The sequence below is a fragment of the Anastrepha obliqua genome, chromosome 2 (assembly GCF_027943255.1).
Source record: "Anastrepha obliqua isolate idAnaObli1 chromosome 2, idAnaObli1_1.0, whole genome shotgun sequence".
In the NCBI taxonomy this organism is placed as follows: Eukaryota; Metazoa; Arthropoda; class Insecta; order Diptera; family Tephritidae; genus Anastrepha; species Anastrepha obliqua.
The window spans coordinates 112354184-112498362 of NC_072893.1; the positions used below are offsets into that span (position 1 = coordinate 112354184).

A 144179-nucleotide genomic window follows, 5' to 3' on the forward strand; every position below is an offset into this window, starting at 1 on the left:
TGTAAGTCTATTGGGCACGATCTCATAGCTCCAATTATACAGGGTGGCTGATGAAAGCCGCTACCAAAAAAAAAATTGAATAACTTTTTTTCTTTTTAAGTTATCTGTTCCATTTTTTTTTTAATTTGCAGATTGATCTTTAAAATTTATTAAAATGGATAACTGGGACACGCAAACAAGAATTTGGATAGTCCGCCGCTATCACGCACTGGAGTCCGTAGTTTTGGTACAGAGAGAGTACAGGCGGATGTTTGGCGGCGATCCCCCGAGCAGATGGACCATAATGAGACTGGTGAATAATTTTGCTGAGCAAGGAACAGTCGCAAGAAAGCCTTATCATCGAAACCCACCAGTTCGGACGGAGGAAACGATCGCTGCTGTAGCTGCAGCTATACAAAGCAATCCAAGGGTTTCAACAAGAAGCTTATCTGCTCAACTTGGTGTCAGCCGACAGTCTTTGCAAACAATAATGCACAAAGATTTAGACTTATTTCCCTACAAAATTCAAATGGTTAACAACCTGAATGCAGCAGACTTGCCGATTCGCTTGGAATTTTTCCAGAAGATCCTGCAAATGGTGGAAGAAGACCAAAACATGTTAAACTGCCTTTTCATGTCTGATGAGGCCCATTTCGATTTAAACGGCAATTTGAACAAACAAAATTGTCGAATATGGAGTACTTCTAACCCACAGATACTCCACGAGACGGAATTGCATGCTCTTCGCGTGACAGTGTGGTGTGCGGTTTCTTCACGCTGTATTGTCGGGCCTTATTTTTTTGAAGAAAATGGTCACACCGTTACGGTTACTGGAGACCGTTATTTGAAAATGCTGAAAGAATTTTTCTATCCAGAACTACGCCGAAAGAGAATTCCTTTCAACTCTGTGTGGTTTCAACAAGATGGGGCAACGTCTCACATAGCCCAGACTGTTATGACAGAGTTGCGACGAAAATTTCCCAATAAACTGATTTCAAGAAACTCCGAATTTCGTTGGCCCCCCAGGTCGCCTGACCTTACTGCACCTAACTTTTTCTTGTGGGGTTTATGTAAACAAGAAGTTTATAAAACAAAGCCAACAAATTTGGATGAACTAAAACAATCCATTCGGGCAACAATTGCGGCTATTCCTGTCGCAACTCTCAAAGCAGCAATGAACAACTTTTTACTAAGATGCCGCACTTGTGTCAACGAGCATGGGGGGCATTTAAATTCAATTATTTTTAAAACTAGTTAAGCTACATTTAATAAAATTTAATGACCTTCAACTTGAAAAAAAAATAAATGAATTCCATACACTAAAAAAAAAGTTATTTGAGTTTCTTAATGTAGCAAAATTCATCAGCCACCCTGTACCTGCGCAGGTTGCTCGTTCTACGCTTGTTAGCCATACGTTTGTTTGTCTTTAATACAGGCCACCACACCAATGCTCCGTATGACATAATCGGTCTTACTGTGGCGGTATACGTCCAAAGTACGAGTTTAGGCTTTAAACCCCAGCCTCCGCTGATAACTCTTTTGCAAGTGTATTAAGCTACATAAGCCTTTTCTACCCGCTTTTCTACTTTGTGTCTTTAGTTAAGCCTCGGATCTAGCACAACTCCTAGATATGTCGCTCTGTCTTTAAGCGGAATTTCAGCCCCTTTGATTGATGGGCATCTGGACTGAGGAAAGTTGCTTTTGGTTGTAAACAACGTTAATTGCGTTTTACTTGGGCTAACATTTAGGCCACTGCTCGCAGCCCATCTACTTAGTTTCCCCAGAGCTCCTTCTAGTATAGTTGACGTAAATTTAAATTGCTAGAGTCATGACGTCATCAGCATATGCGACTACCTTAACTTCTGTCTATTGATTCGCAGTAAAATCTTGTCAGAGCTAGGACCCATAGAAGTGGAGACAGGATCCCTCCCTCTGCTTGCAGATTGGCTTACCGTTCCGTCCCGGTTTGAAGCTAAAGTAATTCTGCTCTGAAGCATACATCGGATCCAGTTACTCACGCAGTCGTTGACTCCGATAGTTACTAACGAATCGATTATGATTTCTGCCGCTATGTTGTTAAAGGCCCTTTCTATGTCTTGAAAAGCTGCCATGGTATATTGTTTCTGATGTAATGACCTCTCAATATGCCCAATAATTTCATGAAAGACTGTTTCCGTATATTTCCCTTTCATGTAGGAGTGCTGCGCTTTCGACAGTAGGCCCCCATTTGCTGCAGACCTAATATAAATATCTAAGAGTCGTTCTTGCGTTTTAAGGTAGAAGGAGGTAAGACTAATCAGTCGAAAATCCTTCGCTACTTCATGTTTTTTCACCCGCCTTACGTATGAAGACTATTTTAATTCTTCTCCAGCTCTCTGGGACATAAATTTAGTGACGACATGCTTTAAAGATGCTTACGCGCCAGACTTGCATGTGCTCCAAGAGCTTTTGAAGCATAATTGGCATAATGCTATCTTGTCCTGCTAATTTATAAGGCTCAAAACTGTTAATTGAAAAGGTAATCTTGTCTTTATTTACTACTAGCAAACCCGGCCCCCTTCGCTGGGCACACTAAAATAGAATAGATATGGTTTAGAACAGAAAATATATGATTTTCATATTATTTATTTCTTTATTCTTTATTCAAGCGCTTTGGCATAAACAATATTTTTTGTTTTTCTATTTGTTTTTGAGTAAATATAAAATATAAATTGAAAATTAGGAAAAAAGAAGATTGTTTTTAAATTTCAAATCAACGCATATGAATAAACAATCGTCTTTTTTCCTGATCATCCATGAATTTTTCGTTTCAATTTATATGTTTTATTAAGCATTGGAGCTTTTTTAACCATTATCCATTTATATTTTTCAAAAAAAAAAACGAAAAAAATTTTGTTTTCCACGAACACATAATTTCATTCGGATTTCACATTAAATTCTCAAATTTCGTAAGAAATTATTCACTGTTCCAAAATCCACTCCAAAAAAATTCACAAACAATTTTTACATGTTGCACTTACGTGTTTTCCTTATGGCATCCAAGTCAGAAAGAAATATTGACACATTGTAACTCACACTGTCAATTTGACAGTTCAGTTCCGCCCCAAGCGTTAAAAAAGTAAGCGACATTATGGCTGGTTCAAAAGAACGCTGCACCCGTTGCCAGTGCTCCGAATTACAACCAAACTTTACGAAACCCATTTTCAATACTTACTTAACAATGTGCGTAAGTTTGGTTTAATTCGGTGCAAAGACACGGCGGGTCCACGTTTTGGCATATATTTCGAGACCCTAGTCATCAATAGGTATGAAAATTACCCCGTATAAAAGCACTTATCAACAGCTTTCATTTGATACCCATATTGTACATACACAACCAAAGGTTACCCGGGTCCACGTTTTGACCTATATCCCGAGACCCCAGTCACGTAGCGGCATGAAAAATACTTCGTACTAAAGTAGTCACCAACAGCTTTCATTTGATACCCATATTGTACATACACGTCCGAAGGTTACCCGGGTCCACGTTTTGACCTATATCTCGGGACCCTATCTACCAATAGGTATTCAAACTATACGGAAATCATCTTCAATACCTACTTAACAATGTGTGTAAGTTTGGTTTAATTCGGTTCAAAGACACGGCGAGTCCACGTTTTGGCATATATTTCGAGACCCTAGTCATCAATAGGTATGAAAATTACCCCGTATTAAAGCACTTATCAACAGCTTTCATTTGATACCCATATTGTACATACACAACCAAAGGTTACCCGGGTCCACGTTTTGACCTATATCTCGAGACCCTATCTACCAATAGGTATTCAAACTATACGAAAATCATCTTCAATACCTACTTAACAATGTGTGTAAGTTTGGTTTAATTCGGTGCAAAGACACGGCGGGTCCACGTTTTGGCATATATTTCGAGACCCTAGTCATCAATAGGTATGAAAATTACCCCGTATTAAAGCACTTATCAACAGCTTTCATTTGATATCCATATTGTACAAACACATTCTAGGGTCCACGTTTTGGTCTCTATCTTGAGACCCTAGTCACGGAGCGGCATGAAAAATACTCTGGACTAAAGCATTTACCAACGGCTTCCATTTGATATCCATATTGTACATACACATCCGAAGGTTACCCGGGTCCACGTTTTGACCTATATCTCGAGCCCTATTTCCAAAATAAAATATAATCCATGTTACTCGTGGATGATGTAGCTTTCGAATGGTGAAAGAATTTTTAAAATCGGTCCAGTAGTTTTTGAGCCTATTCATTACAACCAAACAAACAAACAAACAAACAAAGTTTTCCTCTTTATAATATTAGTATAGATTAAGTCTATTTCGTGTTTTGGAGGTTTTTGGACATTCCACTATCTTGGCATGTCATAGGAATTATCCACAGGAAAGTGCCATTTAACTAACGCTTCTAGTGATTCTTGTACAGAGCTTCTCCACTCTCCAACTTCGTTTCTAATGAAGGTGGGACTGAAGTATACTTTAGACAGTATCTTGCTCAGCCTTGTGGATTCCCCAGAGTTTTCTACTGCTGTGCAATAGGATTGCCAAGATTCAGCTTTAGCTTTCCTAAGTGCTTGTTTGTATTTTTTCGTTCCATACTATAAAACAGTGATCAGACACTGATACTCTATCTGATACCATCCAAACCTCTACAGACACACTACTGTTCTCTGTCGACAGTGTAAAACTAGAACTTCCTCTCATCCTGCAGCGAATAGACATAGTGCAGCGAATAAAGATCCAACGGCTTCGTTGGCCACCTTCCTCAACATTTAATAACGTTCTCCTGTAGGCAATTACTAAGTCTCTGGATAAACTGGGGATCGGAGCCGACCTTATAAGATTCATTTACAGAATGCTCAGCGACAAAATAGTCGTAGACGACATTGGTGAATATGCAGGAGAGAGTTCAAAGAACTGCACTCACTGGGCTACACTCACATACGTACTAAAAGCCAAGGAAGTAAATATTTACTGCGGCAAGCGGCAATTAGGGACCACGGGTCAATGATGGTGCATAAGGCTCATCTGGGTGACATTGTGGGGGAACTGTGAGGCGGATGAGCTAGCCAGAAAAGGAACATGTGAGGTGATTTCCCTGCGAAGGGAGAGAATTGAGATCCCCTTAACTACCCGCGGTCTGCTCCTGGAAAGATGGGCTTCGCGCCAACTCAGCGGGCTCCCGGCAAGTACACAAACTTGTTAAAATTGGCCCACCATAATGGAATAATTTTTTCTTTAAATATCTCTTATTTAATAAATCTGTTTATTCTAAATAGAACGAAATCATCTTTCTTCGTAGTCAATTAATTTATAGCTGTGGAAAGAGGAATTCATTGGAGCCTGTTGCTGCAATTATTATTTATTTGCGAACGTTTCGCGAATCTTTCTCTCTTACACCAAAGTTTTCCTAGGATCCAACCCAACTCAGGTAAAGGTTCTACTCTCCTCTTTATTATCAGCATTTTTAATATATGCGAAAAGTTCTACATGGATTCGAGGCCACGCACGCTGATCACCTCATGCAAACTCAAGTTCAGATAATTCTTTCTTGAAAGGCTTTTACATGGTGAAAACAAGTCAATTCTTGACACTCTGCAAAACTCATTTGGGCAGCGTGAAATATTAGAAAATTACACTCTTAGTAGTGGAGAAATATTAAGTTCATTGAATCAAGGAATGACCGTAATGAAGTCCACGTGTCTAAACCGATGTCAGTCTAGCCTAACTTATGTAAACCCCAGCAATACCACATCCAGTTACAATGCTCGATAATGAATCGATAATTGAGAGAGGAGGGAGTGGGATACAGATTGGAGTCATTAGTGTTAGTCAGGCTGCACTAAAGGCCCTGGAGAACGCAAAGCTAATCTCGAAGATTGTTCAACAATGTATGAGGAAGCATAATTCTGTTCATTCAAGACAGAATAAGCTTGTACCTATTCACTATCACACTGAGCCATTTCTCGGTGAGTGTCCTAGTCGAATTTTGGTCTCCGATGTCATGAGAATGAGCGAATTTTGTTCCCTTTCAGATATCTTCTGATTTGCCAAAGAATCTGGAAGATTCTCAATGGACTAGCTGCCTCTGTCTCTATTCTATCTTATCTCCTCCTCTATCACTTTTCTACTTTCCTCCTTGACTACCAGTGCTATTCCATCGGTGCTTCTTGGTTCGACTTATTCAAATTTCAATACCGTGCTTGTGTGCATCTTGCAAACATCTTAAACATTGCACTCCGGGAGGACGAATTATGTCTCGCTTGTAGTAGCAATAAGTATAGATATTTTTAAACACCCCTTTCATTTCGATAAAATTATAACAATTCCTTTGTCCTTGGTTGTAAAAACGTGATTTTAAACGGTTTGCGGAACCGGCTCGTCCCTCTCGTATCTGGTTATTCTATTATAACTCGCCGTGGGTTTTTACTATCCTCTTTACTTTTTCGTTGAAACTTAAACATTTAATGGGTAAAATGCAAGTAGGTACTTATTTCAGTTCAAAAATATTTTCAGCAAATTTTATTTCTTTTTAACCCAAACAGTTCCCAATTGTGCTAGTTACTCAATTCGTTACTCGATGTACGCGAATAACAAATACTCGTAGTAATAGAATTACGCTGGTAAAGATATTATATTTACATTCAAAGTCAATATTTTGATTTACAATTTTCTTCTGTAAGTTTTAATTCATTTCATATCTGCTATAGTCTGCATCTGAATAAGGGTCTAATGAATGTCTAGCAAAGTTTAATGAATTTCGGGCAGAGTATAATGAACCTGAATCAGAGCCAAATGAGCCTGAATCAGAGCCTAATGAATCTGAATAAGAGTCTAACGAATCTGAATAAGAGTCTAATGAATCTCTAGCAAAGTTTAATGAATTTCTAACAGAGTTTAATGAATCTCTAGCAGAGTCTAATGAATATGAATCAGAGCCAAATGAATCTGAATAAGAGTCCAATGAATCTCTAGCAAAGTTCAATGAATTTCTGCCAGAGTATAATGAATCTGAATTAGATTCTAATGAAGCTGAATAAGAGTCTAATAAATCTGAATAGGGGTCTAATGAATCTCTACCAAAGTTTAATGCATTTCTAACAGCGCGTAATGAATTTCTAGCAGAGTTTAATGAATCTCTAGTAGAGTCTAATGAATATGAATCAGAGCCAAATGAATCTGAATAAGAGTCCAATGAATCTCTAGCAAAGTTCAATGAATTTCTGCCAGAGTATAATGAATCTGAATTAAATTCTAATGAAGCTGAATAAGAGTCTAACAAATCTGAATAGGGGTCTAATGAATCTCTACCAAAGTTTAATGAATCTCTAACAGCGTGTAATGAATTTGTAGCAGAGTTTAATGAATCTCTAGCAGAGTCTAATGAATATGAATCAGAGCCAAATGAGTCTGAATAAGAGTCCAATGAATCTCTAGCAAAGTTTAATGAATTTCTACCAGAGTATAATGAATCTAAATTAGGTTCTAATGAAGCTGAATAAGAGTCTAACAAATCTGAATAAGAGTCTAACAAATCTGAGTAAGAGTCTACTGAATGTCTAACAGAGTTTAATGAATATCCTGCCGAGTCTAATGAATATGAATTAGAGTCTAACGAATCTGAATAAAAGTCTAACGAATCTAAATAAGAGTTTAATGAATCTCTAGCAAAGTTTAATGAATTTCTAGCAGAGTCTAATGAATATGAATCAGAGTCTAACGAATCTGAATAAGAGCCGAATGAATCTGAATAAGAGTCTAACGTATCTAAGTAAGAGTTTAATGAATATCTAGCAAAGTTTAATGAATTTTTAGCAGCATCTAATGAATATTCAGCAGAGTGTAATGCGCCTACAGCAGAGTATAATGAACCTATAATAGAGTCTGATGGATCTCCAGTACAGTTTAATGTATCTTCTGCAGAGTCTAATGCATCTTCAGCAGGGTTTAGTGGATCTCCAGCAGCGCCTAATGCATCTTCGGCAGAGTCTAATGAATCTCCGGGAGAGTCTAATGAATCTCCAGCTGGGCCTAATGAATCTTCAGCAGAGCCTAATGGATCTCCAGCAACATCTAAGGTATCTGCAGCAGCTTCTACTGAATCTTTAGCAGAGCCTAATGAACCTCCATTAGAATTTAATGGATCTCCAGTAGAGCCTAATGCATCTTCAGCAGAGTCTAATGAATTTCCAGCAGCGTCTAAGGAATCTCCAGCAGGGTTTAGTGGATCTCCAGAAGCGTCTACTGAATCTCCAGCAGCGTCCAATGAATCTTCTGCAGAGTCTAATGAATCTCTAGCTGGGCCTAATGAATCTCCAGCAGAGCCTAATGCATCTTCAGTAGGGTCTAATGAATCTCCAGCAGAGCCCAATGGATCTCCAGCAACATCTAAGGTATCTCCAGCAGCTTCTACTGAATCTTTAGCAGAGCCTAATGAACCTCCATTAGAATTTAATGGATCTCCAGTAGAGCCTAATGCATCTTCAGCAGAGTCTAATGAATTTCCAGCAGCGTCTAAGGAATCTCCAGCAGGGTTTAGTGGATCTCCAGAAGCGTCTACTGAATCTCCAGCAGCGTCCAATGAATCTTCTGCAGAGTCTAATGAATCTCTAGCTGGGCCTAATGAATCTCCAGCAGAGCCTAATGCATCTTCAGTAGGGTCTAATGAATCTCCAGCAGAGCCCAATGGATCTCCAGCAACATCTAAGGTATCTCCAGCAGCTTCTACTGAATCTTTAGCAGAGCCTAATGAACCTCCATTAGAATTTAATGGATCTCCAGTAGAGCCTAATGCATCTTCAGCAGAGTCTAATGAATTTCCAGCAGCGTCTAAGGAATCTCCAGCAGGGTTTAGTGGATCTCCAGAAGCGTCTACTGAATCTCCAACAGCGTCCAATGAATCTTCTGCAGAGTCTAATGAATCTCTAGCTGGGCCTAATGAATCTCCGGGAGAGCCTAATGCATCTTCAGTACCATCTAATGAATCTCCAGCAGAGCCCAATGGATCTCCAGCAGCATCTAAGGAATCTCCAGCAGCTTCTACTGAATCTTTAGCAGAGCCTAATGAACCTCCATTAGAATTTAATGGATCTCCAGCAGAGCCTAATGCATCTTCAGCAGAGTCTAATGAATTTCCAGCAGCGTCTAAGGAATCTCCAGCAGGGTTTAGTGGATCTCCAGAAGCGTCTACTGAATCTCCAGCAGCGTCCAATGAATCTTCTGCAGAGTCTAATGAATCTCTAGCTGGGCCTAATGAATCTCCAGCAGAGCTTAATGTATCTTCAGTAGGGTCTAATGAATCTCCAGCAGAGCCCAATGGATCTCCAGCAGCATCTAAGGAATCTCCAGCAGCTTCTACTGAATCTTTACCAGAGCCTAATGAACCTCCATTAGAATTTAATGGATCTCCAGCAGAGCCTAATGCATCTTCAGCAGAGTCTAATAAATCTCCAGCAGAGTCCAATGAATCTTCAGTAGAATTTAATGAATCTCCAGCAGAATTTAATGAATTTCCAGCAGCGTCTAAAGAAATTCCAGCAGCGTCCAGTGAATCTATAGTAGAATTTATTGAATCCCCAGCAGGGTCTAATGAATCTCCAGCTTCGTTCAAGGAATCTTCACCAGATTTTAATGAGTTTCCAGCAGCGTTTAATGAATCTTTAGCAGAGTCTAATGGATCTGTAGTAGAATTTATTGAATCCCCAGCAGCGTCCAATGAATCTCCAGCTGCGTTCAAGGAATCTTCATCAGATTTTAATGAGTTTCCAGCAGCGTTTAATGAATCTTTAGCAGAGTCTAATGGATCGGTAGTAGAATTTATTGAATCTTCAGCAGGGCTTAATGAATCTCCAGCTGCGTCTAATGAATCTTTAGCAGAGTCTAATGGACTTCCACCAAAATTTAATGATCCTGCAACAGAATCTGATGAACCTCCAGCAGCATCTAATGGGTCTCCAACCGAGCCTATTGCATCTTTAGCAGAGTCTAATGAACCTCCATTAGAATTTAATGGATCTCCAGCAGCATCTAAGGAATCTGTAGTAGAATTTAATGAATCTCCATCTGCGTCTAATGAATGTTCACCAGAATTTAGTGAATTTCCGGCAGCGTCTAATGAATCTTTAGCAGAGTCTAATGGAACTGTAGTAGAATTTATTGAATCTCCAGCAGGGTCTAATGAATCTCCAGCTGCGTTCAAGGAATCTTCACCAGATTTTAATGAGTTTCCAGCATCTAAGGAATCTCCAGCAGCTTCTACTGAATCTTTAGCAGAGCCTAATGAACCTCCATTAGAATTTAATGGATCTCCAGCAGCGTCGAATGAATCTGTAGTAGAATTTAATGAATCTCCAGCTGCGTCTAATGAATGTTCACCAGAATTTAGTGAATTTCCGGCAGCGTCTAATGAATCTTTAGCAGAGTCTAATGGAACTGTAGTAGAATTTATTGAATCTCCAGCAGGGCTTAATGAATCTCCAGCTGCGTCTAATGAATCTTTAGCAGGGTCTAATGGATTTCCACCAAAATTTAATGATCCTGCAACAGAATCTGATGAACCTCCAGCAGCATCTAATGCGTCTCCAGCAGAGCCTATTGCATCTTTAGCAGAGTCTAATGAATCTGTAGTAGAATTCAATGAATCTCCAACAGCTTTTAATGAATCTTTATCAGAGTCGAACGAATTTCTTGAGAAATATTCAGGAGACCCTATTGAATATACAGCATTTCCATGGGCGCTTGGCCATTCGCTGATGAGTCCGATTACTGTAAATGGAAATTATTTATAATTTCAACCAATTTCTTAATGATTGTTTAAATCGACACTTTACCACTAATCAGCACAAAGAAGCAAACAAATTTCTTTAACATTTTGTTAACACAATTTCTAACACACGATTTAGGACTGTCTGACGAAGCTTTCACAGTAAGGGGTTTTTATAGCAAACACAGTAGTCAAAAGATACTGAAGTTTTTTATCATACAATCACGCGGAACGAATTTGAGGCGTGCAGTGGAACACAGGCTTACATATAAATAGGTAGAAATAATAGTACCGTTACTATCAGCAATTAATTTATAATATTATTTCTACATATGAACTCACATTCATCCGTGTACCACTCTTTTCTGTCTAGCCAATAAACTTTCCACAAGAATACCAGAGAGAAATGTGTGGAAAGTCGGCAGCCCTTCAACTAATTTCACAGATGGCTTCAATGATAGATAGTGGGTTTCACTCGAGGTTCTTTCACTACACTTGTGCCTCATCTTAGTGGTCAACAGGTTAGTAAATATCCAAATCTGTGGCAAATCGAAACAGAAATATGATTCAAAATAATTAGACCCCAGCGCCAGTATAAAGGATGCATTAAGCTTACGAGTTACATCTTAAGTTCGACGATCTTCACAAGACACATTTCGCTGGGTGTAATGTTGTATTATTTATTTATCTATTTATATATGCCATGTGATTTCTTGTAACTCTCCATATTTTGTGGTTGCTAACCTACTTTTAGTAGATTTCCTGAAGAAGATTTCTATAAATTTTTCGATCAGCTGAAGCAATATTTTTTGTTTTTAATTAGAGGTTGGGTGCACCTCACAGCCTCAGTTCCTCTCAGGTGACGGCTCAAGCACTCAATATTGATTTGAGGTTCCTTTCAGTGGTGGAAGGGAAGCTATAGAAGTAAGTGAAAATGGATGCTTAAAAAAATGATCGACAACGCGGATGACAACCCGTGGGGTATTGTCTATAAAACAGTCATGTCCAAAGTAAGAGGTCCCTAAGCTCCTCAACCAACTTGCCTAGAAGTGCTTTAAAAGGTGGTCATCTCGCTCTTTCCTCCACAGGAGAAAAGCAGCCGAATTTGTACGCAATTAGGAGAAAATGATGGAAATCATGCGGTTACAGTGCCAGAAGTATTGAGCACTTTGGCGCGAATTAATGACAACAAAGCATCTGGGTCCGATGGCATGCCGAATGCGTCATTTGAAGCGGCGAAAAAATGTGCAGTTATAACATTAGATATAAAACACGCATTTAACACAGTCAATTGGGAAAATATTTTGAATGCCCTCAGCAACTTCTCGGTGCCAAAGTATCTTATTAGAATCATCCGCAGCTACTTAAACCAGAGAGTACTGCAGTATGATACAGAGGAGGGCCCAAAGAGCTGCAGCGCGTCAGGTGGTGCACCGCAAGGATCTGTTCTCGGACCAGCACTATGGAAGCACACAACCATAGTGGGATACGCCGACGACATCGTACTGGTAGTGATTGATAAGCATATACATAGATAGATTGCAACATGTATGGAATGATACCAGAAGAAGAATACAAAGGTGGTTGAATAACAGCAGCCTGGAACTTGGTGCCCAAAAACAGAACTCGTGATGATTAGCAGGAGCAAACAGAATGAAAAGCTGTCAATATCAGTTGGTGGCCACGATATAGAATCTCATAGGTCTATAAAATATCTTGGTATATTATATACACTGATGCCAGACTAGCATTCAGGGGACATCTTATAGCGTTGACACTTATGGGCATGCTACCAAACATCCTCCTGTAGTTCTCCCACAAGGCACCAGGAGAAAAATTCTTTCCACTCTGACAGACTCCATAATGCCGTACGCCTTTCCAATCTGGGCTAGAGCAAAAAAGTGCCATTTTAAAGAAGTACTACAGGTCAGTAAAACAAATGCATTGAGGACCGCATGTGCCCAAAGAACGGTATCGGACGATACAATCTGCGTCATAGCTAGCAAAATGCCTTTAAAAATCCGGGCAAACATACACAAGAGCTTGTACTGCTCGCAAGGTACGAAGCCGACAGAGGAACCCAAACAACGATCTACCTCGATAGCTGACTGGCAATCAAAATGGGACCAGTCATTAAAACGTGGACGCATAGATTGATTCCACAGATTAACGAGTGGATCTGTCGAAAACACGAAGGTGTTGGTTTCTTCCTAACGCAACTATTAAGTGGGCACGGATGTTAACAAAAATATCTGCATCGCCTAGACTTGGCTGGTAGCCCTTATTGTACAGAATGCTTAGACGAAGAGGATACGGTCAAACATGTGGCTTTTTATTATTACAGCAGGTTCGTTTAGAAACGCGATGACCTAACAAGAACAACTGGTGTGTCTCTAACGCCCAATAACCTGGTTCCACAAATGCTTGTCGAAAGAAACATGGAGGGCGATACAAGCTTTTGCAATACGAATTATCGTTTGCAACACTGATTGTAGGCAACCAGAACTGTCGCATTGATAAAATGCAGCAAGACGGACAACAGACGCATATAACTGACGATTGAGCTTATTGCTCACGACGGTCTCCAGACGTAATTACCGAAACGGTATCCCTGTAGTATGATCAGCCAGACTGCCAAAGGCTTTCGATTGCTTTTACACCTCGTTAAAAAAAAAAGAACAACAAAAAGAAAAACAAAAAATTTAGAACAACTTTGTAACAATGAAAAAAATATAAAAATACTTATAGATCACAATTCGCATTCGGTCATTACGATGCTCACCTAGAAAAAGTTAAGAGATTTTTGAGGTATTTTATACTGTTTTTTAGCAAAGTTTAAGGAAAACCTAAATGACTCAGTAAATTTTGAAAGTTGTAAACTTCTATGATTCTGAAGTGCATTTCCTGTCGTCCGAATGGTTACGGTCCAGTTTCGATACGCTCAATTTCGGTTTGAAATAAATGTTTTGATGTGGCTATTAAACCATGGTTTAATGATTTAATGGCCGATATGGTTTTCGTAACAAGCGGCACAAATTGATTAAGAGGGTTACTAATATTAGTTTGATAAACAGGCAAAGCAAGAAAGTTTACTGAAGCCATGCTGTATATGGATGCCCAGTTTACAGAATTGACACACTTCTCAAGCTCAGGATATCGAAAATGCGTCAATTCGAAGTCGGAAGTCAGATGAATGAGATCGTGTTTAGAAAAACTCGAACAATCCAGTTGGGTGTTTGGCCGAGCTCCTCCTCGTATTTGTGGTGTGCGTCTTGATATTGTTCCACAAATGGAGTTTTAAGCCGACTCCGAACGGCAGAATTTTTTTTTTTTTTTCGATCTCCATTTATTTCATAAAATCTGTCATAGCAATAACAATAAGTACTATTTTTACCTACGATTTAAAGAAGAATAGCTTAGAGTAAGAATTCCCAGTGGAATTCGTTACATAATAATGAACATCATATAACATATACATATATTATACAATTTTACAACTTTTGCATTTACGTATATTACGTTTTAAATCTTTGCATTAAATCGTTAGGCTGACATTTTTCTAATTGAGGAGTAGCTTATCTTGGAAAGGTTATTTGCTCGGTTATTCGGATAAGTGGCAAGTCGGTTGTTGTATCTCTGGCTGAGGTTGTTTATTTCTTCGAAAACTGTCGTAACTTTTAAGTCACGGTGCAATATCTCGTGGCCCCATAATTGAACTCCATACGTCCATATCGGTTTCAGAATAGATTTGTACTCGTAGATAAGCACCTTATTGTCTAGTGTAAGTGCTGAATTGTAGCCGATTAACCAGTGTAGTGATCGCAGTTTCAGTGCAAGCTGCTTTTGCTTCAAAAATATATGCTTGGCGATCGCCACGTAAGACGCCGGTCTAATAGAATACCTAAATATTTGGCATTATCTGTTTGTGGTATTGGAACGCTGTTAAGAGATACGGCAGGACATGAGCCATTTCGAAGAGTGAATGTTATCTGCGCCAGTCTCTAACACTGTTAAGGTTTTCTTATAGGTAATCACAAGCAATTGAGGGAATGGTACTTCTGGCCATAACGACAGTATCATCTGCATACGTGGCTGTATATGTGTTCTTTGATAGTGGAAGATCTGCCGTGAACAAAGTGTACAAGACGAGGCCTAGAACACTTCCTTGTGGTACATCTGCTCTGATTGCGTGAAGGTTAGTGATTTCGTTGTTTACTTTATCAAAAAAATGTCTATTTTGCAAGTATGATTTTGTGAGCATATAACAGTTGTGCGGTAAGCCCTGCTTAAGCTTGTATAGCAGGCCTTCATGCCGGACTTTATCGAAGGCTTGCGCTATATCTAAAAATGCCGCTGTACAGTACTGCCGCCTCTCAAGTGCTTGTCAAGCGAAATCAGATATTTTTATGAGGAGCTTTTTCATGGCAGAGATACTCTCAGAGGTTTGCCATTGCTTGCCTAGGGGCGACCGCTATTAGAAACATTTTTGTCACAATTTTGGTGTTTTCAATGGTAGTCACGCACCAACCCATTCGGCTACGGCGGCCGAAATCTACTTTTTATAATATTAAGAAAAAAATAAATATTTACAATAATTTAACGGCAATGGCATGAGCCGTCTATCGATTTATTTTTCGTACAAAAAAATTATTCGGTTTACGGTTTTTAAAACCAGTTAAACACGTTTATTAAGTAATCTCTGTATCTAAAGGCATATTTAATGAAACGCAAAAGTTTATCCCAATCATCATTTTCCCATTGAGAACCTCAATCAGTTGTGAATCATTTAAGGTAAAAGTTTTATTTCCTGTGTCAAATCTGTAGTAATTTAAAATTACCATGTCACTTCTAGCCCTCATTATCCACATGCTTGATTCTATATCATAGTTTTTTAAATAAAACAGACCTTTTGACCACTCTAATTCCTTATATATCCTCCTAGTACTTAAGGCTTTTTGTATGTACATATTCATCCTAACCTGGTTGTGGTTTGTTAAAAGGAATTTTGCATCTTCTATCCAGCTATCTATTCGTCAAATGACATCGTTTTTTACTAAACAACCTTTTTAGATCTCTAATCCAAAAGACTTCTTTCTTTATAACAATTTTGGACAGATAATCTGGCGATTTTCTGAGTATATAAACAAAATTCTGTGCATATACTTAAGGAACAGTTCTAAAGTGAACAAATGATTTTCTTGCATGTCGGTTTCCAAAAAAAGTAGTGTATGTAGGAATATACGATGGTAGCTTCAGAATTCGCTTTACAAAATACTTTTGCAACCCGAAACCCCACATCTGTGCTGCGTATGATTGTATTGAACGACAAACTGCAAGAAAAAGTTTCCATTTAGCTTGAATTGAAATTTCTGAACACCATTATTTGAGACATTGGGCGGTTTACTTCAAGATTCCACAGGTTGCAGTAGCTTTCAAGGTTATTAATCATCGCTTGTAGTTTGCCTGGGTGATGCGCTAACAAAATGATATCATTCGGGTACATTAGAAGTCTAATATGTTTCCTTTCTATGTTTAATCCTCGTTCTAAGCTTTCATGTAAGTCGTTTATGTAAAGAGCAAATAGTATTGGCGACAATAAGCATCCCTGTTTGACGCCTGAGATTGTTTTGTATCTGAATGTATCTGAAATTTCTGAGCCATTCCATACAACTGTCATTGTATCGCTGTAGTCGCCAAAACACGTGTAAATTTTCTTCTTTTCTTTTAATTTTTAATGGACAATAGCGGCTAAATTGAATATATTGTCGACTGTGGAGTAATTCTTCCTGAAGCCGGCTTTATACTCGTTTAAGATACTGTTCCTTTCAGTCCAAGAGGTTATTCTTACGTTAATAATGCCAATCATAACTTTAGCAATGCAGTTCATGAATGAAATTTCTCTGTAGTTTCCTACCAGGGCAGGATCCCCTTTTTTGAAGATAGTAAAAACTACGCTGGTTCTAAAAGCCTCGCCTACTTTGCATTTTTCGTAAAGATTTGTGTAACCATTTGCCATAGCCGTAATGACAGTACATAGCTTTGTTGTTGTTATTGTTGTTGTTAACAGCATAGGTAGCCCTGTCAGTGTTGGCATATCATCGTTCGTCTTCGTCTAGCTCATCTTGGGGTAGGCCCAGGGAACATGCTGTTTCGACGGGTTGGGTCCAGAGGGAGAGGGGGGTTAGATGAGTCGGTTTAAGGGGGCATGTGAAGAGGTGGTTAGTGTCGGGCGGGGTACCTTCACATGCCGGACATGTGTTTGTATGTCGGGGTCGATTCTGGATATGTAGGAGTTTAACCTGCTACAGTATCCAGAACGTAGTTGTGCCAGTGTTACACGGGTCTCACGGGGAAGCTGGAGCTCTTCGTCTGCAATAGGTGGTGGTTGGACTCCGATTACGGCATTCACAGGACGGGAGTTCAAGAAGGTGGTAACGGTCTCCCGGTGAATGTCGTTTATTGACTGTCTAAATACTGTCCGGTCCAGTAGGTTACGGTCAGTTTTGTCCTGGATTTCGTCAGCGTAGTCTAGGAGGTGTCTCCTGACGTGCCTGGGAGGCGGCTCGGGCTCAAGCAGGTGTCTGCAGGTATGAGACCTGCGGTAACATCCAAGCAGGAACTGCTTGCTGAGCAATTTGTTGTGCTCCACAACTGGGAGCATTTGTGCCTCGTTATGAAGGTGTTGGATGGGTGACATCAGGATCAGGGAAACTCCCGCTGGTGGTTGGGGAAGCTTCGAGATGTAGAAATTGAACAGCAAGGGAGAAAGGACACCACCCTGCGGTACGCCTTGCTTAATCTTTTTCTGCTTTGAAGTTTGATCTCGAAATATCACTGACGAATGCCGACCGCTCAGATAGTTCGCGGACCACCTCTTCAGCCGTGGCGGGAGTGTCGACTGATAAATGTCATCTAGGAGCGTGGAATGGCGTGGAAAGCCTTTTTCAAGTCCAACGCAGGGGCGGTTTGGTTAAGCCCGCGATTTATCTGGGCGTTTATGGCGGTGAGTGCAGTGGTGGTGCTGTGCACTCGTCGGAAACCGTGCTGATGTGGGGCTGGACCAGGTGTTCCGTCTAGAGTGGGAGTAGGAGGGCTTCAAGTGTCTTCACTACTGGGGAAAGGAGAGTTATCGGCCGATGAGACTCCCCTTGGTTGGCGGGTTTCCCAGGTTTCAGTAGTGGGACCACTCTCCCTGCCTTCCACTTGTCAGGGATGATGAGAGTGGCCAGGGACAGATTGAAAACCCTTGTGAGGAATCCTACTCCCAGGGGTCCCAGATGCTTCAGCATCAGCGCGTTTAAGCCGTCAGGGCCAATGGCTTTCGATGATTTCGACTTGTTGATGGCCCCCTGAACCTCATCACCGGAGAAAGTAAGTGGCGCACTGTCGTTCGTCAGTTTGTGCAGCCTTCTGGTAGCACGACGTTTGGTTCTATCGCCCGGAGGATGCAATATGAAAAGCCGGCTAAAATAGCTCGCGCATCTCTTCGGGTCCGACGAAGTGCAACCATTGAAGGTGATAGCCACCTTGTCGTTGTGCTTCGTCGGGTTTGACAGGGACCTAACGGTGGACCAGAGCTTACTCACCCCAGAGGTGAGGTTACAGGTCTTGAGGTGCTCAACCCATTTAGTCCGCTTATGCTGATTTACCAGTTGCCGGATTTCCAAATTGAGATCCCTTATGCGGGGATCTCCGGGATCGGCCTGGCGTAGGTCGTCACGCTCGTTTGCTAAACTGGCTGCTTCGGCTGGGAAATGAGGACGAATGTCCTTATAACTTCCAGCTGGAATGAAGCGAGCCGCAACAGCTGTGAGCACCTTGCGGAATGCGCGTTCGCCTACGCGCTCATCAGTGGGGATGGGAAGAGTGGCGAAGGTGTCCTCGGTGAATTCCATGAAGCCGGCCCAATTAGCTTTTTTAAAGTTAAAATAGGACCGGTGATTCGCGGAAACGAGGTCGGCAGGTCTCTCAATCGACACGATAATGGGCAAATGGTCTGATGCAAGCGATAGCATAGGTCGCCACGTTATGCTATTTATCAGACCCGCGCTAGCAATTGTTAGGTCAGACGAGCTGCTGCAATTGCCCACTACCCTGGTGGGGGCGTCGTCGTTCACTGTGCTGAATGTCGAGTCGTCTATCTGCTCTGCCAGTTGCTGTACCCTACGATCATTTGGCAGGCTTGAATGCCAAAGATCGTGATGCGCATTGAAGTGTGTCTGTGCACGTTATAGCCATCCCTGGTGATTAGAGATGACCTAGCGTGCAGCTTTGTTTCTTGGACCACAGCTATTTTAATACTGTGCCGGCTCATAAAGTCAACTATCTCGTCGACCTTACTCGTAAGTCCGTTGCAGTTAAATTGGAAAAGTTTGAAGCTTATCGGTGAGGTCAGTGTAATTCGGGGGGTGAGGGACGCGTGGGGTTGTCTACGTTGGACCTGCGGCGCAATCCACTATGGTTGTTGCGGCCTGATGGTGGTGGGCGGCCGCGCCTCCGGGGGCGGTTGTGGGTGCAGAGCTCTGCAGCAAGGGACAACGTAGGCAGTTGTTCACTCACGGGTGGTGCGCAGGCCGGAACATCTCCGAAAATGGCACCAGCCATTGCAAGAATTGCACTGGACTGATACCAGATTCCGAGGTATTACGGCCTGACACACGGAACAGACTGTGCGGGGGACCAGCAGCTGCTGGTTTGTCCCCACACTGGGGTTGGAGCAGGAAGGAAGAGGAGGGGTTGAAGGGGAGTTGTGTTGCTCGGATAGGCTCCTCACCGTGGAGGTGTGGGTAGTGGTGGCGGTTGGTAGTGCCTGCCTATCAGGGGGTGTAGTAGCCGTGGAGGCATCAGACGCCTGCTGGCGGGAGCAACACGTGGCCACATACCGTGTGGACCACTCCCTATGTGACTTAAGACCCCAGCAGGTCTTAAAGTGGCTCCACCCGTTGCACTTGTTACACCTAACCGAGGTGGAGTTCGGGTGAAGCCGTTTGTGGCAGACGCAGCAGTAGAATACTTCTGGCCCAGGGTTGGATTCGATTCCAGCTCTGAGGAGAAGTATTTGGAGCAGGATTGCTGTGAGACTTTGCTCCTGTGACGTAAGGGGTGGGATGATATGGGTTTCACTAGACAGGGCTAGTATACTGGGGCGGCAGCCCTTGGTTGGGAAAAACCCGAGTCATTCTGGTACGTAGAACCGGCTGCCATGGGAATGCTAGCTTTCTCTAAGGGTACTTAAACTTTGAAATTACGAGATTCTTGCTTCTTCACATTCTTTGTTAAACAAAAATCAAGGAAAATCTTACCTCTACCATTCTCTATCTGATCCTTTGAGTTTCTTATTTCGAACCATGTACTGACCGCTACCAAGTCTTGGAGTTGTTGTTGTTGTTTCCCAATTCGCGCATTCATATCACCTATTACAATAGAATGGGATTAATAATAATATCTTCTAGGCAAAGTGTAATTATATTATTTATTTATTTCCGCCACTCAGCTTGTCTTATAGGTATATGTGGCATATAATATAATAAATATTGGGGCTAAATGGAAATCGAAAATTCTTCGAACGGATGGATTAATGTTGAAGAGGATGGTTGCATATGTAGAAGTCCTCGCGGGAAAGTCTCTGATTGGAATTCTCCTGAGAGTGGCTAGGACGATTCTTCTGCATATAGTCCAAGAAGCTCACAACTCCCGGTCTTCGCCTAAGTATCCTCTGGATAGCTTCTGAACATCCGTTTGAGAGAGAGCTAATGTGAGAGGGCGAAGCAAACCTGGATATCTGGTTGTACTATGCGCTAGGTTTGGCAAAAACCATAGAAGAAAATTGGAGTATAAATAAAATTGGCGCCACTATAATAGAATGATTTATTTCTTTGAATATCTTTTACCTAAAAAATCATCACCACTTAGCGGGCTAAATTTTGTAGTACCATTTCTTGTTAGTCAATTAATTTAGAGCTGTGGAAAGAGGAATTCATTGAAGCTTGTTGCTGTTGCAATTATTATTTGTTTGAGAATGTCCCGCTAATCTTTCTCTGTTACACCTAAGTTTTCCTAGGATCCTACCCAACTCAAGTAAAGGTTCTACTCTCCTCTTTATTATCAGCATTTTTAATATATGCGAAAAGTTCTACATGGATTCGAGGCCACGCACGCTGATCGCCTCATGCAAACTCAAGTTCAGATAATTCTTTCTTGAAAGGATTTTTACTCATTTGCCCAGTGTGAAATATTAGAAAATTGCACTCTTAGTAGTGGAGAAATATTAAGTTCATTGAATCAGTCTAGCCTAACTTATGTCAGTCTAGCCTAACTAATGTAAGCCCCAGCAATACCACATCCAGTTACAATACTCGATAATGAATGGATAATTGAAAGTGGAGGGAGCGGGATACAGATTGGAGTCTTTAGTGTCAGTCAGGCTGCACTAAAGGCCCTGGAGAACGCAAAGCTAATCTCGAAGATTGTTCAACAATGTTTGAGGAAACATAATTCTGTTCATTCAAGACGGAATAAGCTTGTCATGCCGATGTCATGAGAATGAGCAAATTTTGTTCCCTTTCAGATATCTTCAGATTTGCCAAAGAATCTGGAAGATTCTCAATGGACTAGCTGCCTCTGTTTCTATTCTATCTTATCTCCTTCTCTATCACCTCTCTACTTTCCTCCTTGTCTATCAGTGCTATCCCATCGGTGCTTCTTGGTTCGACCTTTCAAATTTCAATACCGTGCTTGTGTGCATCTTGCAAACATCTTAAACATTGCACCACGGGAGGACGAATTATGACTCGCTTGTAGTAGCAATAAGTATAGATATTTTTAAACACTACTTTCATTTCGATAAAATTATAACAATTCCTTTGTCCTTGGTTGTAAAAGCGTAGTTTTAAACGGTTTGCGGAACCGACTCGTCACTCTCGTATCTGGTTATTCTATTATAACTCGCCGTGGGTTTCTATCCTCTTTACTTTTTCGTTGAAACTTAAACATTTAATGTCTAAAATGCAAGTACTTATTTCAGTTCAAAAATATTTTTAGCAAATGTATTTCTTTTTAAGCAAACGGTGGCCGACGTAGCCGAATGGGTTGGTGCGTGACTACTATTCGGAATTCACAGAGAACCTAGGTTCGAAACTCGGTGAAACACCAAAATACCGGTCGCCCCTCGGCAGGCAATGGCAAACCTCATAATAACAACCTCATCATAAAAAAATATCTGCCGTTCAGAGTCAGCTTGAAACTGCAGGTCCCTCCATTTGTGGAACAACATCAAGACGCACACCACAAATACGAGGAGGAGCTCGGCCAAAGACCCCAAAAGAGTGTACGCGCCAATTATATTTATATATATAACCAAAACAGTTTCCACGTGAGCTAGTTACTCACTTCGTTTCTCGATGAACGCGAATAAAAAATAGTCATAGAATTACTCTGGTAAGAATATTATATTTACATTCAAAGTCAATATTTTGATTTACAATTATCTTCTGTAAGTTTTAATTCATTTCATATCCGCCATCAACAGAGAGTGATTCGGAAGAATCTATTGAATCCGAATCAGAGGCAAATGAATCTGAATCAGAGTCTAATGAATCTGAATCAGAGTCAAATGAATCTGAATCAGACTCAAATGAATCTGAAAAAGAGTTTAATGAATTTCTAGCATAGCGTAAAGAATTTTTAACAGGGTATAATGAATCTCCAGCAGGGTCTAATGAATCTTCAGCTGCGTCGAATGCATCTTTAGCAGAATCTAATGAATCTGTAGTAGAATTCAATGAATCTCCAACAGCTTTTAATGAATCTTTATCAGAGTCGAACGAATTTCCTGAGAAATATTCAGGAGACCCTATTGAATATGCAGCATTTCCATGGGCGCTCGGCCATTCGCTGATGAGTCCGATTACTGTAAATGGAAATTATTTATAATTTCAACCAATTTCTCAATGATTAAATCGACACTTTACCACTAATCAGCACAAAGAAGCAAACAAATTTCTTCAACATTTTGTTAACACAATTTCTAACACACGATTTAGGACTGTCTGACGAAGCTTTCACAGTAAGGGGTTTTTATAGCAAACGCAGTAGACAAAAGATACTGAAGTACTGAAGTTTTTTATCATACAATCACGTGGAACGAATTTGAGGCGTGCAGTGGAACACAGGCTTACATATAAATAGGTAGAAATAATAGTACCGTTACTATCAGCAATTAATTTATAATATTATTTCTACATATGAACTCACATTCATCCGTGTACCACTCTTTTCTGTCTAGCCAACAAACTTTCGACAAGAATACCAGAGAGAAATGAGTGGAAAGTCGGCACGCCCCTCAACTAATTTCACAGATGGCTCCAATGATAGGTAGTGGGTTTCTCCCGAGGTTCCTTCACTACACTTCTGCCTCATCTTAGTGGTCAACAGTTCTACCTAGTGGGTTAGTAAATATCCAAATCTGTGGCAAATCGAAACAGAAATATGATTCAAAATAATTGGACCCCAGCGCCAATATAACGGATGCATTAAGAATACGAGTTACATATTAAGTTCGACGATCTTCACAAGACACATTTCGCTGGGTGTAATGTTGTATTATTTATTTATCTATTTATACAGGGTGGCGCACGAATCGTACTACAAAAACAAAACGTAATCACTTTTTTTCTGTGTGAGTAATCGGCTTTTTTTTTTATTTTGCAGATTAGTATTTAGATTTACAAAAAATGGAGGCTTGGGATACCGAAAAGAGGATATGGATAGTGCAGCGGTACCATGCTTTGCAGTCCATCATTTCCGTCCAAAGGGAATTTAGGCGGGAGTTTGGCGGCACTCCCCCGAGCAGATGGACCATTATGAGGCTGGTGAACATGTTTGCTGAATCTGGAAGCATCGCACGCAGACCATACCATCGAGATCCCCATGTTCGGGTCGGAGCCACAATCGCGGCTGTAGCATCGTCAATTCAGGCAAATCCAAGAGTTTCGACTCATAACTTGTCGGCGCAAATTGGAGTTAGCAGACGGTCATTGCAGCGGATAGTTCATGATGACTTAAACTTGTTTCCGTACAAAGTTCAAATCACAAGCAAATTAAACCCTCTGGATTTGCCTATTCGCCTGGAATTTTGCCAAAAAATTATTGAAATGGCCGAAGAAGACAACAACTTCATAAATTGCTTGTTTATGTCTGATGAGGCCCATTTTGATCTAAACGGCAATGTAAACAAGCAAAATTGCCGTATATGGAGTCAATCAAATCCGCAAATACTCCATGAGATGGAACTGCACCCAGAACGAGTCACAGTGTGGTGCGCAGTTTCATCAAGGTGCATTGTCGGGCCATACTTCTTCGAAGAAAACGGTGTAACAGGGACTGTAAATGGGGACCGTTATTTAAACATGTTGAATGAGTTTTTTTATCCAGAACTGCGGCGAAGACGTATCCCTTTTAACAGCATTTGGTTCCAGCAAGATGGAGCAACTGCACATATAGCCAGACCGGTTATGGAGGAGCTCCAACGAAAATTTAGAAATACATTGATATCCAGAAATTCCACTTTCCGCTGGCCCCCAAGGTCACCTGACCTCACTGCACCAGATTTTTTTTTATGGGGTTATCTCAAACAAGAGGTGTATAAAACAAAACCAAGTATTTTGACTGAATTGAAGCAGTCCATCACAACAATAATTGAGGCGATCCCGACTTCAACCCTTCAGTGCGCAATGAACAACTTTCTCATCAGGTGTCGCATATGCGTGAATGAGCATGGAGGTCATTTACGTTCTATTATTTTCAAAACTAATTAGTTACATAAAATAAAATTGAATTATCTATACAATAAAAAAACAAAAAGTTAAATACATTGATTAGAAAAAAAGTTATTACGTTTTGTTTTTGTAGTACGATTTGTGCGCCACCCTGTATATGCCATATGATTTCTTTTAACTCTCCATATTTTGTGGTTGCTAACCTACTTATAGTAGATCTCCTGAAGAAGATTTCTTTAAATTTTTCGATCAGCTGAAACAACATTTTTTGTTTTTAATTAGAGGTTGGGTGCACCTCACAGCCCCAGTTCCTCTCAGGGGACGGCTCAAGCATTCAATATTGATTTGAGGTTCCTTTCAGTGGTGGTTTCCACGTCACCGAAGCTCAATCAGGTGGAGCGTCGCCTGTGTAAAACGAAGAGGTACCGTTTAGTAGAGTTTCTTTTCAATCTCATCCGGTGGAAAGTGGGAGATTCACATAGATATATTATATAGGGAATGCTTCTGAAAGGATTACAAATTACCGGTGGCACGTCAGATATTATTGCCGAAGCAGCTTGTGATGTGTCGATGCCTAGGTGCAAAAAACCTGCCAACAGAGATAGCTGAGTTGCGCGAAACATGCAATAAAGCAAGAAGACGTTCTTAAGAGCGAGGGGAAGTTCAGTTTTCGAAAAACTACGGGCAGAATTTAGAGCATACCGACTGAAGTTAAGGGAAGCTATAGAAGCAAGTAAAAATGGATGCTTAAAAAAATGACAACCCGGGGGGTATTGTCTATAAAACAGTCATGTCCAAAGTAAGAGGTCCCTAAGCTCCTCAACCAACTTGCCTAGAAGTGCTTTAAAAGGTGGTCATCTCCCTCTTTTCTCCACAGGAGGAAAGGACCAGAATTTGTACGCAATTAGGAGAAAATGATGGAAATCATGCGGTTACAGTGCCAGAAGTATTGAGCACTTTGGCGCGAATTAATGACAACAAAGCATCTGGGTCCGATGGCATACCGAATGCGTCATTTAAAGCGGCGAAAAAATGTGCAGTTATAACATTAGATATAAAACACGCATTTAACACGGTCAGTTGGGAAAATATTTTGAATGGCCTCAGCAGCTTCTCGGTGCCAAAGTATCTTATTAGAATCATCCACAGCTACTTAAGCCAGAGAGTACTGCAGTATGATACAGAGGAGGGCCCAAAGACCTACAGCGCGTCAGGTGGTGTACCGCAAGGATCTGTTCTCGGACCAGCCCTATGGAACCATACAACCATAGTGGGATACGCCGACGACATCGTACTGGTAGTGATTGATAAGCATATAGATAGATTGCAACATGTATGGAATGATACCAGAAGAAGAATACAAAGGTGGTTGAATAACAGCAGCCTGGAACTTGGTGCCCAAAAACAGAACTCGTGATGATCAGCAGAAGCAAACAGAATGAAAAGCTGTCAATATCAGTTGGTGGCCACGATATAGAATCTCATAAGTCTACAAAATATCTTGGTATGTACACTGATGCCATACTAGCATTCAGGGAACATCTTATAGCTGTTAGTATGAAGGCGACAAAGGCTAACAACGTACTTATGGGCATGCTATCAAACATTCTCCTGTGGTCCTCCCACAAGGCACCAGGAGACAAATTCTTTCCACTCTGACAGACTCCATAATGCCGTACGCCTTTAAAATCTGGGCTGGAACAAAACAGTGCCATTTTAAAGAAGTACTGCAGGTCAGTAATACAAATGCATTGAGGACCGCATGTGCCCAAAGAACAGTATCGGACGATACAATCTGCGTCATAGCTAGCAAAATGCCTTTAAAAATCCGGGCAAACTTACAGAAGAGCTTGTACTGCTCGCAAGGTACGAAGCCGACAGAGGAATCCAAACAACGATCTACCTCGATAGCTGACTGGCAATCAAAATGGGACCAGTCATTAAAACGCCACGTCATTAAGGGGTAACACCACTGTACACGCGTAAAATAAACACGATTTTTAAAGAATTTTTTTGTATAGAAGGAAAGGGGAAACAATCACTCTGATTTGGGAGGTTATTACTTATATACTAAAATACAAAACTACAAAGTTTGATCGAAAAATTTTACAAAATGGCGGCATTGGAGACATTTTTGTAATGTGGTTTCTCTTGAAGGAGCTCCGCGGCACGCAGCACAGAGGGTGCAAATTTTAATCTAGAACAAAGAAACATTTTTTTTCTTAATCTAGATAAGAATAGCTAGAGAAACACGTAGGGCATTTAAAAAATATTTATTTTTGTGGAATTAGCAAGCATTTAAAGGAAAAAACAGCATTAAAAGGTTCAAAGAATTTTTTAAGCTTATACAAAAAAATCAATTTTTTTAAATTTCTACAGTGGTGTTACCCCTTAAAACGTGGACGCATAGGTTGATCCCACAGATTAACGAGTGGATCTGTCGAAAACACGAAGGCGTTGATTTCTTCCTAACGCAGCTATTAAGTGGACACGGATGTTAACAAAAATATCTGCATCGCCTAGACTTGGCTGGTAGCCCTTATTGTACAGAATGCTTGGGCGAAGAGGATACGGTCGAACATGTGGCTTTTTATTATTGCAGCAGGTTCGTTAAGAAACGCGATGACCTAACAAGAACAACTGGTGTGTTTCTAACACCCAATAACTTGGTTGTTGTAAAGTTGTAAACTTCTATGATTATGAAGTGTATTTCCTGTCGTCCGAATGGTTACGGTCCAATTTCGATACGCTCAATTTCTGTTTGAAATAAATGTTTTGATGTGGCTATTAAACCATGGTTTAATGATTTAATGACCGATATGGGTTTCGTAACAAGCGACACAAATTGATTAACAGATTTTCTAATACTAATTTGATAAACAGGCAAAGCAAGAAAGTTTACTGAAGCCATGCTGTATATGGATGCCCAGTTTACAGAATTGACACACTGCTCTAGCTCAGGATATCGAAAATGCATCAATCCGAAATCGGAAGTCAAATAAATGAGATCGTGTTTAGAAAAACTCGAACAATCCAGTTGGGTGTTTGGCCGAGCTCCTCCTCGTATTTGTGGTGTGCGTCTTGATGTTGTTCCATAAATGGAGGGACCTACAGGTTCAAGCCGATTCCGAACGGCAGATATTTTTATGAGGAGCTTTTACATGGCAGAGATACTCTCGGAGGTTTGTCATTGCTTGCCGAGGGGCGACCGGTATTAGAAACATTTTTCTCTATTAGAAACATTTTTCTCTCAATTTTGGTGTTTTCACCGAGATTCGAACCAACGTTCTCGCTGTGAATTCCGAATGGTAGTCACGCACCAACCCATTCGGCTACGAAATTTACTTATTGTAATATTAAGAAAAAAATAAATATTTACAATAATTTAACGACAATGCACAGTGGTCCGACCAGAAGACGTTGGCGGACAAAATTCAAAAACTCATTTAATTAAGCTGAAAATATATATTTAGGGGTTTTAAGGATCAGTGATGACGAATCTGACTTTAGTTTTAGCATATTTTAAATTCATTAAATACTATAAACACATTTTTACTTCCGTAATTAACTGGTGAGTTCATTTTCACATCTTTCACGACTCCAGAGAGTACCACGTGGAGGTTTACGGTAAGGTTATTCTCTCCTCATTTTTTTTTTTTTTGTTTTTAGATTTTTTTTTATTTTTTATTTTTTTTTTTAATTTTTTTTTAATTTTTATTTTTTATTCTTTTTTTTTTTAATTTTTAAATTTTTTTTTCTAGTTTTTAAATTTTTTCGGATATTTAGTTGTTTTTTTGTTTTTTTGTTTTTCATTTTTAATTTTTTTTTATGATTCAGAATCCTCGGTTTCTGATGAGCTGTTTTCTGCGGCTGGATCATTTTTCAAATTTAAAAGCGCAAGAACCTTTTTTGAAAATGGTTTTGGCTTGTTTTTCGGAATCTTAGTTTTTGATATTATAACTACATCTGATGAACAAAGCAAAGCATTTAATAAATCTGTCATTGTGTCAGTTCTCGACATTTTTCGTGTATTGTTTTGTCTAAAATTTTTCAAATCCTTATTGCGTGCTTTCTGAGCCTCTTCGGAGAGTTGGCCAATAGGCAGCAAAGCATGTTTAATAATTAAACTCCCATGAATTAATATTTTGTGCACGGAAGCCGGCATGTAATACCAATCATATAGTTGGACAAATAGTTTAGCAGAATCAAGGGCATATTTTTGAAATGATTCAATATTAATATCAAGACCAGACGATAATGTTTGTAAAATAGTGGCAAACCGCTTGATTAAATGAATATCAATTCCAGTAATTTCTGATGATACTTCAGGATCATTAAAAAACTTGCGAGCCGTGTTCCCATCATTTGTCGTTCCACTACCACCCGTTTTAGGAATATCCACCAATAATCCCATTCGACTTTTGAATGCTGCTTGGACAGATGTCTTTTTATTTTTTAAACTATTTTTTTCTTCTAGACTTCTAGCCTGCCATTTTTTGAACTCTAATCGATATGATATGTGTAGTAAACATTCGAAAAATCTTATCCATGTATGTAAAGTGGACAAGTCAAACTGAAATGTAGATGGATCGGTTTCCTTTAGAATTGATTCTTCGATTTTGTTCATCATTATTGGCGTTGACCCACATACATAGCATTTTTGAGATGATGATGTGTGGGTAAGAACATTGCATACTTTGCCATCTACCATGGTGAGTAGCATTTTATGCGAAATTGATATATTTAATTCATTAAGTTTAATTTTACTTGGTGTCAAATTATCTATTTGACTTTGTACCCAATCCCTTTCTTTCAAAGAAACTATCGAACTCTCTTTTATGAACTGAAGTCTAATAGGCACGCAAGTTCGGGAAGATGATGGGCGATCATTTTTCCAAACGATTATTTTCTCTGTTGTATTAGACATATTTGTGTACAATTGTATAGGTACTAGTGAAGTTATGAAGAGGTTTTGGTCATCAAAAATTTCAATTGATCTCTGTTTATAAGCTGAATGGCCCGAACTGCCGTCAAAGCCCCACTTAACAATTAAAATCAAATTTGGGATACATTCGGAAGGAAGGGTGATCAAAACAGACTCTGCAATTTCAACTAAACGTTTTGATAAATGGTCGAGCAGTGATTGCAACTGAATTTCTGCACTATGTTCGCTTACTCTAATCTGGTCAGGGTAACACCTTTTCTTAGCTTCGAGAATTTTATGGTAAGAAGGATATAGATCAATTCCTCTTTCTATTGCACCAGATCTTATAGAAAGATACTGATGCTTTGTCAATCTATTAGCCACCAAGAAAGCTAAAGCTTCATCGCTGGTATAAGAGGTAAAAGTTTTAATGTCTTCAACCATTTTAGAAGTATGTGCTACATGTCTCACTAAAATTGCACCCTGAACGTTACCTTCTGAACGCAAATTTACTGATGCAGCATACGCCAATTCAGGCCCGCTTGATTTACGTAAATTCTCTACTTAACGTATCTTGGAACGTTCGCAAACATCATTGAATGTTTTTAGGGGGCGGCCAACATTAGTACAGCTACCAGAGCCAGATGAAGAGGATTTAAAGTTGTCGTTTAAGGGAAAATCAATTTTTTCAGCTAACCAAGATGCATTCTCATTTAATACGCGACCCAAATGTCTGTTAGATCGTTCTAATTTTCTATTAATATCTTTGCAAAAATTACTAACAATCTTCAAAACCTGAAGCTTCTCAAGAACGTAATCTTGTAATTCTAACTTCTTTGACTCAAAACTTTTTTTCTGAAGAACGCAAAAAATAAATAACTCCTTTTCTTCAAAACTATACGTCATTTTGATTTTATTATCACAAGCAATTCTCAGATGTTCGTTAATATTCTAATCGGCTTATGCCCGTTCCTCCACTGACAGAGAAAAATGTTATATTATTATATATAATAATATTAAAAAAAAATTTTGTTTTTTTGATAAAATTGTTTTTTTTTTAGTTGTCTCTTAATGCTGATGGGGTCTGTGATGTCTTTTTCTGTCTTTTACACAAAATTGCATAAGCCATATGTAACGTTTTGCCTGTGGGTAAATGCACAAAAGCTACATTATTTTTAATTTGCGCAACAGGTTTCAGTTTGAGATCATAGCTGAAATATGTGGGCTACATCACTCATGTTGATTTCAAGTGGACCGGTGTGGACCACTCGAAAAAATGATCTTTAAAAAAAAAATTTTCGAAAAATTTTGAATTTTCAAAAAACAAAATTTGGATTTTGTACCACAACTTAAGAGAATTATTACTGTTTCCGTTAATATATTCAATTTTTTTTTTCAATATTTGGTTAACAATCAAATGGTAATATTTATTTGCAGCCATTAAAATGAAACTCTTGTATGAAGTACAATTTCTTGTTTAAAGTCAAAAAACTACAATGAAAAATTTTTTAAATTAAGTAATATTTTCAGGAAATCTGCCTTAAATATTTAAGAAAACATCTGCATCATCAAATTATTATTTAAAAAATGTTTAAAAATTTAATTTTGCCACTGTCCAATGGCATGAGCCGTCTGTCGATTTATTTTTCGTACAAAACAATTATTCGGTTTACGGTTTTTAAAACCAGTTAAACTCGTTTATTAAGTAATCTCTGTATCTATCTGTTGTAATTTAAAATTACCATGTCACTTCTAGCCCTCATTATCCACATGCTTGATTCTATCTCATAGTATTTAAATAAACCAGAGCTTTTGACCACTCTAATTCCTTATATATCCTCCTATTTTAACCTGGTTGTGGTTTGTTAAAAGCAATTTTGCATCTTCTATCCAGCTATCTATTCATCAAATGACATCGTTTTTACTAAACAATTTCTTTAGATCTCTAATTCAGAAGACTTCTTTCTTTATAACAATTTTGGACAGATAATCTGGCAGCCGATTTTCTGAGTATATAAACAAAACTCTGTGCATATACTTAAGGAACAGTTCTAAAGAGAACAAATGATTTTCTTGCATGCAGGTTTCCAAAAAACGTAGTGTATGTAGACATATGCGATGGTAGCTTCAGAATTCGCTTTACAAAATACTTTTGCAACCCGAAACCCCACACCTGTGCTGCGTATGATTGTATTGAACGACAAACTGCAAGAAAAAGTTTCCATTTAGCTTGAATTGAAATTTCTGAACACCATTATTTGAGACATTGGGCGGTTTACTTCAAGATTCCACAGGTTGCAGTAGCTTTCAAGGTTATTAATCATCGCTTGTAGTTTGCCTGGGTGATGCGCTAACAAAATGATATCATCCGGGTACATTAGAAGTCTAATATATATGTTTCCTTTCTATGTTTAATCCTCCTTCTAAGCTTTCATGTAAGTCGTTTATGTAAAGAGCAAATAGTATTGGCGACAATAAGCATCCCTGTTTAACGCCTGAGATTGTTTTGTATCTGAATGTATCTGAAATTTCTGAGCCATTCCATACAACTGCCTTTGTATCGCTGTAGTCGCCAAAACACGTGTAAATTTTCTTCTTTTCTTCTAATTTTTAATGGACAATAGCGGCTAAATTGAATATATTGTCAACTGTGGAGTAATTCTTCCTGAAGCCGGCTTGATACTCGTTTAAGATACTGTTCCTTTCAGTCCAAGAGGTTATTCTTACGTTAATAATGCGAATCATAACTTTAGCAATGCAGTTCATGAATGAAATTTCTCTGTAGTTCCCTCCCGGGGCAGGATCCCCTTTTTTGAAGATAGTAAAAACTACGCTGGTTCTAAAAGCCTCGCCTACTTTGCATTTTTCGTAAAGATTTGTGTAACCATTTGCCATAGCCGTAATGAAAGTACAGGGTGGGCCATATAGTGTTTGCTTTTTGAACCATCTATTTTTTTTTTTTGAGAATGGTAACACAAATGACATGTCAAATGTGTTCATAATTTACTTAAAGGTTTGACATTTACGAAATGGGACGCTATACGCTTGAACAAAATTGGGAAATATTGAAAACCTATTGCCAAATTGGTGAGTCTTCTTTTCTGATTTTCACATCAGTGGCTACGTCAATAAGCAAAATTGTCGGATTTGGGGCTCAGAGAAGCAAATGCATCCACAACGAGTCACTGTTTGGTGCGGTTTTTGGTCTGGCGACATCATCGGGCCATTTTTTTTGAAAATGAGCGAGGAGCCGCGGTTACAGTAAATGGCGAGCGTTACCGTGACATGCTCAACGAGTTGTTTCCAAAAATTGAAGAGGATGACATGGACGGCATCTGGTTTCAACAGGACGGTGCAACTTGTCGCACTGCCAAAGTTACACTCGAACTTTTGGCTACTGTTTTTGAAATCCGATATAAATTGGCCGCCTCGGAGCTGTGATTTAAGCCCATTGGACTATTTTTTGTGGGGAGCCGTTAAGGAAAAATTCTATGAGAACCATCCAGAGACGATTGATGCTTTAAAATACGAAATCGAAGTTGCCATTCATGAAATTGGAGCCCAAACAATCGAAAATGTGCTTAAAAATTGGGTTGATTGAATGGCCTACTGTAAAGCCAGTCGTGGCAGTCATTTGAACGATATTATTTTTTATTAATAAATGAAAATGTTCAACCTTTAAAATAAAAAAAAAGTTAGAAAAAATATTGATCAGTTTTTTTTTTTATAGCCGATTCAAAAAGCTAATTTTACATGGCCCACCCTATAGCTTTCTCCAAGGGTACTTAAACTTTGAAATTACAAGATTCTTGCTTCTTCACATTCTTTGTTAAACCACTCATTCTTGCCTAACCTTTTTGATTTCCTTTTGTATCTTATCGACGACTGTTCTATTGCTTCTTGGAGATCTTGATTAATATCTTTTACTCTACTTATAATTCCTATATTCTTATTTAAGTTTTCTTGATACTTTTCCATTTACTCTTCCACCCAACTTCAATTTAATTGGCAAATGGTCCCACAAACTTTTAAAATGCACTTTAAAGTCTAAAATTAATCGTTGTAATACATCTTTGTTGACCATACAGTAATTTATTGTCGATTCTCCCACTTAACTGATGAAAGTGAAATTTCCTTCCAGATCCCCTTTTGTTCTACCATTTAAAACAATTAATCCGAAATCTTTACAAAAATCAAGGAAAATATTACCTCTACCGTTCTCTATCTGATCCTTTGAGTTTCTTATTTCGAACCATGTACTGACCCTGCGTATTTAGCACATGAAGAAAATTGGAGTATAAATAAAATTCGCGCCACTATAATGGAATGATTTATTTCTTTGAATATATTTTACCTAAAAAATCATCACAACTTAGCAGGCTAAATTTTGTAGTACCATTTCTTGTTAGTCAATTAATTTATAGCTGTGGAAAGAGGAATTCATTGAAGCTTGTTGCTGTTGCAATTATTATTTGTTTGAGAATGTCCCGCTAATCTTTCTCTGTTACACCTAAGTTTTCCTAGGATCCTACCCAACTCAAGTAAAGGTTCTACTCTCCTCTTTATTATCAGCATTTTTAATATATGCGAAAAGTTCTACACGGATTCGAGGCCACGCACGCTGATCGCCTCATGCAAACTCAAGTTCAGATAATTCTTTCTTGAAAGGCTTTTACATGGTGAAAACAAGTCAATTCTTGACACTCAGCAAAACTCATTTGGGCAGCGTGAAATATTAGAAAATTGCACTCTTAGTAGTGGAGAAATATTAAGTTCATTGAATCAAGGAATGGCCGTAATGAAGTCCACGTGTCTAAACCTATGTCAGTCTAGCCTCACTTATGTAAACCCCAGCAATACCACATCCAGTTACAATGCTCGATAATGAATGGATAATTGAACGTGGAGGGAACGGGATACAGATTGGTGTCTGTAGTGTCAGTCAGGCTGCACTAAAGGCCCTGGAGAACGCAAAGCTAATCTCGAAGATTGTTCAACAATGTTTGAGGAAACATAATTCTGTTCATTCAAGACGGAATAAGCTTGTCATGCCGATGTCATGAGAATGAGCAAATTTTGTTCCCTTTCAGATATCTTCAGACTTGCCAAAGAATCTGGAAGATTCTCAATGGACTAGCTGCCCCTGTTTCTATTCTATTTTATCCCCTTCTCTATCACTTCTCTACTTTCCTCCTTGACTATCAGTGCTATCCCATCGGTGCTTCTTGGTTCAACCTTTTCAAATTTCAATACCGTGCTTGTGTGCATCTTGCAAACATCTTAAACATTGCACCACGGGAGGACGAATTATGTCTCGCTTGTAGTAGCAATAAGTATAGATATTTTTAAACACTACTTTCATTTCGATAAAATTATAACAACTCCTTTGTCCTTGGTTGTAAAAGCGTAGTTTTAAACGGTTTGCGGAACCGGCTCGTCCCTCTCGTATCTGGTTATTCTATTATAACTCGCCGTGGGTTTTACTATCCTCTTTACTTTTTCGTTGAAACTTAAACATTTAATGGGTAAAATGCAAGTACTTATTTCAGTTCAAAAAATATTTTTAGCAAATGTATTTCTTTTTAAGCAAACGGTGGCCGCCGTAGCCGAATGGGTTGGTGCGTGACTACCATTCGCAATTCAGAGAAAACCTAGGTTCGAAACTCAGTGAAACACCAAAATTAAGAATGCGTTTTTTTTAATAGCGGTCGCCCCTCGACAGGCAATGGCAAACCCCCGGTGTATTTCTGCCATGAAAAGCTCCTCAGAAAAAATATCTGCCGTTCGGAGTCGGCTTGAAACTGCAAGTCCCTCCATTTGTGGAACAACATCAAGACGCACACCACAAATACGAGGAGGAGCTCGTCCAAAGACCCCAAAAGAGAGTACGCGCCAATTATATTTATATATATATCCAAAACAGCTTCCACGTGAGCTAGTTACTCACTTCGTTGCTCGATGCACGCGAATAAAAAATAGTCATAGAATTACTCTGGTAAGAATATTATATTTACATTCAAAGTCAATATTTTGATTTACAATTGTCTTCTCTAAGTTTTAATTCATTTCATATCTGCCATCAACAGACGGCAAATGAATCTGAATCAGACTCAACTAAATCTGATTCAGACTCAAATGAATCTGAAAAAGCGTTTAATGAATTTCTAGCATAGCGTAAAGAATTTTTAACAGAGTATAATGAATCTCCAGCAGGGTCTAATGAATCTTCAGCTGCGTCGAATGCATCTTTATCAGAGTCGAACGAATTTCCTGACAAATATCCAGGAGACCCTATTGAATATGCAGCATTTCCATGGGCGCTTGGCCATTCGCTGATGAGTCCGATTACTGTAAATGGAAATTATTTATAATTTCAACCAATTTCTCAATGATTAAATCGACACTTTACCACTAATCAGCACAAAGAAGCAAACAAATTTCTTTAACATTTTGTTAACACAATTTCTAACACACGATTTAGGACTGTCTGACGAAGCTTTCACAGTAAGGGGTTTTTATAGCAAACGCAGTAGCCAAAAGATACTGAAGTACTGAAGTTTTTTATCACGTGGAACGAATTTGAGGCGTGCAGTGAAACACAGGCTTACATATAAATAGGTAGAAATAATAGTACCGTTACTATCAGCAATTAATTTATAATATTATTTCTACATATGAACTCACAATCATCCGTGTACGACTCTTTTCTGTCTAGCCAACAAACTTTCTACAAGAATACCAGAGAGAAATGTGTGGAAAGTCGGCACTCCATGTGATTTCTTGTAACTCTCCAAATTTTCTGCTCTAAACAGAAATATGAACAGCAATACTTTCAATGAATATTCAATTGGGAAAATATTTTGAATGACCTCAGCAGCTTCTCGGTGCCAAAGTATCTTATTAGAATCATCCGCAGCTACTTAAGCCAGAGAGTACTGCAGTATGATACAGAGGAGGGCCCAAAGAGCTGCAGCACGTCAGGTGGTGTACCGCAAGGATCTGTTCTCGGACCAGCCCTATGGAACCATCCAACCATAGTGGGATACACCGACGACATCGTACTGGTAGTGATTGATAAGCATATAGATAGATTGCAACATGTATGGAATGATACCAGAAGAAGAATACAAAGGTGGTTGAATAACAGCAGCCTGGAACTTGGTGCCCAAAAACAGAACTCGCGATGATCAGCAGAAGCAAACAGAATGAAAAGCTGTCAATATCAGTTGGTGGCCACGATATAGAATCTCATAAGTCTATAAAATATCTTGGTATGTACACTGATGCTAGACTAACATTCAGGGAGCATCTTATAGCTGTTAGTTTGAAGGCGACAAAGGGTAACAACGCACTTATGGGCATGCTACCAAACATCCTCCTGTAGTCCTCCCACAGGGCACCAGGAGAAAAATTCTTTCCACTCTGACAGACTCCATAATGCCGTACGCCTTTTCAATCTGGGCTGGAGCAAAAAAGTGCCATTTTAAAGAAGTACTGCAGGTCAGTAAAACAAATGCATTGAGGACCGCATGTGCCCATAGAACGGTATCGGACGATACAATCTGCATCATAGCTAGCAAAATGCCTTTAAAAATCCGGCCAAACTTACAGAAGAGCTTGTACTGCTCGCAAGGTACGAAGCCGACAGAGGAACCCAAACAACGATCTACCTCGATAGCTGACTGGCAATCAAAATGGGACCAGTCATTAAAACGTGGACGCATAGGTTGATCCCACAGATTAACGAGTGGATCTGTCGAAAACACGAAGGCGTTGGTTTCTTCCTAACGCAGCTATTAAGTGGGCACGGATGTTAACAAAAATATCTGCATCGCTTATACTTGGCTGGTAGCCCTTATTGTACAGAATGCTTGGACGAAGAGGATACGGTCAAACATGTGGCTTTTTATTATTGCAGTGGGTTCGTTAAGAAACGCGATGACCTAACAAGAACAACTGGTGTGTTTCTAACGCCCAATAACTTGGTTCCACAAATGCTTGACAAAAGAGAAATGGAGGGCGATACAAGCTTTTGCAATACGAATTATCGTTTGCAACATTGATAAAATGCAGCAAGACGGACAAGAGACGCATATAACTGACGATTGAGCTTATTGCTCACGACGGTCTCCAGACGTAATTACCGAAACGGTATCCCTGTAGGATGATCAGTCAGACTTGAGGTGCTTTTCGTGGCGTTAAAGTCCCACACTGACAAAGGCTTTCACCTCGTTAAAAAAAAAAAAACAAAAAAAATTAGAACAACTTTGTAACAATGAAAAAAATTTAAAAATACTTATAGATCACAATGCTCATTCGATCATTATGATACTCACCTAGAAAAAGTTAAGAGATTTTTGAGGTACTTTTTATTGTTTTTTAGCAAAGTTTAAGGAAAACCTAAATGACTCAGTAAATTTTGAAAGTTGTAAACTTCTATGATTCTGAAGTGCATTTCCTGTCGTCCGAATGGTTACGGTCCAGTTTCGATACGCTCAATTTCGGTTTGAAATAAATGTTTTGATGTGGCTATTAAACCATGGTTTAATGATTTAATGGCCGATATGGTTTTCGTAACAAGCGGCACAAATTGATTAACAGATTTACTAACACTAGTTTTATAAACAGGCAAAGCAAGAAAGTTTACTGAAGCCATGCTGTATATGGATGCCCAGTTTACAGAATTGACACACTTCTCAAGCTCAGGATATCGAAAATGCGTCAATTCGAAGTCGGAAGTCAGATGAATGAGATCGTGTTTAGAAAAACTCGAACAATCCAGTTGGGTGTTTGGCCGAGCTCCTCCTCGTATTTGTGGTGTGCGTCTTGATATTGTTCCATTGTTCCACAAATGGAAGGACCTACAGTTTTAAGCCGACTCCGAACGGCAGATATTTTTATGAGGAGCTTTTTCATGGCAGAGATACTCTCGGAGGTTTGCCATTGCTTGCCGAGGGGTATTAGAAACATTTTTCTCTCAATTTTGGTGTTTTCACCGAGATTCGAACCAACGTTCTCTCTGTGAATTCCGAATGGTAGTCACGCACCAACCCGTTAAACTCTTTTATTAAGTAATCTCTGTATCTAGAGGCATATTTAATGAAACGCAAAAGTTTATCCCAATGATCATTTTCCCCATTGAGAATCTCAATCACTTGTGAATCAATTAAGGTAAATTTTCCGAAAAAGGCTTTTCTGTATTCTCTTAATATTGGGCAGCGCGCCAGGAAATGTGCTATGTTTTCTAGCTCGCCTAAATTACACATTGAGCCAGTTTTATTTCCTGTGTCAAATCTGTTGTTATTTAAAATTACTATGTCACTTCTAGCCCTCATTATCCACATGCTTGATTCTATATCATATTTTTTTAAATAAACCAGACCTTTTGACCAATCTAATTCCTTATATATCCTCCTAGTACTTAAGGCTTTTTGTTTGTACATATTCATCCTAACCTGGTTGTGGTTTGTTAAAAGCAATTTTGCATCTTCTATCCAGCTATCTATTCGTCAAATGACATCGTTTTTACTAAACAACTTTTTTAGATCTCTAATTCAGAAGACTTCTTTCTTTATAACAATTTTGGACAGATAATGTGGCAGCCGATTTTCTGAGTATATAAACAAAAATCTGTGCATATACTTAAGGAACAGTTCTAAAGTGAACAAATGATTTTCTTGCATGCCGGTTTCCAAAAAAAGTAGTGTATGTAGGCATATGCGATGGTAGCTTCAGAGTTCGCTTTGCAAAATACTTTTTTTTTTTTTTGTATTTGTGTATTTATTTTCAACTAATATTATTAAGTACTACAATAAACAATAGTATTAGTATAGTAATAATGTGTCGTACAATGTCTCTAGACGAGCTCTCAAATACGTATATTATCTGATGTCGAGTAACTTTTCCTTAGTATTGAAATTAATTTTGTTTTAACTTATAAGTTATTAAATATTTTATATCTTTGATGCAGGGAAAAAGGGAACAAAAACGATGCATAGATTATTGTTTATAATAAAAGGGTTAAAAGTAGTAAAAGAAGGTAGTCAGACTAGAAAGGTGGTATGAGTTAGTGTTGTGTGTCATTTGTTAACCACCAACAGTTTTTAATGGTAAGGGTGGATTTGATTTTGTCGCAGTTTGAAATATATGTATCAAAACGTTTATTATTTGCATTAAGTGTTTTTGATGTGATTATTTTATTGTTCGCTCTTCTGGATATGTGATATATTGTTGGCGTGTGGTTTTCGTTTTGTATAAAGCCATTTTTGTCGAGGTATAAGAAGGATTCGGCAGGTGCAAATCCATTAGAAATAGCTAGTGAGAAATAATCGTCGCTTTCGTAGTAAAGCGCTCTTATTAATATGTGATTGGTATTGTATAGGCAACGCCGGATATGTTTTCTTATTAAATTTATAATATGACAATCAATTCTGGGCACTTTCGCTGTGTTATAAAGCTTTGAGTTCGAGATGTATTTGGTATAGTTACTATTTTGTGATCTATATAAGGGAGTACATGATCAAAGTATTCTTCCCTCAAGCTTCCTTAGTCGTTCCATATATGAGGGTGAAAGGTTGTACCAAATTGAGCAACCATATGTGAGTATAGGTCTTACCAGGGTTTGATACATTAATATTTTGACTTTCTTGTGTATTAGTTTCGATGAAAACATTTTTTTATAGCTATGGAAAGCTCTTGCGGTCTTCTCGACTTGGTGGTTAATGTGATCGTTATAGTATAAAAATTGATTAAGGTGAATACCGAGATATTTGACTCTCTCAGTGGTTTGAATAGGGATTCTGGTTTTATTAGATATTATATTTAGATTTTTCCATTTTTTTCTGACATTTGAGTTGCATCTTTTTATGGGTGGACGAAACAAAATACTTTCGCATTTCTTTGTATTTATTTTAAGATGCCAGTTTACTGTAAAATCTTCTACAATATTGTATTTCAGTTGCAGATTTCTGTTAATATCTTCTATTGTCTGGATGGTAAATGACTATATCATCAGCAAAGGCTATGATATTATCTATTTTATCCAGCAAGTCAAGTATAAAGAGATTAAAAAGTACTGGTGCATTTACTGTGCCTTGTTGCAAACCATTTGCTATATTAAATTCGCGCTTACTTTTCATATTATTTATATGTACTGAGAATTTTTTTTTTGACAGCATGTTATAAATGAGAATGGCGAGGTGAACCGGGAATTTATAGCCTATCTCGGCCTTATGGCTAAGATCAAAGTGATCACATAAGATCACTGTAACCTTAGCTAAGAAGCAGCAAACCTTAGCTAAGAAGCAGCATAATCTTTTATTTATATCTAGCGAACCGTCACTCTCGAAAAGAGTGCGGGAATTTTTTTATGTATCATTATGAAGAAGATATCAGGCCCTCGATCCACACTTTGTCGAAAGCTTTTTCAATGTCTAAGAAGCAAGCTCCTGTGACATGTTTTTTATTCCAGCTCCAGTTAATTTCGGAAGTCAAAAGGTTAATTGCATGTATAGTTGAATGTCTATATTTAAACCCAAATTGCTTAGAACTCACTAAGTTGTTGGTTTTAGTGACCCTATTTATATTTATGTTGATGAAGTACGACCTCAAAAACTTTACTAATGTTTGGTAACAAGCTAATTGGTCGGAGATTTTTCAAACAGTTTTTGTCTTTCTCTTTTTTTGGTATCACGATCAGTTTAGCTGTTTTCCAAATAGGACGAAAATAGGTATTATTCAAGACGTTGTGGAATTGTGTGCAATATTCTGAAATAAGTTCTTGGGATAAGTTTTTAAGAATGATGTTAGGTATTTGGTCTAAGCCTGAGGACAGTTTACTTTTAAGATTGGAAAATATATCTGAAAGATCATCGAAACCAATAAAGAAGTTGCCTGTTTGTTCTTCGGTTAAATTATTGGCTTGTTTGATGGCATTAAATCTTGTTTTGGTTGCTCGAAAGCTGTCGAATAAAGTTTTTGTTTCTAAAAACTTATTGAAGCATTCTTGCACCTGTAAGTGAACGAGATTGTCAGGTTTGCACTGTTTTGAAGAATGAATTGCTTCGAAATGAAGCCCTACTATATCGGGTATATCTTCACTGTTTTTGATGCAGTAGTTGCCTGTTGTAAAATTTTTTTCTAGCAGATTGCAATCGGCAAACCAGCTTTTTGAAGTATATCTGATGAGTTAAAAGGAACGTTTATGTGACTAATTGAGTTGTCGTTTTTTAGAAAAGTTCGTTGAATTATTGAAAATTTTGAGGGGTCGGTATTCTTAAGGGACATAAGTGTGTGTTGATTATTAAATTGAATCTTTATATTGTCATTAATTAATTTTTTGATAAGCTTTAGTTTTGTTTTCAATTTCGGAATTATTTAAGTTTCTATTGTTTGGTGCCAAAATCTCTTTCTGAAGCTGTGTGTTCAAGTTATTTCGAAATTTTTCCAATTGGTTCTTTTATAGTCCAATGTTCTTTGGATTGGATTGCCTGCCAAGTTAAGATAGAATGTGCCATCCCTACGGGTAGCGTTGATTTCGATAGCGCAATGGTCGCTATCATAGTCGATGCATTTTAAACAGTTAATTGTATCATTGACCTTTTCAATATCTATTCTATGATCAGCAATACAAATATCTAGGAAGGAGTGGGTCCTTTCATAAGACGAGGTTACGGAGGCATACATATTACATCTAAATTCTATTGCATCTGAAGTAAGCCAATCTTTTAAAACGTTGCCTTTAGTATTGTTTTGCGTGTTTCCCCAGTCCGAGTGCTTACTATTAAGGTCGCCTGCTAATATATAGTAATGATCTGGGTTTTGAAGGTCAAGAGCTTCAAATATTACATTAAGTTCTGATTTGAATGCATCGTTGTTGTTTCCTGATGGATAATAAGCTGCAATTAGATAAAATATATTATTTGGGGGCATATGCATTTTAATTATACAAGCTTCTAAATAAGAGAGGGAGTCTACTCTATAATTAAAAACTTTGGCAAATTTCATATTTTCTTTAATTAAAATCGCAGTTCCTCCACCTGTCGTTCTACTAGATCTATCTCTCCTTATTAAATTATATCCATTAAATTTAAGCTTGTGCTTTGCGTTTAGTTTGGTTTCGTTCAGCAAAACTATGTCTGGATTGTTATCTGTTAAGAACTTACTTAATTCTATTCTTCTATTTATATTAATGATTGAGTTAACATTAATGGAAATAATTTTCAAATGCGATTGCGAATTCATACTGAGTCCACTAGACTACATATTGCATCGATTCGTGCAGTTTGTATTTCGAGCTGCTTCTGAAGAGCCATAATTTGCTTACTTAGAGATACCATTGTATGTTTCAATTCTAGCATTATTAAACTTTGATTGTTAGTAGGTTCAAAAAATATTTTTAGCAAATGTATTTCTTTTTAAGCAAACGGTGGCCGCCGTAGCCGAATGGGTTGGTGCGTGACTACCATTCGCAATTCAGAGAGAACCTAGGTTCGAAACTCAGTGAAACACCAAAATTAAGAATACGTTTTTTTTAATAGCGGTCGCCCCTCGACAGGCAATGGCAAACCCCCGGTGTATTTCTGCCATGAAAAGCTCCTCAGAAAAAATATCTGCCGTTCGGAGTCGGCTTGAAACTGCAAGTCCCTCCATTTGTGGAACAACATCAAGACGCACACCACAAATACGAGGAGGAGCTCGGCCAAAGACCCCAAAAGAGAGTACGCGCCAATTATATTTATATATATATCCAAAACAGCTTCCACGTGAGCTAGTTACTCACTTCGTTGCTCGATGCACGCGAATAAAAAATAGTCATAGAATTACTCTGGTAAGAATATTATATTTACATTCAAAGTCAATATTTTGATTTACAATTGTCTTCTCTAAGTTTTAATTCATTTCATATCTGCCATCAACAGACGGCAAATGAATCTGAATCAGACTCAACTAAATCTGATTCAGACTCAAATGAATCTGAAAAAGGGTTTAATGAATTTCTAGCATAGCGTAAAGAATTTTTAACAGAGTATAATGAATCTCCAGCTGCGTCGAATGCATCTTTATCAGAGTCGAACGAATTTCCTGACAAATATCCAGGAGACCCTATTGAATATGCAGCATTTCCATGGGCGCTTGGCCATTCGCTGATGAGTCCGATTACTGTAAATGGAAATTATTTATAATTTCAACCAATTTCTCAATGATTGTTTAAATCGACACTTTACCACTAATCAGCACAAAGAAGCAAACAAATTTCTTTAACATTTTGTTAACACAATTTCTAACACACGATTTAGGACTGTCTGACGAAGCTTTCACAGTAAGGGGTTTTTATAGCAAACGCAGTAGACAAAAGATACTGAAGTACTGAAGTTTTTTATCATACAATCACGTGGAACGAATTTGGGGCGTGCAGTGGAACACAGGCTTACATATAAATAGGTAGAAATAATAGTACCGTTACTATCAGCAATTAATTTATAATATTATTTCTACATATGAACTCACATTCATCCGTGTACCACTCTTTTCTGTCTAGCCAACAAACTTTCGACAAGAATACCAGAGAGAAATGAGTGGAAAGTCGGCACGCCCCTCAACTAATTTCACAGATGGCTCCAATGATAGGTAGTGGGTTTCTCCCGAGGTTCCTTCACTACACTTCTGCCTCATCTTAGTGGTCAACAGTTCTACCTAGTGGGTTAGTAAATATCCAAATCTGTGGCAAATCGAAACAGAAATATGATTCAAAATAATTGGACCCCAGCGCCAATATAACGGATGCATTAAGAATACGAGTTACATCTTAAGTTCGACGATCTTCACAAGACACATTTCGCTGGGTGTAATCTTGTATTATTTATTTATCTATTTATATACGCCATGTGATTTCTTGTAACTCTCCAAATTTTCTGCTCGAAACAGAAATATGAACAGCAATACTTTCAATGAATATTCCGTGAAGGCTATTGTGTGGTTGCTAACCTACTTTTAGTAGATTTCCTGAAGAAGATTTCTATAAATTTTTCGATCAGCTGAAACAACATTTTTTGTTTTTAATTAGAGGTTGGGTGCACCTCACAGCCTCAGTTCCTCTCAGGTGACGGCTCAAGCACTCAATATTGATTTGAGGTTCCTTTCAGTGGTGGAAGGGAAGCTATAGAAGTAAGTGAAAATGGATGCTTAAAAAAATGATCGACAACGCGGATGACAACCCGTGGGGTATTGTCTATAAAACAGTCATGTCCAAAGTAAGAGGTCCCTAAGCTCCTCAACCAACTTGCCTAGAAGTGCTTTAAAAGGTGGTCATCTCGCTCTTTCCTCCACAGGAGAAAAGCAGCCGAATTTGTACGCAATTAGGAGAAAATGATGGAAATCATGCGGTTACAGTGCCAGAAGTATTGAGCACTTTGGCGCGAATTAATGACAACAAAGCATCTGGGTCCGATGGCATACCGAATGCGTCATTTAAAGCGGCGAAAAAATGTGCAGTTATAACATTAGATATAAAACACGCATTTAACACGGTCAGTTGGGAAAATATTTTGAATGGCCTCAGCAGCTTCTCGGTGCCAAAGTATCTTATTAGAATCATCCACAGCTACTTAAGCCAGAGAGTACTGCAGTATGATACAGAGGAGGGCCCAAAGAGCTGCAGCGCGTCAGGTGGTGCACCGCAAGGATCTGTTCTCGGACCAGCACTATGGAAGCACACAACCATAGTGGGATACGCCGACGACATCGTACTGGTAGTGATTGATAAGCATATACATAGATAGATTGCAACATGTATGGAATGATACCAGAAGAAGAATACAAAGGTGGTTGAATAACAGCAGCCTGGAACTTGGTGCCCAAAAACAGAACTCGTGATGATTAGCAGGAGCAAACAGAATGAAAAGCTGTCAATATCAGTTGGTGGCCACGATATAGAATCTCATAGGTCTATAAAATATCTTGGTATATTATATACACTGATGCCAGACTAGCATTCAGGGGACATCTTATAGCGTTGACACTTATGGGCATGCTACCAAACATCCTCCTGTAGTTCTCCCACAAGGCACCAGGAGAAAAATTCTTTCCACTCTGACAGACTCCATAATGCCGTACGCCTTTCCAATCTGGGCTAGAGCAAAAAAGTGCCATTTTAAAGAAGTACTGCAGGTCAGTAAAACAAATGCATTGAGGACCGCATGTACCCATAGAACGGTATCGGACGATACAATCTGCGTCATAGCTAGCAAAATGCCTTTAAAAATCCGGGCAAACTTACAGAAGAGCTTGTACTGCTCGCAAGGTACGAAGCCGACAGAGGAACCCAAACAACGATCTACCTCGATAGCTGACTGGCAATCAAAATGGGGCCAGTCATTAAAACGTGGACGCATAGGTTGATCCCACAGATTAACGAGTGGATCTGTCGAAAACACGAAGGCGTTGGTTTCTTCCTAACGCAGCTATTAAGTGGGCACGGATGTTAACAAAAATATCTGCATCGCCTAGACTTGGCTGGTAGCCCTTATTGTACAGAATGCTTAGACGAAGAGGATACGGTCAAACATGTGGCTTTTTATTATTGCAGCGGGTTCGTTAAGAAACGCGATGACCTAACAAGAACAACTGGTGTGTTTCTAACACCCAATAACTTGGTTCCACAAATGCTTGTCGAAAGAAGAATGGAGGGCGATACAAGCTTTTGCAATACGAATTATCGTCTGCAACATTGATAAAATGCAGCAAGACGGACAAGAGACGCATATAACTGACGATTGAGCTTATTGCTCACGACGGTCTCCAGACGTAATTACCGAAACGGTATCTCTGTAGGATGATCAGTCAGACTTGAGGTGCTTTTCGTGGCGTTAAAGTCCCACACTGACAAAGGCTTTCACCTCGTTAAAAAAAAAAAAAAAAAAAAAAAAATAAAAAATTAGAACAACTTTGTAACAATGAAAAAAATATAAAAATACTTATAGATCACAATGCTCATTCGATCATTATGATACTCACCTAGAAAAAGTTAAGAGATTTTTGAGGTATTTTTTATTGTTTTTTAGCAAAGTTTAAGCAAAACCTAAATGACTCAGTAAATTTTGAAAGTTGTAAACTTCTATCATTCTGAAGTGTATTTCCTGTCGTCCGAATGGTTACGGTCCAGTTTCGATACGCTCAATTTCGGTTTGAAATAAATGTTTTGATGTGGCTATTAAACCATGGTTTAATGATTTAATGGCCGATATGGTTTTCGTAACAAGCGCCACAAATTGATTAACAGATTTACTAACACTAGTTTTATAAACAGGCAAAGCAAGAAAGTTTACTGAAGCCATGCTGTATATGGATGCCCAGTTTACAGAATTGACACACTTCTCAAGCTCAGGATATCGAAAATGCGTCAATTCGAAGTCGGAAGTCAGATTAATGAGATCGTGTTTAGAAAAACTCGAACAATCCAGTTGGGTGTTTGGCCGAGCTCCTCCTCGTATTTGTGGTGTGCGTCTTGATATTGTTCCATTGTTCCACAAATGGAAGGACCTACAGTTTTAAGCCGACTCCGAACGGCAGATATTTTTATGAGGAGCTTTTTCATGGCAGAGATACTCTCGGAGGTTTGCCATTGCTTGCCGAGGGGTATTGGAAACATTTTTCTCTCAATTTTGGTGTTTTCACCGAGATTCAAAACAACGTTCTCTCTGTGAATTCCGAATGGTAGTCACGCACCAACCCGTTAAACTCTTTTATTAAGTAATCTCTGTATCTAGAGGCATATTTAATGAAACGCAAAAGTTTATCCCAATGATCATTTTCCCCATTGAGAATCTCAATCACTTGTGAATCAATTAAGGTAAATTTTCCGAAAAAGGCTTTTCTGTATTCTCTTAATATTGGGCAGCGCGCCAGGAAATGTGCTATGTTTTCTAGCTCGCCTAAATTACACATTGAGCCAGTTTTATTTCCTGTGTCAAATCTGTTGTTATTTAAAATTACCATGTCACTTCTAGCCCTCATTATCCACATGCTTGATTCTATATCATATTTTTTTGAATAAACCAGACCTTTTGACCAATCTAATTCCATATATATCCTCCTAGTACTTAAGGCTTTTTGTTTGTACATATTCATCCTAACCTGGTTGTGGTTTGTTAAAAGCAATTTTGCATCTTCTATCCAGCTATCTATTCGTCAATTTTTTTTCTTTTTTAATGGAAATACTTTATTTGCAATCTATCTTAGAATACAGATATTCAGCAAAAGAGATCTTATTACCTAATGACAACATAGTATTTACACTGGTGCAAAACTACATAGAAAACTATAGAAGTTTTTCTTTTTACAATTCTTATGCATATTTTATTAGATTTAATTTTTACTCGAAAATTGTATAACTTACTTCATGTATAACTTATATTAGAATTTTTAAATTTAATGGAGCATTTTAACAATTTCATATTTTGCTTTTTTTTTTTTTTTGTTTTTGTTTTTTTATTATTATTATTAAATTGACAAATTTAAAGGAATGGCAAGTCTCAGACATGATTGCGCTTTAATCGTCTAATTTCATTGGTTGTGTCCAACAAGCAAATAGCATTTGTGTTTACATGATTTGAAAATCTTTCAATGTATCTCTTAGAATATACTGAGATTTCTCTCTTAACAAATGGAATACCTAGATCCATGTGTATGGCTTCGTTTTTGATAAACCAAGGTGCATTAACAAGTGTTCGCAAGGTCTTTGACTGGTAGCGTTGCAAAATCTCCACATTGGACTTACTAGCAGTTCCCCAAAGCTGCATACCGTAGGTCCATATAGGCTTCAATATAGCTTTATACAATCTAACCTTGTTTTCTAGACTAAGTTCAGATTTGCCACCAAGTAGCCAGTACATTCTCTTGGTTTTATTTTTAAGCTGTTGATGCTTAGCTTTAATGAGATTTTCCGTGTGAGGCGTCGATCAAGATGCATTCCCAAGTACTTGACTGTGTCGCTAATAGGAATTTGATGACCATTTAAATGCACTGGAGAACATTGCTCTCTTCTTAGTGTAAATGTAACATGAATAGACTTTTCATGGCTAATATTAATTTTCCATTTATTGAGCCAAGTTTCCAAAGTGTTTAAGTGATTTTGTAGCAGGGAGGAGGCCTCCGCAGGGGACTCATTAGATGCGATGAAGGCTGTATCATCAGCAAAAGTCGCCACTTCTACCTTTTCTGTTGTCGTCATGTCGTAAGTAAATTTCGTGTACAAGACTGGGCCTAAAACGCTACCCTGAGGCACACCTGCGTTGATACTATATATTTCAGATGACGCATCTTGGTGCTTTACATAAAAGTGCCTGTCGCTTAGATAAGATTTAAGCACTAAGTAAAAATGTGCTGGTAAAAGTTTTTTAATTTTAAAGAGTAGTCCCATATGCCAAACTCTGTCGAATGCTTGTTGTACGTCAAGAAAGGTTGCAGAACAGTATTATTTTCTTTCAATCGCATCTGTAATAACATTCACAATTCTGTGGCATTGTTCTGGTATGCCATGCCCAACTCTAAACCCAAACTGATGTTCAGGAATGATATTTTGATCCTCAATTACAGGTAACATTCTTTTCAAAAATATTCTTTCGAATATCTTCGAGAATGTTACGAGCAAACTAATGGGGCGGTAGGACTTGACGTTATTTTCAGGTTTGTTTGGTTTTGGGACCATTACTACGACAGCACACTTCCACTGTGTGGGGTAGTGATTTACATTCAAGATACCATTATATATTTGTGTGAGTAACTTTATAACATTTTGTGGTAAAGCCTTCACAACTCTACTATCAATACAGTCATAGCCAGGACTTTTACAGTTATTCAGTCGGGAAACTTCTTCAGTAACTTCGTCAACTGATATTTGTGTGATCGGGAGGTCCAATTGGCACGAAGATTCGATGAAGTTTGGAGTATCTGTATTAGTATTATTCCTATTCGAAGTATTAGGCTGAAAAGTCAGGTAGAGGTGTTTGGCAAAAGCCTCTGCTTTTGTTTCATCACTCCTACACCATAATCCATCAAGATTTTTAATGGCAACATTACGTTTCATCGGTCGTTTTAGGTACTTAGTAGCTCTCCAAAGTTTGTGCTCTACATATTTTGTGGGTTCCAATTGTTTCAAAATAAATTAAAAGACTGTTTTTTTTAAGTCAGCTAGCTTCGATTTTAGTTCTTTTGTTGCTTTATTCAGAGTCCTTTTATTGTTTGGATATCTATTTTCCTGCCAGATTTTTCTTAGCCTTCTCTTGGTATTTATGAGCATTATTACATCAGCAGGGACGTGTATTTGATCGTTGGGAGGTGATTGCTCATTCGAACTTGACATATAGGCGGTCTCGTGAATAAGGTTTGTTAATGATTCAACTGCTGCATCTATATCGGTGCCTGTATATATCGGCACATTTAAGTTAAAATGATTTTCGATCCAGTTTTGAAAGGATTTGAGGTCAGTTTTTGTGTTTAGGACCTTGTACTTTTTGGACGTATGGTGGACATTATCATCAAAAGTTACTATTAAAGGTGAGTGGTCGGAGCTAAGATCATTACTATGCTCTATGCTTAATTTGTGACTAGGGATACCAAAATATACTGCAAAATCAAGAAGATCTGGAATTTTTCTTGGGTCGCTAGGCCAATATGTCGGTGTGCCTGTCGATAAAATGGAGTAATTTTTTTGCGAAATGCATTTCTGCAGCTCTCTTCCTTTTGGGTTTATGAGCCTAGAGCCTCACCAAGGATGTTTTGCATTAAAATCGCCACCTACAACAAATTTCGATCCAAAACGTTTAAAAATATCGACGTATTGGTCAGCTTTTATGGTAAACCGCGGGGGAAAGTACACCGAGTATATTGATAAATCATATGCGTCACATTTTACTCTAATCCCGGCTGCTTGCAGGTTTTGTTCTCTGATTTCCTCCAAGCCTTCGTACTTAATGTTTGATCTAATCAAAATAGCAGAACCCCCGTGGGCTTTGTTGTCAGGATGGTTAGAGCAAATAAGGTCATAACCAATAATTTTGAAATATGATTTACACGTAAAATGTGTTTCGGAAATTAGTATTACATCAACTTTGTTTAGAACTAGGAAGTTCTTTACTTCCTCGGTGTGGTTGCTAAGACCATTGGCGTTCCAAATAGCTATTCGCAGGTTTATTTGCATAATTTCTCTAGCAAGATGGACATCATGTTGAACAAACTTTGTGTAATTTCGAGTTGCTTGGATAACAAGTTTTCTATTTTTTGCATAACATTTTCATGGCCTTGATTACCTTGCACACATTCGGCATAGGATACGTTTGGAGTGGCAAATATGTTTTCAGTTTGTGAGATTTTACTATGTTTTGGAAAATGTTTAGCAGAGTAAGAGAAAGTGGGTTTGTTTTGTCTTGTATTTGGCATACTGGGCTTTTTGACAAGACTTTGGTATACTCTGCACCCCTTGTAGTTCGCTGGATGATTCTGTAGACAATTAAAACATCTGGCCGGTGTGTCTTTACTTTTAGTACATTCAGTAGTTGGGTGATCTAGCCCGCATTTTACGCATCTGAATGATTTTGTGCAGTAAGATTTGGTGTGTCCAAACTCTTGACATCGATGGCACTGTACAATGTCAGTTACCTTTTTGGGAGGGTCAACCTTGACAACAGCGTTGCCTAAGTATTTCGACTGAAAAATGCTCTTATTGTTGTTGTTCGGCTCAAGGTCAACGAAATGCATACACAAGGTCACATTTGTAAATTTGCTTCTTATATTGGTAACATTCCTAACTTGAAAACCTAACATTTCTAGTTCCATTTTGATTTCATCTACCGGAGTAGAAAAGTGTAAATTTTTTAGAACAATTCTATGTTTAATCCTCCTTCTAAGCTTTCATGTAAGTCGTTTATGTAAAGAGCAAATAGTATTGGCGACAATAAGCATCCCTGTTTGACACCTGAGTTTGTTTTGTATCTGAATGTATCTGAAATTTCTGAGCCATTCCATACAACTGCCTTTGTATCGCTGTAGTCGCCAAAACACGTGTAAATTTTATTCTTTTCTTCTAATTTTTAATGGACAATAGCGGCTAAATTGAATATATTGTCGACTGTGGAGTAATTCTTCCTGAAGCCGGCTTGATACTCGTTTAAGATACTGCTCCTTTCAGTCCAAGAGGTTATTCTTACGTTAATAATGCCCATCATAACTTTAGCAATGCAGTTCATAAATGAAATTTCTCTGTAGTTTCCTACCAGGGCAGGATCCCCTTTTTTGAAGATAGTAAAAACTACGCTGGTTCTAAAAGCCTCGCCTACTTTGCATTTTTCGTAAAGATTTGTGTAACCATTTGCCATAGCCGTAATGAAAGTACAGGGTGGGCCATATAGTGTTTCCTTTTTGAACCATCTATTTTTTTTTGAGAATGGTAACACAAATGACATGTCAAATGTGTTCATAATTTACTTAAAGGTTTGACATTTACGAAATGGGACGCTATACGCTTGAACAAAATTGGGAAATATTGAAAACCTATTGACAACTTGGTGAGTATTCTTCTTCTTTTCTGATTTTCACATCGGTGGCTACGTTAATAAGCTAAATTGTCGGACTTGGGGCTCAGAAAATCCACACGTTACTGTAGAGAAGCAAATGCATCCACAACGAGTCACTGTTTGGTGCGGTTTGTTGTCTGGCGGCATCATAGGGCCATTTTTTTTTTTCGAAAATGAGCGAGGAGCCGCGGTTACAGTAAATGGCGAGCGTTACCGTGACATGCTCAACGAGTTGTTTCCAAAAATTGAAGAGGATGACATGGACGGCATTTGGTTTCAACAGGACGGTGCAACTTGTCGCACTGCCAAAGTTACACTCGAACTTTTGGCTACTGTTTTTGAATTCCGATATAAATTGGCCGCCTCGGAGCTGTGATTTAAGCCCATTGGACTATTTTTTGTGGGGAGCCGTTAAGGAAAAATTCTATGCGAACCATCCAGAGACGATTGATGCTTTAAAACACGAAATCGAAGTTGCCATTCATGAAATTGGAGCCCAAACAATCGAAAATGTGCTTAAAAATTGGGTTGATTGAATGGCCTACTGTAAAGCCAGTCGTGGCAGTCATTTGAACGATATTATTTTTTATTAATAAATGAAAATGTTCAACCTTTAAAATAAAAAAAAAAGTTAGAAAAAATATTGATCAGTTTTTTTTTTATAGCCGATTCAAAAAGCTAATTTTACATGGCCCACCCTATAGCTTTCTTTAAGGGTACTTAAACTTTGAAATTACGAGATTCTTGCTTCTTCACATTCTTTGTTAAACCACTCATTCTTGCCTAACCTTTTTGATTTCCTTTTGTACCTTATCGACGACTGTTCTATTGCTTCTTGGAGATCTTGATTAATATCTTTTACTCTACTTATAATTCCCATATTCTTATTTAAGTTTTCTTGATACTTTTCCATTTTCTGGATATTCCAATTCAGCTTTGGCAATAAGCAACATTTTGACAATTTGCAGGCTCTTCCACCCAACTTCAATTTAATTGGCAAATGGTCCTACAAACTTTTAAAATGAACTTCAAAGTCTAAAATTAATCGTTGTAATACATCTTTTTTGACCATACAGTAATTTATTGCCGATTCTCCCACTTAACTGATGAAAGTGAAATTTCCTTCCAGATCCCCTTTTGTTCTACCATTTAAAACAATTAATCCGAAATCTTTACAAAAATCAAGGAAAATCTTACCTCTACCATTCTCTATCTGATCCTTTGAGTTTCTTATTTCGAACCATGTACTGACCCCTACCAAGTCTTGGAGTTGTTGGTGTTGTTTCCCAATTCGCGCATTCATAACACCTATTACAATAGAATGGGATTAATAATAATATCTTCTAGGCAAAGTGTAATTATATTATTTATTTCTTTCCGCCACTCAGCTTGTCTTATATATGTGGCATATACACATAATAAATATTGTGGTTAAATGGAAATCGAAAATTCTTCGAAAGGATTGATTAATGTTGAAGAGGATGGTTGCATATGTAGAAGTCCACGCGGGAAAGTCTCTGATTGCAATTCCCTTGAGAGTGGCAAGGACGATTCTTCTGCATATCGTCCAAGAAGCTCACAACTTCCGGTCTTCGCCCAAGTATCCTCTGGATAGCTTCCGAACATAAGTTTGAGAGAGAGCTAATGTGAGAAGGCGAAGCAAACCAGGCTATCCGGTTGTGCTGTACGCTGGGTTTGGCAAAAACCATAGCTGCGTATTTAGCACATGAAGAAAATTGGAGTATAAATAAAATTGGCGCCACTATAATGGAATGATTTATTTCTTTGAATATCTTTTACCTAAAAAATCATCACCACTTAGCGGGCTAATTTTTGTAGTATCATTTCTTCTTAGTCAATTAATTTATAGCTGTGGAAAGAGGAATTCATTGGCGCCTGTTGCTGTTGCAATTATTATTTGTTTGAGAATGTCTCCCGAATCTTTCTCTGTTACACCTAAGTTTTCCTAGGATCCTACCCAACTCAGGTAAAGGTTCTACTCTCCTCTTTGTTATCAGCATTTTTAATACATGCGAAAAGTTCTACATGGATTCGAGGCCACGCATGCTGATCGCCTCATGCAAACTCAAGTTCAGATAATTCTTTCTCGAAAGGATTTTACATGGTGAAAACAAGTCAATTCTTGACACTCAGTAAAACTCATTTGGGCAGCGTGAAATATTAGAAAATTGCACTCTTAGTAGTGGAGAAATATTAAGTTCATTGAATCAAGGAATGACCGTAATGAAGTCCACGTGTCTAAACCTATGTCAGTCTAGCCTAACTTATGTAAACCCCAGCAATACCACATCCAGTTACAATGCTCGATAATGAATGGATAATTGAACGTGGAGGGAGCGGGATACAGATTAGAGTCTTTAGTGTCAGTCAGGCTGCACTAAAGGCCCTGGAGAACGCAAAGCTAATCTCGAAGATTGTTCAACAATGTATGAGGAAGCATAATTCTTTTCATTCAAGACGGAATAAGCTTGTACCTATTCACTATCACACTGAGCCATTTCTCGGTGAGTGCCCTAGTCGAATTTTGGTCTCCGATGTCATGAGAATGAGCGAATTTCGTTCCCTTTCAGATATCTTCAGATTTGCCAAAGAAACTGTCTCTATTCTATTTTATCCCCTTCTCTATCACTTCTCTACTTTCCTCCTTGACTATCAGTGCTATTCCATCGGTGCTTCTTGGTTCGACCTTTTCAAATTTCAATACCGTGCTTGTGTGCATCCTGCAAGCATCTTAAACATTGCACGACGGGAGGACGAATTATGTCTCGCTTGTAGTAGCAATAAGTATAGATATTTTTAAACACTCCTTTCATTTCGATAAAATTATAACAATTCCTTTGTCCTTGGTTGTAAAAAAGTAATTTTAATCGGTTTGCGGAACCGACTCGTCACTCTCGTATCTGGTTATTCTATTATAACTCGCCGTGGGTTTTTACTATTCTCTTTACTTTTTCGTTGAAACTTAAACATTTAATGGGTAAAATGCAAGTACTTATTTCAGTTCAAAAATATTTTTAGCAAATGCATTTCTTTTTAACCAAACGGCGGCCGCCGTAGCCGAATGGGTTGGTACGTGACTACCATTCGCAATTCAGAGAGAACCTAGGTTCGAAACTCGGTGAAACACCAAAATTAAGAATACGTTTTTTTTAATAGCGGTCGTTCCTCGGCAGGCAATGGCAAACCTCGGAGTGTATTTCTGCCATTAAATAGTTCCTCATAAAAAATATCTGCCGTTCGGAGTCGGCTTGAAACTGCAGGTCCCTCCATTTGTGGAACAACATCCAGACGCACACCACAAATACGAGGAGGAGCTCGGCCAAACACCCCAAAAGAGTGTAAGTGGGGTAAGATAGGTATGGGGGCACAATAGGTAGGTGGGGTTTTCGTCGCACTGTTTTTGCAGAGGTTACTCGTCTTATGTGAATTGAATACGTGGTGGGGAACAACGTTCGCGACTGTCATTTCGGCCGTCACCATTGATTAGTTATCCTAGTTCTGGCGTCGTTTAGTTTTTTGTGAGCTTTTCTCCGACGTAGCATTTTTTTATTCTACGGTGCAGTGCATTTAATGTATGTAAATATTTGTCAGGTGAGTTTTATTTTACGTAGAAAATAATGCTGAACACGAATAATGTGTTAGTTTTTTGATACTTTTGTTTTTAAAATTCATCGACACTAACATAAAACATGTGCTTGGGGGCACTATAGGTCAGCCGTCTGGGGGCATTATAGGTCACTACTTTTAATTGAATAAAATAAATTTTAATTGTTTTTGCAGGAAAATGGTGCGTAATTATGTGCGAAAAACGCCGAAACGAAGTGAAGAGGACATAAAAAACGCAATCGCGGCAGTCCGAGATGGCGCTAGTGTTCGATCAGCCTCTAAACAATTTAAAATTCCGTTCGAAACATTACGTGCTCGCGTGATAGGAAAGTGCTCGTCATCAATAGAATTGCTGGATTAGACTTTTGTAAGAATAATAATATTGAAGTAATAACTCTACCTCCGCACACCAGCCATCGTTTGCAGCCTCTCGATAGAGGAGTATATGGGCCGCTCAAAACTTATTTTGACCATTCCTGCAAGGCGTGGATGTTAAATCATTCCGGCATCCCTATTACCATCGACCGAATAGCTGAACTGGTAGCTGAACCCTTGTTGAAAGGTGCTTCCAGCATGAATATCATCGCTGGATTCAGATCAACTGGCATTTGGTTATTTACTCGCGACATTTTTTCGGAAGATGATTTCACGCCAGCATTCGTAACTGATCGTCCGTACGAGGACGAACCAGATCAAGAGGCTGGTCCATCGATTGCTCATCAAGAGACTGGTCCATCGAATGCCCCTGAAGAGCCTGTTTTATCGAATGCCGATCAAGAGCCAGATCGATCGAATCCCGACCTATTAATTCCAATTGAGGATTTTCGGTCGTTTCCTAAAGCTCCACTGCGCAAACCATCAAATCGAGGCCGGAAGCGACGTAAAGCTGCACTTCTCACAGATGCAGTGATGCTAGAGTCATTACGCGCTGAGCAAGCAGCTGGAGCTCAGAAGAAATCGGACGCGGAAGCAAAACAAACAATTTTCCGCCGAAAGAAAAAAAGAAAGAGAGGCTGCAAAGAGGCAGAAGCTCATACAAAAACGCCAAAAATTTACCAAAGAAGAGAAGAAAAATTCCTAAGTGTGTGCAGTGTTCATACTCTATAAATAAAAGTTAAAACGTTAATTTCCAAGCCATGTACATTGTTCTTTTCCCCTCACATATAGTGACCTATCGTGCCCCCCGATTTTGAAAATATCGAAAAAAGTACCTTTGTCTTATTGAATGCAGCTTCCAAAATATTTAGCCAAACATAAGTCAGTATAACCAAAATGTTAGCAGATAAATAACCTTTCAAAATCTTGCTTATTTTTCCAAATCAATGCAAAAACACCGTAGCAAGAGCTCTCCAAAAAAAATGACCTATCTTACCCCATTCTACTCTATATCCAAAACAGTTTCCACGTGAGCTAGTTACTCACTTCGTTGCTCGATGCACACGAATAAAAAATAGTCATAGAATTACTCTGGTAAGAATATTATATTTATATTTAAAGTCAATATTTTGATTTACAATTGTCTTCTCTAAGTTTTAATTCATTTCATATCTGCCATCAAGAGAGAGTGATTCGGAAGAATCTATTGAACCCGAATCAGAGGCAAATGAATCTGAATCAGAGCCACATGAATCTGAATCAGAGTCACATGAATCTGAATCAGAGTCACATGAATCTGAATAAGAGTCTAATGAATTTCTAGCATAGCGTAAAGAATTTTTAACAGAGTATAATGAATCTTCAGCAGAGTCTAATGAATCTGTAGCAAAGTAGAATGGATTTCTAGCAGGGTCTAATAAATATCTATCAGATTCTAATGAATCTCCAGGAGAGTCTAATGAATCTCTAGCAGAGTCTAATGAATCTGTAGCAGAGTCTAATAAATCTGCATCAGCGCCAAATGAAGCTCCTGCATAGTCTAATGAATCTCTAGCTAAGTGTAATGAATTTCTAGCCGAGTCTAATAAATCTCCATCAGAGCCTAATGGATGTCCAGCAGAGTCCACTGCATCTTCAGCTGAGTTTAATAAATCTCCATCAAAATCTATTGAGCCTTCATCAGGGCCTAATGAATCTTCATCGGAATCTAATGAATCTTCAGCAGAGTCTAATGAATCTCCAGCAGAGTATAATGAATCTCTAGCAAAGTGTAATGAATTTCTAGCAGAGTCTAATGAATCTGTAGCAAAGTGTAATGAATTTCTAGCGGAGTATAATAAATCTCTATCAGAGTCTAATGGATGTCCAGTAGAGTCTAATGGATCTTTAGCAAAGTGTAATGAATTTCTAGCAGAGTCTAATAAATCTCCATCAGAGTCGAATACATCTCCAGCAGACTCCAATGAATCTCTAGCAGAGTGTAATGAGTTTCTAGCAGAGTTTAATAAATCTCCATCAGAGTCTAATGGATGTCCGGCAGAGTCTACTGCACCTTCAGTGGAGTCTAATAAATCTCCATCGAAATCTAATGAAGCTCCATCAGGGTCTAATGAATCTTCATCGGGATCTAATGAATCTTCAGCAGAGTCTAATGGATATTCTTCAGAATCTAATGAATCTTCATCAGAATCTGAACAATCTCTTGCACAGGCTAATGAATCCTCAGCTGATTCTAATAAATCTCCATCAAAGTCTAAAGAAGCTCTATCAGGGTCTAATGAATCCTCATCGGGATCTAATGAATCTTCAGCAGAGTCTAATGGATATTCTTCAGAATCTAATGAATCTTCATCAGAATCTGAACAATCTCTTGCACAGGCTAATGAATCTTCAGCAGATTCTAATAAATCTCCATCAAAGTCTAAAGAAGCTCCATCAGGGTCTAATGAATCCTCATCGGGATCTAATGAATCTTCAGCAGAATCTAATGGATATTCTTCAGAATCTAATGAATCTTCATCAGAATCTGAACAATCTCTTGCACAGTCTAATGAATCTTCAGCTGAGTCTAATAAATCTCCATCAAAGTCTAATGAAGCTCCATCAGGGTCTAATGAATCTCCAGCAGCTTCTAATGAATCTTCGGTAGGGTATAATGTATCTCTAACAGGGTCTAATGAGTATCCAGCAGCGTCTAATGAATCTTCGGCAGAGTTTAATGGGTCTCCAGCACGGTTTAATGAATCTTTTGCAGCGTCCAATGGATCTCCAGCAGAGTCTAATGTATTTCCAGCAGAGTCTACAGCATCGTCAGCAGAGTCTAATGAATCTCCAGCAGAGTCTACAGCATCGTCAGCAGAGTCTAATGAATCTCCAGCAGCGTCTAATGAATATTCGATAGAGTCTAATGAATCTTCAGCAGAGTCTAATGGGTCTCCAGCAGGGTCTAATGAGACTCCAGCAGCGGTTGTTGTATCTTCACCAGAATTTAATATGTCTTTTGCAGCGTCCAATGGATCTCCAGCAAAGTCTAATGCATTTTCAGCAGAGTCTAATGAATATTCAGCAGCGTCTAATGAAGCTCCATCGAGGTATAATGAATCTGCAGCAGAGTCTAATGAATCTACGGCGGGGTCTAATGAATCTCCAGCAGCTTTTAAAGAATCTTTATCAGAGTCGAACGAATTTCCTGAGAAATATTCAGGATACCCTATTGGATATACAGCATTTCCATGGGCGCTTGGCCATTCGCTGATGAGTGCGATTACTGTAAATGGAAATTATTTATAATTTCAACCAATTTCTCAATGATTGTTTAAATCGACACTTTACCACTAATCAGCACAAAGAAGCAAACAAATTTCTTCAACATTTTGTTAACACAATTTCTAACACACGATTTAGGACTGTCTGAAGAAGCTTTCACAGTAAGGGGTTTTTATAGTAAACGCAGTAGTCAAAAGATGCCGAAGTTTTTTATCATACAATAACGTGGAACGAATTTGAGGCGGGCAGTGGAACACAGGCTTACATATAAATAGGTACCGTTACAATCAGCAATTATTTCTACCACTTTTTTTGCAGCCTGATACGAAGCCCCAGAAAACAGAAAAAAAGTTGAATTTTGAATCAACTTTTTCATTTATTATTCTAAAAACATTTTTTTCCACTTTTTATAAAGTAAAGAATAACATGCACTCTGAATATTTGTTTATTGCTTTTTTTGTCCATGTCGAGTGTGGGAAACTTCAGACTGGCCCCAAAGCAATTGAGCTGGAACCTCAAGATTGGGCTCTCAAAATTTGTACATGAAATTGCTGAAAATTTACGACGTTAGAGTAGACTGCCGTGTACATTCTTTTGTGGCTAGCCAACAAACTTTCCACAAAAATACCAGAGAGAAATGAGTGGAAAGTCGGCACGCCCCTCAACTAATTTCAGAAATGGCTTCAATGATAGGTAGTGGATTTCACCTGAGGTTCTTTCACTATACTTCTGCCTCATCTTAGTGGTCAACAGTGCTACCGAGTGGGTAAGTAAATATCCAAATCTGTGGCAAATCGAAACAGAAATATGATTCAAAATAATTGGACCCCAGCGCCAATATAACGGATGCATTAAAAATACGAGTTACATCTTAAGTTCGACGATCTTCACAAGACACATTTCGCTGGGTGTAATCTTGTATTATTTATTTATCTATTTATATACGCCATATGATTTCTTGTAACTCTCCATATTTTGTGGTTGCTGACCTACTTATAGTAGATTTCCTGAAGAAGATTTCTATAAATTTTTCGATCAGCTGAAACATGTTTTTTTTGTTTTTAATTAGAGGTTGGGTGCACCTCACAGAATAAGTTGCGCTCAGGTGATGGCTCAAGCACTCAATATTGACTTGTGATTCTCTTCAGTGATGGTTCTCAAGTCACCGAAGCTCAATCAGGTGGAGCGTCGCCTGTGTAAAACGAAGAGGTACCGTTTAGTTGAGTTTCTTTTCAATCTCATCCTGTTGAAAGTGGGAGATTCACGCAAATATATTGTGTCAGATTGTATAATATAACACAACCAAAAACAGAAGCCGTAGACAATTGACAATTCAGTCGTGTTATGAACTTTTTTCTGACCACTCGCAGATATTACTTGAATATGTAAATTATATTAAATCTATAGGTACACATTTTCCCCATACTTAATGACAGAACCAACTATTGCAGTTCCATTTAAAATAAATTCATTTAAATTCGGAATCACCACACAACGCAAAAGATCAAACAAATAAAAGGAAAACTTCGACAACTTTATTGGTTAGTCAGCACAAAATCCAGACTTACTATACAGTAGACCGGAGTGAAATACGTAAATTTTTTCAAATCATATCGTAATAGCAGGGGAAAGTTGCTACATATCAATACAAATTTAGGAAAAAAAAGAAATTTCAAATCGGTTAATATCTTCCGTTCGCGCATTGCATTTAAACTTTACAAATTTTATCCCAAATCTAGCTGATTTACGAAAACTTGTAGAAGTGGTAAATGATTAAAGATCGAGCTCCCTTTTTATACATAGCACTTTCAGCATTGAGTAGTAGATTTTTAATTTACTAATCTATCCATTTCTGTGGTTCTGAGCGATTAACTTTTACCAATTTTACACCAAATCTACTAAGGAAGCCTATGCCAAATGAGGCTTGCGTGAAAGCGGCTTACGGCTACTACAACACGTCTGTGCTTTAGATCGTCTTCCACTTGGTTACTTGTATTCCATCGTCTTTCTTTTCATTCTGCTTTCGATTCTGGCATACCGATAAACGTATTGCACGGAAGAGCTAGTACTCTCTGGTCATTACCAGTTCTGCTTTCACTCTTGTCGAACAGCGCAGTTTGGTCAAAAAAAATTCTATTCGATGTTCTTTTGAATTACATAGTTTACACAATTACTTAACATTAAATCTCTTGAAACATTTTATTCATGTCTCTTACTCGTAAGGACATACACTGCCCATTTTTTGGTGCACCTAAACCACTGCTGTCATCGGTCCTTCCCACCAATACCGACATTATACAATGTTGGCAAGAAGTGAGGTACAAAATGTCAGTAGAATCTTCTGCTGCCAGTTCTGGTCAGAAGTTAAGCTTCACAGTTGTAGCAGATACTGTAGCTCATCAGACTGAGTCCCTTTATTCCAAGGCTTCGATTCCAATAGTTTCCCACACAAGAGTTGTACAAAAGATTAAACATCTACATGATTGATACTACACTCTTCGTAAATCTTATTCAAGGGACAAAGACACACCTGAGAAACAAAAGAAGTACAATGATTTTATTGAACAATCTTCAAGTACATTATTTGACATTTCGTCCTGCAAGTGCGAGATGACACTCAATTGCTTTTGTCAAAGAAGCTTTGACAAGTGTATTTGTCCCAGGCCGGTAACTATCAACTGCACATGCCCTAAAGATAAAAAGATACCGCCATTAGAAATCAAATTTCTATATGCTCAAAGATATCTCGGACAAGGAAAGATTGGGACAGTAGATACCAAAGAAACTCAAAAGCTTACATTAAAATTGCAGAGAAAAGCTCGTCACTTAAGTCAGACCAACTTACCTGGACCTTCTTGTAGTAGTATTGATTCTGAAACAGAGATAACTCCTGAAGTTGACAATGATAAGAATGATCCCGATTTTCAGACCCCACGCTCTATTTCCTCTCAGTCAGCAAGTTCAAAAAATGCACAGATGCGCTTATCACTTCCAGCAACGGCCTTAACAAGTGATCGTTTTGGAGTATCTGATAGAGCAGCAGCAGCTATTGTGTCTAGTGCATTTAAAGACGTTGGTCTTATAACGGACAAAGATACTTCTTTTGTTGTTGATCGAAGCAAAATGAGAAGAGAAAAAGAAAAATGTAGACTAAAACTTATCGAATCGGGGAATGCAATAGAGCAATTAAACGATCCGATGTGTGTGTATTTTGATGGCAGGATGGATGACACTTTAGTTTTAGTTGAAAAAGGAAACAAACGTTATCAATCTATAAAAAAAGAAGAGCACATTTCAGAAATAGCAGAACCAGGCTCAAAGTACCTTTGTCATTTAGTACCTACTTCAAAAAGTGGAAAGGACACAGCATACAGCATTGTAAATTATTTTGAAGAAAATGGTATAAATAAATCTAATGTTGTAGTGATTGGATGTGATGGTACGTACGAACAAATACTGGGTGGAAGAATGGTGCAATAAAATTCATTGAAACGCGTTTAAAAAGACCAGTACAATGGGCTATCTGTCTCCTCCATTTTAATGAATTACCTATGAGGCATCTTCTGAAGATATCTTGCAATTAATTTCTGATAAAGAAAAACCTAAATTAACCATAGATTTAACAAATATTCCATGCCATACGCAAGCTGTGGAGAGTTGCGTAAAACTAGTAACTCAAGCGTCCTCAAAAGTGTATGGGAACGAGAGACGTGATGGGTTTATAAGAGCAGCACTCACTTCTCGTACAGTTATGCCTCAATTTGACACTAAAGCAGACTTTGCCACTCCCGAATAAATAATTTTTCATCTTTGGTTGGTTGGTTGGGAAGGGAGTGGGTGGAACTCGTCGTACAGTAACCTTCACGCGGTGAGTTCTGAGTCGTCCAAAAAGGGCAGGCCAAGAGCTATACAAAACTTCTTTAAGATAGTGTGGTCAGTGGGCGCGCTAAGAGGGGAATATTTTATTCTACTTATATACTCAAGAAGACTTATACAAAAATTAAAATAGAGAAACTAACCACCCGCAATTACGTAAATTTATACAAAAAATGACATTTTCCACTTCTTTTCAGGGGCTGTAGGGGCTTTGATAGAGCGGTAGACGTTTTTCTTTTCAAACTATACCTGATGTTGTAATAGTCTACAAAAAATGAACTTTATCTAACATCATTTCCACCTCTTACAATTTTTCGAATATTTGTTCAATTTATTATAAAATTTGTAAATTTTAAATGCAATGCGCGAACGGAAGATATTAACCGATTTGAAATTTCTTTTTTTTCCTGAATTTGTATTGATATGTAGCAACTTTTCCCTGCTATTACGATATGATTTGAAAAAATTTACGTATTTCACTCCGGTCTAATGTACATTGTTCTTTTCCCCTCACATATAGTGACCTATCGTGCCCCCCGATTTTGAAAATATCGAAAAAAGTACCTTTGTCTTATTGAATGCAGCTTCCAAAATATTTAGCCAAACATAAGTCAGTATAACCAAAATGTTAGCAGATAAATAACCTTTCAAAATCTTGCTTATTTTTCCAAATCAATGCAAAAACACCGTAGCAAGAGCTCTCCAAAAAAAATGACCTATCTTACCCCATTCTACTCTATATCCAAAACAGTTTCCACGTGAGCTAGTTACTCACTTCGTTGCTCGATGCACACGAATAAAAAATAGTCATAGAATTACTCTGGTAAGAATATTATATTTATATTTAAAGTCAATATTTTGATTTACAATTGTCTTCTCTAAGTTTTAATTCATTTCATATCTGCCATCAAGAGAGAGTGATTCGGAAGAATCTATTGAATCCGAATCAGAGGCAAATGAATCTGAATCAGAGTCAGATGAATCTGAATCAGAGCCACATGAATCTGAATCAGAGTCACATGAATCTGAATCAGAGTCACATGAATCTGAATAAGAGTCTAATGAATTTCTAGCATAGCGTAAAGAATTTTTAACAGAGTATAATGAATCTTCAGCAGAGTCTAATGAATCTGTAGCAAAGTAGAATGGATTTCTAGCAGGATCTAATAAATATCTATCAGATTCTAATGAATCTCCAGGAGAGTCTAATGAATCTCTAGCAGAGTCTAATGAATCTGTAGCAGAGTCTAATAAATCTGCATCAGCGCCAAATGAAGCTCCTGCATAGTCTAATGAATCTCTAGCTAAGTGGAATGAATTTCTAGCCGAGTCTAATAAATCTCCATCAGAGCCTAATGGATGTCCAGCAGAGTCCACTGCATCTTCAGCTGAGTTTAATAAATCTCCATCAAAATCTGATGAGCCTTCATCACGGTCTAATGAATTTTCATCAGAGTCTAATGAATCTCCAGCAGAGTATAATGAATCTCTAGCAAAGTGTAATGAATTTCTAGCAGAGTCTAATGAATCTGTAGCAAAGTGTAATGAATTTCTAGCGGAGTATAATAAATCTCTATCAGAGTCTAACGGATGTCCAGTAGAGTCTAATGGATCTTTAGCAAAGTGTAATGAATTTCTAGCAGAGTCTAATAAATCTCCATCAGAGTCGAATACATCTCCAGCAGACTCCAATGAATCTCTAGCAGAGTGTAATGAGTTTCTAGCAGAGTCTAATAAATCTCCATCGAAATCTAATGAAGCTCCATCAGGGTCTAATGAATCTTCATCGGGATCTAATGAATCTTCAGCAGAGTCTAATGGATATTCTTCAGAATCTAATGAATCTTCATCAGAATCTGAACAATCTCTTGCACAGGCTAATGAATCTTCAGCAGATTCTAATAAATCTCCATCAAAGTCTAAAGAAGCTCCATCAGGGTCTAATGAATCCTCATCGGGATCTAATGAATCTTCAGCAGAATCTAATGGATATTCTTCAGAATCTAATGAATCTTCATCAGAATCTGAACAATCTCTTGCACAGTCTAATGAATCTTCAGCTGAGTCTAATAAATCTCCATCAAAGTCTAATGAAGCTCCATCAGGGTCTAATGAATCTCCAGCAGAATCTAATGGATATTCTTCAGAATCTAATGAATCTTCATCAGAATCTGAACAATCTCTTGCACAGTCTAATGAATCTTCAGCTGAGTCTAATAAATCTCCATCAAAGTCTAATGAAGCTCCATCAGGGTCTAATGAATCTCCAGCAGCTTCTAATGAATCTTCGGTAGGGTATAATGTATCTCTAACAGGGTCTAATGAGTATCCAGCAGCGTCTAATGAATCTTCGGCAGAGTTTAATAGGTCTCCAGCACGGTTTAATGAATCTTTTGCAGCGTCCAATGGATCTCCAGCAGAGTCTAATGTATTTCCAGCAGAGTCTACAGCATCGTCAGCAGAGTCTAATGAATCTCCAGCAGCGTCTAATGAATATTCGATAGAGTCTAATGAATCTTCAGCAGAGTCGAATGGGTCTCCAGCAGGGTCTAATGAGACTCCAGCAGCGGTTGTTGTATCTTCACCAGAATTTAATATGTCTTTTGCAGCGTCCAATGGATCTCCAGCAAAGTCGAATGCATTTTCAGCAGAGTCTACAGCATCGTCAGCAGAGTCTAATGAATATTCAGCAGCGTCTAATGAAGCTCCATCGAGGTATAATGAATCTGCAGCAGAGTCTAATGAATCTACGGCGGGGTCTAATGAATCTCCACCAGAATATAATGAATATGCAGTAGAATTTAATGAATCCGCAGCAGAGTCTAATGAATCTCCAGCAGCTTTTAAAGAATCTTTATCAGAGCCAAACGAATTTCTTGAGAAATATTCAGGAGACCCTATTGGATATACAGCATTTCCATGGGCGCTTGGCCATTCGCTGATGAGTCCGATTACTGTAAATGGAAATTATTTATAATTTCAACCAATTTCTTAATGATTGTTTAAATCGACACTTTACCACTAATCAGCACAAAGAAGCAAACAAATTTCTTTAACATTTTGTTAACACAATTTCTAGCACACGATTTAGGACTGTCTGACGAAGCCTTCACAGTAAGGGGTTTTTATAGCAAACGCAGTAGTCAAAAACTACCGAAGTACTGAAGTTTTTTATCATATAATAACGTGGAACGAATTTGAGGCGTGCAGTGGAACACAGGCTTACATATAAATAGGTACCGTTACAATCAGCAATTATTTCTACCGCTTTTTTTGCAGCCTGATTCGAAGCCCCAGAAAACAGAAAAAAGTTGAATTTTGAATCAACTTTTTCATTTATTGTTCTAAAGACATTTTTTTCCACTTTTTATAAGGTAAGGAATGTCGTGCACTCTGAATATTTGTTTATTGCTTTTTTGGTCCATGTCGAGTGTGGGAAACTTCAGACTAGCCACAAAGCAATTGAGCTGGAGCCTCAAGATTGGCACTCAAAATTTCAACATGAAATTGCCGGAAATGTACGACTGTTAGAGTAGACTGGCGTGTACCATTCTTTTGTGTCTAGCCAACAAACTTTCCACAAGAATACCAGAGAGATATGAGTGGAAAGTCGGCATGCCCCTCAACTAATTTCAGAAATGGCTTCAATGATAGGTAGTGGATTTCACCTGAGGTTCTTTCACTATACTTCTGCCTCATCTTAGTGGTCAACAGTGCTACCTAGTGGGTTAGTAAATATCCAAATCTGTGGCAAATCGCAACAGAAATATGATTCAAAATAATTGTACCCCAGCGCCAATATAACGGATGCATTAAGAATACGAGTTACATCTTAAGTTCGACGATCTTCACAAGACACATTTCGCTGGGTGTAATGTTGTATTATTTATTTATCTATTTATATACGCCATGTGATTTCTTGTAACCCTCCATATTTTGTGGTTGCTAACCTACTTATAGTAGATTTCCTGAAGAAGATTTCTATAAATTTTTCGATCAGCTGAAACAACATTTTTTGTTTTTAATTAGACGTTGGGTGCACCTCACTACCTCAGTTCCTCTCAGGGGACGCTCAAGCACTCAATATTGACTTGTGCTGCCCTTCAGCGTTAGTTGCGAAGTCACCGAAGCTCAATCAGGTGGAGCTTCGCCAGTGTAAAACGAAGAGGTTCCGTTTAGTTGAGTTTCTTTTCAATCTCATCCGGTTGAAAGTGGGAGATTCACGTTTATATAGTGCCTCAGGTTGTACACAACCAAAAACAGAAGCCGTAGACAATTGACAATTCAGTCGTGCTATGAACTTTTTTCTGACCACTCGCAGATATTACTTGAATATGTAAATTATATTAAATCTATAGGTACACATTTTCCCATACTTAATGACAGAACCAACTATTGCAGTTCCATTTAAAATAAATTCATTTAAATTCGGAATCACCACACAACGCAAAAGATCAAACAAATAAAAGGAAAACTTCGACAACTTTATTGGTTAGTCAGCATAAAATCCAGGCTTACTATACAGTGCAAGCTGTTAGTGTACAAAACTATGATTAAACGAATCTGTCAATATGAACTATAGGTGTGGGGAACGGCTAAAAAGCCTCATATAGTAAAAATTCAACGACAACAATCCAAGATTCTTCGAATATTGACCATGTCTGACAGGTAAACGAAAAATGATGACATCCACAGGACTTCTTATATAGCAACAGTAGACGAAGAAGTCAAGAAAATTGCAACAAGGCACTTTGAAAAAATGCACGTAATGCAGAAATAACCAAACTTCTGGAAAAGAAAAAAAAACACAAAACTCGACCAGCAACTTGATGAATGCTAGAAAACGGTAAATCTGTAAAAATAGTTAAATTGCTGTTGTATTGATGTACAATTGTAATTATGTAAAGTGAAACTCGTATTGAGTATTATTTAATTATAATTTTTTTAATTTTTATCGCTTTTGGCACTGCACTCATTAAGCGATGTATATAAATCCTGGACAAATAGTTACACAACATACTTAATGTCAACGGACAGATGTATTAAATAAAGGGGAAAGAAAAACAAAAAAAAAGGTTATACCCTCATCTCCTCTGAAGCATATTCCACATTTATAATTTTATAGGGGAAATTTCTGACCTAATTCTTCCGAGGTACCCTACTCGCTATAGGTTAGATTAGGTTAGCCTGGTTGGCAATAAGCCGCGCATAGACCTTTTGGTCCCTAGCGATACCAGATGGAGACCGACCTCTATGAATACCTAAAGTAGACATCATGTAGGATGTCAGCGCTTTTGGCGAATCTAAGTAGGGCTGGGAGCTCCGCTTTTGAGACGTCTTCCAGACCCTCAAACAGTGGGGCTCCCAGGAATCTTAGTCGCGTTTTTAATAATGCCGGACAAACGCACAGAAGGTGTTCTAAAGTTTCCTCAACATCCTCTCTGCATTTTCTGCATTTGTCCGTGTTAGCAATCCCTATCTTGTACGCATGTGCAGCCAATAGATTATGACCTGTTAGCATACCTATGATATTTCTGCATTCCTTTCGCGAGAGCGTAAGTACGAATTGAGTCAGTTTTTTGTCGTTAGTTCTACACATGACTTTTGCTGTTTTGCATGTGGTCAGGTTAGTCCACCTAGCTTCCACTTGCCTTTTCATGTGGTCGTCCATTTCGTTGTATATTGTGTTTAGCGGTCTTGGTATGTCGTTCTCTTGTTCAAATGGTAGTCTCACAGCACTTTTTGCTATCTCATCTACTATTTCGTTCCCTATAATGCCTTTGTGACCAGGTACCCAGTAGATATGCAGCCTACTGTTTTCGGCTAGCCTTTCTATGGCCTCCCTGCTCCGTCGAACATTTTTGGACTTAATACAATATGAGCTTATTGCTCTTATTGCTGCTTGACGATCCACGTATATATTAATTGTTGAGTTCTTTCTTGTTCTAGTGTAGGCTAGCTCCGCGGCTTTCCCCATAGCAAAAACTTCCGCTTGGAAAATATTGCTGTGGTCTGGCAGCTTGATAAGCTGCCTTATTCCCAGTTTTGAGCAGTAAATACCCGCTCCCACTCCATCTAGAGTTTTAGAGCCGTCTGTATAGATGTGAAAAGTTCTATGGCCTGGCTTCATGCCTTTGTGCCATCCCTCCTCTTCAATTGTAGTGCGAAACCTGCTCTCCCAATTAAAGTACGGAGTCATCTAGTCCATGCTACCTGAGCTCCACTTTCCTACTCGCTATAAGTATGAGAAAAATATCTATAATCATCAGGCTATATACAGTCCACATTCTTATCAGCAGACATGTAGAACAACTTTACCAATAAAAAAAAAAATAAAACTAATTATAGATCACAATTCGCATTCGGTCATTACGATGCTCATCTAGAAAAAGTTAAGAGATTATCGTGGTATTTTTTTATTATTTTTTTAGGAAAGTTCAAGGAAAACTTAGATAATTCAGGTAAATCTTGAAAGTTTTGAACTTCCATGATTCTGTATTTCCTGTCGTCCGAATGGATACGGTCCAGTTTCGATACGCTCAATTTCGGTTTGAAATAAATGTTTTGATGTGGCTATTAAACCATGGTTTAATGATTTAATGGCCGATATGGTTTTCGTAACAAGCGGCACAAATTGATTAACAGATTTACTAACACTAGTTTTATAAACAGGCAAAGCAAGAAAGTTTACTGAAGCCATGCTGTATATGGATGCCCAGTTTACAGAATTGACACACTTCTCGAGCTCAGGATATCGAAAATGCGTAAAGGAACTGTATAAGTATCATAGTACTCTTTTCTACAACTTGTCAATTCGAAATCGGAAGTCAGATGAATGAGATCGTGTTTAGAAAAACTTGAACAAACCAGACTCGATTTTTTATAAATGAAAAGTTATAAACGATTCAATATACATATAATAAAATTCTTCAAAAATTCCGTTTGTTTGATGGATTAATGTTGACAAAGGATGGTTCCATATGTAGAAGTCCACGCGGGAAAGTCTCTGAGTGCAATTCCCTTGAGAGTGGCCCGGACGATTTTTCTATATATGGTCCAAGACGCTCACAACTTCCGGTCTTCGGCCAAGTACCCTCTGGATAGCTTCCGAACATAAGATTGAGAAAGAGCTAATGTGAGAAGGCCAAGCAAACTAGGATATCCAGTTGTGCTGTGCGCTGGGTTTGGTAAACACCATATGTGCGTATTAAGCACATGTAGAAAATTGAAGTATAAATAAAGGTGGTGTCACCATAATGGAACAATTTTTTTTTTTTTTAATATCTCTTACCTAATAAATCGATTTATTCTAAATGGAGCGAAATCATCACCACTCAGCGGGCTCATTTTTATTTATTTATTCATTCTTTCATCAATTAAAGTGCCTATAATTCGAGTAGATTACTAATACTAAAACTTAAATATAATACCATATGTGGTAAACAATACTGTAAGATACATTAGTCACAATTCAAAAAGTGTATCTTCAGATTAACTTTTGATTTGAAAGTCTCTCATGAGTTAGAGAATATATCCAAGTTTTTACATAGTTACTTAGACTGCCTTATAAAACGTGCAAGTGGTTCATTTCGACTGAAATTGGTCTTGTGATAAGGTACATTTTGTTTTTGTTTTTTATATCCCCTTTATTACAGTCTGTTATACAGGGTGAACGATATGAAATGTTACCAACTTCACACTGCTGGTATCCGTAAAACAGCTCATGACGTCAACGTCAAAATTGTTCTAATGACAGTTCAATATATTGTTTATAAGCCATCAAAAGAATTTGCGTCTCAGTTTTGTTGAATTTTTTTTTTCTGTGATGGAATTCGAACGTAATAATGTGATTGCGTTATATTTGGCTGGAAAATCACAACCAGCCATTGTTCGTGAGCTCAGTCACCTCAAAGTGAATAAAATGTTTGTGTATCGCACTATAAAACGTTACAATGATACTGGTAGCATTGCAAAATGCTATGGAGATGGACCAAAAAAACAGCAACAACGCCAGAAATGGTTCGGAAAGTGAAGGCTCGACTTGAACGAAATCCACGTCGAAGTGGAAGAAAATTGGCCAAAGAACTGAAAATATCGCAAGACAGCATTCGACGCATGTTGAAAAATGAGCTCAAGGTCAAGGCTTACAAGTTCCAAAAAGCAAATGATCTTTAACCCCAGCAAAAAAAAGTGCGGTGCGAAAGAGCAAAGGTGTTGTTGCGCTTGCACAAACTTGGCGAATTTCCTAACATTGTGTTTTCTGATGAAAAAAATTTCCCAATTGAGCAGTTCATAAACACTCAAAACGATCGTGTTTACTTGACCGAACGCTCATACGAGAATTCGAGCCTACGCATGGCCACTCGAAGCAATTTCCCAACGCAAGTAATGGTTTGGGCCGCAGTGACCGCTGATGGACGCTCTCCAACCGTTTTTATCGAGCCTGGTGTCAAAGTGAATGCGACTTATTATCGAGAAAATGTTTTAGAAGCTGATTTAGAGCCGTGGATACGCTAACATTTCGGTCGTAAACCATGGACGTTCCAACAGGACTCGGCACCGTCTCATTAAGGTCGTGTGAACCAAGAATGGTTAACAAATCATGTTCCACACTTCATTTCGTCCACACAATGGCTTTCGAATTCGCCAGACGCAAATCCGATAGACTATTCCATCTGGTCCATTTTAGAGAGCAAGGTGAGGACTAAAAAGTATGCCTCAAGATCACATTCGTGCAGCATGCAACTCATTTTTGACCGTTTGAATGCTATAGTCAAGACAAAAGGTGGTTATATCGAGCTAAAGTGAATATACCTTCTACTCAAATATGAACGAGACGTTATCAATAAAACGGTCCGCGGATGACATATGGCAAAAATAAATTTTTTGTTTTTTGGTAGGACTGTTATAAGCTTAGATGGCAAATTTCAGCGTGATATGTCACATAGTTTGTTTTCTGTGCTACTGTAAACAAGTCAAGCTCGAGTATGTTCTTCGAATTTAACGATGGAAATTCAAGTTGAACAAAGAATTTGTTTGAAATTTTGTTCCAACAAAATTTCGCCTTCAGACGCCTTAAAAATGTTGCAGACAACCTATGGGGACTCTGCTCTATCGCGTGCACGTGTTTTCTAGTGGTACAAATCGTTCAAAGAGGGCCGTACATCAACCCAAAAAACCACGCCAAAGTCGCTCAAAAATTAAGGTTATGCTGACTGTTTTTTTCGATCGGTTAACGCTGAATATTATTTAGACGTTTTAAAGCGTTTGCGCGAGAACATTCGTCTTAAAAGGAAGGAATTGTGGGACAACAAGTCATGGTTCTTGCATCACGATAATGCACCAGCTCACACAGCACGTCTTGTTCGCGATTATTTGAACAAAAATAATGTTAATATCGTTCCGCAAGCACCGTATTCGCCTGATATGGCTCCATGTGACTTTTTCCTGTTTCCCAAGCTCAAGTTGCCGCTCCGTGGAAAACATTTTGAGACAATTGAAGTCATAAAAGAGAATTCGAAGAACACACTCGAGCTTGACTTGTTTACAGTAGCATAGAAAACAAACTATGTGACATATCACGCTGAAATTTGCCATGTAAGCTTATAACAGTCCTACCAAAAAACAAAAAATTTATTTTTGCCATATGTCATCCGCGGACCGTTTTATTGATAACGTCTCGTTCATATTTGAGCAGAAGGTATGTTAAAATTGTAATCATTTTTGAACAAAAAGGGCATACATAGGTTGGGTGAAAGTATATGGGAGTGTGTAAGTATTGTATGGCCTAGCCGAAGGCGTGTGTATGGTGTGGCCATATTCGTTGGGATTGACTCACTAAAAACTGGTTTTAGACGCATAGGATTAACTAAGGAGAAGGGATAGTTATAATTATTCCACTCGCGTAGAAGATCACTTTGCCTTTGGTGTTTTATGAGACTGTGGATGTTATGTTTAAAGATGATATTGGTTGTAATGGTTGGTATGAAACTCATTTGTTTTGCAATTTGGTCAGCATGTGTATTACCATTAATATCTGCGTGGCCAGGAATCCACATAATTTAGATTTTTTGTGGTTTGCTAATTAGTGGGTCTCTTATAAAATCAATTATGTAGTTAGAGTTGTTGTAGTTTTGGATGGCCGAAAAGCGCGATAAGCTATTAGTGCACACTATGAATTTGCCCTTCTTTTGGATTGCGTACAAAAAAGGGTTAAAATTGCAACTCCTTCTGCTGTAAAAATAGCGCAGAATGAGAATAAGAGCCCATATGTGATTATTTCGATTTGCTCTTTTACGATAGCATATGAAGTCTCTACTGCCTTAGACCCGTCGATATAGATCAGTTTCCAGCCCATAGATCTGTAATTCGTTGCGATTTTAGAAAAAAATGGATGTATTTATATTCTTCACAAGATGTATTTGTTTTACGTTTTGGTGCTAAATTGTTAATAAAGGACGCCTCTTTAAGTAGCCCGGGTGGGTTTCGAAATTTGAGACAGAGGTGGATGGTTGACGGTATCTTTGGAATACGCTTTCGAAGTATAGCAAGCTGTACATCTTTTCGAAGTGCGTTGTTCGATGTTGTTATAAGCTTAGCGTAAAGTTTACCAATACAGTTTTCTGCGTTATCTGCGATAGAAGTTAGTCCAGTTTCCGCAAAAATATTCTTCACAGGTGTTGTTGGAAATGCTCGTAGAGATCTTCTCAGGGCTGTATGGTAGGTAGGTAGCGACAGTAGCTTTAATTTCTTTGTAGCATTATGTCCGCAAATCTCCTCCGCAAAGAGCCTTTGTGACGTTTATCATCAATGCTGGACCGATAAATGAGCGCTTTGTGGACAGGTACTCAATTACTTCTAATTTAGATCTTAGTTTGTTTCTAAGACAATGACAGTTTTCGGTAAAAGTGTACTTTTTATCTAATATCAAACCTAAGAACTTAAGGCTATTTGTACAGTTTATATTAATGTAGTAATTTGCACTTATCGGGAGAAATTGAAGCGCCTGAGGTTTTGGACCAAGTCTCAATTCGATGTAGAATTTCTGTGTACATTCTTATGACATCTGTGTTATAAGAATTTTTTGAAAATATGAGTACGTCGTCAGCGTAAAGTTGATGTTTAACAGTGCTAAATTTACATAAAATCATACTCAGCTCATCAAACGCTATAGTGAAGAGGATCACAGATAAAGGTGATCCTTGAGGAGTCCCATTTTGGAGTGGAAAGGTGGATGAATAGGAATTGGCTATTGAAACGTTAATTTTTCGATGGGATAAGAATAATTTTATACAATTGTACATTTTCCATTTATCATGTTGTCTCAAAACAATATGGATGCCGATGCGGTCGAAAGCTTTCATAAAATCTAGGGACAGGAGGGATATATGATTTTTATTTGATAATGCGTGTGAAATGTAGAAATCTAAATGGAGAAGATAGTCAATGGTTGCATAACCACTTTTAAATCCGACTTGGGTGTGATGAATAAGACCTTTTGTATTGGCGTACCAGGAAAGTCTAGCAGCGATAATTTTTTCTAATAACTTACCTAAACAGGGTAGCAGGGATATTGGACGATAACTGCAGATATTTAGAAGAGGTTTTCCAGCTTTAAGAATGCGGGTAACCCAGCTAGTTTTTCAAACTTGGGGGTAAATACCAACGGTAAAGGTGCGGTTGTATAATTGGAGAAGACGGGAAATCATGGACGGTGGAAGTTGCTTGATCATGGGGTAAGAAATTCTATCTCTACCCGGGGTTTGCCTTTTACTAACGACAGGACGGAAGAAAATTCAAGGTACGTAATGTCTGCTTCTAGGTACTCGGCAGCTTTTGAAAAAGGCAAACGTAGTGAACGGCCAGAGTTTAGTTGCAGTTGTTTAGCGGCTGCGAAATCGGGTTGGAAGCTGGCGTCAGAATAAGTTGAAGAGAAATGGATGGCAAACTCTTGGGCTATTTCCTGAGGGAATAGAAGAGTGCCACGGGGGGAATCAAGAGCAGAAATTGTGGGAGATGGGAGTGTTCCTGCCAATCTTTTTATATCGACCCATATTGTTTTAGTATTCCATGAAGAGTTGATACTGGTTGTAAATTTTCGAAAGCAATCAGCTTTGGCAATTTTTGCTTTGCAACGAAAAATAGCATTTGCCCTTTTGTACTTAATCAAGGTTAAGGATGATCGCGAGCGTTTGTAACCGTGCCATGCTTTTTGTTTTTCTTGCCTTAGACTTGAAAGGTCATCGCTCCACCACAATGAGGCCGGTTTGGTAGGCTTGCTGGATGCTTGTGGCATGGCAAGATTGGCTGCAGATCTAATGATTTTATATACATATACGTGAGGTCTCTTGATTTAAATTATTGGAAACTGGCCGTGATCTGCTACCGATTTTGCAAGCATTTCTGAATTCTAACCAATTACCGGAATCTGTGATGTACTTAATTCTAGGCCGGAAAAGGGTGCGGGAAATGTTCAGTTGGATTTGTGTGACTATTGGGAAATGATCGCTGTTATGTAAATCATCTCTAAGATTCCAGGTAGAGTTAGTAGAAAGCGTAGGTGAAAAGAGAGTGAGGTCAATGTGGGTAAATGTTTTGTGTGTAGGAAAATGAGTAGGCGAACCGTCATTAAGGACAGTTAAGTTTGAAGAAAGAACTCAGTCTTCAATTATTCGACCCCTTCCGTTTGCATACTTCGACCCCCAAAAAGGGCTCCACGCATTGAACTCTCGTGCTAAAATAAATGGGTGTGTTGATGTTGGAAAGAGGTTATTGAAGTAATTTGCTGTTAAGTGTTGGCCAGGAGGGACGTATGCACAGATGACCGTAATATTGTTGGAAGAAAGTATTTCTACCGATAGGGAAGAGATACGGGATGGGAGAGGATGGCATTTATGCGGTATATTTTTTTTAATCAGAATAGCGACACCCTGTTTACTTGTCGTATTTTGAAGTAGGTTGTGGCAATAACAGATGTAAACCTTGGGGGTACGAGGAGTGGACCTGTATGGAAGATGCATTTCATTAAGAAGAATTATTGAAGGGTTGTATGTTTTAATAAGCACTTTTAAATCAATATAAATATATATTAAAATAACCGTTGATATTCCATTGTAATAAAACTAACATAAGTATGCGAAAGAAGGGAGAGAAAAAAAATAAATAAATAAGGTTGTGTTTGTTGCAATGCTGTTGTTAAGAGTTAGATATGTCCATGGATGTATTATCAGTATGTGATCAGATGAGTCGGCTGTTGAGTTGGAATAATTAATAATTGAGCGATGAGAAGGGATAGAGTGATGGTGTAAAACGTGAGAGAATCTTTGCTATACTGTTATCGGAGTCTTGAGAGATGTCATAGTTGGTGTTAGGTACAATAGATTTTCTGTCATGATGCAAAGAATAATGAGATGGCACCCATCGTGGTCCCGTTACTTTGCGCTCAGCGAATTTGACAACTAGTTACGTGATTTTAGCTCCAGTATGGCCAGATTACCATTTTCGTAACTTGATTTAGCATTTTTTTTTTGTTATTTTTATTATTTTTTGTCTCGGAGTTTTAGTTCTTTCTTCATGACATTTTTCTAGCTGTTCTAATTAAAATGTCATGTTTATAATTTTGTAAAATATACATTTTTTAATAATTATTTAAATAATTCACTCAGTTTTATTTAGCTTTACTTTTTTTTAACATCTGGTGGCATTGCCCGCGATTGCAGGTGTTGTTGGTGTTCTTCTGCTTTCGGCAGTCAAATCTCTCTCTCGCTACTGCAGTGTTGCCTAGCTTTGGATATAAAAACGCACTAAAATGCCCATTCAAAGAAAATAACCCAACAAATTTTTATTGAATAACTTACAGAACTTTGTATGCGTGACAAATTGTCTTTAAAATGTGCGTTTTTTTTTTCAATAAATGTGTTATGCTTATGTACAATTTAATTTATTGGTTTCTTTTGTTAAGCGAGACTCTTTTGTTAAGGGAACGAGTTATTTGCTATATTTGAGGTTATGTAACTAGATAAGGTATTCTTTTTATAAAAATGTCATTATGGTTTCTTAAGGATTTTCTGGTATTTTGTTGCTTATTTTTACTATGAATACACCTCTTGATGCTCTATGTCTCACTAAGGATTGATGACCGGAAGAAACGATTACACCTCTATGGTTTCAATTCGCATTCAATAAATTCAAAGGCTTTTTAAAATGTGTAAAAAGGTTTTCAATCTTAAGAAGAGTTGAGAGAGGGGCATTTAATATTTTTGCATAGCCTTAAATGGAGCCAAACATTAAATTTGTACTTTCAAATATCAAATTTTATAAGAGTAAAAAAAATTTTCATTGGCACTAAAATCTTCTCAGAGTGGCCTTTTTAAAACTTCTTTTGTATAACAATACAGTTTTTTTTTCAACCTAAAGTCTCGGTAGCCTTAAATTAAAAACAAAAAGAAACAAACACCAAACTTAAAAATTGTCGCATTTTCGGTATAAAAAAGCACTAAATTTATTGCGAAGAGCAAATGGTTGGCAATACTGCACAACTCTGCAAACGTGACGTCACGTACGCTCTGATGGGCGCAATCTTCTTTCTATCATTCTTGATTTTCTGTGTTTGTTTCATTAGTAGTTGTATGATTATAAGGAGAGAATAGAGAAGATGGATGGGAGTTAAAGTTTTGAGAGATGGGGAGAGTTGCATTGTTGTTGGTAGAATTGGAAGTTAAATCGATATTTGTGTTGATTACATTAACCAATTCCGTATTAGCACATTGTTTTGTGAAGTTGTTTGTGGAGACTGAATTGTTGTTGGTAGATGTGGAAGCTAAATCGATATTTGTGTTGATTACATTAGAAAAGTCAGAATTAGTGGTACTTTGCATTGTGAAATTATTGTTTGTAGAAATTGTATTGTTAGTATTGTTTTTTGTTGGTGCTAAGTTAGAAATTGTATTATTGTAGTTATTTTCTGTTGGTAATAAGTTTATGGATATGGGAGCTGTTGATTTGATAACATTAGCGAATGATGATGGGTTGTAGGTGATGATGATAGAGATTTTCTTTATATTTTTTTACTGCTTCGCGCGTAGTGCATTTTTCGAGGGTTTTTATTTTAAGAATTTCTTTGCTTTGTTGGGGCAAATGTTAGAGTGAGATGGATGATCACCCGCGCAATTAGCGCACAATATTCTAGTGCATTCGCACAACTGGAAGACCTTTGCAATATTTTTTTGCATGGACGAACGGACAGAATTCTCCAGGCAACTTCAATTTTTTCCGGTAATTTATATTTATCAAAAGACAAAGAACAAGACAAGAATGCACCCAGTAGGGTTTGATACACCGTTCATTGTTTTTACAAATTTATATGTATTGTATAAGTAACTCCATGTGGCTTAAGTCCTTCGATAATATCATTATCTGTCACATTCGAAAGAAATGGTGCAAATATGGTTCTTTTTACACAATTGAGTTTGTAATGTAGTTTGACTTTAATTGCACACACTCCTGGTAGCGTTTAGCAGCGAGAAACTTTTCCGCAATCTTAATGTTTTTGACAAGTATTAGCAAGCTTCCATCGCGGAGCTCGGTGATATTGTTAATTTCCTTGCTTATGGCTAAAATAACTTTGTGTACAGCGAAGCATGAAAGAGAACTCAGCGGTTTATTATCATCCAAAGAATTAATTATTATTATATTGCGAAATATAGTGAAAAAGAGAATGCAAAACTAGTTTAATATAATCACGCTATGCACACAACTGTCCACTCTGAGTGTTAGTCGAAGACTGAGTGCGTATTATGTTTTTGCGTTTCTACTGTATTAGATATTTTGGCATTAGGCGGAGCAACGAGAGAGAGCTTACTGCAAACCTTAGCATTCCGTTCGATATTGACTGGAGTGTCGGCAGCGGCTGCAGCAGCGGCAGCATAAGAGTTTGATGAAGCAGAAGAGAAAGATGACGGTGTTGAGTTAGAAACAAGTATTCGATCCTTGTTTTTTGCTGTTGCAGAATTATTGTCCTGTAGTATATGTAAATTGTTGCGAAGGGCTTTTATATCATTAGCCAAAGCGGAAATAGTAGCAGCGACATCAAGATCGCAAAGTTTGTGACGAACGGCTTTTACCTCAAACTGTAGTTTTTCAACCTTTTTAATTAAGTTTCTCTTGTCGGTTTGCATAGAGCTAATTACAGCTATCATCTTCTCCTGTGCATATCTAAGAGATTTAATTTCGTCGAAAACAGCTTGTCGCTTGATTTCTTGATTGCTGCACTCCGCGGATTCGGTCTCACGGTTACCAAAGTAGCTGGAAGCGATGAGACATTGTCGGTCCCAGAAATATTTTCATTAGAGTTGTCTGCATTTATTGGCGGAAAAACTGAGCGAGGGGACAGTAGGACCGAATTACGGAGCTCTTTTGTGCATTGTTTACAACAATACTGCTTATTTACTTTCAGCAGGTACTCAATGTCAGCTGGCATTACATTTTCGCACGTAATATGATCAAATTCGCTGCACTTAACACACTGAAATTTTTGTTTGCCTGCCCACGGTCAACCTTTTGACCGCTTATGTATGGCATTTTGGATAAAAAAAGTGTCCAAGTAAACCGATAAGCTAAATCGAGTCTCTGTCACACGAACAACTAGGTATATCACCAATAAAACTTAGTTAACGCGGGAGTTCCGAAAAACACGTTCGTTACGTACAACGTTAACTTACTTTCTTTTCTAGTAGGTACCATTTCTTCTTAGTCAATTAATTTATAGCTGTGGAAAGAGGAATTCATTGGAGCCTCTCGCTGTTGCAATTATTATTTGTTTGAGAATGTCTACCCCATCTTTCTCTGTTACACCTAAGTTTTCCTAGGATCCTACCCAACTCAAGTAAAGGTTCTACTCTCCTCTTTATTTTCAGCATTTTTAATATATGCGAAAAGTTCTACACGGATTCGAGGCCACGCACGCTGATCGCCTCATGCAAACTCAAGTTCAGATAATTCTTTCTTGAAAGGCTTTTACATGGTGAAAACAAGTCAATTCTTGACACTCAGCAAAACTCATTTGGGCAGCGTAAAATATTAGAAAACTGCACTCTTAGTAGTGGAGAAATATTAAGTTCATTGAATCAAGGAAAGGCCGTAATGAAGTCCACGTGTCTAAAACTATGTCAGTCTAGCCTAACTTATGTAAACCCCAGCAATACCACATCCAGTTACAATGCTCGATAATTGAGAGAGGAGGGAGCGGGATACAGACTGGAGTCGTTAGTGTCAGTCAGGCTGCACTGAAGGCCCTGGAGAACGCAAAGCTAACCTCAAAGATTGTTCAAGAATGTATGAAGAAGCATAATTCTTTTGCAAGACAGAACAGGCTTGCACTTAGATGGGTTCCAGGGCACCGCCGTGCTCAAAGAAATGAAATTGTCGATAACAACTAGGAATCAGTGGTTACCCCACAGGGAGCAGTTACCTCACATATCCAATAATCGGAAAGAGTTCTACAGGAATCAAGAATTGGATAAGCGATTATGCATGCAATTTACATAAAGAGAGACGGTCCAGTCTAGAACGCTGCGCAACTGCAAAGTGTTTTGTGACAAGCCCGGAAAAAATCTGTCGAACTTTCTTCTAAAACTTAGAAGAAACGGCGTTCGGTTGATGGTCGGTATTATTACAGGATGCAACCCATGGGGTCAGCATATGGCCACCACTGGAATCATTGAGTAACCGATTTGCCTGTCTTGCTTAGAGGAGGCGAATAGCACTGAGCATTTTCTATGTGAGCGCTCAGCCTTTGCTAGAGTAAGGCAACACATTTTGGGTTCCGATAACATGAGAATGAGTCATATTCGTTCTCTCAAACTGCAGGGTATTTTCAGATTTGCCAACAAATCTTGAAAATTCTCACAGACTAGCTATCTCTGTTACTGTCTCTATTTTATTCTATTTCCTTCTCTCCTTTCCTTTTTGACTATCAACCAATTTATCTTCCAGAGCTTCGAATGCAATGGGCTCTTAAGCCTGAGTTTATTAGGAGTAACCAATGTCTCGGTGCTTCTTGGCTCGCATTTTTCAAATCTCAATTTCAAAGCCATGCTCCCGATTCCCTTGTCTTTGATTGCAATAAAGTAATTTCAAATGGTTTGCGGAACTAACTCGTCATCGTCGTAACTGGTTATCCTATTTTGACACACGTGGATTTTGTTTACTTTTTCCTTATAACTGAAACACTTAATGGATTAAACGTAAGTACTTTTCAGGAAATTTTATTTCTTTTTAACCACTTTCCAACTAAACTAGTTACTGAATTCGATGCCCGATGCACGCGAATAAAAAATAGTAAAAAAATTACACTGGTTGAATATTATATTTACACTCAAAGTCAATATTCTGATTTACAATTTTCTTCTCTAAATTTTAATTCATTTCATATCAGCCTCAAGAGATCCCCTCGTGCTTTGCAAGAGTCTACTGAATCTGAATCAGAATCGATTTAATATGAATAAGAGTCAAACGAATATGAATCAGAGAATGATGAATCTGAATCAAGGAATAATGAATCTGAATCGGAGTCTAATAAAATTGCAGATGAATCTGAATCAGAGTCTAATAAAATTGCAGATGAATCTGAATCAGAGTCTAATAAAATTGCAGATGAATCTGAATCAGAGTCTAATAAAATTGCAGATGAATCTGAATCAGAGTCTAATAAAATTGCAGATGAATCTGAATCAGAGTCTAATAAAATTGCAGATGAATCTGAATCAGAGAGTAATAAAATTGCAGATGAATCTGAATCAGAGTCTAATAAAATTGCAGATGAATCTGAATCAGAGTCTAATAAAATTGCAGATGAATCTGAATCAGAGTCTAATAAAATTGCAGATGAATCTGAATCAGAGTCTAATAAAATTGCAGATGAATCTGAATCAGAGTCTAATAAAATTGCAGATGAATCTGAATCAGAGTCTAATGAATTTGAATCAGAGTCTAATAAATTTGTAGCAAAGTGTAATGAATTTTTAAATAAGTCTAATGGATCTGAATCAGAGTCTAATGAATCAGAGAATGATGAATCTGAATTAAGGAATAATGAGTCTGAATCAGAGTCTAATAAAATTGCAGATGAATCTGAATCAGAGTCTAATAAAATTGCAGATGAATCTGAATCAGAGTCTAATAATATTGTAGATGAATCTGAATCAGAATCTAATGATTCTGAGTTAGAGTCTAATGAACCTGAATCGGAAACTAGAGAATGTGAATCAGAGTCTAGTGAGTCTGAATCAGAGAATAATGATACTACTGGAGAGCCTACTGAGTCTGAATCAGAGGCTAATAAATCTACAGCGGAATCTGTTGAATTTGAATCAGAGGGTAATGAATCTAAAGGAAAGTCTAATGAATCTGAATCAGAGGCTAATGAATTTACAGCGGAGTCTGTTGAATTTGAATCAGAGGGTAATGAATATGAACCAGAGTCTAATGAACCTGAATCCGAGGCTAATGAATCTAAAGCAGACTCTAATGAATCTGAATCGGGAACTAGGGAATGTGAATCAGAGTCTAGTGAGTCTGAATCAGAGGCTAATGAATCTAAAGGAGAGTGTAATGAATCTGAATCAGAGGCTAATGAATCTACAGCGGAATCTGTTGAATTTGAAACAGAGGGTAATGAATCTAAAGGAGAGTCTAATGAATCTGAATCAGAGGCTAATGAATTTACAGCGGAGTCTGCTGAATTTGAATCAGAGGGTAATGAATATGAACCAGAGTCTAATGAACCTGCATCCGAGGCAAACGAATCTAAAGCAGACTCTAATGAATCTTTATCGGAAACTAGGGAATGTGAATCAGAGTCAAGTGAGCCTGAATCAGAGGCTAATGAATCTAAAGGAGAGTCTAATGAATCTTCCACGGAATCTGTTGAATTTGAATCAGAGGGTAATGAATCTAAAGGAGAGTCTAATGAATCTACAGCGGAATCTGTTGAATTTGAATCAGAGGGTAATGAATCTAAAGGAGAGTCCAATGAATCTGAATCAGACTCCAATGAATTTTTAAATAAGTCTATTGAATCTGAATCAGAGTCTAATAAAATTTCAGATGAATCTGAATCAGAGTCTAATGAATCTAAGCCAGAGTCTAATGAATTTGAATCAGAGTCTAATAAATTTGTAGCAAAGTGTAATGAATTTTTAAATAAGTCTAATGGATTTGAATCAGAGTCTAATGAATCAGAGAATGATGAATCTGAATTAAGGAATAATGAATCTGAATCAGAGTCTAATAAAATTGCAGATGAATCTAAATCAGAGTCTAATAAAATTGCAGATGAATCTGAATCAGAGTCTAATAAAATTGCAGATGAATCTGAATCAGAGTCTAATAAAATTGCAGATGAATCTGAATCAGAGTCTAATAAAATTGCAGATGAATCTGAATCAGAGTCTAATAAAATTGCAGATGAATCTGAATCAGAGTCTAATAAAATTGCAGATGAATCTGAATCAGAGTCTAATAAAATTGCGGATGAATCTGAATCAGAATCTAATAAAATTGCAGATGAATCTGAATCAGAGTCTAATAAAATTGCAGATGAATCTGAATCAGAGTCTAATGAATCTAAGCCAGAGTCTAATGAATTTGAATCAGAGTCTAATAAATTTGTAGCAAAGTGTAATGAATTTTTAAATAAGTCTAATGGATCTGAATCAGAGTCTAATGAATCAGAGAATGATGAATCTGAATTAAGGAATAATGAATCTGAATCGGAGTCTAATAAAATTGCAGATGAATCTGAATCAGAGTCTAATAAAATTGCAGATGAATCTGAATCAGAGTCTAATAAAATTGCAGATGAATCTGAATCAGAGTCTAATAAAATTGCAGATGAATCTGAATCAGAGTCTAATGAATTTGAATCAGAGTCTAATAAATTTCTAGCAAAGTGTAATGAATTTTTAAATAAGTCTAATGGATCTGAATCAGAGTCTAATGAATCAGAGAATGATGAATCTGAATTAAGGAATAATGAATCTGAATCGGAGTCTAATAAAATTGCAGATGAATCTGAATCAGAGTCTAATAAAATTGCAGATGAATCTGAATCAGAGTCTAATAAAATTGCAGATGAATCTGAATCAGAGTCTAATAAAATTGCGGATGAATCTGAATCAGAGTCTAATAAAATTGCAGATGAATCTGAATCAGAGTCTAATAAAATTGCAGATGAATCTGAATCAGAGTCTAATGAATCTAAGCCAGAGTCTAATGAATTTGAATCAGAGTCTAATAAATTTGTAGCAAAGTGTAATGAATTTTTAAATAAGTCTAATGGATCTGAATCAGAGTCTAATGAATCAGAGAATGATGAATCTGAATCAAGGAATAATGAATCTGAATCGGAGTCTAATAAAATTGCAGATGAATCTGAATCAGAGTCTAATAAAATTGCAGATGAATCTGAATCAGAGTCTAATAAAATTGCAGATGAATCTGAATCAGAGTCTAATAAATTTGTAGATGAATCTGAATCAGAGTCTAATAAAATTCCAGATGAATCTGAATCAGAGTCTAATAAAATTGCAGATGAATCTGAATCAGAGTCTAATGAATTTGAATCAGAGTCTAATAAATTTGTAGCAAAGTGTAATGAATTTTTAAATAAGTCTAATGGATCTGAATCAGAGTCTAATGAATCAGAGAATGATGAATCTGAATTAAGGAATAATGAACCTGAATCAGAGTCTAATAAAATTGCAGATGAATCTGAATCAGAGTCTAATAAAATTGCAGATGAATCTGAATCAGAGTCTAATAAAATTGCAGACGAATCTGAATCAGAGTCTAATAAAATTGCAGACGAATCTGAATCAGAGTCTAATAAAATTGCAGATGAATCTGAATCAGAGTCTAATAAAATTGCAGACGAATCTGAATCCGAGTCTAATGAATTTGAATCAGAGTCTAATAAATTTGTAGCAAAGTGTAATGAATTTTTAAATAAGTCTAATGGATCTGAATCAGAGTCTAATGAATTTGAATCAGAGTCTAATAAATTTGTAGCAAAGTGTAATGAATTTTTAAATAAGTCTAATGGATCTGAATCAGAGTCTAATGAATCAGAGGATGATGAATCTGAATTAAGGAATAATGAATCTGAATCAGAGTCTAATAAAATTGCAGATGAATCTGAATCAGAGTCTAATAAAATTGCAGGCGAATCTGAATCAGAGTCTAATAAAATTGCAGATGAATCTGAATCAGAGTCTAATAAAATTGCAGACGAATCTGAATCCGAGTCTAATGAATCTAAGTCAGAGTCTAATGAACCTGAATCAGAGGGTAATGAATATAAAGCAGACTCTAATGAATCTGAATCGGAAACTAGGGAGTGTGAATCAGAGTCTAGTGAGTCTGAATCAGAGAATAATGATACTACTGGAGAGCCTACTGAGTCTGAATCAGAGGCTAATGAATCTAAAGGAGAGTCTAATGAATCTGAATCAGAGGCTAATGAATTTACAGCGGAGTCTGTTGAATTTGAATCAGAGGGTAATGAATATGAACCAGAGCCTAATGAACCTGAACCCGAGGCTAACGAATCTAAAGCAAACTCTAATGAATCTGAATCGGAAACTAGGGAATGTGAATCAGAGTCTAGTGCGTCTGAATCAGATAAAAATGGTACTACTGGAGGGCCTACTGAGTCTGAATCAGAGGCTAAGGAATCTAAAGGAGAGTCTAATGAATCTGGGCCAGAATCTAATGAATGTGAATTAGAGTCTAATGAGTCTGAATCTGAGAATAATGAGTCTAAAGCAGAGCGTAATGAATCTGAATCTAAAACCGAGTCTAGTGAATCTGAATCAGAGTCTAATAAATCTGAATCAGAGAATAATGAATCTATTGAATCTAGTAAATCTGAATCAGAGAACAAAGAATCTGAAGCAGAGGATAACGAATCTGAATCAGAGAACAAAGAATCCGAGTCAGAGAATAATACGTCTGAATCAGAGTCTAATGAATCTGAATCAGAGGATAACGAATCTATTGAATCTAATGAATCTGAATCAGAGAATAATGAGTCTAAAGCAGAGGATAACGAATCTGAATCAGAGAACAAAGAATCCGAGTCAGAGAATAATAAGTCTGAATCAGAGTCTAATGAATCTGAATCAGAGGATAATGAATCTATTGAATCTAATGAATCCGAATCGGAATCAGAGAACAAAGAATCCGAGTCAGAGAATAACAAGTCTGAATCAGAGTCTAATAAATCTGAATCAGAGAATAATGAATCTATTGAATCTAGTAAATCTGAATCAGAGAACAAAGAATCTGAAGCAGAGGATAACGAATCTGAATCAGAGAACAAAGAATCCAAGTCAGAGAATAATAAGTCTGAATCAGAGTCTAATGAATCTGAATCAGAGGATAACGAATCTATTGAATCTAATGAATCTGAATCAGAGAATAATGAGTCTAAAGCAGAGGATAACGAATCTGAATCAGAGAACAAAGAATCCGAGTCAGAGAATAATAAGTCTGAATCAGAGTCTAATGAATCTGAATCAGAGGATAATGAATCTATTGAATCTAATGAATCCGAATCGGAGAATAATGAGTCTAAAGCAGAGGATAACGAATCTGAATCAGAGAACAAAGAATCGGAGTCAGAGAATAATAAGTCTGAATCAGAGTCTAATAAATCTGAATCAGAGAATAATGAATGTATTGAATCTAATGAATCTGAATCAGAGAATAATGAGTCTAAAGAAGAGGATAACGAATCTGAATCAGAGAACAAAGAATCCGAGTCAAAGAATAATAAGTCTGAATCAGAGTCTAATGAATCTGAATCAGAGAATAATGAATCTATTGAATCTAATGAATCTGAATCAGAGAATAGTGAGTCTAAAGCAGAGGATAACGAATCTGAATCAGAGAACAAAGAATCGGAGTCAAAGAATAATAAGTCTGAATCAGAGTCTAATGAATCTGAATCAGAGGATAATGAATCTATTGAATCTAATGAATCCGAATCGGAGAATAATGAGTCTAAAGCAGAGGATAACGAATCTGAATCAGAGAACAAAGAATCCGAGTCAAAGAATAATAAGTCTGAATCAGAGTCTAATGAATCTGAATCAGAGGATAATGAATCTATTGAATCTAATGAATCCGAATCGGAGAATAATGAGTCTAAAGCAGAGGATAACGAATCTGAATCAGAGAACAAAGAATCCGAGTCCGAGAATAATAAGTCTGAATCAGAGTCTAATGAATCTGAATCAGAGAATAATGAATCTATTGAATCTAATGAATCTGAATCAGAGAACAAAGAATCTGAAGCAGAATATAACGAATCTGAATCAGAGAACAAAGAATCCAAATCAGAGAATAATAAGTCTGAATCAGAGTCTAATGAATCTGAATCAGAGGATAACGAATCTATTGAATCTAATGAATCTGAATCAGAGAATAATGAGTCTAAAGCAGAGGATAACGAATCTGAATCAGAGAACAAAGAATCGGAGTCAGAGAATAATAAGTCTGAATCAGAGTCTAATGAATCTGAATCAGAGGATAACGAATCTATTGAATCTAATGAATCTGAATCAGAGAATAATGAGTCTAAAGCAGAGGATAACGAATCTGAATCAGAGAACAAAGAATCGGAGTCAGAGAATAATAAGTCTGAATCAGAGTCTAATGAATCTGAATCAGAGGATAACGAATCTATTGAATCTAATGAATCTGAATCAGAGAATAATGAGTCTAAAGCAGAGGATAACGAATCTGAATCAGAGAACAAAGAATCGGAGTCAGAGAATAATAAGTCTGAATCAGAGTTTAATGAATTTGAATCAGAGGATAACGAATCTATTAAATCTAATGAATCTGAATCAGAGAATAATGATTCTAAAGCAGAGGATAACGAATCTGAATCAGAGAACAAAGAATCCGAGTCAGAGAATAATAAGTCTGAATCAGAGTCTAATGAATCTGAATCAGAGGATAACGAATCTATTGAATCTAATGAATCTGAATCAGAGAATAATGAGTCTAAAGCAGAATATAACGAATCTGAATCAGAGAACAAATAATCCGAGTCAGAGAATAATAAGTCTGAATCAGAGTCTAATGAATCTGAATCAGAGGATAACGAATCTATTGAATCTAATGAATCTGAATCAGAGAACAAAGAATCTGAAGCAGAATATAACGAATCTGAATCAGAGAACAAAGAATCCAAATCAGAGAATAATAAGTCTGAATCAGAGTCTAATGAATCTGAATCAGAGAATAATGAATCTATTGAATCTAATGAATCTGAATCAGAGAACAAAGAATCTGAAGCAGAATATAACGAATCTGAATCAGAGAACAAAGAATCCAAATCAGAGAATAATAAGTCTGAATCAGAGTCTAATGAATCTGAATCAGAGGATAACGAATCTATTGAATCTAATGAATCTGAATCAGAGAATAATGAGTCTAAAGCAGAGGATAACGAATCTGAATCAGAGAACAAAGAATCGGAGTCAGAGAATAATAAGTCTGAATCAGAGTCTAATGAATCTGAATCAGAGGATAACGAATCTATTGAATCTAATGAATCTGAATCAGAGAATAATGAGTCTAAAGCAGAGGATAACGAATCTGAATCAGAGAACAAAGAATCCGAGTCAGAGAATAATAAGTCTGAATCAGAGTCTAATGAATCTGAATCAGAGGATAACGAATCTATTGAATCTAATGAATCTGAATCAGAGAATAATGAGTCTAAAGCAGAATATAACGAATCTGAATCAGAGAACAAATAATCCGAGTCAGAGAATAATAAGTCTGAATCAGAGTCTAATGAATCTGAATCAGAGGATAACGAATCTATTGAATCTAATGAATCTGAATCAGAGAATAATGAGTCTAAAGCAGAGGATAACGAATCTGAATCAGAGAACAAAGAATCGGAGTCAGAGAATAATAAGTCTGAATCAGAGTCTAATGAATTTGAATCAGAGGATAACGAATCTATTGAATCTAATGAATCTGAATCAGAGAATAATGAGTCTAAAGCAGAAGATAACGAATCTGAATCAGAGAACAAAGAATCCGAGTCAAAGAATAATAAGTCTGAATCAGAGTCTAATGAATCTGAATCAGAGGATAACGAATCTATTGAATCTAATGAATCTGAATCAGAGAGTAATGAGTCTAAAGCAGAGTCTAATGAATCTGAATCAGAGAACAAAGAATCCGAGTCCGAGAATAATAAGTCTGAATCAGAGTCTAATGAATCTGAATCAGAGGATAACGTATCTATTGAATCTAATGAATCTGAATCAGAGAATAATGAGTCTAAAGCAGAAGATAACGAATCTGAATCAGAGAACAAATAATCCGAGTCAGAGAATAATAAGTCTGAATCAGAGTCTAATGAATCTGAATCAGAGGATAACGAATCTATTGAATCTAATGAATCTGAATCAGAGAGTAATGAGTCTAAAGCAGAGTCTAATGAATCTGAATCAGAGAACAAAGAATCCGAGTCCGAGAATAATAAGTCTGAATCAGAGTCTAATGAATCTGAATCAGAGGATAACGTATCTATTGAATCTAATGAATCTGAATCAGAGAATAATGAGTCTAAAGCAGAAGATAACGAATCTGAATCAGAGAACAAATAATCCGAGTCAGAGAATAATAAGTCTGAATCAGAGTCTAATGAATCTGAATCAGAGGATAACGAATCTATTGAATGTAATGAATCTGAATCAGAGAATAATGAGTCTAAAGCAGAGGATAGCGAATCTGAATCAGAGAAGAAAGAATCCGAGTCAGAGAATAATAAGTCTGAATCAGAGTCTAATGAATTTGAATCAGAGGATAACGAATCTATTGAATCTAATGAATCTGAATCAGAGAATAATGAGTCTAAAGCAGAAGATAACGAATCTGAATCAGAGAACAAAGAATCCGAGTCAAAGAATAATAAGTCTGAATCAGAGTCTAATGAATCTGAATCAGAGGATAACGAATCTATTGAATCTAATGAATCTGAATCAGAGAGTAATGAGTCTAAAGCAGAGTCTAATGAATCTGAATCAGAGGATAACGAATCTATTGAATCTAATGAATCTGAATCAGAGAATAATGAGTCTAAAGCAGAAGATAACGAATCTGAATCAGAGAACAAAGAATCCGAGTCAGAGAATAATAAGTCTGAATCAGAGTCTAATGAATCTGAATCAGAGGATAACGAATCTATTGAATCTAATGAATCTGAATCAGAGAGTAATGAGTCTAAAGCAGAGTCTAATGAATCTGAATCAGAGGATAACGAATCTATTGAATCTAATGAATCTGAATCAGAGAATAATGAGTCTAAAGCAGAGGATAACGAATCTGAATCAGAGAACAAAGAATCCGAGTCAGAGAATAATAAGTCTGAATCAGAGTCTAATAAATCTGAATCAGAGAATAATGAATCTATTGAATCTAATGAATCTGAATCAGAGAACAAAGAATCTGAAGCAGAGGATAATGAATCTGAATCAGAGAATAATGAATCATAATCAAAGTCTAAAGAATCTAAGGAAGAGTCTAATGAATCTGAATCGGAGAATAAAGAATCTAAAGCAGAGGATAATGATTCTGAATCAAAGTCTAAAGAAAAGTCTAATGAATCTGAATCAGAGTCTAAAGAAGAGTCGAATGAATCTGAGCCAGAGTCTAACGAATCTAAAACAGAGTCTGATGAATCTGAATCGGAGTCTAATGAATCTGAATCCGAATCTACAGAGTCGGAGTCAGAGTCTAATGAATCTGAATCAGAGTCTAACGAATCTAAAACAGAGTCTGATGAATCTGAATCGGAGACTAATGAATCTGAATCAGAGTCTAAAGAGTCGGAGTCAGAGTCTAATGAACCTGCGTCAGAGTCTGATGAATCTGAATCAGGGAATAATGAATCATAATCAAAGTCTAAAGAATCTAAAGAAGAGTCTAATGAATCTGAATCAGAGAAGAAAGAATCCGAGTCAGAGAATAATAAGTCTGAATCGGAGTCTAATGAATCTGAATGAGGGTCTAAAGAGTCGGAGTCAGAGTCTAATGAATCTGAATCAGAGTCTACAGAATCCGAACCAGAGAAGAATGAATCTGAATCAGAGTCTAATGAATCTGCGTGAGAGTCTGATGAATCTGAATCAGAGAATAATGAATCATAATCAAAGTCTAAAGAATCTGAAGAAGAGTCTAATGAATCTGAATCAGAGAACAAAGAATCTGAAGCAGCGGATAATGAATCTGAGTCAGAGAACAAAGAGTGTGAGTCGGGAAGTAATAAGTCTGAATCAGAGGCTATGGAGTCAGAATCAGACCTTAATGAATCTGAATCAGAGAATAAAGAATGTGAGTCGGAGGATAAAAAGTCTGAATCAGAGTCTAGTGAATCTGAATCAGAGAATAACGAGTCTGAAACATAGTCTAATGAATCTGAATCCAGGTCTAAAGAGTAGGAATCAGAGTATAAAGAATTTGAATCCGAGTCCAAAGAATCTGAATCAGAGTCTAACGAATCTAAAGCAGAGTCAAACGAATCTGAATCAGAGAATAATGAATCTAAAACTGAGTCCATTGAATCTGAATGAGAGTCGAAAGAATCTGAGTCGAAGTCTGATGAGTCTGAATCAGAGACTAATGAATCCGAACCAAAGAATAAGGAATCTGAATCAGAGAATAATGAATCGGAATTAGAGAATAATGGATCTGAATCAAAGTCTAATGAATCTGGGTAAGAGTACAAAGAATCTGAATCAGAGTAGAATGAATTTGAATAAGAGTATAGTGAATCTTGGTCGGTGTATAATGAATCTGAATGAGAGTGTAATGAATACGAGTCAGAGTCTAATGAATTTGCATCAGAGAATGATGAATCCGAATCGGAGTCTAATGAATCTACATCAGAGTATAATGGATCTGAATAAGAATCTTCAAAATCCGAGTTAGAGCCTAATGAACATGAATCAGAATCTAACGAATCTGAATCGGAATTTAATGAATGTAATGCAGAGTCTATTAAATCTGAATCAGAGTCTAGTGAATCTGAATAAGAGTATGCTGAATATGAATCAGAGTATAAGTTATCTGAATAAGAATTTAATGAATCTGAATCAGAGTATAATGGGTCTGAATCAGAGTATAATAAGTCTGAAAAAGGGTATAATGAATGTGAATAGGAGTAGAATGAATGTGAATAAGAATATAATGAATGTGCGTAAGAGTATAATGAATTTCTAGTAGAGTATAATGAATCTGGGTAAGAGTATAATGAATCGGAATCATAGTCTAATAAATCTAAAGCAGGCTCTAATAAATCTGAATCAGAGCCTAACGAATCTAAGGCGGAGTCTAATGAATATGAATCAGAGAATAATGAATCTGAATTAGAGAATAATGGATCTGGGTAAGAGTATAATGAATCGGAATCATAGTCTAATAAATCTAAAGCAGGCTCTAATAAATCTGAATCAGAGCCTAACGAATCTAAGGCGGAGTCTAATGAATCTGAATCAGAGAATAATGAATCTAAATTAGAGAATATTGGATCTGGGTAAGAGTATAATGAATCTGAATCAGAGTACAATGAATTTGAATAAGAGTCTAGTGAATTTGAAACAAAGTATAATGAACCTGAATGTAAGTCTAATGGATCTGCAGCAGAATTTAATGAATCTGCAGTAGACGCGAATGAATCTCCAGCAGCGGCTAATGAATCTCCAGCAGCGGCTAATGAATTTCTAGCAGCGTCGAATGAATCTGAATCCGACGCTAATATATCTGCAGCAGAATCTAGTGAATCTTCAGCAAAATGTAGTGAATCTCTAGCAGAGTCTAATGAATCTAAGTCAGAGAATAATGAATCTGAATTAGAGAATATTGGATCTGGGTAAGAGTATAATGAATCTGAATCAGAGTACAATGAATTTGAATAAGAGTCTAGTGAATTTGAAACAAAGTATAATGAATCTGAATGTAAGTCTAATGGATCTGCAGCAGAATTTAATGAATCTGCAGTAGAGTCGAATGAATCTCCAGCAGCGGCTAATGAATCTCCAGCAACGTCGAATAAATATCTGGCAGAGTCTAGTGAATCTCCAGTAGCGTCTAATGAATTTCCAGTAGCGTCGAATAAATCTCCGGCAGCGTTTAATGAATTTCCAGCAGCGTCGGGTGAATCTGAATCCGACGCCAATATATCTGCAGCAGAATCTAGTGAATCTTCAGCAAAATGTAGTGAATCTCTAGCAGAGTCTAATGAATCTCCAGCAGCGGCTAATAAATTTCCAGTAGCGTCGAATAAATCTCCGGCAGCGTTTAATGAATTTCCAGCAGTGCCTAATGAATCTCGAGCATAATTTAATGAATCGTTGGCAGAGTGTAGTGAATCTCCAACAGCATCTAATGAATCTGCAGCAAAATTTAATAAATCTCTAGCAGATTTTAATAAACCTCCAGCAGGATCTAATGAATCTCCAGCACCGTCTAATGGATCTTTAGCAGAGTCTAATGAATCTGCAGCTGAGTCGAACCAATGTCTAGGAGAGTGTGAAAAATATCCAGGAGACTCCATTGAATATATAGGAGCTCCATGGGTACTTGGCCATTCGCTGATGGGTCCGATTACTGTAATTAGAAATTATTCATAATTATAGTCGACGCATTTCTCAATGATTGTTTTACTCGTCACTTTACCACTAATCAGCACAAAGAAGCAAACAAATTTCTTAAACATTTTGTAAACACAATTTCTAACACACAATTTAGGACTGTCTGAAGAAGCTTTCACAGTGAGGGTTTTTATAGTAAACGCAGTAGCCAAAAACTACCGAAGTACTAAAGTTTTTTATCATAAAATCATGCTGAACGAATTGGAGGCGTGCAGTAGAACACAGGCTTACATATAAATAGGTAGAAATAATGGTACCGTTACAATCAGCAATTAATTTATAATATTATTTTTACGCACCAACTCACATACATATGTACATACATATTTATTAAATAAATTACAGCACTTGGTTTTACAATTGCCGCTTTTTATTTCAGCCTGATTCGAAGCCACAGAAAACAGAAAAAAGTTGAATTTATTGTTCTAAAGACATTTTTTTTCACTTTTATTGTTTGTTTCTCCGTGCCGCCTGTGGGAAACTTCAGACTAGCCACAAAGCTATTGGCACTCAAAATTTTTACATGACATTGCCGGAAATTTACGACTGTTAGAGTAGATTGGCGTGTACCATTGTTTTGTGCCTAGCCGACAAATTTTTCACAAGAATACCAGAGAGAAATGAGTGGTTTCTAGTTTCACGGATGGATCCAATGATAGGTAGTGGGTTACACCCGAGATTCCTTCACTACACTTGTGCCTCATCTTAGTGATCAACAGTGCTACCGAGTGGGTTAGTAAATATCCAAATCTGTGGCAAATCGAAACAGAAATATGATTCAAAATAATTGGACCCCAGCGCCAATATAACGGATGCATTAAGAATACGAGTTACATCTTAAGTTCGACGATCTTCAAAAGACACATTTCGCTGGGTGTAATGTGGTATTACTTATTTATCTATTTATATATGTCATACAATTTATTGTATCTCTCCATATTTTCTGGTGGCTAACCTACTTATAGTGGATTTTCTGAAGAAGATTTCTATAAATTTTTCGATCAGCTGAAACAAGATTTTTTGTTTTTCATTAGGGGTTGGGTGCGACTCACAGTCTCAGTTGCTCTCGAGCTCTTAAGATTGACTAGTGATTCCCTTCTGCGGTGGTTCCCAAGTCACCGAAGTTCACCAAGGTGGAGCGTCGCTTGCGTAAAATGAAGAAGCACCGTTTAATTGAGTTTCTTCTAATCTCATCCGGTTGAAAGTGGGAGATTCACATATATATTGGGTAGTCGAAAAAGTCTTCTCGTATTTCTAATCAAACTTCAACTCATTTTTTTATATTTATAATGAACTTTATTAAACCAAATATGTACCATTTTGGTCGACCACCTTTTGCCATTTTTCTTCTAGAGACATTATTCCATCAGTGTAAAGCTTTTGTGGTTTCTCGGCGAAAAACTGCGACAAGTAATTTTCGCAGGCTTCTCTTGAAGCCAACTTTGCTCCATTAAAGTACATAGTTCTGCATTGACCGAAACAAATGGTTGTCTGATGGTGCAAGGTCAGGGCTATATGGTGGATGCATTAAAACTTCCCAGCCAAACCCTCCCTGTTTTTGCCGAGTCATCAAAGATGTGTGTGGCCTAGCGTTGTCCTGATGGAACACGATGCCCTTTCTGCTGATCAGTTCTGCCCGTTTTTTTCGATTGCTTGCTTCCGTCTCATCAGTTGTTGACAGCAAAGTGTAGAATCAATCGTTCGAATAGGCTGGCGCAGCTCATAGTGGATGATTCCTTTCCAATCCCACCAAATACACAGCATAACCTTTCGAGGCGTCAATCCTGGCTTTGCGACCATTTGTTGAGCTTCGCCACTCTTGCACCATGATCTTTTTCGCACATTATTGTCGTATTTGATGCACTTTTCGTCTCCTGTTACCATTTGCTTCAGAAATGGTTCGATTTTATTTCGTTTCAGCAAAGAATCGCAGATGTTAATTCGGTCCATTAAATTTTTCACATACAATTCATGTGGTACCCAAACATCGAGCTTCTGTTTGTAACCAGCCTTTTTTAAATGGTTCAAAACCGTTTGATGATGAATGTTTAGTTCCTTGGCGATGTCATGGCAGCTTATGTGACGGTCCTGGTCAATCTTTTCCATAATTTCATCAACTTTTTCAACGATAGGTCGACCGGAGCGAGATGCATCTTTCAGATCGAAATTTCCAGAACGGAAGCGAGCGAACCATTGTTGTGCTACACGAACTGATACAGCATCGTGTCCGTAAGCTTCACAAATTTCATTGGTGGCTTGCATGGCATTCTTCCCTTTTTTATACAAAAATTTCAAAATATAGCGCATCTCTTCATTATTTTCACTCATTTTTGAACAGCTATAACTTTTTTTCAACTTCACCGAATTTAATTTTTTTTTTTGTTAAATGAAGCTTAAAATATCACCTTTCTAACACCATAAGATATGACACAATGCGATTGGTAGCACTGGAGATAGATGACTCCAACGACATCTATTGACAAAATACGAAAAGACTTTTTCGACTACCCAATATATTGTCTTTGGTTATATATCGCCATCTCCTCTGAAGCATATTTCACATTTATAATTATATAGGGGAGGCTTCTGTCCTAATTCTTCTGAGGTACTTTACTCGCTATAATTATGAGAAAAATATCGATAACTATATACAGTCCCATTCTTATCAGCAGACATGCAGAACAACTTTGTAACAAGGAAAAATTATAGAAACAAAAAAGTTCAGAGATTTATGTGGTATTTTTTTATTGTTTTTTTAGGAAAGTTCAAGGAAAACTTAGATAACTTATATAAATCTTCACAGTTTTAAACTTCTATGATTGTGAAGGTTTCTTCCTATAGAAATAACTCATTCGCGTTCCAAATTTTGTTTCGGAAATATATTTATTATTAGTTGCACACATTTTTGGTGCATTTTAAAGCTTTATATCTACACTAATATTATAAAGAGGAAAACTTTGTTTGTTTGGTTGTAATGAATAGGCTCAAAAACTACTGGACCGATTTTAAAAATTCTTTCACCATTCGAAAGCTACATCATCCACGAGTAACATGCACTATATTTTATCTTGGAAATAGGGCTCGAGATATAGGTCAAAACATGGACCCAGGTAACCTTCGGATGTGTATGTACAATATGGGTATCAAATGGAAGCTGTTGGTGAGTGCTTTAGTCCAGAGTATTTTTCATGCCACTCCGTGACTAGGGTCTCGAGATAGAGACCAAAACGTGGACCCTAGAATGTGTTTGTACAATATGGATATCAAATTGAAGCTGTTGGTGAATGCTTTAGTACAGAGTATTTTTCATGCCGCTCCGTGACTGGGGTCTCGAGATATAGGTCAAAACGTGGACCCGGGTAACCTTTGGTTGTGTATGTACAATATGGGTATCAAATGAAAGTGCTTTAATACGGGGTAATTTTCATACCTATTGATGACTAGGGTCTGGAAATATATGCCAAAACGTGGACCCGCCGTGTCTTTGAACCGAATTAAACCAAACTTACACACATTGTTAAGTAAGTATTGAAAATGGGTTTCGTAAAGTTTGCTTGGGGCGGAACTGAACTGTCAAATTGACAGTGTGAGTTACAATGTGTCAATATTTCTTTCTGATTTGGATGCCATAAGGAAAAAACGTAAGTGCAACATGTAAAAATTGTTTTTGAATTTTTTTGGAGTGGATTTTGGAACAGTGAATAATTTCTTACGAAATTTTTTTGAAATCCGAATTTAATGTGAAATCCGAATGAAATTATGTGTGAATGAAATTTTTTTCGTTTTTTTTTTGAAAAATATAAATGGATAATGGTTAAAAATGCTCCAATGCTTAATAAAACATATAAATTGAAACGAAAAATTCATGGATGATCAGGAAAAAAGACCGTTGTTTATTCATATGCGTTGATTTGAAATTTAAAAACAATCTTCTTTTTTCCTAGTTTTCAATTTATATTTTATATTTACTCAAAAACAAATAGAAAAACAAAAAATATTGTTTATGCCAAAGCGCTTGAATAAAGAATAAAGAAATAAATAATATGAAAATCATATATTCTCTGTTCTAAACCATATCTATTCTATTTTAGTGTGCCCAGCGAAGGGGGCCGGGTATGCTAGTTATATATATATATATCGTCCTATTCGTGGCGAATATCTTGGTGTTGTTCCACAAATGGAGGGACCGACAGCTTCAAGCCGACTACCAGCGGCAGCTGTTTTTTATAAGGAGCTTTTTCATGGCGGAAATTCATTCGGAGGGTTGCCATTGCTTGCCGAGAGGCGAAGCTTTACTGCAACAAAATATTAAAAAAAAAATTGTATTATATATTAATAAAAAACTTGAATTTCAAATAGGCTCGGCTCTAGTAAATCTTAATATACCTACAATACATATTTAACGATTTTCTGCTTAATGGAGAGTGACGCACCCTAATAAGTATATTTCGGAGAAAGCGTCAGTTAGACTGTTTATAGAAAGGATTCAGTGAGTTCATAAAGAGGTTGTTTAAAATCGATAAGTTTTGAGATTCTGTTGAACTCAATCGAGACTCCGTTAGTAAGAACATTTGGAGCATACAGAAAGCCTTAAGAAGCCTACATTGAAGAACTCTAAGCAACGAAGAGAGCTTGTGGGAATATTAAAGCAAAGCTTCTCAACAATTGCGGACTATCAACAACACTACGCTGTTTATTGAACACGAAGGATAAATACAAGATTACCCTCGCAGGCATTTTAAATTAACTAATAAGCCCTGGATTTATAGATGCGGATGGAATTTTCAAAACATAGACTAGGCATTGCAAAGTGTAATAATACTTTCTGGATCCCCTAAATCTTAACAATATGAAAGTTGAAAGATGTATATTCATGACTCGGACAAAGGAGTGCAAGAGCTTCAGTGGATATGGTTCAGTGAAATCTGAACTGTGACGCCTCACTAAAGCAAGCGTGGCATTAGATTCTATTTATTTGAGGTTTGCATTTCGATCTCATTGCTGTTTGTGCCCCTTACTCATCGCAGTACTTCATCCAGACCCAGTTCTCTTATGAAATTTAAGATAGAGCTGGTTTGGGCTAAGCGCATGCGCTTCTCTTCTGAATACAAATGGTCGAGGTGTCTTAACCTTCTCTGCTCTATAGCGCTACATTAAAGGAGAAGATGCATTGGAGGATCTTGGGATTGGTCGCAGAAACGACAAGAATAAGTGGACATATTTCTATCATGTGCAGATGACTGCGCAGTCTGCAATGGCCTGTGAGAATGCCCATGAGCATTTTCAGTTTATCCTGTGTGAGGGTTGCGATTTTTTTATAAGCCTCATTGGTTGTACGCCCAGTAAGGATTTTGCCTGCCGTTGCACCGTAGTTTGGTGCCAGCTAATCTCCCTTAGCCATAAGCCTGTAACTTCGCAACTGGTGTGAGTAAGCTCTCGTCTAGCTTAAGGTCCCTATAGAATTCGAAGAAGCAGAACGACGAGGCGGCAATCACTTTTAACGGTTGCCGGCAATTCACTTTGCATCCTCCGGTCGATAGGCCTAAGCGTCGTGCCAACAAACGACTTCAGAAAGTGTCGCTCAACCGTACGCTGCTTACTTTCGCCAGCGGTGAGGTTCAGGGAGCCATCAGAAAAGCAAAAGCCTCTAAAGCCATTGACCCCTATGGACCAAACATGCTGAAGCTGAAAACTCTGAGTTCATTGTAAGATAGGAGTAAGATACCTCACGAAGGTAGTCAACTTGTCCATGGCCACTCTCATAATTCTTGACAAATGGAGAGAGTGATCCCTCTACTGAAACCCGCCTACTAAGGGAAGTCTTATCAACCGGTAACTCTCCTAGTGAAGTCTCTTGACGCTCTCCTACTCTCACTCTACGCGAAATATCTGACCCAATCCACACATCAGCATGGATTCCACAGAGTGCGCAGTACCACCATAAACATCCAGATGTACTGTGGACTTAACCAAAAGCGCCCCTGCGAGAGGACTGTTCTAGTACCGTTGGACTTGACTTGAGGGCTTTCGACGTAATATCTGAGTGGTCGGCATTTGTCGTGTGCGAGTGAAGTGAACCTCTTGGAAACATCAAAATAAAGAAATAAATAATCCCGTTTGATCTCCGTCCGTCAAAAGATCATTCACTAAAAAAAACATAGTATTACTTACAATTAAAGGGTAAATATGAATTAATTTTATAAAACTCAAGTTCGAGCACTGCTATCGCGAAGCGCAATTATAGCTTCAGCGAGTTTAATAAAGCGCGCGAGTTATTTCTTTCTCGTGATAGCCGGCACCAGTTAGGCACACCAAGTGAAGCGGCGGCCTTCTCCACCTGGCCTTTTCGACGTAAAAGAGGTTTTCTTCTTCTCCTGCTACCATATCCTATCAAATACTCTCAGATCTGGAGCGTTTGTATCCAATCGGAAGAGAGAGAGAGCTGTGTCTGCGACAATTCTCTCGTCTATGATATTCGCCATAGCAAACGCGCAAATATTGAAAACTCTTTCGCAGAGTTTTTAGGTATGATTTTTTTGAACTTTTTGAAAAAATCACAAGTATTTCTGCAGCCTTAAGAAAACTTAAACAATACAAATTATTATTGTCACTTTTTTAATGTATCCCAATTTGAAAGCCTTTGAAGCGCTTTTACATTTAGCAAACACTCAAATTGGCAAGCTAAGCTGCCAACCGACCCCACAACCAACTTGGCTCCTTTCATTCATTCAAAAGTTTCCGGTTAACGTGGAAGGCGTAGTTTTGAAATTAAGATTTATATTGGTCGCTATTAAAGTAGTAAAAGAGCGACAAATAGAAAAGTAGCAACAATAACTAAGGCAAGAGATTTGAAGTCATTTGCCTATTGAGGTCATCCGTGGGTGGAGTAGGAATTTCGGCGCCCGGATATTACTAAGTGGATGGCAAATAAGTAGCAACGCATGAACGCCATTGCCAATGGATATCTGCAGAGCTGCCAATGCCTTTGAGTTTATGTGGTTTACATACTTGTTGCTGGGACTAGTTGAGTATATAAAGTTGAGTATAAAACACATTGTCGCTACTGCATAGACGTCTAAATGGAGTATGTAAAATTGGATTTTCTATGATATTTAAAGTGCAATACAACAAATTAGTACTGCATTTCTCGATTACGGGGAGCTTTTCGTTAATTTATAATATAATATTTGTATTCATCTCCCCTTTTAAATTCCCGTGACTATCATGTAAGTCTTCCATCACCACCCTTGCTATTCTCCTGTTCACTCCCAACTAGGGAAGAATGGAAGACAAATCTTACCGAAATCGATGGCCCTCTGATTATATATACAGATGGTTCAAAACAAGACGGTAAAGTGGGATTTGGAATCTTTTCCAATTCCCCTCACATCAATCTATCGTTTAGATTACCCGACTACTGTAGCGTATTCCAAGCGGAAGTATGCGCTATCTGGTATGCTGCGAAAACTCTCTTAGAAAATAGAATATCGCTAGAGGATATCCGCTTTTTCACCGACAGTCAAGCGGCCGTTCGAGCACTCAGCTCCTCTTATACCCACTCAGATGTGGTTCGATTCTGTCTCTTATCTCTTAACGAGATAAGTGTTCAGAGTTCTGTCCAAGTTATCTGGATACCGGGTCACAGTGGATTCGAAGGTAACTGCAAAGCTGATGAGCTCGCGAGAGCTGGAGTTGCCCAATCAAATGTTAGTAACTTACCCACAATCCACATTCCGCTCTCAACATGTAAAATGATCATTGATCGAGAATTTCACAGCATTCCTGATCGGAGATGGCGAGTGGAAACTACTTGCGTTACGACCAGACAAATCTGGCCATCCTACAATCTGAAACAGACAAAAACCCTTATAAGTCTTTCGAAACACGAACTAAGGCATATAATATCTCTTATTACCGGCCACTGCCTTTTGGGCACTCACGCACGTCGCCTCGGAGTTCCTCAAAAGGACCTGTGCAGATACTGCGAGGACGAAGATGAGGAAGTATCGAGCAGACCTTTGCTGTGTAATTGTCCCGGTCTAGCCAGAAGTCGACTCGCACTTCTAGGCTCTCCAACAATTGACAATCTTTCAGTACTCTCGGACCTGAAAATCGAATCCCTCATTCAATTCTCGAAACGAATTAATATCTTGGACCAAAATCTATAGTAAAAATCTCGGTAAGGTGGGGAAATCAAATAATATAATGAGCTCTAGGGCAACACAACGGACCCAACTTGCGGTCTATGTGGCACTCCGATGCGGGGTCACCCTTAAAGCGACCAACCAACCATCATTTTTAGACATTTATGAAGACAATTACGGTGAACTTTTCGGTAATAGATTTTCTTTAAAATTTCTTTCACAAACGTCTAAAAATGATATTAAAAAAAATTAACTACCCTGACCCTGAAAACTATATATAGAAAGTAGAACAACTATTTAACAACATTATACAGTAAAAATAAAAAATTGATAAAAAAAATTTAAACCTAACCTTTTTTTTGTTAGTTTTGGTATCATTCGCAGAAATTTGTGATGAAATATTAAAAGTTGAGATTGAATAATATTCATCTGAAAACATTTTCTCCCAAATATACAGTAAAGTGGTTTTCCCCTATGCGAATTCAATAATAATTTTCAAAGCATTGTTGAAACGGATAAAATTAGAAACGGTAGCATTAAGCAAGAAAGATGTTTTTTTTTCGCCATTCAACTACACAAGGATAAGGGAACAGTCCTTTGCCCTTCTGGTCTGTTTTAACCGTTCATTATTTGTATCTTCTTTTGCTCTACATTACAAAAGCTTTAAGGGGGGAGCCTGGTTTATGAGGTATAAAAATTGCATCTCTTTCCGATTTTTTTTTTTAAGGAAAAAAATTTTTCTATCTTTTAATGATCATTTAAAAAGTATAAAAATTTGTTGTACTGGTTAAAATAAGTTGAAAAAAATGTTTAACATAGAAATTAGTAGAGCGCTGTAACGCTGGAGTTTCCAACTGGCGTACAAGATACAGCTCGTAATTATTATCTAAAGCAAAAAATTCAAATGGATTTCTAATTATCATGATTTTTTATTCTAGATGAACTAAGAAAACTGAGAGAAATTCCAAAATTAAAATTTTAACTTTTTGGAGGTTTTAAAGAAAAAAATGCCTTTCTATAAAAAAAAAATTCCCTTCAACTTGATATAAAAATCTTGAAAAATTTTTTTTTTATCTATTTTGTTAGTTCAAATAGAAGAGAATTTAATACTGAAGGGAACAAGCTATGATTCATTTCAAAAGGTTCATTAGTTTTTTTTCATTCATGTACACCAATTCAAAGAAATCATAAAAATGAAAAGTCGAGAAAAGAAGATAAAGTTTGTACTATAGCTGTCCGGTCGTAGCGTAACTACCTAACACTCGCCTACCTTTGGCTTTGTATCTACGGAAATATTTAGAATTAGGCTCTGTAACTTTGTGTGAATATTCTGAAATATGAAAAAAAAAATTAATTTTTTTTGACCTTATAAACCAGGCTCCCCCCTTAACTTACTAAAAGCTAACTGGCGTATCAAATTATTTAAGACTGAAAGCTTCTGAACCTGAACATGTAATCCCTTCGCTTTTTGACTTGGCGAAGCTGCCACTCCTCTGCTAATCAGTTTATTTGCTGTTGTATGAATGACAGTCATTTCAGGCGCTCGAAAATTACTACTTGTGGCGCTCCTAAGTGGCACTTTGCAAGTTTTGTTTGCGTTTGCCGCAACTTTTCACAGAGTAAAGACTTCAAATCACCGTTTTCGGATATTTTCGATTCATTAGGCTGTTGCTGGATTTCGTTGTCAAAATGGCGTCTACTATATAGAATTCACATATTTCCAACGATGCTGCCTGCGTATTCTTCTCATGAACTTCCGACTACACTCGATCACCTTCAGTAGCACCGTTATTTTTTACAATTGAAGAAGGAGACTAAGACTAAGTACCAAGGCAGGGTTTTTTTTTGTGTTTTTAGCACTTTTCGCTCTTCAGTTGTAGAACTGCTGTGTATTTATCAAAGGCAAATTTCATAAATATTTTTTTTGTGTTTCGTTAAAAAAAAAAAAATAAAAAATATTTAACCATCTGCGAAAACATGAGCATAGCCACTTTTGCATTTTCTATGATTTTGTTCTCAAAAAAATAGTATGGTCTGATTTGTTTAATACTAAAATAGTTTTAACCCTCGATCGTCCCTACTTTCAGGTTTATAAAAATAAGGCTCACAGTGGCCCACAAGGGTAAGAAATATTGGAAAATATGCGCCATTAAATCTTAATATAGACTCTTAATGTGCATAATAATGATAAATTACTGTGGGCAAAAAGTAAGGTGAATTTATTTGTCAAACTTCGCGGGATTAAAATTTCGCTCTAGTTATTTTTTTCGTGAGTTGACAGCACCGTTAATAACATCTGGGCCAACTTTCACGTGAATATCATTATCAGTGATATATTTACGCTTGTGTTTACCAAACGACCAAGAGTGCATTTTTCGATTTTTACAATGTCTGATTTGATTGAGCAGAGAAGTGCCATCAAATTTTGTTTGCGGAATGAAATTTCGGCTGCGGAAACGTTTAGCATGTTGCAGAAGGCATTTGGTGACTCGACCATGTCGCAGAAAAATGTTTATAAGTGGTACAAAGACTTTAAAGAGGGTCGAGAAGGTGTTGATGACTTGGAGCGCTCCGGACGACCATCGACGTCAACAGATGACCAACACGTCAATAAAGTGAAGGAGTTAGTGCTCAAAATCGTCGGTTGACTGTTAAAGACCCTATTGATATGATCGGAATATCAGAAGGATTTGTGAAAACCATTTTGAAAGACCATTTGGGCCTACGAAAAGTCAAATCTCGTTTGGTACCGAAAACTCTCAATTTCTTGGAAAAAAGTCGTCGCGTTGATGTGTGTGAAACAATGCTTTCAGACTATCAGGACAAGCTCAAATGCATCATTACGGAAGATGAGACTTGGATTTATGCTTACGACCCTGAAACTACCAACCAATCAAGCGAATATCGCGCTAAAGGCGAGGTCAGACCAAAAAGAGCACGTCAAAGTCATTCGAAAATAAATGCCATGATGACAGTTTTTTTTTCGATTTTCGTGGTGTGGTGCACTATGAATTCCTTCCACCTGGCCAAACTGTTAATAAGGAATATTATTTGAGCATTATGCGTCGTTTACGTGAAGCAATTCGTCTAAAAAGACCAGAATTATGGGCCAACGACTCTTGGTTTTTGCATTACGATAATGCACCGTCTCACACTGCACTCGCTCTTCGTGACCATTTCGCCAAAAATTCCACGCATATCGTTCCGCAACCACCGTATTCCCCTGATTTGGCTCCGTGTGACTTCTGGCTATTCCCAAAACTCAAGAGACCACTCGGGGGAACGCGTTTCGAGTCAGTTGAGGAGATAAAAGCTGAATCGAAGAAGATGCTGATGGCTATACCGGAAATGGACTATTTGGCATGTTTCGGGGATTGGAAAAATCGTTGGCATAAGTGTATTTCATCGAGAGGGGATTATTTTGAAGGGGATGAAATTGATTTACAAGAATAAATAAAGATTTTTCATTTTACAACCAAATTCACCTTACTTTTTGCCTACAGTAGTACATATGTACATTTATAAGTTTTATTCAAATTATTTCAATCAAGCTGGGAAATTTTCAATACACTGTTGAAAAATTGTGACGTTTAGGGACAAAATGGCAGATGATACAATATTATACAGCTAGCCCTACTTCATAATTGCTATATCGCATTATTATCCATTTTTCCTTCCATTTATTGGCACGTTGTTATTGTCGACATAAACTCTGCTTGAAACCTGAGTAGTGATGCGCTGCACACTCGCACTTAAATAATATTTTGATTATTAAAAATTGTGAAATTTACTTTTTTTTATTTAATTTTATGTTATTAAAAATGTAGTATTATGTCAATTTGAACTCATATGCCTACACGAAATTTAATTATATTTTTTAAAATAATTTCTTTTGAGGCAATTAATTGTACAGATGCACCCGGGCGTATACGCAATTTCTAATTATATGTATTAAATTTTTAGGCAAACCAGCTGCAATTCAATGAAAATAATGCAGACATGCATTCAAAACTCAATGCTACCGGCAAACCAAAGTACAAATTATATATAATTCGATGCGGCGCACAAAATCAAAATTTAGGCGAGCTTGCTGCAGGGCGTATACGTGATGTCAAGCGCATCCAACAAAGGCCAGACAAAAAGTTCGCATTCAAATTAGTCAAATTACAGCTTTAATGCGTTAAAAAGAGCAAAATCTAGTTAAACGAGAGTGGAAAATGAAATTTTAATGAAAACTGTTTTTGTACCGAAAAAACAGAAATTAATTTTCCGCACTACAAAAGTGAACTCAAAACAATTGGAGTAAAGTAAACATCAGTCAGCATTATTGCTGCCACAAATGGCTAGACGGGATTTTAGTAAAGATAATTTGTGCTCAGAAAACCTATGCATGAAAGGAGCTTGAAATGTGACCCTTTATGAGTGCTTCTCTGCCATGAAGGAGATATTTCAAATCACACATACACATTTACGTATGTACTTACTGTGACATCAACACCAACACCAACATACTTTTATCGCATTACACACAAACATAACAGCATGGCAACTGCATTTGATCCAAATACACGAATTTTTCTCTTACTGCCAGAATTCTCAACTAAAGCTGCCAGTTGCATATCAAAGTTAAGACAAACAGCAAAGCAACAACAAATACAGCAAAGAACACTACTGCTGATAGTGCAATATCATTTGTGAATGAAATGAATGAAGGATGCACTTATTTGCAGGTAAACTTTTTAAACTATAAGCTAGTGATTGTGAGCTATTTTTGCTTTTGGTCTGCTGCCAAGCTCTAAACAATCAGTGCCTTACACCTCCTTATGCATATGTATTTATGTATGTATGCAAGTGCTTCGGCATTGTAAGCCTCAGCCTACTCAGTTGAGCTAATGGAGGCTGTAAGCGCAACAGTCTGCTGAAATCGAAGCTGTCGAATTGTAATAGCAGTTTCTGCTCTATTTACCTGCATACATACACACATACATGTGCACATGAATTCACATATAGTTGCTGTCCGTTAGATTATGACCACCGTGAATTACCAAAATCGCCCTGACCGGCCATGAAAATTGACTAGGTGAGTGAAAATTAAAAAGCAAAGGTGTTAGATTAAAAGAAATAAAAAAATTCAAGGTGAAAAATATATTTTTAGAAATTTATTTTTCAATGAGAATTAAAAACTAAATTGAAAGGTGGGAAAAAATATTCGAAGTGAAAAATCTATAATATTTTAGAAAATTTATATATGGGTGCAAATTAATAAGCCAATCTCTCCTATTAAAAAAAAATTATTGTAATTGGAAAATTTATTTTTGAGTAAAACCTTAGAATTTAAATTAAAAGATTGAAAAAAATGTATTATATATATATATATATATAAATATTAGGGCGGGTCGATTTAAAAATCGCCCATTGCTTTGTGAAAATCATATTCTAGGGATCAAAATAAGAAACTTTGCCTAAACCATACCTCTAAAACGAATTCTGATGTCCCCCAATTTGGGTCGAACGAAAAATCCCACATTAACCCATTTAGAGTGCTCCAATCGAGTCCAAATGTATGACCGACCCCCACTAACTTTGGACGGCCGATCCACCCATGCCAGTCGCACACCCCCTGGAACTCCCCTGAGAGAAAAGAAACTAAAAAGTTTGACCCAAATTGGGGGACATCAGAATTCGTTTTAGAGGTATGGTTCCTTCGGCAAAGGTTCTTATTTTGATCCCTAGAATATGATTTTCACAAAGCAATGGGCGATTTTTTTGCCTCCCCACAAATCGACCCGGCCTAATAAAGCGTTTTTCAGTAAGAGCGTTTCAACTTTTGAACTTTTTTGAATAAAACACAAACGATTTGACTTTTTTAACTAATTTTTTTTATTATCGATTTTGAACATATACATTTAAGTATAAAATTCGATTTATTTTGCATGACCACCGCGTGCACGTTTTACGAAGTCCAATCGTTGAACCCAATTTTCGACCACTCTTTTGCATAAATCGTCCGAAATTCCAGCAATTTCGCGTTCAATATTGGCTCTGAGCTCACAAATCGTCGCCGGCTTGTTACTGTAGACCAATGACTCCACATAACCCCAAAGAAAATAGTCTAGAGGCGTCAAATCACACGAGCGCGGCGGCCATTCGACCGGTCCATTTCTGGAAATAATGCGCTCATCGAACTTACTCTTCAACTAATCAATTGTAGCGTGTGCTGTGTAGTTTGTGTCCCCGTCCTGTTGAAACCACATGTCGTCTAAGTCCATACCATTCAATTGCGGCCAAAAATAATCGTTTATCATGTCGCGGTATCGATTTCCATTCACAGTAACGTGGCGATCGTTCTCGTCAACGAAAAAATATGGGCCAATTACGCCGCCGGCATGTAAATCGCACCAAACAGTGATTTTTTCGGGATGCAACGGTGCCTCATGAATCACGTGTGGATTGCTTTCTGCCCAGTAACGCATATTTTGCTTGTTGACAAAGCCATTGAGCCAAAAGTGAGCTTCATCACTGAAGGTGATTTTTTGGAAAAAATCTGGATCATTTTCGAGTTGATCTTCAGCCCAATTTACGAATCGACGTCGCTTCAAACGGTCAAACGGCTTCAGTTCTTGTGTCAGCTTGATCTTGTACGGATGTAGGCCAAGATCTTTTCGCAAAATTCGCCACAATGACGACACAGAAAGGCCCAATTGTTGAGAACGTCGTGTGAGCGACACATTTGCGTCTTCTTGAACTGAAGCCCTGGCGGTAGCAATATTTTCAACACTTCGTGCACTTCGTGCTCTCACTGGCACCGGAACATTATGTAGCGAAAACGTAGATACGAATTTTTTCACTAGACGGTCGATTGTCGAACGGGATGGCTTGTTAAATGGACCGTAAAATGGCCGTAATGCTCTAATGCTAAAGTAGCAGCAACAGAACGATTATTTTCATAAAAAATTTGCACAATTTGCAATCGTTGCTCAAGTGTGTAGCGTTCCATGATCAATTGTAATTATACTAATGAAGTTTACAAATGACAAGCGAAAAATAAAAAATATTGCGTCGTTCGCCCTCCCTATCGGAAAAAGTTGAAGCGCACCTATTGAAAAACGCTGTATATATATAGGTATATATTATATATAATAAATAAACTTTTGAAAAATTATTAAAAGAGTTAGAATTGAAAAATTAAATTACAAAAATAGGGGAAAAATTAAATTGCCATTTCAGAATATACTGTTATCAAATTTTTCCATGAGTAAGAAATTACAAAATTAATTGAGAGATAAAAACAAAAAAATAAAAAAAAATTTTAAATTAAAAAAAAAATCGAAATTCAAAAATTTATTTTTAAAACACTTAAAAACGAGTAAGAATATAAAACTGAAAATTAGAATATTATATTAGCAAAAAATTAGGTGAAAAATTTAAAAATTTATTTTTAAAAAATATAAGATTTAGCAAGAATTCAAAAAAATAAAATAGAATATTGAAATAAAAAGATTCCCGTTTCTTTTCCCCGACTCCTATTTCCCGACAAATCGTGTCCCGACAACCTGTATCCTGACAGATATTTTTCGCCAAACTGCAAGTCCGGACAGTTAAAAAAAAAACAATAAATAGTAAAATGAATTTTATAAATATGTGTAAATCGTGGTATCAAAATGGAGTCCATCAAAAAGCAATATTGTGTGCCAATAACGTTAGATGTGAGGACACAGTGCCAGAATTTTTGTATTCTTCACATTGTAAAACAATGGACCGCAAGCGATTTTGAACTTCTCTCAATTGTTTTTGGTGCCGTTTTTACAGATCGCCCCAACCTAAGTTCAGCTATCATAATTTCAACATCCGCCTGTTCTCTTTGGAATTACTCTAAAGCTGAATATAAGTCTGGATGATGCTTTCCCACAAGTAGACAACAACGATTGTGCCATCCTTCACTTGCCTTACTTGTTACTTGCCACTTGCTACTGGTTCCATGACGACACTTCTTCATCTTAATTGGCGCGATAACCGCTTACGCGATTTTGGCCGAGTTTAACAAAGCGCGCCAGTCGTTTCTTTCTCGTGCTAACCGGCGCCAGTTGGACACACCAAGTGAAGACAAGTCCTTCTCCACCTGATCTTTCCAACGCAGAGGAGGGATTCCTCTTTCTCTACTACCACCAGCTGGTACCGCATCGAATACTTTCAGAGCCGGAGCGTTTGTATCCATTCGGACGACATGACCCAGACAACGTAGCCGCTGGATATTTATTCGCTGCGCTATGTCTATGTCGTCGTAAAGCTCATACAGCTCATCGTTCCATCGTCTGCGATATTCGCCGTTGCCAACGTGCAAAGGTCCAAAAATCTTATGCAGAATCTTTCTCTCAACCACTCCAACCGTCGCTTCATCGGATGTTGTCATCGTACAAGCTTCTGCGCCATACGTCAGGACGGGCATGATGAGAGTCTTGTAGAGTGTTAGTTTTGTTCGTCGAGAGAGGAATTTACTGCTCAGTTGCCTACTTAGTCCAAAGTAGCACTTATTGGCAAGAGAGATTCTACGTTAGATTTTAAGGCTGACATTGTTATCGGTGTTACTGCTGGTGCCTAAATAAACGAAGTCTTTTACAACCTCGAAATTATAACTGTCAACAATGAAGTAGGTACCTATAGGCTAGTGCACCGACTGTTTGTTTGAAGACAGGAGGTACTTCGTGTTGTCCTCCTTCACCATCAGACCCATTCGCTTTGCCTCTTTATCCAGTTTGGAGAAGGCAGAACTAACAGCGCGGTTGTTAAGGCCGATGATGTCAATATCATCGGCATACGCCAGCAATTGTACGCTCTTATAAACAATTGTGCCAGAGCGATTAAGTTCTGCGGCTCGTACGATGCTCTCCAACATCAGGTTAAAGAAGTCACACGACAGCGAGTCACCCTGTCTGAAACCTCGTTTGGTATCAAACGGCTCGGTGAGGTCCTTCCCAATTCTGACGGCGCTGCTGGTGTTGAGCAACGTCATCTTGCATAGCCGTATTAGTTTCCCGGGGATACCAAATTCAGACATCGCGGCATACAGATAACTCCTCTTCGTACTGTCGAATGCAGCTTTGAAATCGACGAAAAGATGGTGTGTATCGATTCTCCTTTCATGGGTCTTTTCCAAGATTTGGCGTATTGTGAATATTTGGTCGATTGTAGACTTTCCAGGTCTAAAGCCACACTAATAAAGTCCAATCAGTTGGTTGACGGTGGGCTTCAGCCTTTCACACAATACGCTCGCTAGAACCTTATAGGCGATATTTAGAAAACTAATCCCTCGGTAATTGGCGCAAATTGCTGGATCGCCCTTCTTATGGATTGGGCAGGGCGCACTTAAATTCCAATCGGCAGGCATGCTTTCATCCGACCATAGTTTGCATAGAAGCTGATGCATGCACCTTACCAGCTCCTCGCCGCCATGTTTGAATAGCTCAGCCGGTAGTCCATCGGCGCCCGCGGCTTTGTTGTTCTTTAGACGCGTTATCGCTATTCTCACCTCATCATGGTCGGGTAACGGAACGACAATTCCGTCGTCAACGATTGGGGTATCGGTATCTTCATATTCTCTGTGACATTCGCAGCTATCACTGTTTAACCGGTCCGAGAAGTATTCCCTCCGTAATTTAAGATTGCTCTGGATGTCAGTCACCAGATCGCCGTCTTTGTTCTTACAGGAAAACGCCCCGGTCTTAAAACCTTCTGTAAGCCGCCGAACTTTCTGGTAGAATTTTCGGGCGTTGTTCCTGTTGGACAGCATCTCAAGCTCCTCGCACTCACGTATTTCGGCCTCTCGTTTCTTCTGTCGGATAATACGTCTCTCTTCCTTTTGCAGCTCTCTGTAGCGATCCCACATGGCTCACGTAACGCCCGATCGCAGCGTGGCTCTATAGGCAGCATCTTTTCTTTCGGTGGCAGCATGACATTCCTCGTCGTACCAATTATTTTTTCGGGCTCGCCGGAATCCGATTTCTTCTTCGGCGGCGGTACGTAGAGAACGAGAAATGTTGCTCCATTGTTCATGCATGCCAGTTTGTTGGGCAGTACTCTCTGAGAGCAGGAGTGGGAGTCTAGTGGAATTACAAGTTTATAAACAAAACTGAAGGTTTGTTATATTGTTACTATGACAACAATAAAGAATGATATGATATCAAAACGTAAATCATAAAATTTGGGAAAAAAATGTAATTGAAATTTCAAATTATATTTTTAAAAAATTTATTGTTACTCATAAATGAAAAATTTAATTCAAAAATTAAAACACAATTAATCATTAAAAAACTAAATTATAAGGTTGAAAACAATGTTTTTATTGGAAAAAAATTAGAAGATTGAAAAAAACTGAATTGAAATCTAAAGAAATATTTTTAAAAAATTTGAAAAAATTAATTGAAAAAAAAAATTACTATAAAATCAAACATTTATTGTATTTACAAAAATGAAAAATGGGTAAGAATTACAAAACTGTATTGAAAGTTGAAAAAAAAATCGACTAAAAAAATAAGAACTAAAAAACTGTATTAAAAGATTGAAAAAAAAATCAGTAAAAAATTTTAAAATATATCTTTTTTCAACACTAAAAACAAAATCTTGAAATATGAGAAACTATTTTTAAAATATTGATATATGAGGAAGATTTGAAAAAATTATTGAAATATTGAAAAAAATTGAGTGAAAAATTAAAAAGTTTATTTGTAAAAAATTTGAAAGAGAATGCGAATAAAAACTTAAATTAGAAGATTAAAAACAAAAACTAAATTCAAACCTAAAAATGTATTTTGAGAAAATTAATAAACGAGTAAAAAATGAAGTGATGAGGAAGTCTACTCTGTTCGATAGAATTTCACCAGCGTTCAACGAATTTCTACCCCCCACACTCTTTAAGAAATTCGTAAATGTGCGGCAGGTTTGTCCTTTTTTCGCTAGCTGCTCAGCCATTTCATTTCCCTCATATTCCGCATGTCTAGGAACCCATTCTTGTAATACTTTGCTGAAGTTCCCTAACGCGTTAAGAAGGTTCAGGCAGTCATTTACCATTTTTAAGGTGCTTTTTTTTATATCCTTGTTCACTCCGCTTGGGAGCATACGCCTTCGACAAGACTCTTCCACCGTACACGGTTCTGGGCTGTTGTTTTTGCACCATCTCATGAGATGTCGGCCTTTGCTAGCTCGCGCAACATCTCTAACATTCTCCAAGTAATCTTTGGCCGATCGCGACCTATGCTCCCTTGGCGGTTCCAGTCCAGGTGGAAATTTCGAGGTAATGACAGTCGATACAAGGGCTTTCCAGCCGCCTGACTATGTGAAAGTATATAAATGTGGGTTTCGCTAATTTTACTATGGAGACATTCTCTTGCAGATGTATCGATGGCATATACTATATTTCTACCTGGAAGTTTGTTGGGTAAATCCCATTGGTATCGATTTTTGAATTTAGGCCTATTTATTCCCGCCCCTGAAGTACCATCTTCTAATTTCAACCCATCAGTAAACCATGTCTGGGAGCCATTTTTGGAGGTAATACAAATATTTCTTCTGACCGTACGTTCATAAATTTCAACTAGAAAGTTCTTGAAGGGAATAGGTATGGGTGACTAAGATTTAGGACTTATGCAACAAGGATTGCGTCGAAAGACTTCTAAGATCTTTAAATGTCCTTTCTTATCCCCACTTTTTTGATTGGAGGTGCCTTTTGATCTTAAAGTTTTTGGTCTTTTTCAATTGAAATGGGAAGCAGTGTTAGGAATAAGAGCGCACCTAATGCGTCAGTTGGGCATGTTTTCATTGCTCCTGTTATACTGACACAGACGAGGCGATGCAATTCTTTGAGTTCATTTACCGCCTTTCGTTGCTAAGCTTTACGCCATTCCATTTTTATAAAGATTTACTAACCTGCAAACGAATTTTTTCCAACTCCTCTACTTATTTGTGAGTAAAATCAATAACTTTCGAGCCGATTTTGAATGGCATTCAGCTAGAAAGTTCCCTCAGACAAACACAATCATCGGTCACAATTCGCTGGGCAGAGACTGTATATGCGTATACAGACATATATACGTTTATATACATACATATATACGCTTATATACATATCATATCCATATATGCGCTGTAGATATGTGCTGCAGGTATGTTTGTGCTATAGCTTGGCCAACTGCAAATCCTCTGCCAATAGGCATGTCATGTACGAGTATATGATATATATCTGTGTGTGTGTGTATTGTGTTCAGCAGTTGTATTATTCTGTAATACAAGTGCAATTAGTAAATGCTACGTGTTGCATTGGATAAAGAATCATGTTTGCATGTAGGTACTCGCAAAAGAGGCAGAATATTCAACTGCAATAAACCATTGCACAGAAGGCACAAAAATATCTTTTCAACATGCATTGAAATAACAAGGCAACACTTCATGTCCATAGGTCTCGTAAAGCGTGTGCGGTACTTATATGCAAAGTAGTGTAAATTTTCTTCAAGGATTGCAGTATTGCTGCTACACAAGTATTCCATGCTTTGCACATGAAGGCAGTATCAGATTTCGACATAATAGTGTCAGACTTTCATCAAAGTAATCAAGAATTGTTTCAGAAACGACATATTGTTTTTAAATTTAGTTTGGAAATGATTTTGTACTATTAGCATAGAAAAAGAAATTAAGTATGAGGAATTTTGCTCTCCAAATCTAGTTTCCTCAAATGTCGTAAGTCATTGATATTTTGTGCACTCGATGTCTCATTTAATCGTCCTGCTGTTAGTGTTACTGTTTACATATAAACAAGACTGGCGTCATAAAAATGTTTTTGTTGGCGCCATCTTTTTAGTGAGTTAGTGAATTAGAAGTTACATTCCTAGCTGACTTCCGGTGAAAGCTTGGTGACTTCGGTTCAGTGCAAGCGAAGTTATTGCGTCTAAAATGTCGGTATGTTTGTGTCATCGGTACAAAAATGGATTTCAAACAAAGACCTAATATCAAATTTTGTTTTAAAATCGGTAAAACGTTTACTGAAACATTTGAATTGATGAAAAAAGTCTATGGCGATGATTGTCTATCTCGTGCCAGAGTTCATGAGTGGTTTACACGTTTCAGAGATGGTTGTGAAGACATAAATAACAACGAACAGGTCGCTCAAAATCAGTAATCACCGAAAACTCCATCGAAATTGTTCGTAACTTTTACAAAAATGAACCGAAATCATTGTTGAAATGGAATAGTAGTTGAATATCTCCAAAACATCGATTTATTGCAGTTTAACTGATCATTTGGGCTTAAAAAAGTTCTGTGCACGCTTCGTTCCGCACAAACTTCAGTTCAGTTTGCTCAGAATTCAACATTCGAAAGAAATCATTAAATAGGCGAGAAAAGACGAGAGCTCCCTTTACAACTTTCTAACTGGTGATGAAACGTGGTGTTTCCAACATGAACCTGAAAGTATCTAAACGACAAAGTGCCGAATGGAAGACCCCAGACGAGCCACAACCCAAAAAATTGCGTTTGGAAAAGTTAAAAATCAAGTCGATGCTCATTTGTTTTTACGACTCCAAGAGAATTGTCCACAAGGAGCTCGTGCCAACCGTCCAAGCCGTGAATGCAATTTTCTATCTTGGCGTTTTGAAGCGTTTGTTGCATCCATTCGTCGTATTCGCCCTAAATACCGTGAAGGAGGAAGCTGGCGCTTATTGTATCATAATGCAGGAACTCATCCATCCACTCTTGTTACTGATTTTAATTTAACCCTAGGACTTATACCCAAGTACAGGTGTGGCCAGTAGCTACTTTGAAGTGATGTAGCTCCTAAATCGCTAAAGATATTGACTTGAAATTTTTAGTCTAGGAAAACGAAGTAAATATACGTCGATTGGTGTCTTATTTGTCATGCTAGGTCCATGCATTGATGAGATGTAAGCTTTCAAAGTTTACACCTACGACTTCTTATACCCAGGTACAGGTGTGGCCAGTAGCTTTTTTCTCGTTTTTTCTCATTTTTTGAAGGAAAAACATTTTTTATTTATTATTTTCTTTATAAAATATTATTTTATTGATTATTTCTTATAACTAAATATGCAAACAAATTTAAATTATTCAATTGTCTTCATTATTTTCCCAATTATTACATGTAAATGTATTTGAAGAATGCTGTATGCATATTGGCGCTGACATATTCTGCACATGTTACGCGTTCGTCTTCTGTGTTGGTCATGGATGTAGCAGAGAAAACAGCTTCCAACCTGCTGTTTCTTTGGTTTTGCACCAGCAGCTGCAGACGTTGATGGCCTATTGTCAGCACTTCCTTGCAAGGCCGTACTTGTGAAACTCGCGACTGCAATTTTTGTGTTGAAGTTCCGCATCACTTGCTGATTCACCCACCGCTCTTGAATTATGGGCATAGACAGTTCCTTGGCGAGCTGGCGAAGAAATCTCTTACGCTTCGCATTGGTGCATCTGATGTTGGGATTATTCTCATAATATATGATGTACGCTGCCAATGCCGTCAAATCAATCATATTGAAGAATAGGAACAACGGCCAACGCTTTGTCATCCTTTGGCAAGTATATTCTCCAAGCAATTGGTCCATCACGTCCACTCCTCCCTTTGTCCCGTAGGTACTTGGCCAGTATATACCTATTTGTCCATACAGTGGATATGCGTTTTTGGCATCACATACCCACCACACTTTGATGCCATATTTTGCCGGTTTCGATGGGATGTATTGCGTGAAACGGGTGCGGCCACCATATGGAAAGAACTGCTCGTCTACCGTTAGATATTCACTTGGCTTATATGACTGCTCAAAGTTGTAGTTCATCATGGTCCACAGCTCGGATATTAGTGCAGCTTTGTCAGTTACCAAACGTTGTGCCCGTGTGTTGCCATCGTCAAACCTTATAAACCGCAGTATGGCCTGAAAGCGGTTAATTCCCATTGACGCACGATATAATGGGCAATTTTCCACCGACCACAAGTCCGGCGCACGTTCGGCATGTTTTTGGTTCCGCCTCTGGATGTTTTGCGTTTAATTCCGCATATGTAGCTTCTGCTTTTTTGTTGGTGCAGCGTACTATAATATCCACCCTTTCCGGAGTCATAAAACATTTATATGTATTGACTATTGACATCATAGTAGTTGATCTTGCGGGCCCACTTCGCTGTCGCAAAATATTTTGTTGCCTAGTTTGGCGTGCAAGTTGTGGCTGTGAGCTCCATATGGTACCATCACGTGCTACGAATTCAGCTGCACGCAAATTTATCTCCTCAGAATCATCTGTAGCATCGGATTCATTGTCAGATTCTTCGTAATCAGCCTCATCTACCTGGGCATTGTCAATTGTGTAATCAGGATCTTCTACATCCGATTCAACCACGCCATCTGCTACTGCTACTTGTTCGCTTTCATCCCCTTCAGGGTCGGAAAATTCAAATAATTCATCATCTGAGATTTCGTCAAACAGGTTTTATATGTACTGCTCTTTTTCAGCGTCAGGTAATCTATATAAAAATAACTAATTTTTATTCCATTTATGAAATTAATATATATTTGAGTTATTTGTATTTACCTCATATATTGATTCGAAGACAAATATTCCATGTTCCTTCTGCTATCCATATTGTAATATTTTAAATTTTTTCTGACTTGTTATTTCACAAATATAAATCAACTTCACACTTCAAAAGAACGCTTTACAATGAATATAAACTCGCAAAACTGCCGTTTATATAGCTGCAACCCTTAAGTTTCTGGAAGCATTTCTTACCTGCCAGGTAGTTGGATTATATCAAATGTTATTTGTCAGCAAATTCTGGTAAGGGTATAATGAGTTCTTCTAAATAATTAAGAGTGCGCAAAAAAGGTTGTATTCTAAAAATTCTAACAACAATAGAAATTATTGACTTCTTAGAAATAACTTAGAATGCGCGCAATTCTTAGAAGCAGGCTACAAATATATGTTTATAACTACTTAAAATGTTCGTAAGACAGCTACAACATTGCATTAAAAAAAGACTTGTTTCTCAGAAAAAATGAGAAAAAACGGGTAAAACAGGCTACTGGCCACAGCTGTACCCGGGTATAAGAAGTCGTAGTAAAAGTTGGGTATAAGTCCTAGGGTTAACCATCAATCACTCACGGCTTACGCCTGATATGGCTCCCTATGATCTCTGCCTATTCGGAGGATTGCATTTGAGCATGAAAGTAAACGTTTTGCGTCCGTAGAGGCCATCCAAAAGGATTGTACCGACATCCTGAAGGATATTCCGGTCAATAACCTCAAACACTCTTTCGAAAAGCTTTTAGATCGCGCAGAACAGTGTATCGAGATTCCTATTGCGGATAATCCGAAATGTTCAACTTCTGCAGCTCCGAGCTACAAAATTTTGTGTATGGAGGCAGGCATGTAAAGTCAGTCATATAATTTAATGTAGGATGCTTCTTCTTCAATTTTTCTACATCAATTTGCATACTTGATTGAAGGGTTTGAAGCATGATAGAAACTTTTAAAATTAAGGTTTGATCGACACCTGTGGTTTGTATTCAGATTTAAATTTTAAATTCGGTCCTGGACAATCTCTTCCAAAATCATTTACGAGTATTTTAAGATAAGAATTATTAAAATTGATCAAAAATTGGAACCTGCAGCCATTTTTTCATAAAAATTGTCAAAAAATCCCCACTGTGCATCTATACCGTTCGGGCTATGAATAGCTCTTATTCATGGTGTAATAATAAAATCCGTTTAGCTTAAAAAACTCGAAACAAATTCTATACAAAATAGAGAAGAGTCAACACTGGCCAGTGATTCTATCAATTTTCACGTTCGGATGCCCAGTTTGGTGCCAAGCTCTTCGAAAAGGCTTTAATATCACTAAACTGGAGATGGTGCAAAGGACGGCTTGTAAAGGGGTTTTCAATAAGAGCGGGTAGATGTTGAAATGGAATAAAACAAGCTGTGTGTGAGTTATTGACAAAATTATTTTTTTTTATTTGAAAGGCGCATATATGGCATTAAGTGTAGAATATGACATCATTCAAATGCCCGTCTCGGCTTTTTACGGTGGAACGGATCCGAGTGGTCCAATTTTCAATGACTCTTCCGCATAGATCCGGCTGAATTTGAACGATGGCCTGTGTTAAGTTCACCTTTAGAGCATCGGTTGATTGTGGTTTATTTGCATAGACCTGAGACTTCAAGAAATCCCACAGGAAAAAGTCTAGCGGGTTGAAATCGCATGACCTTGGTGGCCAATTCACATCACAACTGCGAGAGATAACCTTACCCTCAAATCGTTCATGCAGAATGTCAATCGTGTCGTTTGCTGTGTGGCACGTAGCGCCGTCCTGCTGGAACCACATGTCGTCCATATGGTTCAATATGGGCCATAAGAAATTGGTTATCATCGTTGTGTAGCGCTCACTGTTGACGGTGACCGCCTCACCAACGTCGTTTTCAAAAAAGTACGGACCAATAACGCCGCCGGCCGGAAATCCACACCAAACGGTAACTTTTTGAGGATGCATTATCACCTGGTGAACCTCGTGTGGATTGGTGTCGTCCCATATACGGCAATTTTGATTGTTAACACAGCCATTCATCTAAAAATGCGCCTCGTCACTAAAGATGATTTTTCGCACAAAACTGGGGTTCTCTTCCAAACGATTCGAAGCCCAGTCAGCGCACAAACGGCGTTGCCAATGGTCATCAACATTGAGCTCCTGGGTCAGTTGGATCTTGTACGGGTGTAGTCCCAAGTCCCGACGCAAAATTCGCCAAGTTGAAGTTTGCGAAAGGCCAAGTTCTTGTGCACGGCGAGGAATAGACTGCCTCGGGTTCTGCTGTACACTTTCACGGACCGCGGCAATGTTCTCGGCTGATCTTGCGTTCCTTGAACGTACGGGTGTTGGCCGATTGTTTACTGACCCGGTCGTCTCAAATTTGAAGAGTCGACTTTGAAGGGCCACCACGTCTACCGAAAAATGGGCGCAATGCGCGCAACGTTTGCGTTAATGAACAATCATTTTGATAATAAAGTTTTATCATTTGAACATGCTGTTCAATCGTGTAACTTGCCATGATGATTTGGCATCAACAACTGAATAATAAACAAAAGATTCGACAGATGTCACCAAAAAAAATTGCTGCCACAGGGCGCCAAAATCGACCCGCGCCAATTGAAAAACCCTTTATATGCATCACCGAAGTATGTAGAACTTGCTCCAGTGCTGCGCTGAATGTCATTTTGCACTTACTTCCCGTCGACCTTCACATTATTTCCAACGCGATTGAAAGTGCAATCATGTTAAAGGAGGTTGGCCTCTGGTGGCAGTCTCTCAAGGGACATGGTAGCATTTCTTGGCTTGGAACGAGGAAAAAATCTATACCGAGATGAAAATCTGTACCGAGGCTGTTACCTCTGTCTTTACTGACGGCTCCAAGATGGCACAGGGAATTCAGAGGTCTCCCCCTAACGTTTGTTAAAGGAGAGTTGCACTATTTATTTCTCAGAAAAACACAGATCAGATGAAGCTCCATTTCTTCGTGTAGGATTTCGAAAACCAATTGACCCCTGTACAATAGGCGCAGGACGCAGTTAGTTCTGGGGACTCCTCGTCATTCAATTTTCAAATTTGTAGTTGTGCTTACCGGTCATTGGACGTCATGGTGGACATTTAAATGATGCCATTTTTCACATATAAAAAATGGACACAAAAAACTGGTCGATTGTGTTTACTCACCGGTTGCGTAAAGCCAAATACAGGGTCCGGCACTCGAAGTGTAACCAACTTCAGACCACTCTCGCAGCTGATGGACGGACATCAGCTCTCTGTTAGTTGGCAAAATGACAGTCCAGAGTATTGTTTACAAGCGCGCGGAAGCATTTTGCCGAGAGTAAACGCGAACAAAGAAAATCAGTAATGGATTTCAAACGTGATAGTGTGATTGCATAAAATTTGGCTGGAAAATCACAACCAGCGAGTGTTCGTGAGCTCGAGCACGTTAAGGTAAGTAAAGTTTTTGTTTATTTTTTGTTTATTCGTTGCAATGATACTGGTAACATCCGGAAGTGGTCATCAAAAGACTGCAACGTCACGTGAAATGGTTCAAAAAGTGAAGAAGTGACTTGAGCGACATTCCCGACGAAGTGCCAATCAAATGGCGAAAGAACTAAAAATATCTGGCCATAGGATCCACCGCATACTCAGTGGCGTATCAATGAAAATCGTCACGTTGTACTCAATTTGATTAAAAGAAACAAATTTTACTTCAACAGATGATTTTAATAAACAAAACAACAATTTAATTTCAATAAGTTATTTATTAAGAAAACTTTTTTTTCCGGGATTTCTCTTCCGCAAAAGTGTCTAGAAATCGAGGTTTAGAAATCGGGCCATAGAATTTTCAATAGACAGAATAGCCATGTTACATAAACTGTTTTGTCTCATAGAGTTTCTTAAATAAGTCTTTATCAATTTTAATTTTGAAAGTGAGAAATAACATTAATGCAATGCATACTTCAGGAAAGCTGCAAGACATAAAATAATTTTTTATTATTAATTAATCAGCAAGGTCTCTAATACACGACAATTTTTCTACTTCGTCTCTGTAGGTGGATCAAAAACTTAGAATTTCTCTGCCAAATGATTCAGATATGTCTTTTTTATAAATCTCAACAAATTCTAGAGCATTTTTTAATAGATCAGTGGCATTTAAAACTTTTAACGTGGAAGGCTGTAAAACATTGAAATTTGAAACAATTTCATTCATTGGAATGAAACGCGATTTTAGTTGGTTTATAATGATGTCCAATACTCCATCAAATAACCAGGTGGCGCTAAAGTAATCCTCCTATCAGAAAATGCTATACATTTTGCGATTGGCCCCTAATGTCAGTTCTGTTTTGACATTTGTGTAGTAAACACATGCGAAATACACGTTAATAAACAATGTTACGCTACACTGCTCCAGAACCCGGAATATTGCTGACTATTTATTTGACCAATAATCGGTCGGTGACTTTGGCACAACGTGAATTTCGTCGCAGATTTCCTCGCCGTCCAACGCCTACTGGTGAAACACTGCGATGTTTAGCCGCTCGCCTCGAAGAGACTGGCACAACACGTGATGCTGCCAGGCGTGGCAGACCCCAGAGTAGCCGTTCTGCAGAGAATATTGCTGCTGTAGCCGAGGATGTCATGGAAGCGCCGTCGACATCGACCAGACGACGTACCACGCAAATGGGTATCAGTCGACGGTCTTAACAGCGAATTTTGGTACAAGATTGAAGATGTTTCCGTACAAAGTCCAGACGGTGCATCAGCTGTTAGCTGCTGACCGCCAATCGCGTCTAACATACGCTCAAGCTATCCTTAATCACCACCAAGAGGAAGATGATTTTTCATCAAAAATAATCATGAGTGATGAGGCCCATTTCCATCTTAGCGGGTACGTAAATAAGCAAAATTTGCGCTTCTGGGGCACTGATAATTCGCGCGTAACCCACGAAGAGCCATTAAACTCACTCAAAGTCACCGTATGGTGTGCTGCTTTCGCTGGAGGAGTCATCGGACCTTTTTTCTTGGTGAGCGCTACAGAGCAATGATCAACGAGTTCTTTTTGCACGTGTCACAACCGATATGCTGAAGGATGTATTTCCCGGGCACCTAATCTCCCGTTTTGGCGATTTGCATCGCCTGATTTGACCGCTCCAGAATTCTTTTAGTGGGGCTTTTTGAAGTCGCGGGTTTATGTCAACAAGCATCGAGACTCTTGCAGCTCTTAAAGACAATATCCGTCAAGAATGTGAGGACCTCTCGCCGGAAGTTTTGGCCAAAGTGATGGAAAATATCATAAAAAGGGTTCAAATGGCAATCAACTGTGGCGGCGGCCGTTTACATGACATCATATTCTCGACGTAATATTCTCGATGTAAAAAAAATTAAAAGACCAAATAAAAATAATCCACAAGAAGAATCAAAGTTTTTCATTTTTTTTTTTTTAAATTACAGCCAAAAAACATCGCAAGGTTACTTTTGCGCCACCTGTTATATTCACTCTGAACAAGCTTTCCGGATCTTAGAGGCGCTCATCTTTGCAGAGCTCGTCAAAATGGCGTTTTACCTTCCTCTGACGAGTATTAGAAAATTCAGGGGTGATGGACCATTTTTCAGCTACACTATTTGCTTCCATCTTCAAATTTTCAAAATCATGTCGATACCTTTCCAATACGTCTAGGCAGATTTTCAAACGTTTTACGGCATTTGAAAGATCGGTGGCTTTAGACTGAAGTGCTTTAGAGGCTGCATCGATGGTAAGTAGGATTTTACAATGGAAAACCAGTAACATAACAAAATTGTAGTTTTCGATCTTCTTTTTGAGTGAAACAGCTGCATTTCTTTCATCTGGCTTGCAGATGTTTTCATTAGCGCTTTTTGCACTTTAACAAAACGATCTTTTAAAGCAAAAACGGTATCATAACGTCCTGCCCATCTATTAGGGTTTAATGTTTTCAATGTTATTGAATTTGAAGACTCACTTTCTTCATTAGATATCACACTTGATAAAATATTCCATCTTTTGATACTATGCCCAAAAAAATTAGAAATTTGCACAGGGCAACAAAAAAAAAAAATCTGCGGAAAAAGAAACGGAATTGGGTTTATCCTAATATTAAATCAGTTAGACCCCCAGTATTGCACAGTGACAATTTACCAATTCCTGTGTTTACAGGACCATCTTCTGCTAACTGTAATGACATTGAAATGTTAGAGAATTCTGACAATCAAGCAAGCAGCAGTGAAAGCGAGTTCGAAGAAAGTAGTTGTATGAAACAAGGATTTTCGCAAGCAGAGCTTAGCGACTTGGTTCGTGATTTGAATTTATCAAAAAAATCTGCCGAAATTCTTGCTTCAAGACTAAAAGAAAAACAATGTCTTCAACCTGGCGTTACCATCACATTCTTTAGGACCAGAGAGCAAGAACTTCTTCCTTTCTTTCAAGAAGAATACAAGCTTGTATTTTGTAACAATGTTTCTGGTCTGTTAAATTGTATGGGGCATCCTGAATATAATCCTGAACATTGGAGGCTTTTTATAGATAGCTCAAAAAGAAGTCTGAAATGTGTATTGCTGCACAATGGAAATAAATTTGCTTCGGTTCCAATTGGTCATTCAACGAAACTAAAAGAAGAATACCAAAATATTAATATTGTTTTAGAAAAGATTTCATACGCACAACATCAATGGTCAGTATGTGTGGACTTAAAGATGGTGAATTTTTTATTAGGTCAGCAAGGTGGGTATACTAAATACCCCTGTTTCATATGTCTATGGGATAGTCGCGCAAAAAAGGAACATTGGACTAGAAAGGTTTGGCCTTTGAGAGAAAATATGGAAGTAGGAAAAGCAAATGTGGTTCATGAACCACTGATAAGCCGAGAAAATATTCTTCTTCCACCACTTCACATCAAGCTTGGGCTAATGAAACAGTTTATCAAAGCCCTTGATAAGACCGGTGACTGTTTTAAATATGTGTGTCAAAAATTTCCGTTTTTAAGTATGGAAAAATTAAAAGCAGGTGTCTTTGATGGGCCGCAGATCCGTACTCTTATAAAAGACATTGAATTTATAAACCATGTGTCACAAATTGAATCTAAAGCATGGCTAAGCTTTGTCTTAGTAGTCAAAAATTTTTTGGGGAATCATAAGGCACTAGATTACCAAAAACTAGTTGATGAAATGCTTCGAAATTTCTGCAGTTTAGGAGCTAATATGAGCATTAAATTGCATTTCCTTCATAGCCATTTGAACAAATTCCCGTAAAACTTGGGCGATTATAGTGAGGAACAGGGAGAACGGTTCCACCAGGATATAAAAATAATGGAAGAAAGGTACCAAGGTCGATGGGACTGCCACATGATGGCAGACTACTGCTGGACCTTATTAAGGGATTGTTCTAAGCAAAACCATAACAGAAAAGCCAACAGAAAAACTTTTTTGTAATGTTTTTAAATTATTTAAGTTAACTGCAAATATACATTTTTGTTTTTGTATAATCTTTAATGAAATATATTAATAAAAATATTTTTTTAGTGCATATTGGTATTTTAATACTGTTTTTTTTTCACTGAAATAGATAATAGTCTTTATCTCAAAAACTAGAGAAATTTGAGAAATCTAAAATTTTTCTAGTATTCAGCACACTAGTCTCACACAGAATTGACTTAAACCAACCCTGCCGCAAAATGACTGTTCCCCAGTGTTATAAGCAGCACAGTGAACATATATGGCATTTGGCTCAACATCTTCTATGAGTTTTTGAACTCCATCATAAGTCCCTTTCATTGTGTTAACACCATCATATCCTTGTCCTCGACACTTATTTAGAGGAATGTTTTTGTCATTTATGGATTTAATAAATTGCTTGGACATTGCTAAGGCAGTTGATCCTTAACTTCAGGAAATCCGAAAAATGTTTCTTTAATGACAAGTGCCTTAGGGATCCCATTACAATCTTTTTCGATCATACAATAACGGTAAAGTTCACACATTTGATCAATTTTTGAAATATCTTGCGTTATATCGAATATGATAGAGTAGAATGGTGCTTCATTTATTTTATTTATAAGTGCATTTTCTACTTTTAAAACCAGGACAGAAATTAGCTCATTTTGTATTTTCAGACTTAAGTATTTTATTTGGCCCTTTGGTTTATTTATGAAGTCTTGCAAAATCGGATCGTATTTTCCTAATAACTCAACAATACTGAAAAAGTTTCCTTTGGAGCTTGGATTACTGCTATCTGCGTTTTCTCTGTGACCACGAAAGGCTAAATTACATATTGAAAGTGTCAGAGTAACATCAAGAAGTCTAGAAAGTACTTGTCGCCAAAAGGGTTTTTTCTTTTTTTGATTATAGACTCTTGCTCTTCATCGAGTGTTCCATGTAGTCGCCACTGTTGATACGTAAGACAGGAATCTAGATGAATTTTTGATGTCTCGTGTCTTTGTATGCCATCTACAATATGTTTCCAGTCGTCATAGCCTTCAATCCAAACATTTTGTATATTCTTAGATGCCCGATTTGCGAATAACCAACACGGTTCACAATACACACTCTCAAGTATTAAAGAATAGGAAAGCCATGTACGTTCAAGCTTGATGCCAGACTTGGAAACAATATAATAATGTTTTTCTATAAAAGATCTATTGTTACTATCTTTTAAGAAAGGGCCATTAGGTTTGCAATATCCGTTTTCAATCACGAAGCTTTTCACTTGATTAATTACCTCTTTAAAATTACCCTTATCAGTAACATATGGCGAAGATACAATATTTTTCATGGTGGAATATAATGGGGTTTTCAGTAAGAGCGCTTCAACTTTTGAACTTTTTTGAATAAAACACAAACGGTTTGACTTTTTTAACTAATTTTTTTTATTATCGAGTTTGAACATATACATTTAAGTATGAAATTCGATTTCTTTTGCATGACCACCGCGTGCGCGTTTTACGAAGTCCAATCGTTGAACCCAATTTTCGACCACTCTTTTGCATAAATCGGCCGAAATTCCAGCAATTTCGCGCTCAATATTGGCTCTGAGCTCACAAATCGTCGCCGGCTTGTTACTGTAGACCAAAGACTTCACATAACCCCAAAACGGGACGGCTTGTTAAATGGACCGTAAAATGGCCGTAATGCTCTTAAAGTAGCAGCAACAGAAAGATTATTTTCATAAAAAATTTGCACGATTTGCAATCGTTGCTCAAGTGTGTAGCGTGAGAAATGTATACTAATGAAGTTTAAAAATGACAAGTGAAAAATAAAAAATATTGCGTCGTTCGCCCTCCCTATCGGAAAAAAGTTGAAGCGCACCTATTGAATAATTCACTTTGATTTTTGCCGGTACCTTGTTGTGGTTATTCTGGATCTGGATATTCACTGATGTTGGATGCTGCATCTGATAACACTGGTGTACTTTTAGTAAGCTCCAATTCTGCACTTCTGAAGCACTGCTCAATCGATTTTTTATTATTTAAGTCATCATTTTTCAAGTACTGACTAATTTTAGGTAGTTTTTTATTTTTTGACGTGATAACGTCTTATAATTCGTCGTTACCTTGCTCATTTGTCGTTACCTTGAATGAACTGCAAGCGAAAGCGCGGAACGAACGACAAAGCAAACAAAGCAAACGAACGACAATGTTCGACATCTTGCTCTCTCCTACTTAAGAGAGCGTATATATGTATGTATATGCGCATATGTATATAAATTCACATACTTGTATTTGCATATGCCTTCTTCCTGTGTGCATGGTAATGAACCATTTCTCTGTTGAGAATAGGACGATGATAGAAAAAGTAGGAAATGAAAGAGAGTGTTTCGAGTGTAAAGTGGCTTGAAATAGGCAAATCGATGATGGTGCCTCTTAGTGTTGTTGACTTATTAAAGTCTGATGCACAATCGAAATTGAAGATATCTTTCATGAATTTGATAAATGTTTCGTCATTTTTCACGTTTGTGTAAATGTAACTTGACCTATTCCATTGCAATTCCATTTACCTCCCCCTCTATATCTATACAAAATATCTATCAAACAAATAAAATTAAAATTTTGTTTTGAAAATTGCAACCATACCATCAATATTTTATTATGACGTTGTCACGTTAAACTATCGTCAGTAAACCGACTTTACAGACAACCTCTTTTTCTTTCGTTTTTCGCTCCCACTTAAATATTTTCTGGAACTAGACATTTTAATATTTCATTTTCACAATAAACTTTACTTTGCCACTATTTTCATATTCAATTCAAAATAACAAAATCAAACATACAAATCACTAATCGTTAAAATACTCGCACAAAGAATACGCAGTCAGTGAAGCCCTCATAAAAAAATATCTAATCCGGGATTCCCCTAACATAGTGTGGCCAACTCACCCCCGCAGTAGCGATACGAAAAAAAAAACTAAATGGGGAATTCCCCGATTATTAATGCTCACCCGCGCTGCCAACGTTCCGCTCCAAAATATGTAGGAACCAATGGATGCATTTTAAAATGAATAACAACCTGCAATCATCGGTATTTTGATTGACGGGTTTTTGACGGTCATAAGTAAGTAAAATTACTCGCCTCGCGTGCTTCTCTAAGAATCAATAAACGTCTTTTTGTTAGTTCGGTTGAAATGCTTACCGATTTATTGATTGGATTTTAAGCAGAATTCAAAATAAAAAAAATTCTTGAGCTCACGGCCTGTTGGCCTGGCGCCCTCTTGGGTCGGGGGCCCGTAGCATTTTGCCACCCGTGCCACCCTATTGTTACGCCACTGCGCATACTAAAAAATGATCTCAAAGTCACACCTTACAATATCCAAAGGCGCATGATCTCACACCAAAGCAGCAACAAGTCAGACTTAAGAGAACGAAGGAGTTGCGTCGCTTGGCCGAAAATAGTGAAACTAGATAGAATTTAAATTTTTGCATCTTTTATTATAAAACAAAATCCAAGCGCTTCTTTTGAAATACCCTTTAAAAATGGCAAACCCATAAAATGCTTTTTCCAATATTTTGTGCCAATTGCATTTTACATTTGAAGGACAAAATTGCATTTGCTCTATTCTTTGCAGCCCTCACCACAACGAAAGCTGCAAAATATCAATTCTATTCCATTCCATTCGCTTGCAAAACAATTCAATGTTTGATTTCTACTCTCCAAACAATTGGCATGGAGTTCGATGAAACAAAGTATCAAATATTTCGATACAAACACACCCATACATATCCACTCTCCTGTGCATGTGCATGTGCATGTATGGGTGCTTTGCTTGCGTTCTTCATCTGTCATTTATAGGCTACGATACGGACGCTAGGCGGAGCTCAAATATATCAATCGCATTCAATGTTTGAACTTTCGGACTCATTCTGTTTTAACTGGTTTATTTATGTAAATAAAATACTTGTAATTGGTTTTGATTTTTTGACTAGGAAGCTTTTACGAGTATCTACGACCGATGTCGCTTTGTTGTTTCTTTACTATTTTAGAAGTTGTATGAAAACGGTGCTCATCCTTTGCTAAAATGTACAGTGCCGCTCAACTGAATAGGTTTGAAAATTATATCTTCTATTTTTTCTTCTCTCTTTGTTCCTGTGGCATTTTTTCTTCTTTCTTTTTTGTTTTGAACATTCATTTGTTTACTCATAATACAGGGTGGCTGATGAATTTTGCTACATTAAGAAACTCAAATAACTTTTTTTTAGTGTATGGAATTCATTTATTTTTTTTTTCAAGTTGAAGGTCATTAAATTTTATTAAATGTAGCTTAACTAGTTTTAAAAATAATTGAATTTAAATGCACCCCATGCTCGTTGACACAAGTGCGGCATCTTAGTAAAAAGTTGTTCATTGCTGCTTTGAGAGTTGCGACAGGAATAGCCGCAATTGTTGCCCGAATGGAATGTTTTAGTTCATCCAAATTTGTTGGCTTTGTTTTATAAACTTCTTGTTTACATAAACCCCACAAGAAAAAGTCAGGTGCAGTAAGGTCAGGCGACCTGGGGGCCAACGAAATTCGGAGTTTGTTGAAATCAGTTTATTGGGAAATTTTCGTCGCAACTCTGTCATAACAGTCTGGGCTATGTGAGACGTTGCCCCATCTTGTTGAAACCACACAGAGTTGAAAGGAATTCTCTTTCGGCGTAGTTCTGGATAGAAAAATTCTTTCAGCATTTTCAAATAACGGTCTCCAGTAACCGTAACGGTGTGACCATTTTCTTCAAAAAAATAAGGCCCGACAATACAGCGTGAAGAAACCGCACACCACACTGTCACGCGAAGAGGATGCAATTCCGTCTCGTGGAGTATCTGTGGGTTAGAAGTACTCCATATTCGACAATTTTGTTTGTTCACATTGCCGTTTAAATCGAAATGGGCCTCATCAGACATGAAAAGGCAGTTCAACATGTTTTGGTCTTCTTCCACCATTTGCAGGATCTTCTGGCAAAATTCCAAGCGAATCGGCAAGTCTGCTGCATTCAGTTTGTTAACCATTTGAATTTTGTAGGGAAATAAGTCTAAATCTTTGTGCATTATTGTTTGCAAAGACTGTCGGCTGACACCAAGTTGAGCAGATAAGCTTCTTGTTGAAACCCTTGGATTGCTTTGTATAGCTGCAGCTACAGCAGCGATCGTTTCCTCCGTCCGAACTGGTGGGTTTCGATGATAAGGCCTTCTTGCGACTGTTCCTTGCTCAGCAAAATTATTCACCAGTCTCATTATGGTCCATCTGCTCGGGGGATCGCCGCCAAACATCCGCCTGTACTCTCTCTGTACCAAAACTACGGACTCCAGTGCGTGATAGCGTCGGACTATCCAAATTCTTGTTTGCGTGTCCCAGTTATCCATTTTAATAAATTTTAAAGATCAATCTGCAAATTAAAACAAAAATGGAACAGATAACTTAAAAAGAAAAAAAGTTATTCAATTTTTTTTTGGTAGCGGCTTTCATCAGCCACCCTGTATGTATGACAAAAAAATGTAACGGGTTCTATGCAATGGTAAACCAGAATTTTGCTTTCATCGTGAAATTCGCTAAATGTATGGTCTATTTTTGGCTCATCTGATTAGGTTTGGCAACTTTGACTTCACTTTTTGATTGACTGCGTGGTTGAAAACATATAATTTCTTTGGTCTACTTAAATTTACAGTAATTGCTACCATTTTTTTTTAATATGGGTCGGGGAAAATCTTTAACCGATTTTGAAAAAGGTCGAATTAAAGGCTATATTGAATCTGGCACAAAACATAATGAAATAGCAAAGAAGATTGGTCGAAGCCAAAACGTGGAAAGCAATTATCTTCGTAATGAACCCGATTACGGGAAAAAAATGAAAGGAGGAAAAAAATATGCTACAACGGCATCAGAGAGGCGAATAATCCTTCGAACTGCTTCGAATTCCCACCTCTCTGCCAGTAAAATCAAGGATGAATGCGGTGTAAATGCTAGTTTGGCAACGGTAAAACAAGTTATTCGGAGTGTTAAACACTTAAAGAAATAAAAAATAAATAAAAAAACCCTCTTAATGATGCACGGAAGGAAGCGCGCCTTTGATTTACGCGGGATCACATGACATGGAACAAGGAGTGGAAGGCTGTGTTCTTCTCCGACGAAAAAACGATATGGGAAAAAAGAAATGCTTTTTGAGTCGTCATCACTCCTGTACAGGAGGCGTAATGGTTTGGGGAGCCATATTTTTTTATGGAATTTGCGAGCTGCAGTTTGTTTCATCAAAGATGAATGCAAATGTCTACAAGACTGTGCTCCAAAAAGCTTTTCCCCAGTTTTCCGAAATTTTTATGACGTATTCAATGGACGTACCAACAAGACAACGCCCCCATCCATACAGCCCGGGTTACAAAACAGTGGATTAAGGACCAGAATGTCAACTTGCTCGAGTGGCCGCCATACTCCCCAGGCATAAATATTATCGAGAACATTTGGGGACTTTTATCCAGGAGAGTGTATGAAGGGGGAAGACAATTTTAAGACTCGACGACCCTGGTTGAAGCGATGAAAAATGCCTGGTCAACTATTTCACTGAGTGAAAAATATTACGATTCCTTATCAACTCAAATGTTTGAAATATTGTAATTAAGAATAAGGGTGGTCATACCAAATATTAAATAATGCGGAAATAATGTATTTTATTATTTAAGTTACCAAGTGCCATGAAATATATCTGTGAATAATTTTTTTTTTATAGTTTTGTTGGTCAAACCTATTCACTTGAGGCAAAAATAATGTAGATTTTCAGCTATGTTTTTGAAAATATAATAAAAAAATATATAATATAAAAACCAAACCAAAAAAAAAACTCTCGTATTTTATAAATAATCGATCGTTTTACTTAGCAAAATTTATTTGGTTTAAATCCGAGTGCTCGTTATGAAGATATTATGTTCTAAGTCTAAAAAAGAAGTCAAACCTATTCAGTTGAGCGGCACTGTATGTATATATGTACGTATATATGCTCACATGCACTCCTCTGGAACTTGTTGATTAGACTGCCCTCCAATGTTAAGTATTGTTTTTGTTGTATATGCACAATACACCTATACATATGCACCACATATGAAGCAGTAACCTAGGCAGTATTTTTTCGCTTTTTTCTCTTCTTATTTTCTTTATCGAAATCAATTTAGAACCGATTGTTTTGCGTTCATATTGCTTTTGCAATATATTGAAAAATATTGTGTTTCCAAAAAGCAATAAAAATTACATTTGCAACAAGCAAAGAAGGCTAAAGTGGGTATATTTTAAAGTCGCAAATTAGAGTAAAACTTAATTTGGGCTGGTTGATTATTTTTCCAATCAAACAAACTCATAGACGATAGAGTTATAACTTGCAAAATTAGAGGGGCGGACGGAAATATTTTGGAACTTCTCTCAGTTTTCTTAGTTCATCTAGAATAAAAATCATGATAATTAGAAATTCATTTGAATTTTTTGCTTTAGATAATAATTACGAGCTGTATCTTGTACGCCAGTTGGAAACTCCAGCGTTGCAGCGCTCTACTAATTTCTATGTTAAACATTTTTTTCAACTTATTTTAACCAGTACAAACATTTTTTATACTTTTTAAATATTCATTAAAAGATATAAAAAACTTTGCAGTGCTAAATTAATTTTTTCCTTAAAAAAAAAATCGCAAAGAGATAAAATTTTTAGACCTCATAAGCCAGGCTCCTCCCTTAAGGACGCACTAATCAGTTCTGCAAATCAAAGATGGATTAGCGCTAACACCTGCGAAAATGCTAGGCAAGTATGGCCAAGGCTAAACTTACGTCTGTCCAAGAGTATTATAAAACTGAATAGACTTCAAATCAGCACCTTGGTAGGGGCCCTCACAGGACATTGTCTCATAGGAAATCATGCAAAGAGATTAGGCGTTTACACGCATGATTTCTGTCGTAGCTGCAGAAATGAGAAGGAGTTGGAAACAATTCAACACCTTTTTTGCACATGCCCAGCTCTAGCCAGAAGCAGGAACCGATTTTTAAAATCCTACTTCTCAACGAATAAAGATAATCTATACACTTAAGGTATCAACAACCTTTTACGCTTTGCCAAAAGCTCAGGATGGTTCAATATGGAAAGGGAAATGTAGCCCAGCCCAGCCTCCGCGGCTCACAATGGACCCATTTCGTGGTCTAAGTGGCATTGTTGTTTCTATGTGCGATGCGGCTGCCAAACCTAACCTAACCTAACCTATACACAAATTTGATGGCATAAGGAACTCGAATATTTATGTGGAAAATTTTCCGTGTTTCGGAGAGGAAATGCCAATAAAATGGGGCTACCAACAGGAAAATGAACCCAAGCACACGAGTCCCAGGGTCAAGGTCCCAATAAAACACACAAATATATACACAGTGCCAAACCGAGTAACAATCATCAACTACTTGGTGATTTATTGATGGCAATACATGGTCGAGCACTTGAAGTGTAACCAACTACAAACCGCTCGCGCAGCTGATGCATTGAATAAAAATAATTTTCCAAACTAATAATGGACAACACCATGAATTGCATGAGTTAAGAGTGCATACTAAAGTTCTTATCGGAAAAGGGGATCTAAGTGAGTAGTGCACTATCCCTCTTTCTCTATAATAACCTTAATATTACAGGTATAAATCACAATAATACCGAACAATTTAACAAAAATTCAACAAAATTTCATACTTTGTGGTCAGAATTTTTAGAAAAATTCTGGGTATGACGTCTTCTGACCTTTCGAGTTTTGGAATAATAAGCGGATGTTAGAAATGGCTCAAAAATCTCATTGATTTAAGTAACATTTTTTCTTGGCAATCTTGCGCTTTTCTACATATGTATGTATAAAACAAATCGAGCACTCCTTATATGGAACAAAATACATATCACCATCAACAAAAAAAAATTATCAAAAATCAATGCGAATTTCGAACCATTTTAAACTGACGAAATTTTATACCGAAATGAGCTGCAAAACTGCATACACAGAATTTTTCTAAAAATTTAAAGAAATTTGAATTTGAAAATTTAATTTTAATTTTTGAAATTTTGTTGAATTTTTTTATTTTTATTTTGTACAAAGTTTGAAATTTTTAGTTATTTGATTTCTATTGTAGTTTAAGCCAAGAATGATAGAAAGAAGATTGCGCCCATCAGAGAGGGCGTGACGTCACGTTTGCCAAGTAGTGCAGTGTTGCCAACCATTTGCTCTTCACAATAAATTTAATGCTTTTTTATGCTCAAAATGCGACAATTTTTAAGTTTGGTGTTTGTTTCTTATTGTTTTTAATTTAAGGCTACCGAAACTGTAAGTTACAAAAAATTTATTATTAAACAAAGGAAGGTTGAAAAAGGTCACTCTGAGAAGATTTTAGTGGTAATGAAAATTTGTTCATTCTTATAAAATTTAGTATTTTGAAAGTGAAAATGTAATTTGTTTTCCTTTTGAGGTTATGTCAGAATATTAAATCTTCTTCTCTTAACTCTTCTTAACGTTGGAAACCTTTTAAAAGCGTTTGAATTTACTGAATGCGAATTAAAACCATAGAGATGTAATCGTTTGGTCCGGTCCTCCTCATTCCTTAGTGGGACATAGGGCATCAAGAGGTGTATTCACAGTAAAAATAAGGAACAAAATATCAGAAAATACTGAAAAAACCATAACGACATTTTTTCAAAAAGAGTACCTTATCTAGTTACATAACCTCAAATATAGCAAATAAGTCATTCCCTTAAGGGGTTAGGTGGGTTTGAAAATTTAAAAAAATCGATTTTTTTTTTTTTGTCTTATTAAATAGTATAATATGTTTAAAATATTCTCCTAAAATTTCAAATTGATCCGAGTAAAGTTCTACGAGATAGACCCTTCAGAAGTTCCGCCCATCAGGCCATGTCAGTGCAGCGTTTCGCAGGTATACGCGTTTATCTCAAAACTCGATTTTTTAAGTCGGTGGACACGATTTCTCGAAAAGTTATGAAGCGATTTTGTTCAAATTTCGCACACATCTTTGGAATAACATTATCAAGTTATTGAACGAAGGATTTTTTTTTATTTTTATTACAACTAATTTTTTCGAGCCAACACATGACGAAAATTTGACCAAAAAATGTGTTTTTTTGTTCAAAGTCTGTCAAAAATTCAAATTAAATTTTATTTTTTTTTCCTTCGTCCAGTAACGAGATTTATCCATGTACTAACGAAATATTTTTGGTTTTTTGATTTTAAATGAACCAATAATGAGTTATGCTGTCCACGGCAAGAGCATTTTTTTGTGAGACGTTAAGGGAGATGAGGTACCAACGGCTGAGTTTTCGGAATTTTTAAATAAAAATTTCACAAAATACTGTTTAAATATGTATCTTTGATATGCTGAATTGTTTAAATAAAATATATGATTGTATATATTAAAAAAAAAAAAGTAAAAATACCCTTTTTTTGAACCTCTGTAACCCACCTAACCCCTTAACAAAAGAGTTTCTTTTACCAAAAAAACTCATAAATTAAATTGTACATTTCGATAACACATTTATTTAAAACAAAACGCACATTTTAAAGACAATTTGTCACGCATACAAAGTTTTTCAAGTAATTCAATAAAAATTTGGTATTTTATTTTCTTTAAATGCGTTTTTATATCCAAAGCTAGGCAACACTGCAATAGCGGGACATAGATTTGACTGCTGAAAGGAGAAGAAGAAAAAGTTGGAAATTAAAAATGTAAATAAAGCGAGAAATGTCATATTGGCTGATAAGATAAGATTGAACAATGTGTGAATGTGGATTTTAATAGTGTTGATGGAGTTGCGCCAGGAGAAGTGCCTTGAACGGATGGTGCCACTGGATGGATGGCGGAAGCAGTGTACTCAGTCCGTTGCTCGGTGCTCAGTTACTATTCCTATAGAAATTTTAAAACATTTAACTTTAATTTAATTAAATATTATAAACATATGTATGCAAATAGACTTATGCTAGGTGTTGAAGCCACGGGCATTTTGGATAAATTTGCCTCCATAAGGCTATTTTCCTTATTCGCATTGTCTATAAAAATATAGCTAGAAACATATTTCGAAACTCGTTTGTAAATTGAAATTGGTACCTTCGTTGGCTGCGACAGATGCACTCTGCTGAAGTAACTCGCCAACGATTTTATTATTTTCTTCACCTTTAACGTTTGGGCATACTGGGGACCCACATCCTCTGCGTAAATAGTGGGCACAGCATCACGCTTCAAAAGGCGATTTTTAGCAAATCCTAAGGCGTTTGAAAAAACCATATTGAACTCAATTAATTTAAAAACTACACATTGTATACATTACCCATTTCGAACTTTAGTTGGTTTTCAATGCTATCACTAGTAAAATGCGTCATACATATAAAGCTCGTTTTGGGATTGAAGGCATTTCCTCGTCGGCAGAAATGCATCCACTGTTTGCAGAGCGCCTCATCCTTTGGAAATATTATATAAAAAAGCTTATATCACACGCTTTATTGCGGTTCTTACTATCACAATTTTTCACTGAACATTTCATTTTTCCCTATTTTTCCCTATTTTTCACTTATACACTTTCACGAATTATCTTATTTTTGCGTAAATATTCACTAAAACGTTTGATTAATTAACGCACATTTCAAAAAAGAAACGAATACTCATAATACACATCAACAATAACCGCAATCATGGGCAATGTGAGCAGATCTTAAAAAAAAAGTAAAGTTAAATAAAACTAAGTGAACTATTGAACTAATTTTTAAAAAATGTTTATTTTACAAAATTATAAACATTACATTTTAATTAGAACATATTACAAAAGTTTCATGAAGAAATAACTAAAACTCGGAGACTAACAAAAAAATTCTAAATCAAGTTACGAAAATATTAATCTGGCCATATTGGTGCTAAAATCACGTCACTCATTGTCAAATTCGCTGAGAGCAAAGTAATGGAACCACGATAGACGCCATCTCATTATTCTCTCCATCGTGGTATAAACTATATTTTTGTAAAAAAAAACTAAATAAAAAATAATAATTGAATTTTTTTTTTTTTTTGTACAAAGTTTGAAATTTTGAGTTATTTGATTTTTATCGTAGTACACATATAAACTATATTTTTATAAAAAAAAATAAAAAATAAAAAATAATTAAATAATCAAAACTTTCTAGCATGACGCGCACCTTTCATTTATTATACGCGTCGTACACGGAAAAAGTAGTTAAAAGGCCAATCAGAAACCCTTGCATATTTGGAGGCGCATATAATTCATGAGCAAACAACCATCAGCCATCGTCAAAGTGCACACAAGGCCAATGAAACTTCATACAATCCCCTCACAGACACTCGACACTTCAGTCACATTGTTGCGCATCCAAACTAACAAGTTATCAGCAACATGCGGAAGTAAAATAAATAAATAGCCTTTCATGATGCAATAAATGCTTCGAATCCCCCATTTTGCCGCTTTGTTTTGTTTTTAATGTAAACGCAGTCAAGGCTAGAGATCTTTGGCGCGCAGTGGCTAGCAACTTATCTCAGACACTAATTACATGTTTTGTTCTGCGACATTAAACGAATATGTTGGTAAACATTTGATGTAGCGCAACATTTGTATGCAGCTTAAGATTTCGCATTTCCAGCCCATCATTCGTATGCTAAGAGCGTTAACTTCGAATGTCTCAAATAGTAAAGAGCATTCGCTTTTGGTTGAAGAGCGTCGCTCGAAGCGAAGAGTGTAAATATCCTTGAGTTGCCGATGGAAGCGAATTTCGAAAAACGTGGCTACCGGCTTGCATTGGCACGCTGTCGCTGAGATGATTTTGCATGCTGTATACTCGTACTTTCACTTGGCTTTTATAAACAAATTAATGTTAATGTATACTCGTGTGCGTTGCGCTGCCTAAAGAATGCATAGTGGGAATTAAGTAGTTGGAGGCGTAGCGTGTGGTGACTAATAAAGTTGATGAGGTCAGGTCAGGTCAGGTGAAGCTAATGATGTATTTTTGCCCGAAATTATAAGACATTTGCAGTACTCTAAAATTTAGCGGAAAAGTACTCCTAATTAGCCTTTAAGCGAGCGCCTGGTCGTTAGCAATGGTAGCAGTCGCGCGTGAAGTGGAGGGCCTATGATTGATGATATTTGATATTTCACTAATTAATTAATAAATTACGCGGTGAAACAAAATAAAAGAATAAATAAATAATTAAAAAAAATTGTTTTAATTTCATCTACTTTTAATTTGGCTTAGCAGACGTTATAGATATGGTTCAGTACTACCAAACCATGTTTAAAATTTTCCTTAACCCCCAAAATCTTTATTTGTTGCTACAAACAATCAGTTTTTGGTTACTTGTTCCAATAAAAATAACTTCTACTGTTTTTTACCGATTTACGATTTTAAGATGGTTTTACAGAGAGGAAGGCTTGCGCGCTTGGAAACTCCTTGCAACCTTTTTTTCTGTGGCCACGCAGTGAAAAAATGACAGGTTGCTGAGGATGGAAAATGTATACGGAGCGAAATGCCGATATTATTAAGCATTAGAAAAAATGTATCTGTAGCCGACACACTTAATTGCAAAGAACTCAGCGTAGAAGCCGGTGCTTAGACAACGGGTAAGAAGACAACTGACACAGCGACCGTTGAGTTATAATAACAAACGAATATTTAATAGCAACTTCAACATTTTTCGCAAATTAATTTCAAAAAGCACCGAACGTAATAATGAAGCAAGACGGTTGGAAAAGGGAGGTGATTTCAGCACCATACTTACGATTTATAGTAATAGCAGTGGGATGGATCTAAAGTGGCTGAAGAAGTAGGATGCACTGTACATGAAATGCACTGTATTCCGTACAGAACGTATTTATTAACAGTCATCGAACTTCTAGATTACGGCAGCATTTTCATTCATTTATTCATTTTAGTACCATAAGTCAAGAAATACAAAGTTTCTTTCAGACTACATAGAACTAAGAGCATTTGTATAGAAGTAATTAACAAAATTAAAGCTTAGGAAACTAAATTAACAAATATATACTAGGTAATTATTTAGAATTCTTACAAAGGAAGAAATTTTTTAATTGGGTATTAAATACATGTTTCGCCCTGGAAAAGTGTAGATCCAAAAGGGAGGCGAGATAGTTAATGTCAGACAGCGTTCTAACAAGAGGCGCATTGGCACTATATAATGTCCTCCTAAAGCCAACATGAAAAATTTTGCAACGGCGAAAATTCCTGCAAGGAACATTAAAATGTATTATTTCTAGAAGCAACGGGCAGTACTTTTGTCCATTAACGAGATTTAAGATAAAAGAAGCGGCCTGAAACGTACCTCTGTCACTTAATGGACAGAGACTAATCAAACGACAGCGTGAGTCGTATGATGGTTTGGGCTCTGAGAAATTGAGTGAATGTAGCGCGAAACGCACAAACATTTTTTGAACCCTCTCCACTCGATTTATATGGACTGCATGATAAGGTCTCCAAATAAAAGAGGCATAATCTAATTTGGACCGCACAAACGTAGAGTATAAAATCTTAAGAGTATATGGATCAGGGAAGTGCGATGAGTGACGTCTAACAAAAGCGAGCATAGTAAATGAATTGGAAATGGCATAATGTAGGTGCGCGATAAAGTTAAGTTTCGAATCAAAGAATACCCCTAAATCTTTTATCACATCAGGCGAAGCAAGATATGTATAATTGATATGATGGGGATGGGGGTTTTGAAGCTTAGAAAATGAGATTTTATGACATTTTTCAATATTAAGAAATAGACGATTCATAAGGCAGCAGGAAAATAAATTATTCAAATCGGACTGTAAGGCGGCTGAATCACTAGAATTTCTTATTTCAGCGTACACTTTTAGGTCATCAGCATAGAGAAGAAAATTAGCGAGGGAAAAGCACGAACAAATATCATTAATAAACAAAACAAATAACAAAGGTCCTAAAATACTACCCTGAGGTACACCAGAGGTGGCAGTGTACTGTTTCAAAGAAACTCCATCGATAACTACAGTACAGCATCTCTTTATTAAATAGGATGGGATCCAATCAAGGAACGAAGAATGAAAACCGAGACAAGCCAATTTAGTTACTAAAATCATATGGGAGATTTTATCGAAGGCTTTAGGGAAATCCGTGTAAATCGCGTCAGTTTGACTACCCTTCTGGAAGCCTGTGTGGCAATCATCAGTAAAAACCGATAAGTTGGATAACGTAGATCTTGCAGCAATAAAACCATGCTGTCGAGGACTAATTAGATGTTTAACGCTAAAATATAACTTGTCTTTAACAATGCATTCAAATAGTTATTTATTAACAGTCACCGAACTTCTAGATTACAGCAGCATTTTCCAAGCCAATATCTAAGTGGGAGTCAAAACAGGATAAACGGCCAGCCAAATTAAACACTCTCAGCTCTAATATGAATAACTATATTGTGATAGCCAGGTAAATACCAAGGTGGATATAACAAAAGCATGCAAATGAAATTTGTCTTAACAGTCGAGACACTACCGATTGGGCGCCTAAGTACAGGAAAGAAGTAAGCAGGTCGACGTGTGCAAAGCCCAGAGCAGATAGGGAAGTAGCGAATCAAAGTCGTCTATAGAAATTATGTTGATAAGAAATGCCTTTTGCAATGCATTAACATCTTACAAAATTGCCCAAAATTATGCTTCATTCATACAAAGCAACAATAACCAAGCGTCTGTTAATATTTCCAAGGTAAATTGCTTGGATTAGTTTTGAGACGTAGAAGAGCGTCGATAATATCGTGGATTCGAACAGTATTTTGATTTGAAGGTCAAGCAAATGAAATGTGGGTGACGCCGCAGTCGTGTTGTTGTCTTCAAGTATAATTTAACATTTAATTGAAAATGCGCAGTGAGCCCGCAAATTTTCTGCATAGCCTACCAATGAAGAGAGGCAAAAACTCACATAACGACCACATAAGACCACATACCGTCGCATATATTCAGAAATGTGCGAATGCATATCAAAATATTTAATAACATTTTTTTTTTTCGAAATTTGAGGATTATTTCAAGTTAGATGGTTTAATTGTCACAGTTGCTCAATTCCACCTAAAAAAATATGAATGGTAAACACAAAGTTAGTTATAAGTCATTTATTTGAAAAATAGACAGAGATATAAGAAGATGAGCCTATAGCATGAATGCTGGCTACAAATACGGTGGACCCAGATGTGGGTGAATAGAACTGGTCCATCTCATAGACGTCGTTTTGGGCTCCCCGAAGTAAGTAGAAGTCGCCCCAGAAAAAGAGGAGGGATTGTTTTAGTGGCCGCACCACTCGACGTAGTAGACGCCGGTCGCTGTAAGTGCGAAGGCATGAAGGTATTCTGAACCCTACCTCACCCACCAAACAAAAAAATAGTTGGCATAAATTCGGGAATACAAAAGTACCTAAATTCAAAAATACAATATCGATTAAGAAGAGATGAACTTCTACTCTATGTAATCTATTTTAGTTATGTATTGCTTTTTAAGTATTTTTTATGTTTTCTACATCAGACCTCAATCTCGAGGAAGCATCTTCCAACATTATGTGATCTCCAACAAAGATCTCTCAACAGATTATCACTTTGGTGTAAAAGTCGAGGATTAGAAGTAAATCCGGAAAAAACGGATCTGTTACTTTTTAGTAGGAAACACAAAACCCCTGTTCTTCAACAAATATTCATAGGAGAGAAACCACTTAGAGTAATAGAAAGGGCAAAATATCTAGGACTTATACTAGATAGAAGCTAAATTGGGGGCTCACAGTCGCAGACAGAGCACGTAAAGCTATGACCGCAATGTACTCCTGCGGAAGGCTTATTGGGAAAAAATGGGGATTGGAACCCAGAATGATACATTGGCTCTACACAGCAGTGGTTAGGCCAATTCCCTACTATGGTATTGTAATATGGTGGAATGCCCTTGAGAAGGGTGTGAACATCAAGAAACTTGACAAGGTGCAAAGACTAGCATCTGTTCTGATAACCGGCGCCATGTCAACCACACCATCGAAAGCATTATATGCGACATTAAACCTCCTTCCGGTAGATCTGCAGGCAATATATAACGCACGCAGTGCGGCAATAAGGCTGAACACTCTAAGCAAGTGGTCAAACACGGATTATGGCCACGGGAAAATCCTGGCTGGCACTTTGGGGCTTCCCGGACTGGTGGACTATGCACTCCCGCCCATACTTGCCATTACATCGTTTACGACCCTCCTACCCTCAAGGGAAGAGTGGGAACGGGACGATGTGAGACAGGGCGAGTCAATCCATGTATACACAGATGACTTAAAGCTCGAGGGCAGAGTGGGCGAAGGTGTATATTCCGAACATCTGGGGATCTCCTTCAGTTTTCGGCTCCCCGACTACTGAACTGATGGCAATAATAAAAGCCGCGACACTGATACAGTGGGATGCGATATCCGGAAATGATATCTACACTTTCATTGATAGCCAGGCGGCGATAAAATCTCTCACAAAACGGGCGACAACCTCCAAGGTAGCCATGAAATACCGCACATCTCTTAACGAGATGGCTGAGTCATTTCACCTAAAGGTAACATGGGTTCCTGGCCATCGCGACATTGAGGGTAACTGTAGAGCCGATGAACTAGCAAGACTCGGCACTAAATTGTCTGATGAGCACATAGATGAAACATGTAAGCTACTCATCCTTGAAGAAAACCTGTAAAATCGCCCGTCAACTGTGGCCGGCTCTAAATGCTAAACGCACAGAATCTCTGCTAAGCCAAAATAAACACAGTCTTAGCACATTGATCTCAGTCATAACGGGGCACTGCCTAATAGGTAAACACGCCCAAAGGATGGGTGTGCAAGCACACGACTTCTGTAGAAGTTGTCTTGATGAGGACGAGGAAGAGACAATCTTGCACCTTCTGTGCCACTGCCCTGCTCTATCCAGATGCAGGTTTACTATTCTGGGTAGACAATTTTTTAATGAGTTAGAAAACCTCAGTTCTATAGAAATCAGATATATTTTAAAATTTTTGAAAAGCACACACTGGTTTTAGGAGACATAGGGACAAGCTCCCCACGCCGCATCAGAATGGGCTATGAGCCTCAGTGTGTCCCACAGGACAACCGCTTCAGCCTAACCAAACCTAACCTACATCAGACCCGATAACACGGGGATTTTCAAAAATATTTAAAATACTTGTTATGCTACATTTTCTGCACCTGGCCCTGCATATTTTTTTCTATAAGAAATGCAAAAAAATGCGAAAAATATACCGCGCTTTTGGCCACTTTAAATTTGCAATTCATATTCTAAAATTAAATGTGCAATAAAACTGCCTACCTTAAAATTTTCTGAAAAGCTTGATTCAAAGATTTTAAATTTCAATTTTAAATTTGTTTATCATTTTATAAATTCTATTCAAATTTTGAAGCTTTGAAAAAAAATTTACATATATTATAAAAGGTTCAGTGTCCATGTTGACCAAAGCGACTAGAGCAAAGAAAACACGATCAATGATTTATTCGCTCTTATCACAGCGCTGCTGCAACACAAATACATGTACGGGATATTCACAGGGACTCCTAGAAGGGAGACCCTGGGAATTCTCTTTTGATGTTTCATTCGCGGTCACCTGGGCAAATTTGTGTTCGGCAACATTCGTTGCTTCGCCAACAGTTTCCTAAATATTTCAGTGAAGAAGGTAAACTAGATTGGTTAAATAATAAATAATTTGTGTTTTTTTATTTACATAAATTTATAAATTTTTGTGCTTGATATATATATATTAGGCCGGGTCGATTTGTGCGGAGCCAAAAAATCGCCCATTGCTCTGTGAAAATCATATTCTAGGGATCAAAATAAGAAACTTTGCCGAAGAAACCATACCTCTAAAACGAATTCTGAAGTCCCCCAATTTGGGTCGAACTTTTTAGTTTCTTTTCTATAACTCACTTAAATTAATTTTTTCATTTACATATGTTCTGACTAAATAAATTTCTTAAGAGAAAAAATAGATATTACTATAAATAAATAATAAATAAAT

General features: G+C 37.5%; 9 protein-coding genes across 9 annotated transcripts; 3 read left to right on the top strand and 6 right to left on the bottom strand.

The window, feature by feature from the left end:
* Positions 1-6555: 6555 nt before the first annotated feature.
* On the bottom strand, positions 6556-10908 carry LOC129239275 (tRNA nuclease CdiA-like). The gene is made up of 2 exons (XM_054874663.1): positions 10841-10908; positions 6556-10775 (listed from the first exon to the last, which is right to left on the bottom strand). The coding sequence occupies exons 1-2, from the start codon at positions 10878-10880 to the stop codon at positions 6697-6699; spliced, it is 4119 nt and encodes a 1372-aa protein (XP_054730638.1). The 5' UTR covers positions 10881-10908; the 3' UTR covers positions 6556-6696.
* An 11290-nt stretch (positions 10909-22198) lies between these two features.
* LOC129239332 (aspartate and serine-rich protein-like) lies at positions 22199-22824 on the bottom strand. Its single transcript, XM_054874769.1, has 2 exons — positions 22743-22824; positions 22199-22681 (listed from the first exon to the last, which is right to left on the bottom strand). The coding sequence occupies exons 1-2, from the start codon at positions 22780-22782 to the stop codon at positions 22272-22274; spliced, it is 450 nt and encodes a 149-aa protein (XP_054730744.1). The 5' UTR covers positions 22783-22824; the 3' UTR covers positions 22199-22271.
* A 12635-nt stretch (positions 22825-35459) lies between these two features.
* On the bottom strand, positions 35460-35949 carry LOC129239403 (uncharacterized). The gene is made up of 2 exons (XM_054874869.1): positions 35882-35949; positions 35460-35820 (listed from the first exon to the last, which is right to left on the bottom strand). The coding sequence occupies exons 1-2, from the start codon at positions 35919-35921 to the stop codon at positions 35552-35554; spliced, it is 309 nt and encodes a 102-aa protein (XP_054730844.1). The 5' UTR covers positions 35922-35949; the 3' UTR covers positions 35460-35551.
* A 21189-nt stretch (positions 35950-57138) lies between these two features.
* LOC129239462 (serine-aspartate repeat-containing protein F-like) lies at positions 57139-59441 on the bottom strand. Its single transcript, XM_054874964.1, has 2 exons — positions 59376-59441; positions 57139-59310 (listed from the first exon to the last, which is right to left on the bottom strand). The coding sequence occupies exons 1-2, from the start codon at positions 59413-59415 to the stop codon at positions 57200-57202; spliced, it is 2151 nt and encodes a 716-aa protein (XP_054730939.1). The 5' UTR covers positions 59416-59441; the 3' UTR covers positions 57139-57199.
* Positions 59442-64000: 4559 nt separating this feature from the next.
* On the bottom strand, positions 64001-66272 carry LOC129239503 (dentin sialophosphoprotein-like). Its single transcript, XM_054875021.1, has 2 exons — positions 66205-66272; positions 64001-66139 (listed from the first exon to the last, which is right to left on the bottom strand). Exons 1-2 carry the CDS (start codon positions 66242-66244, stop codon positions 64071-64073), a joined length of 2109 nt encoding a protein of 702 aa, XP_054730996.1. The 5' UTR covers positions 66245-66272; the 3' UTR covers positions 64001-64070.
* An 11501-nt stretch (positions 66273-77773) lies between these two features.
* On the bottom strand, positions 77774-83844 carry LOC129238347 (clumping factor A-like; the record flags this gene model as incomplete). The annotated part of the gene is made up of 4 exons (XM_054873376.1): positions 77774-78114; positions 79045-79201; positions 82339-83229; positions 83779-83844. Coding segments are annotated over 4 exons (1455 nt in total), but the record flags the coding sequence as incomplete, so codon positions are not given.
* A 1493-nt stretch (positions 83845-85337) lies between these two features.
* LOC129238348 (uncharacterized protein DDB_G0290685-like) lies at positions 85338-89590 on the top strand. Its single transcript, XM_054873377.1, has 4 exons — positions 85338-85353; positions 85437-88258; positions 88301-88978; positions 89021-89590. Exons 1-4 carry the CDS (start codon positions 85338-85340, stop codon positions 89588-89590), a joined length of 4086 nt encoding a protein of 1361 aa, XP_054729352.1.
* A 97-nt stretch (positions 89591-89687) lies between these two features.
* LOC129238350 (putative leucine-rich repeat-containing protein DDB_G0290503) lies at positions 89688-90766 on the top strand. The gene is made up of 2 exons (XM_054873378.1): positions 89688-89883; positions 89931-90766. Exons 1-2 carry the CDS (start codon positions 89688-89690, stop codon positions 90764-90766), a joined length of 1032 nt encoding a protein of 343 aa, XP_054729353.1.
* A 1447-nt stretch (positions 90767-92213) lies between these two features.
* LOC129238351 (brain acid soluble protein 1-like) lies at positions 92214-93610 on the top strand. The gene is made up of 3 exons (XM_054873379.1): positions 92214-92469; positions 92853-93141; positions 93196-93610. The coding sequence occupies exons 1-3, from the start codon at positions 92214-92216 to the stop codon at positions 93608-93610; spliced, it is 960 nt and encodes a 319-aa protein (XP_054729354.1).
* The last annotated feature ends 50569 nt before the right edge of the window (positions 93611-144179 follow it).

What these genes read in the sequence shown, in the direction of transcription:
- LOC129238350 (XM_054873378.1), top strand. Translation starts at nt 89,688, where the DNA reads ATGAGTCTAAAGCAGAGTCTAATGAATCTGAATCAGAGAACAAAGAAT. An exon ending in TCAGAGAACAAATAATCCGA is followed by an intron (nt 89,884 to 89,930) that starts GTCAGAGAATAA and finishes AATCTGAATCAG; the next exon opens with AGGATAACGAATCTATTGAA.
- LOC129239503 (XM_054875021.1), bottom strand. Translation starts at nt 66,244, where the DNA reads ATGTTAAAGAAATTTGTTTGCTTCTTTGTGCTGATTAGTG. An exon ending in CTTCTTTGTGCTGATTAGTG is followed by an intron (nt 66,140 to 66,204) that starts GTAAAGTGTCGA and finishes TTCCATTTACAG; the next exon opens with TAATCGGACTCATCAGCGAA.
- LOC129239332 (XM_054874769.1), bottom strand. Translation starts at nt 22,782, where the DNA reads ATGTTGAAGAAATTTGTTTGCTTCTTTGTGCTGATTAGTG. An exon ending in CTTCTTTGTGCTGATTAGTG is followed by an intron (nt 22,682 to 22,742) that starts GTAAAGTGTCGA and finishes TTCCATTTACAG; the next exon opens with TAATCGGACTCATCAGCGAA.
- LOC129238351 (XM_054873379.1), top strand. Translation starts at nt 92,214, where the DNA reads ATGAATCAGAATCTAACGAATCTGAATCGGAATTTAATGAATGTAATG. An exon ending in TAAGAATATAATGAATGTGC is followed by an intron (nt 92,470 to 92,852) that starts GTAAGAGTATAA and finishes AATTTGAATAAG; the next exon opens with AGTCTAGTGAATTTGAAACA. An exon ending in TTAGAGAATATTGGATCTGG is followed by an intron (nt 93,142 to 93,195) that starts GTAAGAGTATAA and finishes ATAAGAGTCTAG; the next exon opens with TGAATTTGAAACAAAGTATA.
- LOC129239462 (XM_054874964.1), bottom strand. Translation starts at nt 59,415, where the DNA reads ATGTTGAAGAAATTTGTTTGCTTCTTTGTGCTGATTAGTG. An exon ending in CTTCTTTGTGCTGATTAGTG is followed by an intron (nt 59,311 to 59,375) that starts GTAAAGTGTCGA and finishes TTCCATTTACAG; the next exon opens with TAATCGCACTCATCAGCGAA.
- LOC129239403 (XM_054874869.1), bottom strand. Translation starts at nt 35,921, where the DNA reads ATGTTAAAGAAATTTGTTTGCTTCTTTGTGCTGATTAGTG. An exon ending in CTTCTTTGTGCTGATTAGTG is followed by an intron (nt 35,821 to 35,881) that starts GTAAAGTGTCGA and finishes TTCCATTTACAG; the next exon opens with TAATCGGACTCATCAGCGAA.
- LOC129239275 (XM_054874663.1), bottom strand. Translation starts at nt 10,880, where the DNA reads ATGTTAAAGAAATTTGTTTGCTTCTTTGTGCTGATTAGTG. An exon ending in CTTCTTTGTGCTGATTAGTG is followed by an intron (nt 10,776 to 10,840) that starts GTAAAGTGTCGA and finishes TTCCATTTACAG; the next exon opens with TAATCGGACTCATCAGCGAA.
- LOC129238348 (XM_054873377.1), top strand. An exon ending in CAGAGAATAATGAGTCTAAA is followed by an intron (nt 88,259 to 88,300) that starts GCAGAATATAAC and finishes AAATAATCCGAG; the next exon opens with TCAGAGAATAATAAGTCTGA. An exon ending in CAGAGAATAATGAGTCTAAA is followed by an intron (nt 88,979 to 89,020) that starts GCAGAATATAAC and finishes AAATAATCCGAG; the next exon opens with TCAGAGAATAATAAGTCTGA.